The following is a 144,179-nucleotide window of genomic DNA, read 5'->3' as shown; positions in this document are numbered from 1 at the left end:
AACATGGCCGAGACATTCACCTTTCTTTATTTTCAGGTGAGCTGATCACGTTCTGTGTCTCATTATTGTTTGGCTGCTCATTAAGGAAAAAGAAACAACTAAGGGATCCGAGTCATGTCAATTAAAACGAAGGCAAATGAGCAGCAAAAACAGCCCACTAATGAAGAAGATGGTTAGAATGAAAACCTGCAGCCACTGCGGCCCACCAGGACCACAGCTGGACACCCCTGCCTTGTGGCATCACTCTGAAGACACTCTAGCACCTTCATTTTTAAGAGTGCAGAACTTGAATGGAGTCTACTTGTGCCAAACCTTGTGCCATAGGGGAACCATTTCTGGATCCCAAAAGACCCATCCACACGAAGGCTCCACAATTTATTTGGATGTGTAAGAGGCTCCATACTGTAAATAACCCTGAAATCCCAATGGCTCCTGATTTTAAAAGGACTCTTGTTGAAGCTCTCCAGCCACTGTAAAAAAAAAAAAAAAAACTCTGTCCCAGTGTGGCGCTGAAGTGTCACCCGCTGCACTCGGGTCTCAATCCAGGGGGTCTGTCGTGTGGTGGGTGCGACAGCGGGCTATCAATGCCTGCTCCCGACGTCTGTCTCTCTCGTTGAATAGAATAACAAGCTAATTCCAGGTTTTCTTAATCTGTTATGTCCTGCTAGGTTGACTACACTGTCAAAAATGTCAGTAAATTTAAAAATAATGTAAATGGTGAAAGTAAAATACCTTTTCTGAAAAAGAGGAAAGTTACCTATGTTCTACTGAAAATTACCTGTGTATCTTAAACAAAGCATTTCATTACTATTTACAGCCAAGTTCTGTAAAATCAATATTTTTCTACCTTCAAAATATGCTATATACCGTTTACTGATTCATTGCAGTTACACTGAAAAAATCTGTTGATTTGACAATGTAAAACTGTTAATAAATAGCGAAGGCGAACAACAGTAAAACGGTAAAGCGCTGCGTCAGTAACAGAGAACTTACGAGATTTGCATAAAGACACGCCCCCTTTTAGCATATTGTTCCTGGTGAATCACATAACTTTGAACGGTAGGGAGCAGAACTTAAATAAAGTTAGCAGACTTATTTTTCCTTGCGTACTGAAGGTTTTTTGAGGTTATGGAAGCTGATTTATTGTGGATTGTATTCGATAAGCTGGTACGCCTGTAGGACACCATACAGCACAACAGCAAACTTTACTTCTCCACCAGACAATGTGCCATAACTTCCCGAAACACTGAATTCTTTTCAAAGTGTATAATTAAAGGATGCACGTTTGCTAACCCACGGCCGTGAAAGTATGGAAGAAGGTAAAGCAGGATTCATTAATTAAAGCTGAATTGGATAAAGACATAGGGGTCTTTGGAAGATCCGGGAAATGAAAGGTTGGGGAAAAAAGGACTGGGCCACAGCGGTTGGATGGCCGTGTTCTTGTTTGAAAATGTTTGTAAGTACGGCGTGGATTGCTTCCAAAGGATGTCAGTATGACCTGACTTGAGGGTGTCGTGGGACGTGAAATTGTCTCTCTCAAGTGACTCTCTTCAAAAGATCACGTCTCGTCGCAGGTTTTTTTTTTATAATAGAGAGATTACTATTACAGTATTATTATTATTATTAACAACTCTAAAGGATTCACAAGCTTTAAAAACTCTTTTGAGAGGTCATTTCAGACTCACCCTTTTGCCATGCAGGACACTGGAGACCAAAGGAGCGCCGCCTGTTAGCCCATCCCGTCCTGACTGATGGGTTGTTGGGGGGTGGGGATTGGGGGTGGGAGATGGCAGATCTAACCGCAGCACCCGGGCTGGAGGAACACCTACGGAGTTTTAGGAGGATATCAGAGCGCTGACGAGGACCAGGCGGTATTTTAAGCGATGTGTAATTAGAGCGTTGAACGTGTTAATTAAAAAGAAAAGAAAGAAAAGAAAACTCTTATATGAAAGGACTTAATTAAAGATTTAATTTAAGAGATTAGCTGGAAGATGGCAGTGTGGAATTAGCAATTTAAGGCGCTCTTCCATCTGCTTTCCAGCCTTTTTTTTTTTTGCCCCGTGCCGCCCACACGCATACTCCCTTCCGGGGACTTCCCTCTGACTCGTCCGTTTATTTTTATTTTGACTCCAAGCGACTAACACGCGTATAAAAATAAACGACATAATGACAAAAAAAAAAAACAGCTTTGGGATTTTTTTTTCTTTGTGTAAAAACATGTGTTTTAAAAAGAGGGGCATCCCTAGGTGGCGTCAGCGCCATTTTGCAGTCAGAATTCACTCTCGCAATTACCTTACAAACAGCCCACCAACATGACCCGTGCCAAACCCTGTGTCCACTCCGCACTTCAATGGCTGCAGTGTCCATGTAGTGACTGGCATTGACTTGGCACTGATCTCCTGTCTCTGGCGTACATTGCATTCCTGATAACAGATTGGGATCGTTTGCCTTGTTAAATCCAGTTAAGTGCCACAAGCACCGTGCCCATTTCTAAGGGGCATTTGTTCTGTTTGGAACCGATTCCTACCCCTTGTGCCAGTTTGTAGACAAAATAAAATAAATAAAAAAATCAATACACAAACGCATTGTGAAATATGAAAACAAATAAAACATAATGGTATAGGGCGGCATGGTGGCGCAGTGGGTAGCGCTGCTGCCTCGCAGTTAGGAGACCTGGGTTCGCTTTGCATGTTATCCCCACGTCTGCGTGGGTTTCCTCCCACAGTCCAAAGACATGCAGGTTAGGAGCCTAAATTAGTGTGTGTGTATGCGCGCCCTGTGGTGGGTTGGCGCCCTGCCCAGGGTTTATTTCCTGCCTTGTACCCCAGCCGACTCCCGTGACCCTGTAGTTAGGATAAAAGCGGGTTGGATAATGGATGGATGGATAATGGTATAGGACTATAAACAACTGAAACGTGTTTTGTTGCTAATTTCCTTATGCACAAACGAGAAACAGTCACTTTAACCTGTCAAACTGGAGAGGGCGGGCGCTCTAGCGAGTGTTGGGTTATGATCCGTGAATTGTCCGTACGCGCATAAATCTTTGTTTGGCCACCAAGTCCCATATTTTTAGACCGACGTCACACGTTAGATTCAGAGTTCCGACAAGGAGGATACATCAAGAGCTTCTTGGATTCAAGTTGTCGGTAATTCTGGCCAACTTCTTCCATTCGCGTCCTCTACGGACGCACACTGAGCATGCGCTTTTGTCTGCCTCCGAAATCCCGTGGCTCAGAGCCGTCTGCAAAGTTGCGACTGTGCACGTCCCTAGTTTACTTTTGCTGCCTTCCGTTTGAGATGGGAAGACTGAATTTCCGAGTTCCTATTGTCAGAATGTTCAAGTGGAACGCCCCGTTAAGTCGAATATCGAAATCGGAAATTCGGGGGACGGTCTGTTAACTCCAAACTGGTCTGACTTCGGATCATGACGGCAATCTAAAATGGCGACGTATACCGCAGACTTAAGTGAAACTTGCAGTATTCTGCTGTTTGTTAGCACTTCTGTCAATTTACATCTCATTAAATCGGCCGTACACACATGTAATGTCTAACGTCTATCTGTGGGACCTGTTGGTGTGGCGTTTGGATACCCAAAATACCGCGCAAATGCATCGTTATCAATTATTTATTCTGAAGGAGAAAGCACAACAATGGTGTTCCTAGATAGATAGATAGATAGATAGATACTTTATTAATCCAATGGGAAATTCACACTGGACACATCCATACTGGTTTTCTGAATGCTTTACATTCCGAGCTGTGGCTTCTACGGTAAATGGAACGCAGCATAACATACAGGTTCTAATGTCTAATTATTATTTATTATTTGGCTGGCGCCTTTATCCATGGCAACTTGCAACATCTGAGATACAATTGGTGACATTTCTTTTGTCTTTCCAATTTGGGGCACAGGCAAGTGAAGTGACCTGCTCATAGTCACATGGTGTCAGTAGTGGGATTTATACCTACAACTTCAGGTTTTGATGTCCAAAGTCTTAGCCGCTATACCACACTAGAACAAAATGAACGATGGGCTGTTTGTCCAGTATACGGCCGGCAGAATGGGAGCCGCATGGTAGTGGTCATTCAGGACTTTACACACTGGTTCTGATGTCCTGTTAACAACAGAGACTCTGGTTCTTGGGGCCAGTAAGTACTGCTTATCCAAAAGATAAAGACACTTCATCCAGTATCCTATAAATATACATACATGCCTAATTGTAGTGACCAGTTAGAACTATGGGCACATTTTCTATTGTCCACCTCATACTATGGACATTGGTTGTTTTAGCCAGTTACCACTATGGACACTGATTCTGATGTCCAGTTAGAGCTATAGGCACTGGTGCCTATAACCAGTGAGTGTTATGGGTACTGGTTCTGATGTCCAGTTAGAATGACAGACACTTTATCCAGTATCCCATAATATGTGAGCCTAATTGTAGTGGCCGGTGCTATGGACACTGGTTCTGAAGTCTAACTAATACTACAGACATTGGTTCTGATGTCCAGTTAGTACTACGGAAATTGGGTCTGATATTCAGTTAGGGCTGTGAGCACCAGTTCTGATGTTCAGTTAAGGCTACAAACAGTAGCTTTTGTGGCCAGTGAGTACTATGGCACTGGTTCACATGTCTGGTTAGAGCTATGGGTACTGTTTCTGATGTCCACCTGTTATTATACAGATGGGTTATGATGTCTAGGTAGCTCTTTAGACACTGGCTCTCAAGTCCAGTAAGTGCTGTGGAGATTGTTTCTGATGTCTAGTTAGAGCTATAGACACTGGATCTTCTGCCCAGTCACTGATGCAGCATACCGGTTCTGATGTCCAGTTAAAGTCATAAGACATGTAATTCAGTATCCAGTTAGTGGCATAGAAGCCTAATTGTAGTGACCAATGCTGCGTACACAGGTTCTGATGTTTAGTTAGTACTATGGGCACCGATTCCGAAATCCAGTTAGAACTATGGGCACTGGTTTTGATGTTTACTTAATACTACAGATAGTGGATCTTGTGGCCAGTGTGTACTGTGGGCACTGGTTCCAGTATTCCGTTTACAGTATAGGAGCCTACTTACAGTGGCCAGTGCTATGGACGCTGGTTCTGATGTCCAGTCACTGATGCAGCATACTGGTTCTGCTGTCCAGTTAAAGCCACAGATGCATAGTTCAGTATCCAGTTGGCGGTCCAGGACCCTGATTGTAGTGACCAGTGCTATGGATGCTGGTTCTGATGTCTATTTAGAGCTATGTGCCCTGTGCCCAATCAGTATTAGAGCCTAGTGGTCCCAATGTCCAATTAGTGTCACTGGCACTTCTCCTGCTGGCCTGTGTCTTCATTTGAGTGACCTTTTTAGCAGAAGCTGCCACTTCTTCCAACATTTTTATTTTTTTAATGTCTGGATCACAGTGCACTGACCTGACTGTAGTGACCAGTTAGTTCTGTGGACACCAGCTCTGATGATGCCATTTCTCATGCCCGCTTTGGTTCTTCTGACCTTCACTACTACTAGCTCTGGTTCTAATGCCCATTTTGCACCCACTGCTGTCATCTGTGTGTCCAGGCCGCTTCGGACTCGGTGTGAAACCCACAGCATTTCTGAAATCCTTCACTCACCTGTATGCCAGGTGGGGCGAGTGTTGCCCCACATAGGGCGTTTCTAAGAAAATCCCACCCACACAAGCCCAACCTAAAGTCCTGATGGGAATTTTTTTTATTTTAGTTTTAAGTTTTTGTTTAATTTTTTTTTCTTTTCTTTTAAGAATGTCTCTTCATGTGGAGAACAAAAAACTAATTACTGAAAGTCCGTTGGTGATGTCATCCAGAGTCCCCGGGGGGGCTTCTGAAAGCAAACAAGCCAGTTTCTTCAGCACCCCCACCCCCCACTGACACTAACTGTAAATACTTGAGTGACACAATGAAGTCACTTGGGGGGGGGGGGGCTGAAGGCCTAAATGAATGAAGTAATCGTCAAGTTGGAGCCGAGGAGCGAGCAGCAGACACAAGTCAGCGAGTCTGGGCTCATCGAGGCTGAAGCAGCAGGAGGAGCTCAACAGTGGAGCCCACCAATAACGGGGCCTGCCCTGATCTGGGTGGAGTCTGCAGCTTCAATCCATTCATCCATCCATTCATCAATAGCCAAAGTCACTCCATCCAGTACACGGTCACAGGGCCCAAGCCTATCTGGGCAGCATCAGGTGCAGGGTAGGAATCAATGGTGGTTGACCATCCAAGCCTATCTGGGCAGCATCAGATACAAGGCAGGAATCACCGGTGGTTGACCACCAAACCATCACATTTAAGCATAGGGGCCAGCTTTGTCAAGTCAGATTATTTTCATGTACCACTGCTACAGGAAGCCAATGTAGTGCCCTGAATAAAGGAGAGACATGTGTCCACCTCGGCTGATTGAACAGCAGACGTGCCGCTTGCATTTGGAATCATCTGCTGTGGCTTGGTGACATGTGCTGGTCCTCCTGCCAGAAAAGAATTCCCCAAACGTGATAAGACCAAAGCTTGGACCAGGTGTTGTGCACCATATTCTGTCAGATAACGTCTGATACTGAGTGAATCTGCAAAACCAAGACATCATTACAATGAGGTTGGTGAAGGATGGCTGGTCATCGGCCCCCATTCTCAAGTTCAATCTATCAAATCATATGCATAGTGCCTATATAGCACCTTTCAGATCTATTATATAGTTTCTTGTATTGACTTGGTGGATGTTGGCGTGGAGAACAGACATGAGGTTCTGATTAGATGGATCAGCTGGGGTGGCAAGTCTTTGTCAGGCTGAGCTGGAGATGGCGCTCCTTCATCCTAGTTGACATCTAGAGCTTTGAGATGATCCCTTGTGGTCCTCTGAAGGGAATGACAGGTACAGCTGCACATCATCGGCATAGCGCTGATCTGAGAAACCATGGGACAGGATGACAGGGCCTACTGAGGAGGTCTGTCGAGTGACGACGACAGGACCCCAATACTGATGATCCTTGGGGTAGAGCCATGCTTGCCTGGTGCATCCATGACAATAGGATCTGCCCCAAAGGGGTGACTCAAGTCCCAGTGGTGCCAAGGTGAGAGGGGGTGGCAAAGAGAATCTGCTGGTTGACCATGTCAAAGGAGAGGAGTGGGCTAGCAGGACAAGGACAGGTAACACATTGGCAGCTCTAGCCTACCGTAAGAAGTCTACAACAGTAAAGACGGCCATCTTGGTGGGACGGCCCACCTTGAAACTTGATTCAATTAGGGTCAAGCAGAAAGTTTTACTTGAGATGGGCTTACAAGTTCCTTATAGTCATGTGAACAGTGATTAGCTACCCAACATGGAGCACATCACACCACGATGAGCGAGTATAAGGGCGTTAAACAGATAGGTATGAAAGGCACTATATAATCAATCATTTCTGAAGGCAGTTGATAAATATCAGGTAAATATTAAAGGCAAAATATAAAACATTTCAGAGTGATAGAGACCATCACATATACAGAGTACAGTGAAATTCTCACTTGCAAGAAATCCTAAAGTGTCACTTGCCGACAGAGGAAGAGCAGAACTGGTCAGTGTGGAGGTCGGCGCTTGGGTGGTTTTAAGCAAGGAATGTCTCTTCCATTCCTGCCCATTACCTTTAAGCTTTTCTGGAAATATGACATTCTCTCGTTATTTTAGTTGCAGCCCCAGGCCATCTCGGGTGGCTCCATGTTGTCTCTGTAGGGAGTCATTGCAATCTGAGGTCCTGAGCGGCAAAAGGAAATAACAAGAATGTGGTAAAGAGTGGAGACGTGCAGCACATCAATCAGCACACGCAAGCAAGAAATTCATCGGACTCTGCACAGAGAAGAACGACAACCCACTAGACATGTGAACTCAAATAAAAACTCAAGTCCAGAGCCTTCATGGAGGAAAGAAACCTCTGGGGGTCCACGGCCAGTTAGAACAGACACAGGCAGGTAGTGTGATGGTCCTGAACACAATGTGTAGAAGTGGTAGGTTAGGCTTCAACTTGCTGTGTGTGTGTGGCCATCTATCAATCACACGCATGGTGCACTGCACATCTGTCGATCCTATAGTGCCTATATAGTGCCTTTCATATCTATTATATAGTTTCATATCTATGTATCTATGATTTTGTGCCTTTCATATCTATTTATCCATTATATGGGGTTTGTCACAACTATCTATTATATAGTGCCTTTCACATCTATCTATCCATTATATAGTGCCTTTCACAACTATCATATAGTTTCAAATCTAAGTATGATATAGTGCCTTTCACATCTATCTATTATATGGTGTTTGTCACATCTTATATAGTGCCTTTCACATCTGTCTATCCATTATATAGTGCCTTTCACATCTAGCCATTATATAGTGCCTTGCACATCTATTAATCCAATAGATGTAATGCCTTTCACATCTATTATATAGTTTCATATCTATCTATCCATTATATACTGTCTTTCATATCTGTATCTATCATATAGTGTCTTTCATATCTATTTGTCTATATATGATATAGTATCTATGATAATAGTGTCTTTCACATCCATCTATCTAGTAGTGATGCTTTGCCTTTACTGCTGCTGTCTTCAGGTGCCGCTTGTCTGTTGGATTTTCTGCCATCAGTTTTGCCCTCAGTCGGTGAACTGCATGTCCATTGGGGTTGTGGTGAGTTGATTGACTTGGCCATTGAAGAATATTCCACTTCTTTGTGTTGGTTTGCTGTCCCAGTATGGTTTGGCTTATTGTCCATCTGTACTGTGAAGTGTTGTCCTGTAAGTTTTGCAGGCTTTTTCGGACTCTGAGCAGACAGCATAGCGCCCTCTACACTTCAGAATTCATCCTGCTACTTCTGCCAGCAGTCATGTCATCAATAAACACCAGTGGCTGACTTCCACTGGCAGTCATGTATGATCAGGCCCTGACATGGCCTCCACCGTGTTTCACAGATGACGTGGTATTCATCAGATCAGGTGCCTTTTCTTCTCTTCTCCATACTCCTCTCTTTCCATCATTCTGGTACATATTGATTTAAGTTTCCTTTTACAAAGAAAATTGTTAAAGAACTGGACAGCATTTAAAAGAGAGGTTTTCTGGCAAAGTCTAACCTGTCCTTGCTCTGCTTGAGGTTTACAGTACCAGTGGTGTGCACTTTGTGGTATACCCTCCGTCTTTACTTTCATGAAGTCTTCTCTGGGTACCCCAATTTCTCCTTCCGCAGTGTACAAATGGGCAGAATGAGGAGATCCGCACGAGGCCCTCCGCCTCCTCGGCTTGTTGGCTTACTGACGGCTGCTTTACAGGAGGCTGATGGCTGCTCCTGTCACAGAGCCTGCCCGCTTCGCCCCCTCGCGACCCTCAACTCCTGCTCCGGTGCCGTGACTCATGCTTGTCACCCAAGCAGCAGGAATTGAAAATGGCTGGAGCTGCTTTCGAGATCAGCGACCTATAAATAGAGGCAAATGGAGATAATGGCAAGGTTTTCAATGTGGTACTCAGGGTCAGGGAGCGAGGCGCAGAAGCACAGCTGCTGGCGAGACACTCGGCATAAACAGCGGCACTCTTATCACTCGCTGACCGAGCACCTCAACGAGATGGGGGAAGTGGGCTCACAAAGTGAGTGAGTGGGTGGGTGCAGGGCAGGTGGTGTGGACCCCCAGTTCAGTGCCCAGGTTTAATCCGCGATACACACCAATCAGCTGCCTCGTTACACAAACCTGGGAAAGACCCCAATAGGCCTGTGAGTAGGTGTTCATGATGAAAGGTGCTATCTCAAACACAAGGATCAATCTTTAATTCCTACACTGACTCCCGCTGGGACCCAAAATAAATTCTTTAACTTGCAAGTGTGCCAGGTGAAGGAATATTTGTACTGGACCTGTGAAGTGCTTTGTGACGTACTGTGCTCTATAAAAGATACCATATGAGATCACGAATTAGAGTCTCAACTTTATGACTCAAACTGAATGACTGCGTCGGTCTGCATTCCCATTGTGGAAACGAAGAAAGTGTACTAGTGAAACCTCTCAGGACGAGTGTTCACTGGAAAAGGCGCTATATAAAATCACAAGGGTCAATCCCACCCCCTGGCTGATCTGGCTCCAGTCGAAAAAATATTTGTACTGAACCTGTGAAGTGTTTTGACAGGGTGTATTTTATAAAAGGCGCTATATAAGTCACAACAGTCCCCAAGTCCCTACCACTGACTCCATTTGTGGCCCAAAATGAATTGCTTAACTAGCCAGTCCACCTGGTGAATGAATGTCTGCACTGAACCTGTGAAATGCTTTAACGCACTGTGCTCTATAAAAGGCGCCATATGAAATCACTAGGGCAGCACGGTGGCGCAGTGGTAGTGCTGCTGCCTCGCAGTAAGAAGACATGGGTTTGCTTCTTCTCGGGTCCTTTCTGTGTGGAGTTTGCATGTTCTCCCTGTGTCTGTGTGGATTTCCTCCTGGTGCTCCGGTTTCCTCCCACAGTCCAAAGACATGCAGGTTAGGTGCATTGGTGATCCTAAATTGTCCCTAGTGTGTGTGTGTGTGTGTGTGTGTGTGTGTACTGCGGTGGGCTGGCGCCCTCCCTGGGGTTTGTTCCTGCCTTGCGCCCTGTGCTGGCTGGGATTGGCTGCAGCAGACCCTGTGTTAGGATATAGCGGGTTGGACAATGACTGAAATCACTAAGTATAATCTCAACTTTATGACCCAAACTGAACAACTGCACCGGTCTGCATTCCCATTGCAGAAACACAGAAAGAAGTGTACTGTACGAGAGACATTCAAAAAGTTTCTGCACTTTTTTTTTTTTAACTTAAGAATTTCAAAAACAAATGACATCACTTTTCTACATAGTCACCTTCGTTTGCGATGCAATTTTCCTAGCGTCGTGCCACATTTTTAATACCCAACTACTCCTCCTCCTTCATCGTTTCCAATGGAAACAGAAAAGTGCGTAAACTTTTTGAATGTCCCTCGTACTTGTGAAACACCTTGTGGTAGTGTTCACTGGAAAAGGCGCTATATAAAATCACAAGGGTCAATCCCTACCACTGACGTTGTGTCACCCTGACTGAATCATTGTACCTGCCCAGGCTCCAGTTGAATAAATAACTGTATTGAGGCTGTGAAGTGTTCGGACATGGTGTACTCTTATCAAAGGTGCTACATAAACTACATGGAACTGTACCCAAGTCCCTACCACTGACCCCATCTGTGAGCCACAATCAATTATTTAACTTGCCAGTGCTCCTGTTTGTACCGAACCTGTGAAGTGCTCCAAAATGATATGCTCTATAAAAGGCGATATATAAACCACAAGAAACACTCCCTAAATCCCAATCTCCGGGACCCAGTTTAACCTTCCAGGGATCCATTTGATTTAACAAGTACAGAAGACCTGTAAAGTGACATGGTGTGCATTATAAAATGCATCAAATAAAATCACAAACTACAATCTCAACTTCTTAACTTGTTTTGCGCCAGTACACCTCCTCACTGTAGCAGTACAGAAAGAACTGCATTGTAGTTGTAAAATTTCTTAGGATATTTGTGCAAGATGGGTACCCAGGGCAGCCTTAATGTATTGGCACTGGCTGGGGGCCCAATGAAATTTCTGATGCCTTTGTATGTGTTTGTTTTGCTATCAAAACAGGGTCCCCAGGTCACTACTTTGCCCAGGGGGCTTATGATGCTGCAAGATGGCCCTTTGGGTACAGAAATAAAGTACTGATCTGCACAAGCCAATATTTTTCTGTGAATTTCAGCAAGTTTCACTCCCTCTACCCACTCCAGTGTGTTGTTCAACAAGGCTGTAACCCCGCACTGGGGCGTCCATGTTGTCTTTGGCTTCGATAAGACTGACAGCTTATCTCTGCACTGTGCATGTTCAAACTACCCAGAAGCCACCGCGAACTTGATTTATTATTCGCAGTTAGCTAGTCATTTTCAAACTGCTTTTATGTTATTATTTATCCTCTTATATAGAGACACTTGTAAGGCCCTATCCTATGCTCCTTCTCGACCACTCAGGTGTGCTGATGAACAGCATCCGTCGACACCACTGCATGGCATATCCAGACTCTTTTCACGTGTAGCTCTTGGCTGGTGGAACGAACTGCCCACCCCTATTCGAAATGCTGACTCCCTCAATGGGTTGTCTAACTGCTGTTAGTTTTTATTTATTTTTTGCAACTTGCTTATATTTTGCTCTGAGGTCTTCAATTGTGGCGATCAATTCTTTCACCTTCTCCTGTTACACCCATTCCTAAAACGGTCCTCCAGGGCTGGGCTTTTTACGTTTAAGTAAAACGCATCTGCTAAATATAAACCCATACAGAGATAGACTAACTATCGCGATAGTAACATTTGGACACCTTCCTCCTTAAAACGAGCGAGGCACAAAACGTTGATGTTCATTAACAAGAATCCCCGGAAAGAAAAAAGAATTTGTTCAACTCCGATCTGTCCACGCGAGAAGACTAGACGAGATCCGACACGGGTGCGCTGCCCTCACCGCCGTGTTCTTTTTCAGCGTTGTGGGCTTCATGATGACGGACGCGTTTCCTTGGCAACCATTGAACAAACATTTTTTTTCTCTCTTCGTTTCCTGCAGTCTGTCCGCGTGTGAGCAAACATCGCACGCCATCTGTACCTGCTGTTACATTAAAACGTATCGGCTTCTCCTTCTCTGAATCACAGCTGCAGCTGTTTGACCCTTTAAAGTGTGGCGGCAGCGCTAAAGTATGGAGGAATATTTCGGACAAAATTAATAAATACTTCCAATGTGAAACGTCATAATAAAATTATAAGTTTGCATAAAGAGTTACATATGTCACAAAATATATTCTTCCGCTTATTTCATTATTCGCTCATTTCAGTGACGGCACACGCCAGGTGAAAGACGCGATGAAATGCCAACTGTCATTTTCAAAATTGAGAAGGCGGGCTCTAGCGAGTCATGTGTTTTAATTGGTCGCTGCTCTAATGCTACGTTCAGTTTACCTCGGACCTGAGAATAACGTCACACTCGAGTTGATTGCGTTGCAGTAAAGCATTCAGTAAACCAGTATGGACGCGTCCAGGGAAACCTTTGTTGCGCTTGCTCCATCTGAAAAAATGGCAATTGATAAAAATGCATTAACGAGGTATTTTGCGCATCAAAACCCTGGGGCAACATGTCCACGGGTAGAAGTTGGTTGGTGCTGTGTGAACGACTAATTTATTGAGACACAAACAGAAAAGAGTGGTAATAAACCGCATAACACTGCAGCTTTCACTAAAATTGATTGTTGACTATCTCAAGTCAGCCAAACTCTGGGGCTTTTGGGCTTAGGGGGAGTTTCCAAGAAAGAAATCAGACATCAGGGGGCGTTCCAGTTGAAAATTATGATTTCCCACTTGAAATGCAAGAGCAAAACTTGTGAATGTGCAGTACATACGATTGCATAACAAACTTTATGCCAGTATTGCTCCGTGAAACGACTACTTCAGTTCAAGAAGCTCTTAATTTATCATCAGGAGTCTGCATCTGAAGTGTCTGCTGTGACACTTGATGGCTAAAGACTTATGTCCAACTATACAGACGATTCATCTATATGGCACCACTCAAATGTTTGGACACACCCAGCCATTTCTAGGTTTCTGATAGAAATGGATACCTTTGTTTAAATCAAGAAACTGTAAAAGTCTGGGGGTGCGAGAGATGGGGGAACAGAATTCTCTTAACACCGATTGCTGGCGAGGGGCCCTAAAAAGGACCATTAGCAAGTTCAGTGGTGTTTCTTCAGCGGTGCTAAAGTGCTCCCAGCTGCTTGTCCCTTTGTTCCTCCACCTCACCTGGGGTCAGAGGCAACCCGTCTCTCTCGTTCATTCCCACAGCACTCTGAGAGCCAACCCAAGTCCAGAGTCCAATCTGGGGGGTGTGTGTCAGTGACACTACCCCCTGCCGGCCACCATATTAACATTTATGCAGACTTTATAAAACCAATAGTTCCTGAATTCAGTCTTGGGGACCCCCTGGTGTTGCAGGTGTTTCTTCCAACCAAATTCTGTTTTAAATTGGACTCCTAGCCTAATTAATTGTTCTGTTCTGTGTATTGTATTTACCCCCTTTTTTTTTTTTTGACACTCAATGCACGCCCAACCTACCTGGAAAGGGGTCTCTCTTTGAACCACCATTCCCAAAGTTTCTTCCATTTTTTTCCTAAAAGGGTATTTGTCAAAAGGCAGGGCCTGTTCAAGCCTAATGTGGCACTTCTTGTGTGATTTTGGGCTACACAGAAAAAAATTGTATTGTATTAAGTGAGCTGTTATTTCCAAGTCTCTGTGTTTGGGTTCAATGAGGAAATTACAGAAGTGTCAGTCAGTAATTTTCCAACCCGCTATATCCTAACACAGGGTCACGGGGGTATGCTGGAGCCAATTCCAGCCAGCACAGGGCGGGAGGCAGGAACAAACCCCGGGCAGGGCCCACACTAGGGACAATTTAGGATTGCCAATGCACCTAACCTGCATGTCTTTGGACTGTTGGAGAAAACCGGAGCACCTGGAAGAAACCCACACAAACACGGGGAGAACATGCAAACTCCACGCAGGGAGGACCCGGGAAGCGAACCCAGGTCTCCTTACTGCGAGGCGGCAATGTTACCACTGCACCACCGTACCACCACAGAAGTGTATTAATACATTTTAAATAAAATGAACCAGTTATGTGTTATTTTATATTTATATATATATATATATATATATATATTTATATATATATATATATATATGTGTGTGTGTATTTTTTGAAAAATTTTATTTATGTTCATCCTGAATTCCATTCAGCCTTTCCATTTTTGATTAATTAGTGGGTCTAACACTGAAGCAGTTGCAGCCTTTCCTCACTTAGTGTTGTTCACCCGGGTGTCTGCTTTGCTCATTTTTAATTGTCACTATTAGGATATGATGAAAGGAGTAGAATGCACAAAATAAGAAAATAACAGGAAAATGACAAAAAAGTTAAGCATTGAAAGCAATAGCAAAAAACAAATATTTCTAAATGTCTGTGAGAATCTTACTGCTGTGCTTTTCTGAATGTAGAATAAGGGAAAAAAAGATGAGGAAACTAAATGAGATCAATTATTACCATATATACTGGCGTATAAGTCGAAAAATCGATCATAAAAATCAGACTTCAACTTGTACGCCCATTCAAAAATATGACAGATTTTTTTTTACATCTTCTTGCTTCCTCTAATCTCACACCAGTTTCTCAGACGCATTGAATTTTGTTGCAGCAGTGCAGTTACCAATTTCTTTCGCCACTTCAACGACGTTTAATTTAAAACCAGCTTCATATTTTCTTCTGATCGAACGCCTCATCATAGATAAGGGAAGCTCTTACGATAAAGGTGTATGTGGGTGTGAGATACAAAAAAACACAAATCAGTGCAGATGTTGCTTCAGAATAGTTCAGGTATTACCGTGTGGTCACGTAGGCACAATACACAGAAAAAAAAAAAAGTGTGTGCTCCGTTGTTACTCTCTCAGGTGAGCTTTAGCATATCATGATCTCTTGGACCAATAGCGTGAGTTTTCCTCATTCAACATATACGACCGACATTATAAAATACAGGAAATTATACATTAAAATCAAGTCCCGACTTATCCATGGGAGTACTTAAACACGAGTATATATGGAATTCATTATTATCACTAATTGTGAATCTGGTTGGAACAAAAACCTGCAGCCACAGGGGGTTCCCAGGACTGAGTTTGGGAACCACAGTTACAAGCTACAAAGCCACCTTATTCTCAATGGAATGAGAATGGGGGGGCACAAGGTGGCTTCAATTCCCTGTGATGGTCTGCCCTAATGTCCTTCCCACTACATCATCACTCGCACCATGCTCAGTGATGGGCATGCACTGCCATGGCCACTTGCTGTCAGGATTCTATCCAGGGAACACTGACCTGGAACTGGATAAGTGGGCTTGATGACTGACGGTTGGAGGCGCTGCATCATTGTGGTTTATTTTAGCCATTACCCGATTGTCCAATCCCTTAATTATCTTAATGTCAGTTGTGTGGAATTTTATCTGGTGAAGGATCGATACAAACATATGACATAAGCACAGTGGCTGTCATCATCTAAAACAAACCCCCCACCAGCAATTAAATTAAACACACTTAGAAACGTCCATCAAAGATTGGTGCACACCAGGGGTCTTCACTCAGTGCTGTCGGGCCAGCGTTTGTTTTGAAACGATTGCTTGATTTAGACACCAGTCTGCACACAGAACAGGTCTTAGGTAGTTTTATGACTTGTGCTGCCAGGTCAGCTCATTTTTATGTCGTTTCCAAGAATGTCATCCAAATGATATTTTATTCGGAAGCGGAGGAGTAATTCTCAGTTCTTCACTTTTTCTCTTCAGTTTGCTTTTATTAATCCAGACCGTTCATGGTGAACACACACAGGTGCAAATGGAGATCTGTTACATGGAGAGCTAATGGTTCCTTTGGCAATATCCAGTCGTGGGACCCACACGTCAAGTTCATGTGTCTCTCGGCTGGTGTTAGCTCCTGTTATGAATCTGGTGCTGCTCATCCCCATTGACTTGGTAAGATGAAAGGACACTTCTGAATTCATTTCTTCCATTCCACTGGACAACAAAGGTTTTACTCCCTGAACACCTTATGGGTGTATATTACGAATTTTGGCCTGCCGATCACAAAAATTGCCTTTCCCATCACATACCATTTTATTGCGTAAAACTTATTTTTGTGATTTTTCCTCTCATATTATAAGTAGACATAGTCTCATTTTTTTGAAAAATTTGTAGAATATCTTCAGAAATAAACGGACATGTACCTGATTAGTCTCATCAGAATATTTTAAATGGATATCCAGAGTACTTTAGATAAAAACATTAATTGTCCAATTTACATGTAGTAATTTCAAAGAAGAAACAAGAAGTATGACATGGACATAATGAAGGCACCCTCTTCTTGATATTTGGTTGCACAGCCTTTGGCAACAATTTTTGTAGCCATCTAGAACCTTCTTGCACTTGTCAGTTGGAATTTTCTCCTACTCTTCCACTGCAATTTGTTGAAGCACTTGAATGTTTGTGGGATTCCTTTTCCCCCAACAGCAGATTTCAGGTCTTGCCACAGATTTTCAATGGGACTGAGGATCAGGACTCATTTGTGGTCAACTTAAAATGGTCCATTTTTGCTTTGCGCCCCCTCCCATCATAACCTATCATCGACGGGGGAGGAGCGAAAGCTCCAGATTCGTCAAAAATGTGTATCTCCTGTTTTTGAGAGATCTCGATGTCTTAGGTTCCCTTGATATCGAAAACAATGATATCTCAATGATGGGTGTGTGTGTGTCTGTGTGTCACACAGTCTAGAGTTAAAAGGGCTGGATGGAAAAATACCAAACTCAAAACTTAAGCCTGTTTATGTGATGAAACATATAAAGTAACATGCAACAGTTACAATAAAAATAGAAGGACAAAGACAACTATTAAAGTTGGTACACAAAGAATTGGAAACCACCTGTCTGATAATTTCAGTACTGAACTGGCCGAACCAATGAGGCAGAAAAGAGAAATGGAGATTACAATGTTAACCAAGTAAAACATTTTGTTATCAAGCATTTACAAAATATTGTTAGTTAAGTCTGAAGACTATTTTACTAAAACTCAGGACACAAGAGAAGGTGTTTGAAGGTTCTGGATCCATTTAATCTTAAACAACTAAAGAATCATCCATCTACGAATGAAGACTGCATGTTTGCCGACCTCTTCTTTTACAGCATATACAAAAATTTGATGACTAGTTTACTTTTTGATTAATTTTAGGCAAAAAAAAAAAAATCCTCAGATATGGGGATGGATATTTGAGGAGTAAACTGCAAGACAATGATTATAGTTTTATATTATATACATTAAACAGAAAGCAACAACAAAATTACATCAAATTAATAATATATTGATAATTATTATAAAAATAAGTTTAATAAATCAAACTCTGCCAACTGTATGAATTAAAAAGTACCACTTCCGGTTAGCGGAAATAGCTCAAAAGTTGATAGAAATCTACATTTTGTACGTAATACTTATATGCAAAATTTGGTTGACCTACGTGAAAGCGTACTCAAGTTATCATGTTTACATACAACCACCCACACCCCAACACGCACAGATAGACACATATACATAATTTCAAAAATGGTATTTTCGGACTCAGGAAGGTCTAAAATACAGTGGACCCTTGACTTACGAACTCAATTCGTTCGTGAGGGCTTGTTGTAACTCAAGTTGGTTGTAGGTCAAGACTATTTTTCCCATAAGAAATAATGGAAATACCCATAATATGTTCCGAACCTCCCACAGCAACACTTACTTAACCTTTTCATAATAAAAAAGGGTTGTATAATGTGCATAATTTACCAAAAACACCAATAATTTTTCTAACGTACTAACCAAAAATTTATAAAAAGTGCCTAGCCTACCAGAAACAACAATATGTTACTGTACTCACCATTTAAGTTGACATCTTTGGCTTGCAGGAAGGAAGGAGGAGGAGATTGAAATGGAAGGTGGTTATTGTTGGGAAGGAGAGCCCCCTTCCATAAGAACATCAGGACTCTGGCTCTCTGGTGTCCTTTCTCTCCTTGGGAGAGGCTGAAGCCCACTAGGACCTGCTTCTGGCTTACTAGGTCTCAACCTTTTCGGAAATAAAAACTTGTCTAAAGTTGTCTGTTTCTGTATTTTCTTCAACACAGTTCTGTTGTATGACATGACATTGTCATTAAGCAAGTTTATGCAACGATTAGCTTTTTCTCTGTCTGGATGGGTCTTCTCTACAAATGTTTGTAGCTCTGTCCATTTTTTCAGGATGTCCTTTATTTCAGAAGAGGACATTTGCTGCACTGATTGTTGATCCTCCTCCTCTTCAGAAAGCTCCTCAGCTGCCATTCTCTGTTGCTCAGCCAGAAGTTGCTGAAGTTCCTCTGTAGACAATTCCTCTGAGTGTTCCTCCACCAGTTCCTCAACATCACCACTGTCTACCTGCAAGCCTATGGACTCGGCTATTGTGACAATGTCATGAACCACAGGGTCAGTTGCAGGCTCAGGCTCCTCTACAAAGCCTTCAAAGTCTCTCTCCTCTATAATTTTAGGCCACACTTTCTTCCAGGCAGATCTTAGTGTCCTTAGAGAGACATTGGCCCAGAATTTCTCTATTAACCCCACACAGGAAAGGATGTGGTAATGTTTCTTCCAGAACTCTGTAAGAGTTAAATCTGTATCTGAGACCATCTGGAAGCACTTCTGGAACAGTTCCTTGGTGTACAGCTTCTTAAAGTTTGCTATAACCTGCTGGTCCATAGGCTGCAGTAGAAGAGTTGTATTAGGTGGGAGGAAATCTACTGTAAGCCATGGGAATTCTTCAGCCAACTCTACTTCCAAGTCTCTTGGGTGAGCAGGAGCATTGTCCATGATGAGGAGAGCCTTGAGTGGTAAGCCTTTGTCCTCTTGATATTTCTTAACAGTAGGACAGAAAACCTACCTGATCCACTCAAGAAAAAGTACTCTTGTTACCCAGGCTTTTGCATTAGATCTCCACATGACCCCTAGCCTATTCTTCATGACTGTATGCTTTCTGAACACTCTAGGGGTCTCAGATTGATAAACCAAGAGAGGCTTTACCTTGAGGTCACCACTCGCATTGGCACAGAACAATAAGGTTAGGCTATCCTTCATAGGCTTGTGTCCTGGCATTTTCTTCTCCTCCTGGGTAATGTATGTTCTCCTGGGCATTTTCTTCCAGAAAAGCCCAGTCTCATCACAGTTGAAAACTTGATGACAGCAAAAGCCATTTCTCTGTGTTATCATTTCAAAGTGGTGTATGTAATTTTCAGCAGCCCTTTTATCAGCACTGGCTGTTTCACCATGCCTAACTACGTTATGAATCCCAGTTCTTGCTTTAAAATTGTGAAACCACCCCTTACTGGCACGAAATGTTTCACCACTATCACTTGTTGATGGCTTATCCTTTAACAGATCTGCATTTATAGCCCTAGCTTTTTCACAAATTATAGACTCAGGTAGGCTATCACCTGCCATCTGCCTTTCGTTTATCCACACTAATAATAGCTTTTCTACCTTGTCTAACACTGTTGATCGTGACTTACTAATCTGAGTAACACCTTTAGCAACACTTGCTTCCTTATATAAATCTTTTCTCTGTAAAATTGTCGAGATGGTGGATTTCGACAAGCTGTACATATTTGCGAGATCGGTCACACGAACGCCACTCTCATATTTCCGCACAATTTCCTTATTTGTTTCAATTGTAATCGCTTTCTTTACCTTCATTGCCATCTCTTCACCTTCATTGCCATCTCTTCCTTCCTTAGCTTCTTTTCTAGCTTTTTTGGGGCCATTTTGATTGCAATTATTACCGAAATTACATCCGTAAACACACGTATCTGGGCTCCGACTGCCGCTTGCAAACGCTCTCGGCTGTTTGTTTACAATCGTGCAAGCAGATACACGTGACCGCATTCAGGTTGTAACGCAAATCAAGTTGTTCGCATGTCAGGCCAGTCGCATATCAAGGGTCAACTGTATTGAGATTCATCAAAATCCATCCATCGTCCAACCCGCTGAATCCAAACACAGGGTCACGGGGGTCTGCTGAAGCCAATCCCAGCCAACACAGGGCACAAGGCAGGAAACAATCCTGGGCAGGGTGCCAACCCACCGCAGGACACACACAAACACACCCACACACCAAGCACACACTAGGGCCAATTTAGAATCGCCAATCCACCTAACCTGCATGTCTTTGGAATGTGGGAGGAAACCGGAGCACCCGGAGGAAACCCACGCAGACACGGGGAGAACATGCAAACTCCATGCAGGGAGGACCCGGGAAGTGAACCCAGGTCCCCAGGTCTCCCAACTGCGAGGCAGCAGCGCTACCCACTGCGCCACCGTGCCGCCCTCATCAAAATCTTGAGGTCGAATTTTTGGACGATTACAATACTTCAAATGTAAGAAAGTAAAAAATTACAGTAAATGTGGACATTTAATTGAGTAGATACTTTGGTTCCTACTCCAGTTTGCTTCTACATGCAACACTGTTCCCAAAATTTCTTGTCTTAGGAAGTCAAGGCTGGGGGGCTGTCATAAATCAAGACCCGTTAAAGCCCACTAAAGCATTCCTTGTGTGATTTAGAGTTTTACAATAAATAAACTATTGCTGTTATGTGAAAGAAGATGATTTTTCAAATGTCACTGAAATGAAAACCTTAAAGTGATCTTTAGCCAACGTTACACCAAATGTTGATGGTTTGTGTCACATTTTGGCAGCAGGTCCTTCTCATTAAAATATTTCAAGCATAAAAAATGTAAATTACTTTTTTTTTTGCTTTGCACCCTCCCCCATCATAACCTGTCATCTACGTGGGAGGAGTGAAAGCTTTAGATTCGTCAAAAATTTCGATCTACAGTTTTCATCAGATCTCGACAGTTTAGGATCCCGATACCGAAAACAATGATATCTTGATGGTGGGTGTGTGTCTGTCTGTCTGTCTGTCTGTCACAGTTTCTTGAGGACGGTCTAGAGCTGAAATGGCTGGACGGAAAAATACCCAACTCGAAACGTAAGCCTGTGATGAGATGATGATGTGCTGCTTAGTTTTTGAGCCAAATCGTGCAAGAGAAAGAGACCCCTGACGAACCCCAGAAACAACTGGGAAAAAAATAGAGGTTCTGCCTCCACTCTGCACAGCACTCACAGTACCAGTGTACAGACTGTCCATAATATCCAGCAACCTTGAGTGGATCCCGCAGAGTCCCTGGATCTCCCACAGGGCAACTCGATCAACTGAGTCTAATGCTTTACGGAAATCGACAAAGGCTGCAATGAAACTCTGCTGATATTCTCGGTACGCCTAAGAAGTCTACCATTGACTGAATATACGGGGAGGATTCCCAAAAACTTTATAATTGTTTTTGTCTCTTCACAAGGAACACTGTCTTAGGTTAAATAACTCTTTAGTTTGAATAAGTAACCAGAAGACATGTTTGGTGAAAAACCAAAGACAGGACTTGACCAGAATAACCTGACAGCAGGTGTAAAGTGTGCGGGTGGAAACGTTCCAATTTGCTGCATGAGGGTCTGGGCAGCTCATTATTACTGAAGCCATATCAGTGTACCAGAGGTTGCTTGAGGATACCTTGGGAACATCTGTCAGAAGACTGAAGCTTAGCCAAAAGTGGACCTTGCAACATGACAATCATTTCAAATGTACCAGTAAATCCATCAAAGAATGGCTGAAAAGAAAGAAATGGAGGGTTCTAGGATGGCCAAGTCAAAGCCCAAATCCTGTTTTTGGGGGGGATTTGAAATGGGCTGAGCGTGCAGGACTCCCTTCCAACATCACACAGCTGAAAAGAATTCTGCAGGGAGGACTGGGAAAAATGCTGTCTACAAGTCGATGCCAGAAACTGGTACAGATGTCAGAAACGTAAACTTGAGGGGGCAACGCCAGCTATTTGAGACAAAGGTGGGGCTCACTTTTCGACAGGTGGAAATAGCAGATCTATTCAGTTTTGATGAATAAAATAATGCAAAGTGAGATTTTCACTTATTTGTTTTCAGATACACCACTTTTACTGTAGATGTTGTCTAAATAAGTGTTTCTCAAACGTTCTGGTCTTGTGACCCACTTTTTCCTCCATTTAAATTTATTCACAACCATATTGATGAATCAAGCATGGTCCTAAGAGCAGGGTGACATTAGGGGTGCTGGTGGATCCTTGGAGCGCTGGACCCACTGTGAGCCACTACCCTTATAAACAACTGCAATTCGTGAACCCACCAGTGGCAGCTCACAAGTGTTTGTGAAATACTGCTGTAAATGATGATCAAATCTTGAAATATTTATAAGTTTAAAAAAAATAAAAGTCATGGGGTGCACTTACATTTTCACACAACTGCTGCAGCACCTCTCAAGTGGCTGGTGAGACTTCAACAGCTGATGACAACCAGAGGAGGGAAGACGATTTGAGACATGACAAGAGTCAAAGGCAGCAGCGTGGCATCAGTCACATTGCTGTGCCCCTCGCGCACTTGATGGGCTCCCGCTGATTGGCTGCACCGCCATGGCCCCGTTTTTTTTTTTTTTCCTGTGTGCGGGGATGCCGTCTCCAGGGTTACGGGAGATTCGACTTGCTGCTCCAGATTGTAGTAGGAGTTCTGTGGGAGGAAAGTAAGCCACATTGAGCAAGTCTCAGCCGCTGCGGTGTACGATATCCCACAAGGCACCTCAGGAATCCACCACCAGAAAAATCATTTGGCAAATTGAGAGAAGAAAAAGAAAAAAAATCAAAAAGAGCAGGCCATCAGTGCCACCTCCCAGGAAAGGAACGCCCTTTACGGTGTGCCAGCAGGCAAGATGTTTTGTCCTCTCTGCACCCAGGCAGGAAACTTTGTGGCTTGAACTGGGAAATCGGCACATGCGACGGGGCTTTAATTAGCAGAGGGGGGCACAAGCACACACACACACAGCCCTGCAAACACACACACATGCACGTACGGGCAAATATCCACAATGGAGATCCACCTCCACCTCCTGTACTCCTCACACACACCAGTCAAACTCATTTTTAATGGAGTCTTTCACATCCTCATCCTCCATCCCAGTACTGACCCCCTAGACCAGGGGTGGGCAATGTCGGTCCTAGAGAGCCGCTGGGGCTACAGGTTTTTGTTCCAACCCACCTTCTTAATGAGAAGTCAATTATTGCTGATGAAACCACTTATTGCATAAGTGACATTTTGATTCTTCATTTTAGTGGTCTTGCTCATTAAGGGTCCCCAACCGTAACTGCTTATTTCAATATTAAACAGCTGCATTCACAGTTTTAATGGCTCCTTATTAACAATAAGATGTAAATGACAAAGCAGTCAGCAGTTCTCCATCTAGCTTGTTTACATTTACACCCATGTGTGTTCATCCTGCACTGTGTGATTTAATAAAACACTTAATAGAAAAATGTGACAGACTGAAAAAGGTCTGTTTAAGGCTTCAAATCATTTGGATGATATCTTTGGAAAAGAAAAAATGTACAATACACGAACCTAACATTGCAGTCTAACAAGCCATAAAATTAAATAAGGTCTGAAATTGTCAAGGATTGGTTTCTAATTAAGCAATTGGGTTGGAATGAAAACCAGCAGCCACGGTGGCTCTCCAGGACTGACATTGCCCACCCCTGCCCTAGACTAATCAGTCCCAGTGATGACCGTGGACCTGGAGCTTAAAGAATGAAGACCTGCTGGTGGGTCTGGGTGGGTGGGGGCAGGTGTAGGCGCAGCTTGGGCTTGCTCTTTCATTTTCCATAGACCTATGACCTCCAAAGCTTTCTGACACTTGTGACCTTTGCTGCCGGAGAATTCCCCACCAGCAACAAAACTAAAGTAGATACCAGTCCTGCGGCCCTGGAATTTGACGAGGTGTCAAGGTGAAGTCTGAAAGAAATGAGGTGAAAAAGAAGAGGATGGCCACAAACAGGACAGAAGCAGAAGCTCACACAGGGCTTACACAGAAAGGAGGGTCAAGCTAATGCAAGAACACTGAAACCAGTGCTAAACTGGATAGGCAGGACACGGGGCAAAACAAGTAGTTGGTTGGGGGCTGGTGCACTCACTACATAACAAACCATCTGGATTGGGACCCGAGTGCAGTGGGTGAGCCCTCAGTACCACACTGGAACAGTGGGAGATTTTTTTTATGGTGCCTTGAGTGCCAGTCCTGCAACCAACCCCCAAGTTTTCCCTGTAAGCTGGAGGACCCGCTTGAAAATTAAAGTCACAGAGCTGAAGTGAGAGCTGTACTAAACTGGGAGCTTACTGGAATCCATGAGAACGCCATACTAAACTGGGACCATCTCACTGGTTTGAAACTGGGCCCAGTATTACTACACCGAGAAGTTCTAAATGAGAGAAAGGGGATCTTATACTGGGACCTTAAATAACAGATCATAAGAAACTGAGACCAGTATGACCTGAAAATGCTGATTTAACAGACAGCCCAATTTTAAGCGAAGAGACAGCTGAACTAAACTGGGTCAGATTTAAAATGCTGAGAGTGTTGCTCTTCTTTTTCACAATTTAGTACAAGTCATATTAAACTGGGACAGGTGTGACACAAAAACACCAGTTTTAAACTGGGTCCAGTATTAAGTGAAAGCCAGACAATCATATTATCTAAAGGAGAGAGGAAGGTGAAATGGGGATCATAAATAGCAGATCATAATTAACTGGGACCAGTACGACACAGAAATGCTGATTTAATATAAGGCCAGGTTTTAAACGTCAGAGAACTGGGGTCAGATTTAAAGCAAAGAGAGCATCATAATGAATCAGGACCAGCCTGGAACAGAAGAGTAAGTCGTACCAAACTGGGAAGGGGATGATAGGTTACTTAATGATAGGTTTCTTTTCACACTTGTTTCATCATGGGCCCAAAAATCCACCCCTTATTGTCAAAGAACAAAAATCGGTGCAACTACCAAAAGAGGATGAGAAACACTAGCTAATTATCCATTTGTATGCTCAAAGTGTACAAAATGCTTTTTTTTTTTGTACTAAATTATTATTAACAAGCTGTGCCAATTTGAAATCTAATTACTCAATGTAGACGTAAGTGTTAACATTGGCCATGCATCACTTATTTGAATGCATGTAGTAATAAAATACATTTCATTTATCATTCCAACAGATGGCGTATCAGACATTTGCAGTAATAAAATGCAATACTACAAATGTTTGTGATGCGCCATCTGCTGAAATGGCAAATGCAGTGCATATGTCTGAGTTATATACCATTTGTAATCGAATTCATACAGGCAGTGTTAATGTTTGTGATGTGCTATCTGTTGGAATGTATTTTGTAATGCATGTAGTAACAGAATGTATTGCATGTGTCATTCCAACAGATGATTCATCTGTTCTATGACATTTTGTATGGGATTCATTAAAGCAGCGCTAATGTTTGTGATGTGCCATCTGTTACAGATAACAGAGACATTACAGGTGGATGGAAACACACATACCTGCCCTTATAAAGCTGGGCTAACTATGCTACCCATCTAAGATTGTTTGAAATCTAAGCAATCAACCTAGACCTAAGTGTTAACTAGTGCTGCGCACCATCTATTGGAATGTGCTTTGTAATGCCTGAAGAAATAAAATGCATTGCATTCGCCATTCCAACCAATGGTGCATCACAGACATTGTTATGGTATGTAAAAATACGAGACATTCTCTTCTGTTTACGAGGTCCACAGGCCTCATGTTGCCTGACAGAGCCGGTGTTGGGCACAGAGTGAATAGCTGTGGTGTGTTCAGCTGGAGCCTCTGCCCTTTTTTACTTTTTCCCCATTCTGTTTTGATACATAAAACAAAAGAAATTAGGTAGAGGAGCTTCTCTTCTGTTTGTGAGTTTCAAAACACACATCTTCTGTATCCTTCATTGCCTCTTTCTATGCATTGTACTGCCTGCTGTGTGCTCACTGGTTATCAGCTCTCACATGCAAACAGTCTGTCCCTCTGACTAACGAGAAAATCAATCAGGCTTGATTTTATCCAAGCCAGTCGCTGAATAGTCAGTCTTCATCATTATGTATATCACAATATGTGACTGTCTTCATGGGAACACATCACCGACTGGCCAAGATTATGTAAATGAAGGCTATAACTAAAACTGTCTGGAAAAATTGTTCAATGTAACACTGGCTTTAATGTTTGTGATGTACCATCTGTTGGAATGACAAATGCAATGCATTTTATCTCACCAAAATGCTTGTGATGCACCATCTGTTGGAATCACAAGTACAATGCATTTTAATAACCAAAATGTTTGTGATGCACCATCTGTTGGAATGACAAGTACAATGCATTTTATCTCACCAAAATGTTTGTGATGCACCATCTGTTGAAATGACAAATGCAATTAATTTTATTGCTACAAATGTTTGTGATGCACCATCTGTTGGAATAACCCATACAACACATTTTATTGCTACTGATGTTTGTGATGCATCATCTTTCGGAATAACAAAACATCTACTGATATTTTTTGTTGAAAAAAAAATGATTGAAAGGGTAATTTTTTCTTATGTTTTTACTCAAGCATCTCACTCTTATCTATAGGAACTGTCTGCATGAAATCTGCTGTTTGCCTGAACAAACATGTATTCCTAAATTTTGACAGATTAATTCCTCTAAGACACTTTCCTTCTGACACACAGATACACATGTTGGAATGAAAGAAATGCAGCAACTGAGCAAACACACAGATATCCATTTTTATTAAGGTGGATACTCACTTCCAGATAATGCAGGTAAAGAATATAAACAGGAAAGACGCATTCCAATAATGTTATGCTTTTGAAGGATTCTTGGACAATGAATGTGGGGGAGAGGCAGATTCAAAAAATGTTCTCATATTTTATATATTATATACACAGTACTGTGCAAAAGTTTTAGGCAGGTGTGAAAAAATGGAAGTGTTAATCATTTATTTTCATCAATCAATAAAATGCAGTGAATGAACAAAAGAGAAATCTAAATCAAATCAATATTTGGTGTGACCACCCTTTGCCTTCAAAACAGCATCAATTCTTCTAGGTATACTTGCACACAGTTTTTGAAGGAACTCGGCTGGTAGGTTGTTCCAAATATCTTGGAGAACTAACCACAGATCTTCTGTGGATGTAGGCTTCCTCACATCCTTCTGTCTCTTCGTGTAATCCCAGACACACTCGATGATGTTGAGATCATGGCTCTGTGGGGGCCATACCATCACTTCCAGGACTTCTTGTTCTTCTTTACACTGAAGATAGTTCTTAACGACTTTGGCTGTATGTTTGGGGTTGTTGTCCTGCTGCAGAATAAATTTGGGGCCAATCATACGCCTCCCTGATGGTATTGCATGATGGATAAGTATCTGCCTGTATTTCTCAGCATTGAGAACACCATTAATCCTGACCGAATCCATTTGCAGAAATGCAGCCCCAAACGTTCAAGGAACCTCCACCATGCTTCACTGTTGCCTGCAGACACTCATTATTGTACCGCTCTCCAGCCCTTCGACGAACAAACTGCCTTCTGCTACAGCCACTCCTCAGTCCAGAGCACCTGCTGCCATTTTTCTGCACCCCAGTTCCTATGTTTTTGTGCATACTTGAGTCGCTTGGCCTTGTTTCCACGTCGGAGGTATGGCTTTTTGGCTGCAATTCTTCCATGAAGACCACTTCTGGCCAGACTTCGCCAGACAGTAGATGGGTGTACCTGGGTCCCACTGGTTTCTGACAGTTCTGAGCTGATGGCACTGCTGGACATCTTCCGATTTCGAAGGGTAATGAGCTTGATGTGTCTTTCATCTGCTACACTAAGTTTCCTTGGCCGACCACTGCGTCTACGATCCTCAATGTTGCCCGTTTCTTTGTGCTTCTTCAAAAGAGCTTGGACAGCACATCTTGAAACCCCAGTCTGCTTTGAAATCTTTGTCTGGGAGAGACCTTGCTGATGCAGTAGAACTACCTTGTGTCTTGTTGCTGTGCTCAATCTTGCCATGACATGAAACTGTCCTCCACAACCTCACCTTGGTAGCAGAGTTTGGCTGTTCCTCACCCAGTTTTAAGCCTCCTACACCGTGGTTTCTGTTTCAGTTAATGACTGTGTTTCAACCTACGTGTGACATTGATGAGCATTAGCACCTGTTTGGTATAATTGGTTGATCATACACCTGACATTAATTCTACAAAATCTCTGACTTTGTACAAGTTGCACCTATAAAAATTGATGCTGGTTTGAAGGCAAAAGGTAGTAACACCAAATATTGATTTGATTTTTCTTTTGTTCGCTCACTTTGCATTTTGTAAATTGATAACAATAAACGATCATTATTTATATTTCTGAAAGCATTCTTTGTTTACGCCATTTTTTCACACCTGCCTAAAATGTTTGCACAGTACTGTATACATAATGTTAAAAGTGGAGTATGAAGAATAAATCTTAAAAAGAACTAAATTAAAATTAAGGGAACAAAGTCTCCTCCATTTGAAACAGTAATTGACTACTATTAAAGAAAATGGCTGGAATGCAATCCTGAAGGCACTGTGGTGATCCGTGGTCAGACCCATATGAAATCCCCCTATGCCAGGCTCAGCAAAAGTTAATAATGTAGCAAGCTGAAAACTTAAAGTAAGGTTTACTTAAGTAGGTCTACGATTAACCAAAGAGAGAGCCTCATTCTAAACCTGGCACAGCAGGAGACTGAGGGGTGGCACCAAGAACAGCTCGTAACACTCGTATCACAGATGTGCGCCAATCACAGAACAAGCATGATAAATGCTGATGACTGACCGATGTGTCACTGTACTCTTACCTCAAGCCCTTGTGTCCAGTGCCCTGTACTTGTTGCAAATGGTTCAACATAAAATCCAAAGTGACTGGCATCCAAAATAAGAGGGTGTGGTGAGCAAACTGCTAAGAAGATCAAGAAAACAGAGCATTAGTATCAATGTTAGACTACTATACGGGTTCAGCTTCATTCAGGAATGCAAATGTCTACATCAAATGGATGGAGAGCCGTACAAAACAGTGAGCAGTGCTAGAGTGGGACTGGCATCAGAGTAAATGGCAGTCTGACAAAGGCACGGCCAGAGTTGATGATAAAAGTATTAAAAAAAAAAAATGAGCGGTAACACGTATGGTAGGGACTGGGCACTCAGGCATGGCAGCGTTGGCAGACTTTTTGTTGATGTGTGGGAAGCACCATTTACAAATCCAGCTCCCTCCCTCCAGTTCTCCATTCAACCTGTTTGAAGCTGTCATTCCACAGTGTGGCACAAAAGGATGGCTGATTATGCAGAGCAGCATGGGGTAACACAGACAAAGTGGCACATCCTGGAAAACAAAACAGACTGAGCGGAGGGAATTTGGAAAGCACACTAAGCGTTGAGTGTAGAAAGAAAAAAAAAATCATTAAAAGTGTTTTATTATAGGTTGCAGCAGAATGACTAATAGCTCATGCCAATGACTAAGCCGAGTAGTTTCCAATTAAAGACACCATGCGTCACCCGCAAGGCTCTCCTTCCGCCATAGTTACAGCTGACTGATGTGGAGAGTTGTAAACAAAAGCTGGGGAATTTTTGTGCTTGTTTTTGTTTGGGAAGTTACTCACTTGAACCTCAACTCTCTCCTGCCTTCATCTTCAAGGAGACAACCTGATCACCTGACGGATGCAATGCTGCAGTTCTTTGAACAACGGCGGCCCCTGGTGGTCATCTGCTTCACAGGCAAGCTGAAAAAAAAAAAGTGCAGAAAAAAAAAGGAAGGGGGAGAAAGGCGGGTGGCTTGTAGATGTGCCATGCAACAAAGATAAAGTGACCTTGTGGCCCTAAGATGGTGAAGAAAGATAAAGCAAAAAATCAACTGCCACAATAGTAACCTCCCTGGGATTTTGTCTTGAGCAAAAGACCGCTCCAAAGGTTCTTGGGGCAGCCAGCACTGCCCGCAGGCATTTCTTAGTAAAAGGCCTCTATGCAGGTCAGACATGGTTTAATGTCAGAGCCAAATAAACCTACAGATAACGGTGCGATAACACGTGTAGAGGAAATGGTAGAAGAACATCATCAACAATTCTGAGCTCAACGTATCCATGGATGCAAGTCAACAAAGTACACCACAAGTAAAGCCGAGAATGAATCAGTGAGCTGAAAAAAGAAAACAAAATGACAGAAATACAACAAATGGGGAAAGGCGGGTAAACAAGACAAGCTCAGCTGGCAATACTGAAATGTTAAGGCAGCATTTCAACTTTTTTTTTTTTTAAACTTCAGGGTGCAAACGCTAACCATGGGTGCTGTCAGCCCGCCACAGGGCCCAGTATGCAATCCACCAGTCCTGGAGGATGAGGAGAGACCCAGACGTATTCAAAACCCTACACCGGCGGCTGGGAGTGGAATTTAATTTTCCCCCGGGGACAATTAAACTTCTATCTATCTATTGTGACACACGTGCACATGGGAGACCACTTACGGGCTTAACTAAGTGTAATTATGTACCGAACCAGGGGATGGTGCTGCCCTCTAACACTTTCTCCCTCTGTGGACCAACTGAAGGAACTTCCCACTGATGACATCATTTCTAGTTCTGGTCCACAGATCCTCCCCTTCCTGTCATTCATTCATATAACCACCATTTTGTACTATTGCCTTCAGTTTGATTCATGAGCTCTGTTTGTAAAGACTGTTTAGTTTTTGCACTTATTTCAAGTATATGGGGTTACTATGGTGGCAACCTCAAATCTTTCATCCTGTTCTGTCTGCGTATTTTACACTGTCAATCTATTCCAGAAGGCTGGGTCAGTGAGGCCACAGTGTCACCTTCCTTTTCAAGGGTCACCTATATGCAAAGTTTCGAGGCAAGGGGCCCGAGTTGCCTCAAAAGCTTGCATATTGTAATCTTTGTAATTAGCCAATAAAAGGTGTTATTTTGCTTGACTTTTCACTACATCCATAATGGCTAACACAGTACAACACCCTAGTACTACAAGTGTCCTCTATGAAATCAGCCATCCTAATTAGGGTGGGATGGCTGTTAATCAATTTTGGGGTCAGGCAATAAAGAAGCCAGCATATCTGTAATCCAACAGCGGAGGTTGAACATCATGAATTTCCCCTTGGGATTAATAAAGTATCTATTTAGGTCTGGCCGTTAAAGTGGACTGTGATCTCCCCTTGCCACAATAACTTCAGTTTGACATGACGGCCTATGATGTGGAATGGAAGACTCAATGAGAGAGTAGAAATGCATTAATCAAGACTGAATGTGGATTTGTGCAGTTTAAAGCATTACAAGTAAGATGGCCACCTCTTGGACAAGCAGCCAATTTGATGGCAAGGTCAGATGTGGTCAGATCCTTTTGAGTTTTCTCCTTTGTGGTGGACTTCAAGTTGATTTGAGCAAGTTGGTATTTTTAGAGTTTACACCAATAAATGGAATGACCACACATCACATAACTGTTCATAATTATGGTAAAGTATCATCACAAACACATACATGTTAAATTGACCAACTTGTCTCTACAAGCTCTACATAACCTTTGCCCCCCTCTACCTCACTCAGCTTGTCGCTCTCTCAGGTCCTCAAGCAGTAATCTCCTTATTGACCCACGTACCAGACTCTCCCCGGGAGGCAGGTCGTCCTTCAGTGTTACGGCCCCTCAACTCTGGAGCTATCTTCCTCAGTCTTTCCGAGTTTGCTCCTCTTTGTCTGCCTTTAAATCTCAACTCAAACTTTCCTTTTCGATGAACTTTTGTCTTCATGTGATTTTTTTTTTTTTCTGCCTCTGTATTTAAAGCAACATTGGGTTTGGGAAAGGCACTCTATAAATGACATCATTATTACTCTGGTGTCCAGCTCTGCCTGTTACTGCATGGAGACGTTTGACTACCCAAGGCCATGCAACTGGAACAAGAGGGCTTACTAAATGGACGGAGGAATGGATTTTTTCCCCCAACACATTAAGTACATCATCACACAGTTCCAAGAACCTGGGACTGAACTCTGGCTGGGCAAAACGGAACCAAACTTCATTCACAATTTCAGCTTTTCAATTTACTGTGTGAGGACATGACTAAACTTAAAGCCCTCCAGCTTCTAATTTAGCCAAGCCACACAAGTTGTAAAATGTAAAAAATATTCTCAGTAACAGTGCCACCACAATAATTTATCGTCCTTTCTGTTTTCTTTTAACGGCCTGGGGCGAGTTTACTATAGTGAGTTGAATAATGAAAACAGAATGCTGGCAAATTGTTTTGAACCATTGACAACAATATTAATCCAAAGGGGAAATGCATAACAATCCTATCAGCTCTTATTCTTTATAAGCCAACCCCACAGCATAGTCAAATCCTGTGAAGCACACTACCATTCTTCAATAGAGTTGCATCTCTTGAACAGATTAGGGTTGCATGGTATACCAAAAAACACTCAAATTTTAAAATGGTATGGTTCCAGCACTTCAGAATTTTTCTGTACTGGAAGTAAACAGCAGCTTTCCTCTCAACCCCACCACGCTTGACACTCACTATTGGAAGTTGTGGAAAAACATCCATTTTGCAGTTTTGTTTCTTCAAGTCTACACAGTTCAATGGGATCAGAACTTAACAGGGGACCCCATGCCCCCTTACTGCTTCAACACGATCAGGACTTCACGGCTATTAACAGGGAAGTGGTGCGGCTTACCATGGAAGCTAGAGTAAGACAGGCGATTTGGGGGTTACTTCTTATTTGCTTCCGGTCCAAAAACTGGTATCGACACCAAAGTTAAAAATTTTGTTCTGATCCGACACTCGAACAGACGCAGACTGATAAAGAGTTCTCCTTTCACTGCAGTCCACTGAAATAGGAACCAAATCACTCATCACACCTTACACCAGTACACCAGGGGTCTCCAGCTCTGGTCATGGAGTGCTACTGTAGCTGCAGGTTTTCATTCTAGCCTTTTCTTAATTAGTGATCATTTTAAATCTTTTACATTCATTCATTATTTTTCCCTAATTAGCAGCCAAACAATAATGACACAAAATGAGCCAACAGATGAGCAGCTAACCAGTGTCCATCATACGATATCTGAAAATAAAGGTGAAGGTCTCAGAAACATTGATCCACAAAACACTGGCCCTGTCCTTAGAAAAAAGAAAATCAACGTTTTAGAAATGTCTACTGTGGCAGAACGAAAGGACCAAGAAGTTATGGAATTAAATAATGGATTTAATTACCAAATATTGGCTAATTTAAGAAATAGGTAGAGAGGTTGGAGTTTGAGGCCCCGAATTTACTGGTCATCTATTGGCTTTCTTCACTTCTCGTTTCTGTTTGGGTGTCAAGTAACGCACAAATGAAGCAACTCAGCAGACTAAATTGTAAAAACAAGTCATTAAAATGATGGGCAGAGCAGGTACATACCAACAAAAACTGGTCACTAATTAAAAAATGGGTTAGAATGAAAACTTGCAGCCACAGTAGCCTTCCAGGACCACTTTGGAGTAATTTAATAAGTTTTGTCTTTGTTAACCTTTAAACAAATTAAAAGATTTGCACTACCAGGATGGAATTCAACCACCACTGTAATTTCTACTGACACTGAACAGACAACCTACTTAAAAGCACAGTCTCCTTTTTTCTAATTACGTTAAGTAGTACACATATATATTTACTGAAGAACTATAAAATAGAGTCTAAATTCATTTCATTACATTGTGACACTTCAAATTAGTGATTGTAAATGTGCCCAATGTGACTAACACCCCATGCCAGGTTGTTTCTTCTCTTCTACCGAATACTACCAATTTAGGTTCCAGAAGTTGCACCACTGTAAAGCAAAAAGTGGGTTAAGTACATGGACTTCTGGATCACACCATTAAAATACACAAAATAGATTATCTGAAGAGGGGGAAAAAACCCAACCCAAAACAAAACAAACATCCTCAACATCCCTCAGTTCCGGTTAATTTAATTCCCTTCATGTTCAGAAGCACTCAGAAAAAAAAGACAGAAATCACCCGAGACTCCAGCAGCCACCCACTATCACACAAACGCAGCAAACCTTTTTTTATGGCTTTATTTTGTTTTCTCCACCAATGTTTCAACAAGGGAAAACAAAAACTTATTTTTACAAATTCACATGCCTATAAAATTACTAAGCGTCACAGTGTAAACAGGTCTAATATTCCGAGCCCACAACTGATATGCAATACAAACATTAGTTCTTTTAATTTTAAGGCAGAGAATTTTTTTTTTTTTTTTTTTAATGTATCAGTAATGACAAAGGTGCAATACATTTTGCAGTACAAAATAAAATAACACTGTCAATGACAAAAGCATGAGACCAAAAAAAAAAAAAAAAAAGGGGCACGCACGCACACACACACAAAAAGGGCTCATGTTTAAATGAGCCAATGGAGGAGGAACCCAACAATAAACCAATCTGCACAAGCGCACTCCGCCAGAAAAGGTGATCTATTTTTTCTTTCTTTTATCTTGATGGTTAAAAGGACTGAGTGTTTTTCAAGAGGCGTGGGTGTTGTTGCTTGGGAAACATAACTGAAATAAAACATCATAATTACATAACAAAGAGGCAAGGGTAATACCCTGGGATGAAAGATCTGTGGAGCAGCCTTGAGGTGTAGCACTCTACCTCCTCAATCCTGCCAAAAAGAAGGGCAACTAAAGAAAATGCTAGCAGTACATATAACATATTGAGCTGTGGGTGCACAGGTTCACTTGCTTCCACAGATACCAAATGCAGGTAGCACAAAAAAATGACTACAACTGGAGGAAGGTTTTGCTAATAGAAATCACTCGGCTGCCAATTTTTTTTTTTTTTTTAAATGAGGTGCCCTTTACCAGCACCTATACCAAACATTGCTCCTCTTCCCAGAGTTTCCATACCAGACTAAAGCCCTCCTTGTGAAGCTGAACTGTACGGTACAAGCAGTTATGAAAAGTTTCAAGTTTCCCCAGCAGAATATATAAAAGATAGCTGTTCTCTTTATTAGGAGAAAAGCAAGTATTGAAAATTGCAGTGTTTTGCAAATGAACCACATTTATTCCACTAGGTCCAAATTTATGCAGTTTCTTAGAACAGGGCTGCCTTGGCTATTGTAGCATGGAACTTCAGTCACTTCTTGTTCTTCAACTACAAAGTAAACACGCTATTTTATATACATAAAAAAAAAGTGCAGAAAAAGGTCCGAACTAAGCATTTTATATTTGTAGCAGCTCCCATCTTCCTTTCAACATGCCTTCTCATCAAAGATGCACTACATTTATGAATTCTCATCAAACCAATGTTTCTTATCACCCCTCTTAGACTTAATCATTCAAACTTCAGCTGTCAAAGGAAAGTTGGCCTCCATCTGACCATCACCTCGCTCCAAAGAACCAGCCTGGAGCCTGGCGCTATGAGTGATATCAAATTCAACCCTTACGGATAATGTAATAATCCAGATACATTTATAGAGTCATTGGGACACCAGAAATACTCAAGAGACAGTATGACACTATCATATAAGAGTTCACAACAATCAGGTTAGTAGTGGCCATTTTGGGAAAGAAAAAAAAAAATTAAAATAAAAAACTCACAAGAAGGTCTCAACTCCAGCTTGGTGAAGTAGATGTCATTCTGGCAAGTCTTTTTTTTTTTTTTTTTTTTTTAAACCAAAACCATTCTCTTTTTAATTTTTAATACATATAAAAACCCAAAATATATACATTAGAAAATGATTAAGGTCTCAACTTGCAGGTGGTCCACAAACTGCTTTTCTTTATGTGCCAAGTTTTTCTTTTCCCTTCTCATTGCTTATCTCCTGAAAAAAAAAGTGAGTGTGAATTAGATGAGAAAATTAATATCGTTTAACTTCTACTGCTGCCTAAAACATAGAAAGTCTGTATAATATCCACATCATCACATTACTTTTCTGTCCAAAACTACAGTTTGCTATTGAACAGTTAGGCAAAGACCAGGCCTTCTGTAATAATGTTTCTCTGGACAGATGAATTTAAGACAGAATTGTTTGGCAACAGTAAGAGTAGACATGCTTGGCATAAACCAAAGACAGCAATTCAGGAGAAGACCCTCACAACAACTGAAGAATGTTAAAGTCTGGAGTTGTAATGCTGCCTCGGGGCCTGGAAATCATGCGGTCATCCAAGTTAACTACAAATCCTGCACCACATCAAAGAGTACTTGAGGAGTATGTGAGGGCATTTCTCCAAAAGTGAAAGTGGAACCAGAAATGGACCTTTCAAAACGATAATGGTCGAAGCACACTAGCAAAACCACCAAGGAATGGCTCCAAAAGAAGAGAGGGTTGTGGAGTGGACTTGTCAAAGTCTCAATTTGAATCTCATTGAAATATTGTGAAATGGGTAGGATATGCAAGAAAATTCACAAACATCTTGAAGCGGAAGGAATTTTGTATGGAGAAGTAGGTCAAAGATTTCACTGAAGCAATGTCAGAGACTGCTGGGCAGAATACCTATAAGAAGTCATTTCTTATTTTTGAGGGTTGGGGGGATAAGATACCAGTTTCTGAAGCCAAAGGTGTGCTTACTTCTGCAGTAGAACATTACATCTACTGATATTTTTTATTGAAAAAAATTATTGAAAAGGTATTTTTTTTTAAATGTTTTTATTCAAGTGTCTCACCTAAATCTATAGGAACTGTCTGCATGAAATCTACTGTTTGCCTGAGCAAACATGTATTCCTAAATTCTGACAGATTAATTCTTCTAAGACTTTTTACATACATCCTATTCCCTCTCTTCTCTCTCTATCTGTCGACTGGAACAGGATTCCACCTGTCTATGTGTTGGCACAGAGGTAATTCTGTGTCCTTCTGCCAGCCATAACACCATATTCTTGACCTAGTCTCCTCTAAAGACTTTCTTCTGGAATAGCAAGGCATATTTGCCAACCAACAGCCCCATATGGACATGTACAAGAAGTTTCAATCTTTCACATTTTATTTACTCTGCCACAACTTCATGAAGAGACTTCACTGTACCCCTGTACCTTTCATGGAACCAATTCTGCTCCCTGGCAACCCACTACAATCTCAAATTAAGACTTTGGATAACACAGATGAAGGGAGCATCAACTGAAGAGAGGGTTGGAAAAGAGCTGTGCAAGAATTTATGCTTATTCATAAATCAGCTTTATAGTACAATTTTAAACTTGATCACTTTTTTGATTGTACCACCATACCACTTACACGAATGGTTTTGAAAATATACATGAATAGAGACCCCATACCTCAGGAGGAGGAGGCTTGATGGTCACTGGCTGGGAGGTGCGGCGTGCAGGTGATGGTTTAGGCTGTGCCTGCTGTTGTACAGGATTGTAATAAGTAACACCGCCATAAACTTGTGACTGGGCCTGTATGAGGAGTGAGAAAGAACAGAGGGGAAAAAAAGTTGCTAAGAAGGGGGAAAATAACTGTAAATGGTGAAAACTCAAACTAAAAAGAATAGCCAGAGTGGTCTTTTTTAAAAAAAGATTCCTTCTGGATGTTAGCATGCTCTCTTGACAACACATTCAGTATTTTTACACTGCTCACTACATACTGCAGTCTAGCTCTAGTAATAATATGGTGTCTAAATTCAAAGACAACACAAGTCAGTCATATATTGTAATTATCACATATATACAGCTGCTGCATAGTATCACATGAGTTAAGCACCTATGTGGTGAAAGAAGAACAAATGAAACAATAGTCCTTCAGCAATTTTCAGCAGAAACATTTTTTTTCTCCATACAATACAAAATTTCATACATGTCACAACCCCACACCCCAATACAGTGAACATCCTTTTGAGAAATGTTTCTTAGTCACACTAATGTAATTTTATTTATAATAGTTTAGAAAGAGTGAGGTATCTGCACACCTTCCAAAATGACACTGGTCAGAAGGACATTTTATATCATTATTATATAACATAAGTATTGTGTTATTATTAAAACAAAATGAGCCACAGGATAATAATCAGGATTGATTACTAAAATAGAAAGAGCTGCTGGATAATAATCAGGATACACTCTATTCAGTTCCACATACAATCTCAAGCATCATAAACACAGTTGCACACTTCTTTCTCTTACCATGCAGCCGTTACCATGGTAGCACAGCCGCTCTATTATTATATACCATATTGCAAAGAATAATCTATAAACTTGAAATGATTTTCAAAATGACAGAAAAACATTAAATTTCAGGTTGTGAAAGCAGGTTCTGAAATGACTATACTATTTATGATCCTGGTCAACTGCACAATTGCCAACATTAATAAGCTGCTTTAATATCAATTTCAGCATAGACTCTCTAACCACTTAAGATAGCCAGCACCTTCTCACCTTTTCCATAAATTCCCCCCAAAGTGGCAACGTTACCTGTGGACTGGGATAGATAGGGGTTAGAGGTGATCCAGGAGGGTAAGTGAAGTTGGTGTTCCCAAAAGGCATCACCCCTGTCGTTGGGTAGTAAGTAGGGGGAAGCAATTGCTGAGGAGGCGGTTGACCTGGAGTTATGGAAACTGGAGGCCCTGCATACAGCCCTGGATTTGGCATTGGTGCTGGAGGCTGATGAGGATGAAGACCTAAAAGTAAAAAAAAAGCAAGCTGCTAATGAGAGATGGAATATAGCAACCTCTTACTTTATATTAATTTTAAAAATACTAATGTCATGTGACTAATCAACTAGGGTTAGTATTGCATTAAAGATACTTGAACAAGAGAATAAAAGAATATCCACACTGATTCCACAACATATAAGAAGAGTACACAGATGTCAGCAGGTGTGTGTGTCTGTGTATGTATGTACACAGATCACTTGGTCAGTTCCTCATATACTGCAGTCCTTAATATTAAATCAGCATCAGCACAGAACACAAATGTACAGGGAATAAACGTAACCATGCCGTGCAGTTACACCAACAACTCTTCAGGCAATGCGTTACAAAAGGACACCACAGCAAGTAGAGCTTCTGAATCATGCAGGATGATGTTACATTTTGTTACTGATATCCATAATGCAGCAGAAAAATTGTTCGGTGGAACATGTTTTCCACATCATAACTCAGGGCATTTGCACTCACCTGGGTGTGCAAGGTGCATTTCAGGCTGAACAATCATCCCTTGAGGAGGAAGGGGCCCAGGAGTTTCACCATGAGTATATATTGGTCCTTGGAAAGGTACTGGAGAAAACAAGAAAATGTGAGATTTTATTGGAAATCTGAACACAGCCTTGAGTATAACATTCCTTTAGGCTGCCATTGGAGAACAGGATATGCAACAGAATGTGTCCTTTTCATGAATACTCCAGGCTACTGCTGAAGTAATGCTTAAAAAAAGGAAGGTGGGGCAGAACCATTTCATGCTCCTATACTATTGATCTATGTTTTTCATTTAGAGGCATTCTGGTTTAATTTGATTTCATCATGCTTTATGCAGAGCATTAATTAAATGAACAGGGGCAATCAAGCTAATGAAAGCTTCAACCCCTGTGACCTCTACAGAAGTGATTAGGATTCAAATGAATGAGGAAAAGGAAGGCTGCAGCTGTAAACTAATAAAGATACAAACACACATTCAAGTGTAACTAGAAAACAGTCCTGGTTAAAGACTTAAAAAGGGGTCCCTTCAACAACTCACTTGTGCTGAAAACCCCAAAGGAAAAAAAAAAAAACCCATCATGGTCTTCTTAGCATAGCACACTTAAGGTACGAGTAAATAAATGTATGCTGTGCCTCCTTTTTCCTTAACTAGTCCCCAGTATCAACCTCTTGGCTAGTTCAGAAGGCAGGCTCCATGCTTACTTGTGTCATAGTAGTGTCCTTCCATGATGCCAATGTGCATGGGTGCAGGCTCAGGCACAGGCCTCTGCCTCTGGGAGGAATACCTCTTGGCACGGCCAACACCTACAGACTTGAGAGAGAGCGGCACATATTACCAGCTGCCTTTAGGGAAAAAAAAAACACCTCTCACTGAAACAAATGAAATGAGGCCCACACCCAGACAGCTTACCATTTCATCTATCCTGTTGTACTGAGGTGGTCCCCCTCCCATGTGGATTTGATTAGGAATGCCTAGAGTCAAAGAGTAAGAAACAAGTTCAAATCCTCTGCATATCAGTACAGAACTTTAGTTTCATAATTTTGATAAAAATCAACTGTTAATGAATGGGTTTATGAGTTAATTTACCCACAAAAGTATTTATCTTGTTGTTCTTCAACATGCTTATTTAAAAATTCTCAATAATTATTGTGGTCAATATATATCTGAAATTGGTGGTGTTTTCCTACAGAATTTCCTTTGAATTCTTTCGAAGTGCAAACCACATCGATATCATATTTTTTGGAGATGTTCAGATTGAACGGTGCAAAGGTCCAGCAAAAAAGCAACTTTTAATGAGGATGTCTCCGTTTTTTTTTTTTTATATAGATACATAAAAAAAAATCTAAAAAAATATCCCCAAAAAAAGCCAAGTTTTGTAAAAATAAGTGTGGTGGTTTTTGTGTGATGCTCAAACAGACAAATATATAAAACTGAATTTCTCTAACAATAAGATATAAAATATAAGCCAAGATAACAGATTCTAAACAAAGTGCATTTCTTTCCATAAATATGGCACACTATTGACCTGTTGCTGCCATCTAGCGGATATGTAGTGCTATTAATGTAGTATTATTTCAAGTGATAGACAGTTTTTAGTGAGGTTGTCTCAGTTTTTAATTTTTTCTAAATATTTATATGTAGAAAATCTTAAATTACATTAGCCTGTATTCTAAATTAGGCTATTCCAGAAATAACTGCCAAGTTTTGCAGAAATAGGTGCATTGGTTTTGTGAGATGTTCCAAGAGACAGTAATTCAATTTTACATATACAGTATCTTAATACATAATAAAACGCTAGTGTGTGTGTGTGTGTGTGTGTGTGTGTGTGTCTGGTCCCTCCGAGTAATCCGAATGGTCAGCTTGGATGTCGAGGTGCAAACCGAGTCGTCTTCAAAAGACAGGAAGTATCCATGAATAAGAAAGTTGTTTTCACAATGAGTAACAGGGGCCCATTTACCCTGGAAGCCAAAAAAGCAGAGATCAAGTGAGCAAACTACCTCAAAATGACAGTCAGAGAAACAGCCTTTGTAGGAACGCAAAAGAGGTATCAGCAGGCAACAGAGATTGAGACACACAAGGATGCCAAAAAAGGGCGTGTAGGGCATGCTGTGGGTAACACATAAGGCAAGAGAGGTCAAATATGTTTAGATTTATTCTATTACCGGTCTTCTACAGTTAATGTTGCTAGTACTTTATAAAATTATGCCAACAGCATAAATTTCAGCATGATTCAAAGAATTCAGTGGAACCCATATAAATAAATGGAGAAGTGACTTTTTAGGGAGTACAAACAGACATCTGGCATCTGATATTATAGTGGCTACTAGACAAAGATGTCTGTTCATCCCATGTGGACTGCCATTTTGCCTAACTCTGCCTTTTAGCATTTGATTATTTTTTACTTTTTAAAATTACTCTTTTGGGCTTAATGTCATCATACCTTCTAAAAATGTGAGGCACCAATCAGATTACACTCCAGCTACACACCTGTTCATTTGATTTCCTTGGTTTTATCTCCCTATATCGTAAAGTCAGCAAATTTGCACGGAACAAACATGGAAATCCAGTATACATTATTGAAGAAAATTCTGTTTTTATGTAATAAATGGGAACGAGATAAAGGGCAACATCTTGTTTGTATATTCTACCACTGTACCACTTAAGTGTGTATCAAGTGATCTCTAATGGCCAATAACTGTTTTCCATCAAATTATATCAAGAGTCTAGAGAATACAACTACCTATTATACAACTAATTTATATCTCCAATGGGAAATTTAAATGCCTTGTTGAATTGAAACATCCGATAACCATTTTGAGATTTGGGGAGTGGAGGAAAAGAAAAAGGGGGAGGCAACAAGCAAGGAAAGTTATTTAAAAAAAAAAAAAAAAACAGGTTTTAGGATAAACGTTCTTTTAAGCGGGACATATGAGGCTCTGTGACATCACTCATGTCAATCATTGTACAACTGGAAACAGAACAGTGGCCTAGTAATATTGAAGCATGCTAAATATAGCTGAGGTTTGGGGGCATTTCAAGTAAAATCACAAAAAATTTTTTTTACTACCAACTGTGTACCACTGTGCCGAGATGAAAATGAACCTAATCAGTTATTTGAGCCAGGTTACCACATCCCAGCTAAAAGCACTGTCACCAGATGTTCTGGAAATGTTTTCAGGGACTATGCAAGAGCCCAGTGGCTGTGTGTGCTCATGATGATGCTCAAAACACACAGTAGCTACTCCTTTACCTATCACCATGAACCATGTCTTTCTTATAGTCTAAGTCACAGTCAATTATCAACTTAAAACACATCTTAACCATAGTTGATAGACTATATGAGCATGCCTAGTGCTACCAGGCAGATCTTTTTGGACAGCACACGTTACACCTTCTGTGTATGCGGATCCACACACTTGTGTGCAGAGAAAACACATGTCAACACAAACGATCACACTCAACCGGAGAGTGTCCATGCACATTCATGTTTTAAATTTTAATTGTGACGGCATATGCATTGAGACCAACACACACAGACTGCTTCCACATATAAGTGGAATATATACTTTCAAACTGTGCTTTAACTGCTGTATCATGAAAGCACCACCATCTGTTTAATGCATGCAAGTAAACATTTGAGGCTGTAGAGCTGGTTGACTTGTGTTTTGGTTATGTGCTTTGTTTGACTACTTTCCTTCAGTCTCCAAGACATCACCATTTCAGTTAAGGGCAGACACCTATGCTCGATTGTAATTATCACGTGTGCTCAGAACACAGACTATTTACTAATAATTAAAGCAGAATATGGCAGTTATGTTTTAATATTTACTTATACTTAAGACCTGCACACCACCTTTGTGCTGACAGCATTTTATATCAGTGAATCCACTACTCAAGTCTTTACCTTTAATTTTATTTTCCACCCACAAGGGCTAGCCTAAAGCAGAGGCTCATTTCTAGCTTCCATACAGCCAGATGAGCAAAGCAGCTTCTTAAAAATGTCATCACTGGGTTGAAAGAGTAAGTAATTTTCTTACTTCAATTTACCTATTGTGTTTTTAGGAACACTCTTTGGCATAAAGAGAAGTGTATGGAAGTACTGACAGTTAACTTTCTGTGCACTCGAACTCCCAAGCATGTTATTTGTTCCCTTTCCTAAGAATGCCCAAAATGCATTTCGGCAATGAAAAGTGGCAGTCAAGACATTTTTCCACTTAACGTTAAAATTGTTTTGTTTTTTTTTTTTTTACATATAAATCATTTTTTGATGAGTTGTAATGTTTTCTGAGTTTTTATAAGTGTGCCTTTTCAAAAACAAAGTTAATAATTGATTAAAAAGAGTCACATATTGACTATAAAATTAAATTTGCATCCCTGTAACAGGCAGTGGAGTGAATACATTAAGCATTCAGCTATGAAAAACTGGTTTCTTTGAATGGAAATTTCTCCAAACATTTTCTTCAATCACTGAGATATATTATAGATTTAAAACATTGACTATTTAAATCACAATGCCCATTTTGAGGCCTGCTTTCACAGTAAATGATCATCAAGACCTCTCCTCATTCATTTTTGCACAAAACCAATTGGTCCTCTCCACAAAGCTATTAATATGGGCTGCCAAAAAAAACAACAAAATGCCTTGGTCACACAAGACAGTCTCACTGACAAAAGCAATTTTCTACTCTGACAGAAGTGATATGTCCTAAGGATTGACTAAAACAAGCTCATGTGTAAGCACAGTGGGTTTTCATTCTTAAATGTGAAAGGGCATGGTAGGTCAGTGGTAGAGCTTTTGGACAAGAACCTCCTTTGCTCACAAAGCACAGAAACTCATTTCACCCACTTTATGTTTGGACAGTTCACCGGTTACAGTCTCACATGTACAGATTTGGTGTTTTACGTGGTGAGATACACATATTGTGCACTGGAATGGAGGGTTCCATGAAAGATATTATACAACTTATAAACGGATTAAATCAAAATTTCACAGACGGAGGCTTTGGGACTGCAAGGCTGCTTACTATTGCCTTGTACCAGGAACGGCGTACTGCACGATGACGTGTAATGAATACACTTGACTTATAGTTTTCATACTCTTTCTCTGTACATTTAGCATTCACTTGCTCAGAGGCTGATGCTCTTGCTGCTTCCCGAGCAGCTCTTCATTTCTCCATCCTAGCGGCCCGCTTTTTCTCTTCTTCCATTGGCATCTTTTTGCGTTAAAACTGATTAAATCAGTTTTTGTGTTGCAATTATAGTACGTTTTTCTTAATTTTTCACTTAAGCTGGCACTTAAGTCTTCAATCTGCCTCAAGAATGATTTAAGATATGAAGAGGCAGGGGAAGTGTCGGCGAAGGTGGTAGGAATGAGAATGGCGCCCGTATGCATGCACCGCACAGCCGCCCTGCCGAGAGTTGATTCAACAATAAAATAAAATACAAATAAAAAGAGTAATAAAAACCATAACCCCAGAGGCGGGTAGTAGACGTCATGTAGTATATGTGTACCAAATTTCAGGTCAATAGGTCAAACAGTTTGCGAGCTACAGGTGATTTAAAATCCTGAACAGACAACCACGGTAGTGTATTATATAAGTAGATTGTCGTTTTGCGACACTGTAGCTATGGCTCTCATGTTAAGGAAGTGTTGTGTTTCAGTGGGCAGTGAATTCCAACTGCTTGTTCTCAATTAAAACAGAACCTGTGAAATGTTGTATACACCTCCTAGCAGACCGATACCATGAAAAATTCCTTAGCACAAAGCTCAATGGGAAACAGCAGCACTAATGCATGTAACCTTTGATTACAATGTGTAAAAAGACTCCAGGTAGGTAATACGAATGGGGCATTTATGCCATACAGAAGGCTAAGAACAGAAAATTCCCAACATTAGAGTGCTCTCATAAGAAAAATATCACTTTACAAAATAAAATTTATGTCATGCCTCCAGCCGGCAAAACTTACCCCTCATTTCTCCAGTCATGTATGGTGGCTGGCTCTGTGTCCAGGTCTGTCCTGCTAGACTCAGGTGTGCCATCTCATGTTCAAGCCCACTGGAACATGGCAGACTGCTGCTTCCATTATCCATTGGAGGGCCTTCCCAGGTATCTGCTTTCAAAGCAGTGTGAGGTGCAGAAGGCAACTGAACCTGCTGATTCTGCGGGGGGCCCACTTGTGCTGGCTGGTCCACAGGGGCACCTGGCAAAGCCATGGACATCTGTAGGAGTGGAGGTGGAGGCAATGGCTGCTGTTCCTCAACAGAGGCCTGTTTTCCCAGTTCAGATGCTTTGGTGCGAGTCCTCCTGCCTCGTGAGTAAGATTTCTTTTCTACCGTCCGCTCAGGGACCGTCGATGTGACAGCAGAAGTTGGACAACTTTCTTGGGTAGCAGCTGGGGCAGGTGCAAAACTGCTTTCAGGGACTCTTTCCTCCTTCTTGGGTGAAACATCATTTCTGTCACATTTGTTGACATATTCTTCTCCTGCCTGCTCTTCTTTGGTGGCCACTACAGCAGTGTGTCTTGGGGGCGGCTCCTCCTCAGCTCTCCTGTGTGCACTGTCCCCATCAAAATGCTGGCGGGGCAATCGACCAGGATGGAAGTTATTACTATTGCCACCATGGTTTCCATTATGCATGCCTAACTCGTTATTTTTAAAGTTTGAGCGATTTTCTCTGTAGCCAGGAGCAGAGTTTGTTGTGCGGCCACTCTGGAAGTTGCGAGGTTGACCCATTCGCCCAGAGCCCCCCATTGAGTTCCGGGATCCCCCATAAGGTTTTGGGGTAGGTCCTGAAAGAGGATTTGGTGACAGAGGTGGGTTGCTACTTGTACCACTGTGCCACGAAGCGCGACTTGGTTTCTCTGTATCACGGAACCACTTCTTTTCTCTGCTGGGTGGGCTGCCAAACCTTTTCAGAAGATAAAAAGGAATTGCATTTTTTACTCAACAACCACAAAATGAAAATGTATAATGTGACTTCTTCATATGGAAACGTTCAATAAAAGGGTCACTCCCTTGACATTTTAAATAAGGTTAACAATAGGCATTTTGTTCACAAACAGTCACCTAAATCACAAAAACAAGCATAATCACCTTGGTTTACGTGGACGGAACGGCTGCCCATCGTCAGGGCGGTTGGTGTTGCGAATGTCATAGCCATACATGGCAATGAGCTCCTCTCGTGATTTGGGCGCTTGCTCGTCCTCCCGAAATTTATCATGTTCCCAGCGGCCCTCATCCTTCCATAGTTTTCTGTGACGTCCTTTTGGCCTACAGCAAAATCAGATATGAGTACATCTGTGACGTATGCAATAGAGCAAGGGTAAAATAAAAAGCACTTTACTACATTAGCAGGACCTACCGGATATCTTCCTCCTGTGCCTGTCCACGGACATCGTGTTCAAAGAAGAGACCCTTTCTTGGGATGTACGCTGGGTTTTTGCGGTCCTCATCATCATCAAGCCTCTTCCCTGATTTACTACCAGTTTTGTTTTCCAAAGGCTCTGTGCTCTCCTGTTTGACATACAATTAAAACAAATCAATAAAGAAAATTTTTTATCCACTTCGTTATTCTTGGACACACTCCGCAGAATCAAAGGAAGGAGGAACCAAACCAAGATTGCAATACTGATCAATTCTGCGCCACACTCAGACAACCAAAAGGTATTCAATTCTTACTTATTTTACATTGTTCAATGACTTTATGACACCTAGCAGATTTGTGCTGCACAAGCTGCTAAACGAATAAATAAAAACTATTGTTTGTGAAACAAAGATTGGCAAGATTTAAATGTCAAAAGGCTTCCTCATTTACATATTAAAAAAATCCTTTCAAGGGTTCACATTAAAACAATGACCTTGGCCTCCACAATTTAACAAGTAACATTTAAAAAGACAAACTCAATATTACGTGCTGCAACGCTGCATCTTTCTTTAAAGATAAAAATTAACACAAGTCCCCATTTCACTGTCCTGGTTGTTTTCCTAAGCTGTCATACTTTAACATTTCTCCTTCTTTTGTGCTACATCCTGGCTGTTTGAGGTCTTCAACTTCCTTTTTTCTCTTTTGGTCTACTACCTGTTCCCTGTACTATTCACCCACAGTCATTTCCATTTGACAATTAACAAGGACCGGTGTGTAAAAGTTGTATCATCGTTTTTCTTCTTTCAGCTGCTCCCGTTAGGGGTCGCTACAGCAGATCATCATCTTCCTTATCTTTCTATCCTTTGCATCTTGTTCTGTTACACCCATCACCTGCATGTCCTCTCTCACCACATCCATAAACCTCCTCTTAAACCTTCCTCTTTTTCTCTTCCCTGACAGCTCTATCCTTAGCATCCTTCTCCCAATATACTCAGCATTTCTCCTCTGCACATGTCCAAACCAACGCAATCTCGCCTCTCTGACTTTGTCTCCCAACCATCCAACTTGAGCTGACCCTCTAATGTCCTCATTTCTAATCCAATCCATTCTCGTCACACCCAATGCAAATCTTAGCATCTTTAACTCTGACACCTCCAGTTCTGTCTCCTGCTTTCTGGTCAGTGCCAATGTCTCCAACCCATATAACAACTGGTCTCACTACCGTCCTGTAGACCTTCCCTTTCACTCTTGCCGATACCCGTCTGTCACAAATCACTCCCGACACTCTTCTCTGCCCATTCCACCCTGCCTGCACTCTCTTTACTACCTCTCTTTCACAATCCCCATTACTCTGTACTGTTAATTTCAAGTATTTAAACTCATCCACCTTCGCCAACTCTACTCTTTGTATCATCACCATTCCACTGACCTCTCTCTCATTTACACACATATTCTGTCTTGTTCCTACTGACCTTCATTCCTCTCCTCTCTAGAGCATATCTCCACCTCTCCAGGGTCTCCTCAACCAGCATACATCATAGTCCATGTGGACTCCTGTCTAATCTCATCTTTCAACCCGTCCATCCCCACTGCAAATAAGAAAGGGTTCAGAGCCAATCCCTGATGTAATCCCACCTCCGTCCCCCCTACCGCAGACCTCACCACGGTCACACTTCCCTCGTATATACCCTGTACAACTCTTACATACTTCTCTGCCACTTCCAACTTCTTCATACAATACCACAACTCCTCTCGAGGCACCCTGTCATATGATTTCTCCAGGTCCACAAAGACGCAATGCAACTTCCTCTGGCCTTCTCTAAACTTCTCCATCAATACCCTCAGAGCAAACATTGCATCTGTGGTGCTCTTTCTTGGCATGAAACCACACTGCTGCTCACTAATCATCACCTCACTTCTTAACCTAGCTTCCACTACTCTTTTCCATAACTTCATGCTGTGGCTCATCAATTTTATCCCCCTGTAGTAACTACAGTCCTGCACATGCCCCTTATTCTTAAATATCGGCACCAGTACACTTCTCCACTCCTCAGGCATCCTCTCACTTTCCAAGATTCCATTAAACAATCTGGTTAAAAACTCCACTGCCATCTCTCCTAAACACCTCCATGCTTCCACAGGTATGTGATTTGGACCAATGGCTTTTCCATTCTTCATCCTCTTCATAGCTGTCCTTACTTCCTCCTTGCTAATCCGTTGCACTTCCCGATTCACTTTCTCCACATCATCCAACCTCCTCTCTTGTTCTCTTCATTCATCAGCCTCTCAAAGTACTCTTTCCATCTGCTCAACACACTCTCCTCGCTTGTGAGTACGTTTCCATCTTTATCCTTTATCACCCTAACCTGCTGTACATCTTTCCCAGCTTGGCCCCTCTGTGTAGCCCACCGGTCCTTTTCTCCCTCCTTAGTGTCCAACCTCTCATACAACTCATCATACACCTTTTCTTTAGCCTTTGCCACCTCTCTCTTCACCTTGCGCCTTATCTCCTTGTACTCGTCTACTTTCTGCATCTTTTTGACTATCCCACTTCTTTGTCATCCTCTTCCTCTGTATACTCTCCTGTATTTCCCCATTCCACCACCCGGTTTCCTTTTCCTCCTTTCTCATTGCTAAAGAAAAAAAAATTTAGATCCTTAGAACCTCTGCATGGAGATCCTTCTCCTTGTTTTTGTCTCCGTTGGTCTATCTACACTAAGTATGCAGAGGTTTTTTAAAGGGTTCTGAATAGTTTCCACCCAAACAAATTACACCTCAGTGGGCTAAACTAAACTGGCGTTTACCCCCAATAGAGAATGATCTATGGCATTTTCCAAGTGGCTTCTAAAGCCATTTGGTCTAATACTCCACATTGCAAGTCTACATGGCTTACAGTTTATGTATCTATTTAACAGTGAAGACCTCCCAAAGGTGGCCTTTATGTTCCAAAAAACGTTTACATGCAAAAGCTCATTCAACTACTCTCGTGAATACTCTCTCTTTTCATATTCACAACAATGCCTCAGTTTTTTGGATTTGTAACATTTCTTTTGATACATTCTGTTAAACATGCCTCAGATGTGCAAGTAATGTCCACTTGGTACAAGACAGTGTTTATTTGGTTTATTTGTTGGTGATGATTAGGTATATATGTAATTAATAATGCATTTTAATGATGTTTGCTTTGTAAAGTATCTTGCAATAGCACATGTTCTTAACGTTACTGACAAAAAGAAACAAAGGATGATTGCCTGAATAAGCAACCAATTTTGGCAGAATACACAACTGCTATACTCAAATGCATTTCTGATATGTAACTTGATTTGGATAACAGTGTTAATAAAAAAAAAAAGGCTGAGAAACTAGACTCTACTCCATACCTGCCCATCCCCACTCTGCCTTTCTCCAGCCAGTGTGCCTTTTCCCTCAACCTTCTCCTCTTTGCTGAAGGTTTCCTCTTCCTCTGCAGCTGCCTCATCTGGCTTGGTCTCTTGTGGACGGGCATGGCGCTCCTCATCACTGTAATCTCCTTCTTCCACATCACCCTAAAATTATAGATATATATAGACTGCACTTAGAGATAGCCTGATCAGTTATTATTACGAGAACTAATCACATTTGGCCAATATATGCAAGTATTTCATCTCACATGTCTGAGTATGTTATCTGAAAATTGACCTCTACTAGAGTGGGGCAGAAGTATCACATTATCAAGTATCAGAAATAAGTAAAATGTCTGTTTCAACTGTTTCAATTTTAAATGTACTCTTTAATGTCTACTACATCCATCTAATATTAGAGTTGGGGCAGGTGGTGTGCAGAGGTATGAACTTCAAAAGATAATTAATCTTAAAGGCTTTACACTACAAGCAAGCCCTACAGCATATGTATGTAATGAAATGCACTTTTATGTCCTTAAACAGCATTCATGTCATACTTTTGCCTGAAAATCTGTCCTCCATTTACATCTTCACACATCACAAGCAGTACATTAGTAAATAGAGTCACATGAAAAAATGGGAATGACCAACAGTGTCAATTTAGAAAATGACAATCCTAATAATCTAACCTCAGAGAATGTCACTCAAGCAAGCTGCACTGTTAAACTGCTGCCTCTTTCCATCTACAGCTGGACTTCCCGTTTTCTGTCTGATTCCGTCACATGTTCCGTGTATTTTTATTGCCCAGTGCACCATCTGTTCATTTTTCAATTGATGGTTAAGCTGTGTGCACCCATTTCTTCCAAGAGAAAATACACAGCACATCTGCTCTTTTAATGCATTTTCGTGTCAATAAATGCAAACACAGGCAATGGTGTGCTACTTTCATATTTTTTCCAAACTGCTAAAACCACCTTTAAATGACAATGCGGTAGAGGAAATAAATTATGCATTTTATGCCTACACATATATACACATCTATGAGTGGCATGGTGATACATGCTGCCTTGCTACAAGGATGCTGGGATTCATGTCCCAGGTTTTCTCTGCATGAAGTTTCAGGGTTCTCCCTGTGCTTGTGCAAGTTTCCTGTGGTTTCCTCTCACAGACCAAAGACATGCAGTTTGGTGGACTTGTGATGCTAAATTAGCCCTATCGTGTTTGTGTGTGTGCGCGTTCTTAGCCATGTGCACTAGGCTTGCTGGGATAAGCTCCAGCGTTCTTCCTGCAACCCTGCTTAGGATAAAGTTGGCATGGAAAATGGAAATATGTGTATATTTGCATAATATATATATATATATATATATATATATATATATATATATATATATATATATATATATATATATATATATATATATATATATGTATATATATGGTGGACCATAAGTTTCCATACATATGGTTTTTAACATTTTTTATATTTCAGATACCCTAAAAATGGCATTTGAATGTGTGGCCTCCCAGATCCTCAGATTTCACCCCACTTGATTTTTATCTTTTGGGGGCATTTGAAGGCCATGGTGTATCAGGAAAAGATACAAAACATAAATCATCTTAGAGAACGTATCACCAACGCCATTACAAGCATAACTCCAGCTGTGCTAATACGTGCTCATCAGCAGTGGCGGACACGTATTGAAATGTGATTGCAAAACAATGGCAGTCACGTAGAGCATACTATATAAATAAAAATGTTTTTTCATACAAAAATATTTTTTTCCTGTGTATGGAAACGTATGGCCCCCGCTGTATATATACATACACACACACACACACACACACACACACACACACACACCAAACCCTTTGAAGAGTGACTTCTGAACAAAGGCCAAATACGATCAGCACATCATTAGCTGAATTCTAACCACCTCATTGATGGTGGGAGAGTGCAAGTAAAGCAAACGAGAAACTTTTGCAAACAGTTTTGCAGCCCTTCCTATATATAGAGAAGGCTTAATTAATTGTACCTGCCAAGAAAGTATAATGTTACTTTTCCATTACCACCCAGTATGCTGTGGGACCAGGATCAAGACTGGTTCCCGATTTATTTCCCCTGCTTTTCTCCTTGAAACACTCATTTGGTTATTTGACTCAGTCACATATTGTGCAGTTTTCAGAACAAAAGTGCACTGGACCACAGATGAGCTGTTAGTACTAATTGTACTTTGGGCTGGTGGCATTGTTCCTTATGTCATAGAATGTTATTGTTGAAGCAAACTATATAGATATACTTTAAAGGGGTCAAATTTGTTTGCGTTTGTCAGCACTGCTGCCTCACACCTTGTGAGTCCTGTGCTCAGTCATTCTCTGTGAGAAGCTGAAACATTCATATTCTGTGGGGCGTTTCTCCATGTCTTCTGGTTTTCCTCCCATACCTCAAAGACATGTGTTAGGTTAATTAATGACTCTTAAGAGGCCCAGCAGAAGTGTGCAAATAAAAGTGCCCTGTAATGTTCTGCATTGGTACTAACCACTGCACAAACAAGCTACCAATACATTTTCTAAATTCATATTGGTATAAAATAGTGACTATTGCACAACCAAAATTATATGTTTGTAAAATAATATTACTTTGGAAACATGGATTAGATACACTAAGTATTTTCATGTGTAAACAAAGTGGGGGAAAATATAGGTTGAAGCTTATAATACCTCAGAGTTTGAGCCATTTTCTTCAGCACTTTCATAATCTGAAAGAACAGCTGCAAAAAGAAATCAACATCACCATTTATCACAAGAGTCTGGCACTTTGCAAAGCAAACAGATAAAATAGATTACTTTAACACTGAATGAATTAAAAAAAAATATGCTTACACAATGCAGCAGTTGAGCAGCTTTTCTCTATCAGTTAAACTGAATGCAAAGTCTACTTACTCTTTACTGCATTCAAAAATGGATGCTCATCCTATTAAATGACAATTCAAGACATTCAACAATTTCTTCTTATTTTAAGGATATGGGAAACCAAGATTCTGAGTCTGATTTCCATTATTTAATGGTATGCAATAGACTAACGGTAACAGTGTTACAATGGACACTAACAGTTTAAGCTCAGAAAACTGTTCTAAAGTCATAAACGCACTCGAAAGAAAGAGCCTGTAAATATGTAAATATCGTTTATAAATTTACATGATTGTAAATACTTTTATCTGGTAATGGTGATCCACTTGTGAAAAGGGGGAAAAAATGAAAGAATTATTAGCCATTAGACTACAATTAAACAACCATATTCAACCAAAATCTCTGGAAATTTCTTGAGTGTATTACTTTAATAAATGTGTAACATACTGTATCTATCCATCCATCCATTTTTCAACCCGCTGAATCCGAACACAGGGTCATGGGGGTCTGCCGAAGCCAATCCCAGCCAACACAGGGCGCAAGGCAGGGAACCAATCCCGGGCAGGGCACCAACCCACCGTAGGACACACACACACACACACACACCCCAAGCACACACTAGGGCCAATTAAGAATTGCCAATTGACCTAACCTGCATGTCTTTAAACTGTGGGAGGAAACCGGAGCACCCGGAGGAAACCCACGCAGACACGGGAAGAACATGCAAACTCCACGCAGAGAGGACCCGGGAAGCAAACCCAGGTCTCCTTACTGCAAGGCAGCAGTATAACGTACTGTATATTAAAAAAATGTTTTAAATTGGTGGCTGGTACATGTTAATAATTGAAGCCTAGCATTACCACATTAAGTGTGTCATTCTCATGCAGTGATTTGCAGTTGAGTGTGACAAAGTCAGCATGACACTTGGAAGAATTAGCAAATATGAGATCACAGAACTCTCATTGCAAAGAGCCTTTAAACCCCCTTCCTCTTGAACTAAGGAGATGTCCAAGGTAGAAGAGTTTGACTACTTTGGGGTCTTGTTTAAGTGACAGGGCATAGAGTTAACAGCACAGCAAACATTGGAAAATACAGGTCTGGTGTAGTCACTTTTTAAAAACAAATTGTGTTTTACTGTTTGGTCTACAACTCTACATTCTAGTACTCACCTCATGACTGTAAGATTTGAGCACTGGAGGGCAGAATTAATTTCTTATGAAGGCTTGAGGGGCTTAAGAGCATGACAACTGGGGAGTACATCCATTACTCTTCCAAATGAAGAGGAGCAGCAGAAGTTTGTATGGGGGAACTATTGAAGACTGCCCCCAAGCACCACCTGCAGGAGGCTCACTGGACATGGCCCAATTCGAGGATATGCCAGAGGGATTCAACATTTTGGATGGTGCAAGATATGGCCGGCCATTCAACCCGGAAAACAACCCCAGGTCGCCAGATGGAGCCCTCCCTGCAGAATGGGGGTGCCCCAAATGTCAGCAGGGAATCATGGACAATGCAGTTTTAATACACAGTCCTGCTGGATACCATGGGGGCTGCCAGGAGTCGCTGCAGGGAGGCCCAGGGATTGTTATTTTCACTACATCCCAGAAGTACGTCCCAGGCACATGGACAGAGGAAATGACGTACTTCCGGGATGAAAAAGAAGAGTTTTGATCTGACCCAGAAGTGCTAAGAAGTCACATCAACTGAGGGTTCAGAAGCACTTCTGGGTCAAGGACTATAAAGGACTGTGGGAAATCCCAAACAGATGAGCTCAGTTGGGAGGCAGGGTGACTAAGCGTCTGGGAGTGGAGGATTGTGATTATTGTGTTGTTTGAGTATTGTAGAGTGGAGGTGCTTTGTGCACATTATAATAATAAATTCATATTTGGACTTTTTATCTGGTGTCTGACATATTGTCTGAGGGTTCAAGGGAGCAACAGCACCCCTATCTGTCACAATGGCTTCATAGGATTGGGGACCTTCTCCATTAAGGCTGCAAACTTGTACTGGGTATGGCATGGTGTATCACTGGCCAACTTCATAATTTGTGATATTTCTTGAAAATAATTTTAAGATATTTTAAAATGAACTGAATGAATAATGTCTATATCAAGATATCTTATATACATTTCACATATTTTAGTATACACTATATGGCCAAAGCAAGTGAACACACTTCCAAATTATAGAGAATAGTAGGTGTTGCTTAAATGCCTGACAACAGGGGCATAAAATCAAGCACATACCCATGCAATTTCCCTTGAAAAACATTGGCAGAACAACAGTTGGATTGAAGAGCTCAGTGACTTTAAATGTGGCACTGTCACAGGACGACACCTTTGCCATAAGTAAGTGCGTGAAATTCCTGATCTGCTAGATTTGCTCCGATCAAATGTATGTCCTGTTATTGTGAGGTGGAAGGTAGATTAACAATAGCTCAGGCACAGAGTGGCAGACCATGCAAAATCAAAGAGCAGGACCACCAAGTGTAAAAATGGCCTATCATCTGTGGCATCATTCACAAAGTTCCAACCTGGCACTGGAAGTAAAATCATCATCAGAACTGCATGTCGGGACCATCATGAAATTGGTCCCTTTGGCCAAGCAGCTGCACACAAGCCTAAGATCAGTATGCACAATGCCAAGTGTAAGTTACAGTAGTGTAAAGCATGCTGCCATTGGACTCTGGAGCAATGAAAACCTGTTCTCTGCAGTGAAGAATCACACTTTACTATCTGGGAGACTGAAGGACGAATCTGGGTTTGGTGGATATGATGATACCACCTTCCAGACTGCATAGTGTCAACTATAAAGTTGGGTGGAGGAGGTATAATGGTTTGGGGTGTTTTTTCAGGAATTAGGGCTAGGCCACTTAGTTCCAGTGAATGGTACTGCCAAAGCTGCAGCAAATAAAGTTACTTTTGACAACTGTGCACTTCCAACTTTGTAGCAACAGTCTGTGAATGCCCTTTTCTATTCCAGCATGACTGTACCTGTTCACAAAACCAGGTCCATAAAGACATGTAGGGGTGGAACTTTCATGGCTGGCACAGACCCCTGAGCACTACCCTACTGAACCCTTCTGGGATAAATTTGAATGCTAACTGCGAGCCAGATCTTCTCATCCAACATCAATACCTGACCTCACAAATGCTCCTTTGGGATAGAAACTCCCACAGACACACTCCAAAATCTTGTACAAAGCCTTCCCAAAAGTGCAGAGGGTGACAAAGCTACAAAAGGGGAGAGGGTGCAACTCCATATTAATGCAGATGGTACTGGAATGGGATGTCCAACACGCTCATATAGGTGTGATGGTCAGGTGTCCACAAACTTCTGGCTATATAGTGAATCTTAAAATGACATGTTGGTTCTTTGGAGATATCTGAAATGCATTTTAAGACAAAATGACATGAATCCCTGTTAAACACACCATTTTCAATAGGGCACTTGGTTATTTAAAGATATTTTAAAATATGCTTGGAATTTGGAATTGTACACAAAGATATCTTGAAATGAACTCGCTGTTAAAATATATGGAGGTTCGTTTTAAGCATCTCAAAAGGTTATGTCAAATATTACAAAGTGAGCTGGCTGTTATTTAAAGATATATGCAAATGTAACCAATCCACTTCATATATCACTACATTATACTCAAAAAGCAATGTGCAATTATTTTAAATTCCTGATATTTTATAATGGGCTTCACCTCTAAGTTATTCTGAAAATAAATTAAGAGATCTCAATCTTGATTTCAAGCTATGCAAAACATTAAAAGGACAGGATAGTCATTTCTAAATATTTTAGTATTATTTTGTGATATGCAAAATTCAGTTAAAGATAAGTCAAATGTATTTCCTGTCCATATCAGAAGCACACACAAGATATCAATAAATATTACATATTAAACAAAACAAAAAAAGGCTAGGATTCCACAGCTTCCTTTCAAGCATTCTGGACAACACTTCAGACTCTGGCCATGATTACACAATGTGAATGACAGACTGGCTTATTGTTGTTCCAAAAATTATGACCATCATTCATTAACTCAAGACTCATCACATTTTATTTCACTAATAAACTTACCATCTCCTTCAATGCAGTCTTCACTCTCCTGTAAAAGAAAAACAAAACACACACATTTGAATTCCTTCCCCAGCAGTTCAAGAGATTTAGAGTCTACTGCAAGTGCAAATCCCTAAAAAAACAAAATTCAATACTACTGCAAAAACTTAAGCCACTGAAAGACAGACATTACATTTGGAAGTAAAAGCTGTAAAGTAGGAATGATGATGTGAATACTGTGCACTAAGACAAAACATTGCAAGGCATGGCCTTCACTGATATAGTGGATGCAAGGGGAACTGATAAAGCTGTGATTTTAGCAGTAAAACAAAATTGCAAGACAATTATTATGTACAGTGAAGAGGAAGAATCATGTCTGACTGGAAAAAAAAAGTATATTCTCCATTCCCAATTGTGCTGCAGTTAGAACACAAATGTGTTCAAATAACATAAAATATTTATCTCCGTACAGCAAAATCTATTCCAGTGATTTTTCTAAAAATCAACAGGCTTCTAGGATTTTGCAAAGCAGATACATGTGCCAAGTTTCATTCAGGCAGAGTGATTTAATTATGAGTTTTCGTGGCCATAGTCTTATACGCTACATTCTTGTTTAATATGTCACTTTTCATTGTAATTTGTACATACAGTATGATACTACTAATAATTAATTACATTCATATAGCACTTATACCACCACCAATGTGTAGCATCCACCTGGATGATGAGATGGCAGCCATTTGAAGTGAAAGTGCACCCTGCATACATTAGCTATTAAGTGGTGAAGGGGTGAGAGAAATAATTAGCCAATAAAGGGCAGGACATGATTAGGGGGGACAGAATGGACAATGCCAAGGCGAGTAATGCGGCACAGACATCAGGAAACATCCTACTCTTTTTCAAAAGATGCCAAGGGATCTTTCATGGCCACAGAGAGTATGGGTCTCAGTTTCAAGTCTCATCCGAAGGACAGCGCTTTTTATCTTTTTTTAACAGCCTAGTGTCCTCATCACTGTACTTGGGTATTAAGTAGTCAATTTATGTTCTCTCATACCTAACATGTGAAGCTGACACTCTTTAGGTACTGTATATGTACTCATAGTGCACTTAGAGAATGAGGCTCTAAGTTTTACTCTTTAACTTATTGTAGACTACATTGAACTACACGAGTTGTATAAAAATGAGCTATATTAACCAGGGCTGTGGAGTAGAACGCAATTATTGGGTTACTGGAGTCAGACTCAAAAAAAATGTACCAACTCTGACTAAATGTAAAATTGTAACTCTTCTTCTTTCGGCTGCTCGCGTTAGGGGTTACTACAGCGGATCATCTTGTTCCATATGTTTCTGTCCTCGTCATCTTGTTCTGTCACACATCACCTGCATGTCCTCTCTCACCACATCCATAAACCTTCTCTTAGGCCTTCCTCTTTGCTTGCAGCTCTATCCTTAGTATCCTTCTCCCAATATACCCAGCATCTCTCCTCCGCACATGTCCAAACCAACGCAATCTCGCCTCTCTGACTTTGTCTCCCAACCGTCCAACTTGAGCTGACCCTCTAATGTCCTCATTTCTAATCCTGTCCATCCTCATCACACCCAGTGCAAATCTTAGCATCTTTAACTCTGACACCTCCAGCTCTGTCTCCTGCTTTCTGGTCAGTGCCACCGTCTCCAACCCATATAACAGCTGGTCTTACTACCGCCCTGTAGACCTTCCTTTTCACTCTTGCCGATACCTGTCTGTCACAAATCACTCCTGACACTCTTCTCCACCCATTCCACCCTGCCTGCACTCTTTTTCACTTCTCTTCCACAATCCCCATTACTCTGTACTGTTGATCCCAAGTATTTAAACTCATCCACCTTCGCCAACTCTGCTCCTTGCATCCTCACCACTACACTGACCTTCCTCTCATTCACACACATGTATTCTGTCTTGTTCCTACTGACCTCCATTCCTCTCCTCTCTAGAGCATATCTCCACCTCTCCAGGGTCTCCTCAACCTGCTCCCTACTATCGCTGCAGATCACGATGTCATCAGCAAACATCATAGTCCATGGGGACCTCTGTCTAATCTCGTCTGTCAACCCGTCCATCACCATTGCAAATAAAGGGCTCAGAGCCGATCCCTGATGTAATCCCACCTTCGTCACTCCTTCCGCAGACCTCACCACGGTCACACTTCCCTCGTACATACCCTGTACAACTCTTACATACTTCTCTACCACTCCCGACTCCCTCATACAATACCACAACTCCTCCTGAGGCACCCTGTCATCTGCTTTCTCCAGGTCCACAAAGACGCAATGCAACTCCTTCTGGCCTTCTCTAAACTTCTCCATCAACATCCTCAGAGCAAACATTGCATCTGTGGTGCTCTTTCTTGGCATGAAACCACACTGCTGCTCACTAATCATCACCTCACTTCTTAACCTAGCTTCCACTACTCTTTCCCATAACTTCATGCTGTGGCTCATCAATTTTATTCCCCTGTAGTTACTACAGTCCTGCACATCACACTTATTCTTAAAAACTGGCACCAGTACACTTCTTCTCCACTCCTCAGGCATCCTCTCACGTTCCAATTAAACATCAGAGTCTGGTTCCTGCCTTGTACCCGATGTTGCTAGGATAGGTTTCAGCACCACTTGAACATGGATGCCTCTTTATTATACTGTACTAAACTAACTGTAGATATGTCTGCCTCTCCACTTCAAAAGACTAGCAGCGTTAAGCAGGGACTAGTTAACAGGAAGAATTTAGTTTTCTTTTTACTCTGTCCCAAAAAAAACGTAATACATTTGGATTGAAGAGCAGGTATGATCCATTTCTACCAAATTTTAGCCAGGAGGCAGAGAAACTTTCAATCTGTCCTCATCTGCTCTCAAATGGCTGCCTGCAGCTGCTAATTTTAGAAAGAGGAGCATGAGCTTTTCCTAGAGTATTTATTTATTTGTTCTTGATTTCATGTCTTCTTGGAGTACTAGGGTGTTAAATGTATTCTACATTCAGGTAAGATGCAAGATAAATACATCTCGCTTGAAGAAGGGGCCCGAGTTGCCTCAAAAGCTTGCATATTGTAATCTTTCTACTTAGCCAATAAAAGGTGTTATTCTGCTTAACTTCCCACCACGTTTTCTTGGGAGTAAATACACGACAAAGATTCAGACCGAACGGAACTCTGTAGTGATGAGTGTTGTACAATGGCAAACGATCTGAAAAATATCGAAGGAAAAAAATTCTCACATAACACTGAGTCTCACTATCCATATACAGTGGAACCTCGGTTCACAAATGTCTCGGTACACGTGCAAATAGGTTTACAACCAAAAATTTTGCCAAACTTTTGCCTCGGTTCACGACAACACACGACAACATCACAGGTGGCGCAGTGGTAGTGCTGCTGCTTTGCAGTAAGGAGACTGTGGAAGATTGTGGGTTCGCTTCCCGGTTCCTCCCTGTGTGGATAGCGCTTTGAGTACTGAGAAAAGCGCTATATAAATGTAATGAATTATAACACACTCGGTATACGAACAAGCCAGTTTCCCTTCGGTTTCTAAATGTTCAGTCTCTCCCTGTACATTTCTTGTGCAGAGAGAGAGAGACGCACACACACAGAGGCAGAGCGAGAGAGGGGGCTGGACACATAAGGTAGGAAGGCAGTTAAAGAATGCACTGGACTTGATTTTGTTTTCACTTCTGTTTACAGCGATTGGTTCGTAGCGTGCATTGTTGCAATGTTACTTTTCTTTGTGGTTTATTAAATTACGGATTTTTTCAAATGTTCATTTTTTTCCCTGTGCTTAAAACTCATTAAAAAAAAAAGTGTTTTTAGCTAGCGGTTGGTAGCGCTATAGCGCAAACTATTGCAGTGTTAGTTTTCTCTGTTGTTCAAGGTTTTCTCAGTGTTATTCAATGTTTTTACATTTAGTTTACTATTACGCTGTGCATTCTATGGTTTCATTAACTACATTTGGGCTTAAAAACTTAAAAATATATATATATTTACATACAGTTTGTACGGTCTGAAATGGATTCATTTTATTTACATACAATCCTATGGGGGAAATTGCTTCGGTTCACGACCAAATCGGTTTACAACCAGAGTTTTGGAACGAATTATGGTTGTGAACCGAGGTTCCACTGTATCTGGTATCCATTTTTATGCTCAAAATGTGCAAAAAAAAACATGCATTTTTTGCTACAAATATCATTAGTATTACTTTCTTCTGGAAAACTCAGCATACAAGATAAACAGCAAAGATGCACTCTCATTACTGTGCTTTGCATTCTTTGTGATGAACTTTCTCCAACATAAAATTAAAATTTTCTTTTCCACCACTACAAACTACATGGGGTTAATATAATCTAAAAATATTTCTGTGTGGAGTATTCCCCTTTAAACAAAAACTGTTAAAAAAAAATGGACTAATTTCCTTTTGTGTACTGACATTTTGTTAAGCACTCAGATTTATTCTAGTTGCATGATCCCCAATTTCACAATTATGAAGACTATCATGGCAACTGCAATCCTACAAAAGCATTGGAGACAGAAAAACTTGAAGCTCCACAGATAAATGTACTATTTTAGCCCATCAATCTACACATAATAACCCATAATGGCAAAGTGAAAACATGTTTTCAAAGAAAGGTCTGCAAATCTGCTAAAAAATCAAAAAATTAAATCCCCCATTCCTAGATGTATTCAAACCCTTTTCTGATGCATTATAAACTGTGTTCAGGTTCATCTTGTTTGCTTTCTCTCTCCTTGAGATGTGTCTAGAACTTGCTAGGGGGTCTGCCTGTTGCAAACTGAATTGCCTGGACATTGTTTAGAAAACTACATGTGTACCTGTGTGTAGAAGGTCCACAAATGACACTGCATGTCAGAACAAAAACCAAGTTAAGATGTCCAAGAAACTCTCTAGTGACCTGGACAATCAAAGTGTGGTGAGACGGAGACCAGGACCATGGGATCAAACCATTTCTAAACCTTTAAGTGGTCCCAGAAGCAGTGTCCTCAAGAATTGTAAAATGGAAGTGTGGAACCAATTTGACTCTTCCAGGAGTAGGCCGTCTGGCCAAACAGAGTAACCATGGAAAGAATGGGCTTGATGAGAAAGGTGACCAAGGAACCACAGTCAATCGAAATACAGCTTCAGAAGTCCCCTGCTGAGATGGAAGACGCTGTCAGAAGAACAACCATCTCAACAGCACTCTATCACTCAGACGTTTATGAAAGATTGGCTAAAAGGACACCACTATTGAGTAAAAATGCATGAGATAGTCCACTTGGAGTTTGCCAAAAAGACCCCAATTGCATGAGGAAATTGCATGGTCTCATGAGACTAAAACTAAACTCTCTGAGAAGAGCTCCAGGCATTGCTTATTACCTGCCTAATACCATCTCTATGGTAAAGCATGCTGGTGGCAGCATCATGCTATGGCAGTGCATCTCAGATTCTCTGAAAAGGACTGAAGGAAAGATAACTGTAACCAAATATAGAAAGGTCCTCAAAGAAAACATGCCCCAGAGTGGAATAACTGTTCACCTTTGAGCACAACAGTAACTCAAAGCATACAGGCAAGACAAAGCTGGAAAGGCTCCGGCGCAAGTCCGAGTGTCCTTGTGTGGTGCAGGAAGATCACAGACTTAAACCCCACAAAAAACAAATCTGTGGAGAATTCCAAAGATGGCAGTTTACAGACTCTTCCCTTCCAACCTAATGAAGCACGAGAGGATCTTCCAGGAAGAACGGAAAAAACTGTTCAAATCCAGGTGTGCAAAGCTTGTAGAGACTTACCAAGAAGACTCAAAGCTGGAACTTCTGCCAGTGGGGCTTTTACAAAGTACAGAATTCAGGGTCTGAATACTTCTTTAAATTAAGAGATTTCAGTTTTTGATTTTTAACACATTTCTAAATCTTTCTGAAATCATGTTTTGACCGTCATTACACATTACTGTAGTGTAGATTGATGTGCAATAATAGATACTTTATTAATCCCAAGGGGAAATTCACAAAAATGGCAAATATATTCATTTAAAATTAGACCCTTTTGCTTTCTGCACATTGAACTGTTATTTTAAATACCTTCTGAATTCACTGTATCTTATTCTGCTTTTTTTTTTTTTTGGATTTGATAACAACTTGATCACACATTTTATATGCACTCCATACATACAAATAAATCCTTCTTGAAAAAAGGGCCAGAGCCCCACAGACCCAGTGTGGATCAATACATTCATCCACCCCTATCTCACTTAGTTGAAAACTGAGAGGCGAAGTTAGTTAGCAATAGGTTATCATAGCGATACATGGTGTGAGGTGGGCAACAATCCTGGGTGGGACGTCAAGCTATCACGTACACACCTAAAGGCCAGTTTAAGTGATGTCAATAAAACTAATCTGATCGCTTTGGCCACAAACTAAGAAACCCCCGTGCAGAAAGCCATTTGGGGAACGTGGAAATGTCAGACAATGAGAGGGTGGGGGGGATGCTAGGTTCGTGGACTCTGCTCTGAACACCGCGCTCCGCTGCTGATTTCCTATTCTAATGCCGATATTACCAGCCAAGGCGTGTACCCAGCCAGCCAGGCGTGTGTCCTCCGGCAATTTGGAGGTTTAATTTAGCCAGGTGCTGGAAAGGCACCCCAACCACTGGTGGCTCCTGCCTAATGCCTTATGTCGACAGGCATTCAGTCACCGAAAAGGCCATAAACCATGTTAATGGATATAATTAATAGGTAATAATTTAATGTCTCGTTTCCGTCTCCCAGTATCCCGGTTGCATCTAAAATCGAAGAGTGCGGTGTTATTCTTGTGTTGTTTTTTTTTTTTTTTTTTTACTATATCTATGTTGCCTTGGAAAGCACTCACTACTAATGCTTGCAATAAACTCACAAACTACTACTGAGCGATTAATTCTAAAACTCGCAAATACAAGAATTTTGTATCTGAAATAGGCATCATCATCATCATTATCACTCCTGCAGCAATTGAAACGTTTTTACTTTTAATTAAGGACTAACTCAATGAGGAAGAGATTTGGAAAAGATTTAGAAAAGAAAATGCGTAATATCAAAGAAGAGAAACGAGACAAATAAAACTGTTGTGACTCATTGATGACTCTAAGCCCACCAGGTTTGCAGTACATCCCTCCCTCCGGCATCAGCACACCAGGAAACGCTGAGGCTTGTAGCGGCCTACGAGAGATACTCACACACTCGGACTCTAAGTCGGCTTCAACCTCCGCTCGCACCCGAGTAGTGGGCGACACTGTCGTTTCCAAGTCTCGTAGCCGAGGTCTAGCAGACACCGAGCCAGAGCCAGCACTCTCATTCCCAGAACCGGATTCGTCTTCTTCTTCACTATCCTGAGAAGCCCGCTTCCGCCGTCTATCCGCCATTTTGGAAGTTAAAAAAAAAAAAAAACCAGGGCGCCAAAGGGCTTTATGGTGAATGTAGTTCAGGACAAGAAAAAGGACTACAAATCCCTTAAGGCAGCGAGAGTGCCCGCCAACGGGCACACATACTAAACAAGAGTGGGGCGCTGAAGCACAAACAGACTTTGAAGTAAGCCTACGCACACCGTGCTATACAGCTTTTGAACACGCAAGGTCTGCTAGAAATGGAATAATCTTTATCTTTATAAACGTAAGAATACAATCGCTCAATTTTACTACTTTTTATAATGCTCTTCTCTGAGCGTAGGCATAGAGGGCCGTGACATTATAGTCAGCGTTCACAGGAAAAATGTAAGTGTAAATGCAAGTATAAATTACTAAATGCAGAATTAGAACACATAAAGACACAGGTTTGTTAAAACACACAGAAAACAATGTTCTAACGGATTAAAATATATGTGGAAGCCAAAAATATCAGTTCGTTAATTAATTAATGGCCATATTTCCTGACTGTGTAATACAATTTGTGCTAAATTGAAATAATTAAAATGGCAATAATGAAATAATCACATGAAAATGTACAGTGATATATACAGTATATATATGTATTTGGCTCCAGCAGACGTCCGTGACCCTGTAGTTAGGATATAGCGGGTTGGATAATGGATGAATGGAGATTATATATATATATAGTGTGATGGGTGGCCAGACTGGAAGGATCAAGGGAGAGGGCATTGATGGCAATACCTCCCCTGGGACAGTAGAGGGCAGCCCTCCTGGACGGCTGTGGCACCACGGATTCCTGCAGGACATGTCTGGAACTGGAATTTGGTGAAGCCCTGGGGGCCGCCAGGGGCAGCTGCAGAGCCCTATAGAGGACCTCTAGCGCACCTGGGAGTGATTCCAGGTAATACTGATGAGTCACCTGGAACACTCCCGGGACTTGAATAAGAGGAGCTGCCTCACTCCATTGAGGAGCCAGAGCCGGAAAGAAAGAAAGAAAGAAAGAAAGAAAGAAAGAAAGAAAGAAAGAAAGGAAGGTTGAGGAGGAGTGGTGGAGGCAAGAAGGTACTGTATATTGGTGTGGTGTTGGTATTTTGTTCACAAAGCTGTAAATAAACACGGGTGTTAAGTTGAACCTGTGTCCTACCTGTCTGTGTCCGGGGTTGGGGTGACAGTACACCCCCTAGTGGCTTACAATACATATATATAGGGGTGGGCAAAAGTAGGTTTACAGTTGTTTGTATGGAAAAAGGCATGCAGGTTATGAGTATAGCAGTAGCTTTTTTTTTTTTAACTCCGTAACTTTATTAAGTGATTAGAATGTCATAAGGGCACACTGCACTTAGGTACAATCCCATAAGTGCTCAAATTGCCAGCCTTGCATACTCACAACTGTAAACTTTTCCCACCCCTATATATATGTGTGTATATATATATATATATATAGCTGCGGTGGGTTGGCACCCTGCCCGGGATTGGTTCCTGCCTTGTGCCCTGTGTTGGCTGGGATTGGCTCCAGCAGACCCCCGTGACCTTGTGTTCGGATTCAGCGGGTTGGAAAATGGATGGATGGATATATATATAGGTAAAGGCAAAGAGTTCATTACCAAAATCTGGTCACTAATTAAGAAAAGGGTTAGAATGAAAACATGCAGCCACAGTAGCTCTCCAGGACTGGAGTTGGAGGCCACTGCACTAGAGCATAATGTCCCTTGATTTATCTTCAATGGTTTTTATGATATAACCTGACATTTTTATTTTCCCTTTTAATTGCTTTTGTGCATTGCTTAAATCAGCGTTTCTCAACCTTTAAGTATTTGCGACCCAAGTTTTCATAACAGTTTTAATCGCGCCCCACTAACGTTTTTTTGAAAGGAGCCCACTAATACCTATTTGTTCTCTTTTAATTAATAATATATCATAGATGCATATTTTATTATGCCTACTTAACTTTTATCGACATTTATCTAACTCTATTTATTTTTCTAGTATCAGAATGTAGTTTAAGTTAATTTGTTTTGGTTTCAATAGATGTATTTTTCATATTTTCGATTCTTGTTTTCTTTTTTTCACATCTTCACACCCCCCTAGGGGGGCCCGCCCCACAAATTGAGAACCACTGGCTTAAATGATGAAAATGTTGTGTCAACATAAACCCCTAAATCCTTTTCAGAGGTTGCTTACCTGTAACTCAGTGTCTCCTATCTTTTTTATAACCGATGTTGCCTTGTCTATCCCTTTGCACTTGTCTACAGTGTTTTCCCAGTTCTCAACCTTGTCTGAGTCTTTTTGGATTGTGTCTGCCATTCCCCCAATTTTTCTTAAAGTGGGTTTAGAAAGATGGATGGATGTACCCATGGCTGCTCCGGTTTCCTTCCACAATCCAAAGCCATGCAGGTTAGGTGAACTGGCATTGCTAAACTGGCCTTAGTGTGTTTTGTGTATGTGCTCACCCTGTGATGGACTGATTTTTCTGGGAAGAATTTCCGTATTAAAGTTCTTTGATTTATGCACAAACATGTAAACCTTTGTTTTTGAATGTGTTTTCCCAATCGAAGTTTCCTCCCGTTGCAAAATATGATCCTCTAAGATACCATTTCAGTGTGCCAGAACAAGCAAGCTGTGCAGGATCAAAAAATTTGAAGTCTGAACCAAAGAGGAGCATTCCAAGTATTAAAAACCTAAAGATCCTTTGCAGTAAAATATCTGAGTTACAGCTTTCTGCTATTTATTTATGATTTATAGTATACATTTCTTGTTTCAGAACCAAGTCAATAAACATGCCAAACACCACAAAGCCAAGCTGTATAATATGATTGAATTTCTAATGGTGGAGAACAACAGGCCTTTGGAGATCCATCCTCGCCTAGTAGGCACATCCTGGGACCAGTTGAGAGATGGACAACAGAGTTCCATTGAGGCAGGGAGACTCAACGATGACATAAGGTCTGGCCAGCATTCAACAACACCAACAGAAGAAAACATTGTATTGTAATGGATCAACGAAGAGTGCTGGTGAGTGAGATAGCAGACTGTCAAGTCAGTCGCATTACACAACTTCTAGTTGGAGGAGATGTCAAATGTGATGCCTGTCGTTGCTGATCTTATTCCCTGAATATTTCAGATGGCTAGAAACTGCAAGGGGATGTCAGATTACCTGACGGTGTGACGAGTTTCTCATTTCCAAAGTGCTGGTAGGCGTGCAGATGGTTTACAGGTATGGCAAAGTTTACCGCAATAGCTGTCTTTTTGTTTTATCCATCCAGTTGTGGCATGTGAAATGCGACACACATCAAAAAGACAAGTCTCTCTTCTGTTTGTGAGGTCCAATAAACACACATTCCTTATTTTTCATGGTTGCATCATATACATTATACTTCTTCGTGAGTGCTCATTGGTTGTCCGCTCTGATGTACACGATTGCACCCTTGCAACTTTAAACAGAGGGTTTTAACAGGAGGAAACGTCAGACCACAAGACTTGTGATCACATTAGGAGTTCAGAACTGCCTCCGATTCGCTAAGGCCGTGTAAATGAAGTCGCTGGAAAAGTCGTGACATAACCTTAAGATATTAGATTTGGGAGAGTTGATGCCATTGTTCACAAATGATTACATGTGAGCATTTGCAAGCATCTGCATAATGGATGTCAAGATTAACTCCTGGAGGGAAGCATCACTTCATCCAGTACTTCACGAAGAATCTTAACACCATGAATTTGGATACAGGAAGATTTAGGAAGTGTTCTTGGTTTTTCAGCTAATTTAGTGATAGAACTCAGAACTGCATGCAGCTTCAGCAAATCTATCTATCCATCTATATATATATATATATATATATATACATATACAGTATCAGTATATTGTGTGTGTGTGTGTGTGTGTATATATATATATATATATATATATATATATATATACACACACACAATATACTGATATATATTCATGGCATTCGTAGTCTGAATCACAATCCGATTGTATGGGTGGTTACCTACCAGGTAACACTTGTGGTTGGCAGATCATTGAATGGTTGAAAATAGTTTTACTGTCAAATAATGCAAAGAGTACGCGACACGTTTCGCCGTAATTCTGGGCTCATCAGGCGTTCACACTCACTGCACCCCCCTCTCAGGGAACCGAACCTTTGCTTGAACCTCGGACGTCAGCGCTAGAGGCGAAGCCCGTAACGTTGCACCACAGCATGTGGTTTGTTCATTTGACAGCATGTAGATTGGGGTAATTACATTCATGGCATTCGTAGTCTGAATCACAATCTGATCGTATGGGTGGTTACCTACCAGGTAACGCTTGTGGTTGGTCAGCAAGTCGGCTAACATCTGCCACGATGCCCTCTTAAGCCAAACACAACTGACTCACCCTCACAAAATCTCCCGAACTATGAGGACCTGGGACTTGAAATTTGGAATGTAGGTTACCCTTGGCCGATAGGTGCTCGCTAAGAAACAGTTTTAAAAATGTTGTGGTCCAAGCACGTTCTGTATGTCTGTCCGCTTTTCACAAGAGAACTACTTAACGGATTTAGATTTTTTTTTCTATAATTTGCTTGAACATTCTGGTTGATTTTCGCGAGTTCTATCATCGCGCCAAGTACCATAGTTCGCTTGCAGGAGTGATATATTCACCCTAATTCGAAACGGAGGCTACAGGCCGAGGGGAGGGGGGAAGTGTGACGTCAGGAGTGGGGAGCTGGGCAGGGCCCTCCTCACTGCCCTGTCTCACTACTACGTGGGTGGAGCTGTGAGGCATGGCTAGTTAATGATATATTGAACAATTATTATAAAAGTAAAGTTGAATAAATTCCAGTTGAAAACAAATTACCACTTCAGTTTTAGTGGAAATAACTCAAGTCGATAGAAATCTACATTTTGTACCTAATACTTGTATGCAAAATTTGGTTAACGTAAATGAAAGCATACTCAGGTTATTGTGTTTATATACACACACAGACAGACATAATTCCAAAAATATTATTTTTGGATTCAGGGAGGTCTAAAACATTGAGATTCTCAATCGAATTTTTTGATGATTACGCTACTTTCCCTATACTTCGTATACGAGAAAGTAAAGGTGCCTGAAAGCTTTCTGAATCCACTGCGCTGAGATTTTTCAGGTGAGGAGGACCAAAGTTTCATGGTAAGGTACCTATAATCACTAAGTCACAGCACCCACATGTGGCACCACGTGGCTTGTTGGTTAAGACACTGGAGTAAGAATTTCACTGGACTCATCTGACTACGCAGAAGACAAAGACACTGTGAATAAAACGTAGCATCACATGATGCAGCAAGTACACCCTATAGATTTCTTTAACGTTTGCGGATACATGAAGTTTTGATTTTCATTGAAAGAGAATCTTTCCTTTATCTAAAGAAGGAATATGAAATGCATTTCCATATAGAAGAAGACCACTACCCTCTAGCACTAATAGCTGGTATTGCCCCTCAAGTTGAGGTTTCCTCTGTCCAACAGTCTGGTAAACTTTCAAGATTTTCCCCACTCCTACCTGCAGAGTTCTCTCAGCTGTTTAATGTTTGAAGTGGGTCTTGCATGTACAGCCCATTTCAATGCCCCCCAATCTTGAAGGAATTAAGATGTGGGCTTTGACATGGTCATTCCAGAACCTGTCCATTTCTTTCTTTTCAGGCATTCCTTGGTGGATATAATGGTAGGCTGAGAATCATTGTCACAGTGCAAGGTCCACTTTCAGTTATGCTTCAATTTTCTGCCAGATGGTCTCACCATAACCTCAAACCCACTCTACTACAATGAAGAACTCCTAATGGATTCTACCCAGGACCTGATACAACAACAACCACAACCACCCTTTACAAAAGCTATTAAGTTTTTCTGGTCAAATCCTGTCTTTGGTATTGTGGCCAAATAACTATCTTTGCCTCGTCTCCCAAAAGCACACTGTTCCAGAATAACATGCTCTCTGCCCAGGTGCAGACTTGAATCTTGTACTCAATGTTCATTCTGCTTTCCACCCGGCCCACCTCTAATGGAGATCTCATTTGCACAGCCTCTTTGTAATGGTGGACTCTCACACTTTGACTTACGGACAGCGGCCAGAGCTAGCCAAGATCCTGTGATGAAATTCCGGGCTTTTTACAGACATCATTCAGTAGCCACCCCCTGCTGTACCTGTCTAGGCCCATTTGAAATCTTCTGCACCTGTAGATGATGTTCTAGGAAGTGGAACGGTTGATTTCTGATGGAAGATCTTCTTTAATCCCTTCTCAGCCACCCTAACCCGGGCTGGGCAATGTTGGTCCACAGGTTTTTGTTCCAAGCCAGTTTCTCAATGAGAAAACAATTATTAGTGATGAAACTTATTGCCAAGTGACAGTTGGATGCTTCATTTCAGTGGTCTCGCTTGTTAAGGTTCCCCACCCTTGATTGCTTACTTCAATCTTAAATAGCTGCAATGTTTTAATGGCTCCTTATGAGCAATAAAATTTAAATGACAGACAGCAGTTCTCCATCCAGTTTGTTTTCATTTACATCTGCATGTGTTCATCATTCACTGTTTGATTTAATAAAACATGCAATAGGAAATGTGACAGACTGTCTTTTAGGCTTCCATTCATTTGGATGATATGCATGGAGAGGAAAAAATCTACAATACAAGAACCTTACATTGTAGACTAACACGCCATAAAATTAAATTAGAAGCCAATCTCAGACCTTAAGCAATTGGGTTGGAATGAAAACCTGCAGCCACTGTGGCCCTCCATGATGGACATTGCCCACCCCTGACCTAGACATCTAGAGGCTTCTCGCACAAGGCCTCATAGAGCTCTTTCATGGTCAACATGGTTATGACATACTTCCAACCAAACTAATTGAGGTTTAAAAAAAATGCAGGTTCAGGAAAGACCCCCTCTAATGATGTTCTGATCATTTACACCTAATTCTAATCTGAAGTACGTGAGGTATTGATAGGGGCGCAGGGCGGAAATACAAATACATGCTATGCAGTACAAAATAAGGGGGATATAATAAATATCACATTATACTTTTTAAATGATTAAAACATTTCATATGGTGCATAGTTTTTCACACGACTGTAAACAACATGGTAATTCTCCACCTGCACAAAGTTAAATCTGCTGCCAAAGAAATCACAACCAAAGAGTCTTTTTCTGTTGATCAGTGTCAAATAAGCCACTTTTGACTCAATATTAAGTAATAAAATGTGAAAAATGTCAACTTTATAAACCAATAATTTAGCTACATATCATGCTCTGTATGATATGCATATAGCAAATAATGTGATCTTGTCAAGTAAACACAGCAGATTAGGCAACAGTATGTTACCTCAATATACTTTGCAGTTCTGTTCCAGTTTCTAGGACATTTGCTCCACATCCCCACACCCCTCTCTTGGAAGAGGGACCACCTTGCTGCTGTTATTGTGAAGAAAGCACAAGGTTACATGACCAACCCATATAGCACTCTTAAACACACTGCAGGCAAAAGTGCAGCTTTAAACAACCATGCAGGAAAATTTGCAGCCGTTATTTTTATTACAAAAAAAAAAATCTGCTTATTCCACACCCAGACCTTGTTTTTTAATAATACTAACACTCAAACAAATAGAACTTTTTTTTTTTTTTGTTTTGCCCAAGTCCCACTTTGCTTATATACAGCATGTCCGAACGTTATTTACAGAAGTGGTTACATGTCTTCCATTCATTTTTGTTGCCCAAGAATGCTACAAAGATGAATTCAATTCAAAACCCAAGTACACACAATTAGGAAAGAATGTTTTAAAATTCACCAAAAAGAAAAAAACAAAACAAAACAAAAACAAAGAAGCCATAAATCAGAACCTCTTATAAACAGAGAATTATGAGACTGCAGCTGGGGAAGACAAACTAGGGTACATTGAACACATGTGCACAGAAAGCAGTATGTCAAACAACTGTATTTAAGATTTCAAACTTTTTGCCTTTTTTTTTTTTTTTAAACCGGCAGCAACATATAAAGAGACCACCATTCCTGGATTTTCTTTTTTTTCTCGTTTAAATCAAGCCCTGGGATTCCTATTTATTTTAATTAGTATATATGTAAAATTAAGTTCTGCCATAAGCAAACTTTTTTTTTTTTTTTTTTTTAAATTACTTACCTCTATGTAGAGCACACAGTACACCCGCCCAACACTGTAGAACGCAGTTCCTTTTTTTGAGATGGTGGTGGGGAGGAGTAGATGTTTAAAGTGTGTGTGATGTGAACACAATGCTGCCTCGGTCAGATCAAGTACTAGAACTGCAAACCCTATCTTCTGTGCATTTGTGAAAAACAGTTAATTTACTACTTTTAATACTGAGCAGCCAAAACAATGGGTGAATGCATCATGCAGCATAGTACACTTCCATGCTAAGGTCCACTGGCGATTAAAAACAGGTGCAAAATAAAAGTTGACACATCTTTGCTCAAACCCATAACAGGTCATGCCAGAATGTATAGACTTGTTTCTTGATTTGCATGGGCATCTTGTATCAGCTAAGCTTGGTAGTTCTCACATCCAGTGAATATGAGTGATGTTGAAAAGTAGACCAAGAAATGAAACCATTACAGTACAAGGAAAAAAAAAGTGATGAATTCTTCAGGAATTTCCACAATCTTTAAAGCATTGTTACAGGCAATAAATTACTGTGCAAACCTCAGGGCCAGTCACTTACACAGAAGTGCTTACTGCATACAGCCGTAAAAACGCACCAAATTAACATTATTTAAAATCAGAAGAAACATGTAAATAGGTGATAAAACTGGTCAATGGAAAGCATTTACCTTTACATAAAAACATTGGATAAAAGCTTTCTGGTTCTTCATTTTGCATTCCCATATGTGTGTCTTATTTTACAAGGTGGTAAAAGCAGCTCAGTCATCACTAGTAGGAGGTAAACAGAATAAAGTCTGAACAGTTAGCACTCTCACTCTCTCACACTGGCAGTGTGACTCCCATTTCAGAGCAATCCTGCTTCCCCTCACCACCTCTAAAGTAAACATCGCTCCCTCATATCTCAAAACTATCAAACTAGCCTTTCGTAAACAGAAACAAAAAGGCCAATCTTAACAGCAGCCACAGAAAGCTATAAAATTTGGGTGGCTGGGGAGACCAACACGCACTAAACCCCAACATAAGAGGAAAGAATTTCAAGCCTTATTTCCTGTATATGTAATTTTCCTTACACTTTCTCCAATTTCTTTAACTCTCCTTTTCTCTTGAACAGTGGGGGAAGAATATTTTTTTGCTCCAACATACCAGTGGAGGAAAGACAGGGTATGGTCCTGGTCAAATGCAGACTTCTCAACTAAACCTAGGCAGACACAGAAACCACCTCTGTTCAGATGTTAAATGGTGGAATGTTGACCTCTGCTGTTAAATGGCTGAAGCAATGATGCATTTCTATCAGTTTACATTTGAAAATGAATCCTAATGTTCCTGCACTGCCACCATATCACTGCCATCTCAAAAACTTTTTAGACAGTTGAAACTGACATTAAAAATATTAAAGATTCTCTCTCTCTCTCTCCAAACAGACCAAACCCTGGTCATCTCTACATTTAAAAAGAGATATTAGGTCACCAAAAAGCACTACTTCAACTTTAACATTGATAATTACTCATCTTAAGCTTCTGGTTTCCAACCCCCATTTCACTGCATAATGCAAAACTCAAAAAACACACTAATACCTGAATGACCTCCTACAGAGGGTGATATGAAGACAGGAAAATACAAAGAGATACACTTTTTCCTCCATGTCTGGACACATCTTATGGGTGGGTAGAATTAAAGTTAATGCATAAGAGAACATTCTTTTAAATACTGCAGTCATTCCAACACAGATCAAGTTCTTTATCATTAAAATTTCTCTTAAATGTTTTCTGAAAGGGAGAAAGTGTATTTTTCTTCCGCCTTCCTGGTGTGTACAAACTCAACAGCATGAGTTTGGGTGGCCCAGAGAAAAAGTGACTATTTCCGACAGGTCCGATGCGGCGTTTGCTTCTTCTGCATTTCAATTCTGCATCGACTTCTTTCATCCAGCCAAGGAAGCTCAAAATTTCTGATATACGAGAAAAGAAAACATTAAGTAACAGACACAGAAAATTAATAAGCTGCAACATGGTCAGGACTGGACAGGAATTGTTAACATGCAGAATGCTCAGACAAGACTCTGTTACAACGTTTTATACAATTAGGTTAAATATCCCAAGAGCCCCCCAATCCGGCTCTTGAGTTGAAAATAGTCAGGGCTAGTGAAAGGTTAACTTACTGCTGAGCAAGTTTTGGCAGTGGGCGACCAAATGCTACAACTGGCAGGAATGGAGTGATCATGAGACTCTCCACTGAAGGAAAAGGAGAACAAAAAGATAAATAAAACAATAGCATATAAAACCACACATATTGTACCAATTTATAATAAGCAGACAAGACCAAGTTAATTGTTGTATCAGTTATGTTATTGTTGGACTTGAGTAGTATGCTGATGTAATGTTTTGCTATTCAAAAATAAAATAATCTAAAAACATACATAAAGTAGACAAGACAAATGGTCTAAGCCACCAGACATCGTAGCACTAAAATTTAACACATCAGAAAATGCAAAAAGAACGCAATAGGCCTAACAAAGTACAATATTATAAACTTTTTTTTTCCTATTTTAAACCTGAACAGTACATTCTAACATTCTACTAATCAAACCAACATTAACATACAGATAACAACCAATTACTTTGAAATAAATAAGACACAAAATAATTTTTTTTTTAAAAAAGGCAAAATGAGCTTAAACCAACTTCTATACCGTGTTTAAAATAAATATTATAAAGGTGAAATAAAAGTGAAAAAAAAAAAACAAACAATGACATTCCAACAAACAGCAGAATTGTGCATATTTACAATAACTGAACTTAATATTTAAACTTAACAATATTTAAGCAAACTGGTTCCTATGTTTACATTGATTAAAAAATATATACACATTTTCTTACCATCATCTGCATCTGGGTAGAAGGATGACAACCCAGGTTCAGACTCCTGAATGCCTTTCTTTTTGTACATACGCTGTTGGAGCCGCTGGAACATTCTCTGCTCTCTAATCCTCTGGATATCCCACCTAAAATAACAGATCATTTAAACTTCACCAATTATAGTACCAAGGTTGTCCATAAAAAGGAAACATACATCTATATGACAGTTTGAGAATGTTCTGAATGGTCACTAAAAACACTATCTAAATACTCGGCAGAAAAAACAAAAGTACATGATAAAGTTTTATGATACAGAGAGGGAAATGTTATGATTAAAACCTGCAGGTAAGAAACATTTTACATTCACCCTTTAAATAACAACTTGTGTCAAATCAGAGTTTAGAAAATGTTCCTGACCGAAAATCTTCAATTAGCTTCACACTTACCAAAATTCATTGTATCCAATAACGAATGTTCAAAATGTTAGTTTATGAGATATTAAGGCTTTAAAAACAGGCTGTGGCTTTATTTATTTATAAAATATACATTAATAAATATAGTTTGGTTCTAGGTACTGACTATTTTGTCCATTTATTATTAAAACAAGCTCTTTCTATACAAGCCTATACTGGCACCTGGATGTGACTTTAATGCTGGGCCCAGAATTACATGGCGGCAATTTATAATTGTCAACTATCTTAAAACACAGGTCTCTGAAAGAAGTGGGAGGAAAGCTGGAGCACCTGAAGAAGAAAATCCACACAGATATGGGGAGAAACACTGAATTGCCAACAGAGTTTAACTCAGGAAGCTCTATGCACAGGGTAGAAGCACAAATCCACTGTGTCAGTGCCTAACGCATATACATTACAGTTGTAAATAAAAACTAGAAAAATGCACCCTGGATAATGGTGCCTGTTTAGTTAAACATTGGGATTAAAAACAAAATTATTAATACACGTTTTCACATTAGTGTGTATAGATATATTGTACACATGATGAATGTGCCCAACAATCTGAAGCTCAAACAAAACTATACTCAAGCTAAGATTCGGATAAAAATACTGTAGCTACGGATACACATTGTAGGGATTGGAACGCAAACCATTAAAAGGTGGCAGTGGTAGAAGCTGCAGTAGCCACAGTGCCAGTGTTAAAAAATACACGTATTTCAGTTTTTTTTTGGGCTTTAAATGAAATACGCACCTTTTTCTCCTCTTCTCATCTAGCTCCAGTTTGGCATGTCGCTTCAAGAACACACCATCATCCAAGTTCTTTAGAAAAAAAGATATTATTAAAATAATATAGCCATGCAAGTATGTTCCTCAGAATCAGACGCTGTTATTACAAACAGCAGTGTCACTGACCTCTACAACATCGGTGGCTTCTTCCAGAGGTTCCATAAAATGTTCTCTCCATGATGGAACTTAGAGGAAAAACGGGGAAAAAGAAAAACAAATCATACAATCAAACAATAATCGGCTATTTCCATCACAGGGATTTGAATACAGTTTCCTGGAGGTTTGAGGCAGCGGTTTCTGAAATCATACTTACTAGCCACGGTCTCCTCTTTCTTGGGAGAAGTCTCACGCAGTGGAAACGGAGGAGGCTGGTGCCAGCGGCAGAGGTACATCTCTTTGGTGGACATGTATGGCAGGTCCTCCATCTCAAAAGAAGATGACAAAGGTTCTGCCTTAGGCTGGAGGCTTAAAAAAAATCCCTTGCTTGGAGAACTGTCTCCCTGCAAGTCACCCACTTTTTCTATGGCTTCCTTGCTGCGAAGTTCCCGTTGGGTAAGCGAATGACCAGCTTCCATATCATTGTTGTTGAGAGTGAGTTTGGGTGTCTTTCGCCGTGCTTTTGAGAATTCTCCCGACAATTTTTTCATTGGTGTCTTGGGGCTCCAAAATGAGAATTTTCTGTAATAACATAGATAACTATAACAGGCACTTAAACACACTTTTATTCATATTTGCCATTTTACATTACAGTCAAACAGTAATTAGGAACTTACAAAGATAAATGAAGGCTTTACCAACCAGCCTCCTCATACCTTTTGTGACCCTTTTCTACACGCGAAAAATGCAAGGCTCTCAGAGAGTCAAGTGGACGACAGTCGGCCTCCTCATCGGCAATATCCTCCCTCTCACTGTTCTCTGGTTCGGGCAATGCTTCATGCTCTTCACACTCTGCGAGGATGTTCTTCTGCTTCTCTTTTGACGTGTCCTTTTTGACCAGCTGCACTCGCCGCTCCATGCGTTCAATCCGCGCCAGGAGCTAATAAATTAAGACAATGCGATTTATAAAATTTCACCTGAAAAACAGTAACTCATGAAAGTTCACAAATACACCCGTGCTGATGCTCTAATCATCATACAAAAAGACTTACAATGTGAACTGCATGCATTAAATGTGAGTTTTAAAATTGCAATTTTCAAGCACTTTTTTTAAAGTTGGCTGTATTAACAAACATACTGGGAAATGTGGTGTTAAAGTTCTATGTGTCTCCCATAATCCGCTTTCCAAAGGAAGCATCCAGATGGGTCATTGCTTCAATTACTAGTATATGTAACCTCAAAGGAAGAACTCTGTTAGACATTAGGAAAAAGTGAAGTGTGAAAATTGTGTACTAAAAAGCCTAAGCATAAATGTGAACAACACAGCAATCAGACAAACTGAAAACACCAATTAGCTTCACATAAAAATATACAATTTTCAATATCACGACTTTTGAAAGCCTACACTGAACTTAAAACATTTAAAAACTAAAAATATATTCTATTAAGTGTTTTAGTAAAAGTCAAGTCCAGAGACAGACATACCAGTGAATGCTTATTAATTTTAAAGTGCACAAGTATCTTGAAGGCAAAGGATACAAGGAACTCAGGGTTGACACTTACGTAGATTGTGTCAAGTCTGTAAAAATAAAGTGCACAGAAATGGAGGACTAATAAAAAAAAACAAAAAACTTTAAAATTGAACATTTCCAAAACTAGTGTTTAAAACAATTTGTAAATTAAAAAAAAAAACTTACAAAATTTAACATTTAAATGAAACGCCCAATACATATTTACACCGAACAAAGTGAAAATAAAAGTCATTAAATTTTCCCAAAAATATGGTGATATTTTACACACACATGTGGAACTTGAGATTAAAGATGCATGCAATGGGAGTGTGGCTGCTTCATCAAGGGTATGGCAAACTCTAAAGGAGTAAAGGGAAAAAAAAATATATAAAAATGAGAAAGAGAGGGGAAAAGGCTGAACTGAAAACCCTAATAGAAAATTAACAAAACTGCTACACCTTACCCAGAAAAATAAAAGTTACACCAAAGCAAAATGAAGTTTTAATTATTCTGCTCCATATAAAACTTCAATGTATGTGCAGTCAAATTTCCCTGTTTCAATGTACTCAGAATGCTGACTTTATACAGTTATAGGGTATACTTCCAACCTTAAGTGAAGGTTTTTCGTACCGTTTCTTTTTCGTTTTTTAATTCTTCAATCTCTTTGTCTTTTGCCTGCAGCTGTTGCTGCTGTTGCTCAATCAAATCCAGTTGCAGAAGCAAGATCTGTCTTAGGCAATTTGCTTGTGTAGGGCTGTGGCTGGTGTTTTTCTTCAAATTCTGCCACTTCCCTTCCAAGTTCACCTCCAAAGCAACAACGCTAAGGGGTCCCCCAACTGCACCTGCATTTCTGTCTGTGCTCTCAGAGGCCAGCTCCCGAGTGTTCCGATTAGTGTTCACCGGAGATGCAGTCTTGCTCATGCTATCAGTCTGCCCGGACATAAATAAGGGCTTGTTTTTAATAAGGTTGCTATCAGTCCCTACTGGCTTACTTGGAGCAGTGAGGGCCTCTAAACTCATCCAGTTCTCTTCCTGTCCCAGACAGGCACCCTGTGTTTTGTTCTGACCAGCAGGCCCTGGTGTGCGAGCACCCTTGCTGACGGCATGATGAATATGGAGGTTCTCTTTCAGTTTTCGGTTCTTGTTGTTGATATTAATCAGTACGGTGGGCAAATGATTTCCGTCGTGAACCTCTGCCCGTCCGAGGTCAGGTCCCTTGCTGTGGGTGCCTGAAGCGGAACTTTGAGACTTTTCCAGATCCACCTTTTCAGGAGTCAAATCTCTCTCCAGCTTTAGGGTTGCTGGTTTGAAAACAGTTGACCGCATATTCATGGTTCAAACAAATTGAAATAAAAGCGAAAACCCCTGCCACATCAGATGAACAGACTGTCAGGGGTTATGGCCTTGTCCTCACAAGATGACAGATTGTTTGGATAGCCTAGAAAAGAAGTAGGTGAGGGGGAAAAAAACAAAATCAGTTTCAATAATGACTTACATTGTTTCCTAAAATAAATAACATTGTATGTGTACTTTTTGCCAATTACAATTCAAACTGTTAAAATAACTAAAATGAAAAGTATTAACTTGGAACTCTAAAGACAACAGGAAAACCAGAACATTGCCAAACCTGACAAAGCCACTTGACAGTCACGGTGGCACAATGGAGACAAATATGAACCTTGCATAGGGTGCCAGGTCATTGCAGGGCCACTCCATGAACACTCAGCTCAGTTTGGAATTGCAAATTAAATTGAAAAGCACATCTTTGTATCTGGAGAAAATTCACACAGGCATTGGAATAACAAGCAAATGCCACACAGAGAGTGACTAGGGGAGACACTGACGCAGTGAGGCAGCAAGAAATACACTGCAATTTAATTCCAATGGCATTTAAAAAAAATAAAATCCTTTCATGAATAATTAGTAATACCAATAATAATAAACATATATTCCAATATTTTCAACAGAGTGTAACTGCAGACTGCAGTCAGTACCTAGGAGTTCAGTCACGTAACACCCCCAACATCATGAGGCGCCCTCAATTTAACTCACAAAACGCCCACTGCATTACACTATAGTGAAGATTAGGGCTCCATCACACTGTGGTTACAATTAGGGCTGTCTGACTCAAAGGGCGTATCATGGCCGACGTTGTGGGCACTATCTGACCTATGTCGTAAGTGTTGCAGGCTGCAATTGCCCCATCTTAATATTTTGTTCAAAAATTGTCATTTACATTTTACTCTTCCAATACACCTGGTTTCTTCATATTCATATTAAGGCCCTAGGAAAAAAACAATAGTTTAACAATTAAACTGAATCTTTAGAATAAAATACAAGACATTATAAAACTGACACAAACAACAGAGAAATAAAGGCAAGCTTTCAGGACAGTGGAAATGCTGTGCTCGCCAACTGCTAACTTGCTCCTCTAAAACAGCAAGTTCTGTCAACTAAGTACACAACAGGACCATTTGTGCACCATGGCACACGTTTGCACTGCCCTCACTTAAGACAGTCAAGTTAAAAAGGTAAGTACACTTCATGAAATTGTTTTTTATTTATTGGCACAACAGATAACAGTACCTTTAGGGAAAGATGATATAACAAACAGGCTACATTTACATTTTGTAGTCTATTGTATTGTATTGTCTGTTCAATGCTTGCATGGACTGGGTGTTGGGCAAGACTGTGGGGTCTAGCAGCTGAGGGGCATCTGTTGGTCAAGAGAGATTCACTGATCTTGACTTTGCTGATGATGATGGAGACCGAGTAAGGGGTCCGAGGGTCCTGATAAAAACCAACCATCCAGGCCTTTAATGACCTCTTGGGCATGGCCATCAGCAGTGTGTCTGTCTGCGGAGAGAGTGTTGACCTTGTTGAAAGGTTTACTTACCTCGGCAGTGACATTCAAGTCCCTGGTGTCTCTTCCTATGAAGTCAGTATACGGATTGGGGGAGCGGGGGGTTAAGAGGTCGCTGGAAAAGGGTGTGTGGCGTTCCTATATCTATACAAAAGGACGAAGCTCCAAGTCTTTCGAGTCCCGATGCTTCCTGTCTTGCTATATGGTAACCGGAGAGAAAAGACTGAACTGCTTTGGAGAATTCTTGAGTCCCGCTGGTTTGACTTTGTGTTGCTCACAGAGTCAGAATGAGGTACATTACCTACATTGTGTGGGAGCATGAGTTACGACACTAGGGTGATGTGGTGCGATTCCCCCCGAGGGTGATCCGGTTCATTGTTGAGGACCCAAGTGGCTGGACCAGGCCAAGGGGACGCCACATAACACCCAGCTGCAGCAGATAGAGGGTCATTTCCAGAGGGTGGGACTGGGCTGCGTGTCTGCCTGGGGGGTTGCCAACCAGGATCCTGAGCTGTTTCATTGTTTGGTGGGTGCAGCAACATGCTTTACCAATGCATGCTCCCCAAACTAACCTGACCTGTATAATTTTAAAAAACAATAATGCAAATGGAAAAGTACATGCACATTTCTCACTACCTCAAATTAGAATCAGGTGTAAATGATCACAATCAGACAAGGTTCTCTCTAATAACATTCTGTCTTATTTAAACCTTAAACATTTAGTTTGATTTGCTCTTTGTTGTTGAAGTGCAGGTAGCTCTTGCCACTGTCAGTGTCAAAGTGCATAAGTCTACCATTAGAAAAAGGCTGCAGAACTTAGATTGACATTGGAGGTGTGTCAAGAAGAAACAGAACATCAGGGCAAGACTTAAGTTTGCCCATGAACACCTTGGCAAAGACAAGGGCTACTGGAACAATGTGCTATGGCCAGACAATGCAAAGGCAAGAGTTACATAGACACAGTACCAGAAGACACACCCAGGAAAAACCAAAGATAGCATTTGACCAGAAGAACCTAATACCTGTAAAGTATGGTGGTGGAAATGTTCTGGTTTGGGCTGCTTTACTGCATCAAGGCCTGGAAAACTCGCCTTCACACAGTCAACTTGCACAGAAAATTAAAGATACCGGCCATCTTAACAATGGCCTCTTCTCTGTGTTGCAGTTAGAAACACCACCACTGTCTGAAGACCAGTTCAGAGAGACTGAGGAGGTGCTTTTTCTCACAGTCCATCTGCATCCTAAATAAGGACAGTGACTACCACTGTATGAAGTCATCAAGAAAACCCAGGAAGAAGTGGTGGGGGAAAAAAAAAAAAAAAGAAATGAAGGATTCTGGAAAGGCAAAGCCAAAACCCAGATTTGTATAACCTGGTGATGCGGGTTGGTTGAAAATCTTTGAAATGGATTGTGCACTAAAGACACCCCCTCAAGTATTGCACCGCTGAAAGAAGTCTGCATGGAGGAGTGGGAGTGGGAAAAAATTTCTGCCAGTCGATGCCAGAGTGTGCTATACAATTATAAGAAACGCCCACTTTAGGGGGCAATACCAGTTATTACTGCTAAGGGGGTACTTACTTTTCCATAGATGTAAATAGCCTAGCTGTTCATTTTTCATTGAATGCTGCAAAATCAATTTGTCTACCCCACCCCCATTACATCACCTTTACTTACAGATACCGATTAAATGATGATCCAATTTTAAATGTCCACAATGTTAAAAAAGAGAAAACATTTCACGGGGAGGGTGTTCTTAGTTTTTCACAAGAGTATACGAGATCAGCTTAGAGTGGTCTCCCAACCTGCATGTCCCTGGTATGGTGACGGAAAGCCAAGGATACTCACTCACCCAGACATTAGGCGATTATGCATACTCCACAAACACAGCCCACTGCCCAATACGTTTGGTGTCCAGTGCTTAAAAACCGTAGAACTTTTAAAAATTATTTGTAACTGATATTTTGAAAGTTTAAGTAACAATTTATAAGCGTAAACCTGTGATCATTTGCTCGTCTCTCTGGTAAAAACTAACTGATGTTATACAAATATCTGGAAGGCGAGACCTTAAAGGAAATAAAAAACAGTTGTATACCAACGGTAATAAAACGTTTAAATACGCCAAATTAAACTCCCTTTATGTTGCTATTCTACAATTCTGTTTATCTGTATATAAATATATTATTAAATTTGTGTTTACTACATGCCTCGTATGTGGCAATGTATTCTCGTTGCTCACTGAATCAAAGCAAATGTCCACTTGTGGCCAATAAAAGTAAACACACCGGAGGTCTAAAGAAAACCCAATATGAAGTGCCTGTCCGCAACCGTCCGATCTTTAATTGACAAACATCTTTTCGGTGGAAATACAGGCAGAACAGACGTGAAACATACAGGAGATTTTCACAATTCCGTTTGTATTAAATGATGATCTCACATGGATTTGTTTAAGAACAAGCTGCAAGTATCGAAATCAAAGCTGATTAGTGCAGGCGATCGATGGGAACAACGCAACATCTAACGGACTTTTCATTCTTACAAAAAGTCGACTTTATACACCTATCGACTGCACTGTTAATTGACTTTTGAAAAAAATATTCGTTGACTTTATTATCGATCTGTATGGAACATCCTTAACACGACCCTAAGATAAATAAAATTCAGCACCCAGAGAGACAAAGCATAAAGGATCAATGAGGCGCTCAACGACCGGTCGTTCTCTATTTCTTGCAGCGCTGTCTGTACGACACTGATAGTGAACCCCCAAGAAACAAGGATACGTATAGGAAGGGGCCGGGGAAGACCAATTACAAAGGAAGGGAGGGGGTAGATTATAATAAATAAATAAAAGGCAATACGACAGAAATATAAAGAGCAGGCACAAGCGAAATAAAAACAACTTTAACATCTGCACAGACTAAGCTCCCAGCGCCCCCTCTGCCTATTGACGGGACAGCTTACTAAGCTCACTCTATATGTAATTTTTTGATTACACAGTCTCGTTTAAAACCCAGCACACGAATCAGCGCCGATCCTCCATTTTAGAAAACCTCATGCAAATGGTAGATCTAACCAATAATCCCCTGTACAAACAATGCAAAAGAGCGGCGCTAAATACCCTACGATCTCTGGCAAAGCCACTGGAAAGGTGGAGGGGTGCGCCGAAAAAAATTACAAAAACAAACTCCTTACTACCCACCTCCTCGTGCAGCTGAGGACTGCATTCTGAGACCCCCGTTTACTCTCTCTTTTCTGTTAATGTTCATAAAATATTGCAAGTGTTGAAAAGTAAAGCCCCTTTGCCATTCCAACTGCCACCAAGACGCTCGCTCGATCGCAAACTCACTTGTTTCCTTCGTGCTCCTCCATTTTAGATATACAGCAAAGAACAAGAGCGAGCCAGCACGTCGTTTTGATGCCTGCTGGCGTCTTGACCATCCTCCCCCCTTCCCGTGTTGTGCGGGGGGTGCACGAGTGCCCCGCTGACTAAGTCAGGACGATGCGTGCTACTGCTGCTGCTTTTGTTGTTGTTTGCTGCTCGCTTTCTTTTCAGTTCCCGTCGTTCAGGTTTGCTGGTGCCATTCGCTTTGCTCTCCCCTCCCCCGCCATGTCTCTGGCTCTCACCTCCAGCAGCCGCCACTGCCGCGCGCCACTTGCGCAATGCGCCTGCGCAACTCTCCTAAAGGTCACGCCTTCTTCCCCTCCCCCCTCGGAGAGACTCGGCCGAAAGAAACTTGCATTACGTCATTCATTAGCGAAAAGGCGTACTGTATAAAGCTCATTAGCCTGACCGGCTGCTCCCGGTGGCCTATTGGCGACATCGCTCATTGGATGACTGATTATGGGTGTGAGCATGAGCAGGCCGTATGACTGTGTCTCTTGAGTGGACTGACCCTCCGACCAGAGTTGGGTCCTGCCTTGTGGTCGCTGATATCAGGATTGATTTAGGCAATGCGCAATTCTTAAAAAAAAAGACCGAAAAATGCAAAAATAAATGTAATCCTGTGTAGTCGATTTTATTTCAGGATATACAAAGCAGAAAATAAAAAAAAAACGTGTAGGCATGTTATTATTGCATTATTATATTATTGCATGTTCAATTTTTATATTAGATTAATAGTCAACCATTATTTAGAAGTGCTGGAGCATACAGCACACCTGTGGTGGTTGCAACTAAACCAAAATGTTGAAATTTCATATAGCAGACTAAGCATCATATGTTTCATACTAAACATCACTGGAGCACATACAGCTGGGCTGATTGCTCAGGGTCACACGGTCTTGTTGAGCTACTAATATCCTGCTCCTCAGTTCCACCAAGACCTTCTTTCTGTCTTGCTGAGCTGCCAATATGCTGGTCCTCAAAATGGTAATCGACTTTCACAAGTGGCAGTTACAACCAGGGGTGGATCTACCCTGAAAGCTTAAGTTTCAGGACCCCTAATCTCAGAGGGGCCCCAGAAGTGACTTTAGTCCATATTACTCTAAAATGTTATGTATGAGATGGGGTTTTTCAAAAGTAATAATATTAATAGTATAATGTAATTCAATACAAAATGATAGTTAAAATAAAATTTAAAAGGTTACCTCAGTATCATTTAGGTGTAAACAAAAAAATACATCATTCCAATTAAGAATGTTTCATTTTAAATATATCTCTCTATTATGCAAAAAAATACTTTGACACGACAAGACTTTTTGGAAGAGAGATTTTTTCAAGTCATACCCTCCTCAAACATTTTCAAACAAGACCTCAGCTCTCATTCATGTGACTGCTTTTGTCAGACACACTTACTGCGCTCTCAGCGCTTATACATTTTAACGTTTTCTTCACTTTAAGATTCCAATTAAAGAAGATGTATTATGTCCAAATCATATCGAAGAATTTCACCACGAAGGCTAATCAACATAAAAAATGAGTACACGGGCAATCCTAGCACTGGGAAACAAGGACGTCAAACGAATTGACACCAAAAATGTTGATCGGTTTACACTGCAAATTGGTTAAATGCGTCCAAAAATGTCGAACGGTTACACAGCAAATTGGTGAAATGTGAATCAATAGCTGAAACAGTTGGTGGTGATCGTGCAGAAGATGAAAACATCAACTTACTATATCACGAAGAATATCTACAACCGTCAACACCGTCCAGTCTTCCAACGCACGAATTACTGTAGAAAGAAGGATGTATCCAAGAAAGGTAATGTAGTACATCTTGTGCAGATAACATTAGACAACAAAGGAGATCTTGATATGCCATTTGTATTAAAACGTTAACAGTTTCCTGTTAGAATAGCTTTTGAAAAGACAACAAATCACAGGGACAAACATTTGAAAAAGTCATTTTATTTAATAGAGAGAAAGAATTCAATCACAGGCAGGTATACGTTGCGTTGATGCATATGTAACAATTCCCATGAAAATAAAAATCTGTTTAAATTGTACATCCTTATCCCCATAGACAAGCGGCAGAACCACAAAGTGGCTAGCGCGTAGTGCAGGCCAGTGGGGTTGGTGAACGAAGAGTGCAGGAGGCAAAGCCCCTTAGTTTAATATAAAATAGTTATAAATACTTTAAAACACCAGTAACATTTATGACAGAAATCACAATTTTTATGAACATTATTTGTCTTACTCTAGCTGAAATAAAAAAAATGAAAGCATATTTTGTTGCTTGTGGTCACTGTAAAAGACATTTCAGTAACTATACAAAGAATCTTATATTAAACATAAATATTATTACAAAAATAATAACAATTTTACCTATGTACAATTAAAATACAGTAAAAATTAAAAGGTACTTAAAATATCTTCTTTGGTAGATGCAAACAGTAGATGATGTGTCATAACAAAAAGGGTAGCCTTCACAATGCTAATGTGAATGACTTGTAATGGCGATCCAGAAAAGAATTTCCAATAAAGTGTTCATAAGAATACAATATTTTAATTACCCCTACTCAAAAAGAAAGCCATATTTAGAAAAGTAAGCTACGTAATAAAGGTGATATAGTGTTAGATTAGTTTTTATGTTACCCAGGCCTTGTTGCTGGATGTGAAGGACCCCCCCCCCCAGGCCCCCGTAACAGTTCAATGCAGGTCCACCATTGGTTACAACCTCTCCCACTAGAAATGAATGGTGTGAGTGTGTATTGAGTGCACATGTACAGTATGTGTGTGTGTGACTAAACGCTCACAGGCCTTCACTAGCATATCATGTGCACGTCTCCTTTATAACTGCACTATTCTGCAACTGTTTGTAATGTATGTTGTTTACCTTATATCATTTATGTTATTTGTGTGTGATGTTGTGTTATGTAAGAATCAAATCACATTTATTTATAAAGCACATTTAAAAGAGCAAGCAGCTGCACCAAAGTGCACACTCCACAAATACAGTACTAACACAGTCCAATATGTTTGGTATCCAGGACTTATTACCCACAGAATTTAAAAAAAATATTTTTAACTGATAGTTTGGAAGGTTAAGTAACAATTTATTAACATACACATATCATCCCTTGCCATCTCTCTGGTGAAAATTGATGTTGCACAAATGCCTGGGAGGCGATACTTACCTACAAAATACCTTAAAACATATAGAAACAGAAGTAGAAAACATAAAACCTGAGAAAAAAGACATATCTTTAAATGAGACTGAAATGTCAGGACCATGGAAGCAATTCTGCCAAATAAAGGTCAGCCATTCCAGAGTTTTGGTAGCAGCCACTGAAAAAGCTCAGTCTCCTTTCTTTATGAGGGAAGAATATGGCACCAATGACAGAAATTGGGGGGATGATCTCAATACCCTGGAGGCAGAATATTGGATGAGGAGATCTGAAATATAGTAGATAGATAGATAGATAGATAGATAGATAGATAGATAGATAGATAGATAGATAGATAGATAGATAGATGAAAGGCACTATATAATAGATAGATAGATAGATAGATAGATAGATAGATAGATAGATAGATAGATAGATAGATGAAAGGCACTATATAATAGATAGATAGATAGATAGATAGATAGATAGATAGATAGATAGATAGATAGATAGATAGATAGATAGATAGATAGGGAAGGCACTATATAATAGATAGATACTGTAGATCTGAAAGGCACTATATGACAGATGGATAGATAGACAGATAGATAGGATAGGCACTATTTGATAGATAGATAGCGAATGAGAAAAACGAAGGGTATACAGTAATGACCAGCTAGTGAGAGATCAGATATACAGTATGTAGTGCTAGCTAATACATCTAGTATAGCTTATGAGCAGAGAAGAGGTATCCGATTCAGGGCTCAAACCCCTCACCACCCCTGTTGTAAAGAGTTGAAGAGTCTAATGGTTTTGGGGACAAAAGATCTGATGCAATTGTCCGTATTGCAGTTCTGTGATAGCAGCCTGCAACTAAACAAACTCCTCTGTTTAATTATGGTGGTGTATAGTGGCTGAAGTTCGTTGTTCATAATAGATAGCAGCTTGCATTGTGTCCTCCTCTCTGCCACTGTCACCAGACAGTCCATTTCCATTCCAGCCACAGATCCTGCTCACCTGATCAGCTTGTCAATACAATCAGCTACACTAACCCCTCCCACCCAGCACACTATAGCATGGAAGAGAGTTCTGGCAGCCACCGCCTGATAGAACCTCATCAGGAGCTTCCTACATATCTTAAAGGAGCCCAACCTCCTCAGAAAATACAGTCGGCTTTGCCCCTTCTTGTACAGAGCATTTGTTGTTCTCTGACCAGTCCAGCCTGTCATTCAACTGCACTCCACGTATCTATAGATCTTGACCCTCTCCACATCAGCCCCTTCAATGGAGACAGGTCTCAGTGGTGGTCTACGGACCTGTGTCCTTGGTTTTGGAAATGTTCAACAGCAGTTGGTTTGACTGACACCATTCCACAAAGTCATTCACCAGACCCCTGTACTCCTCCTCCTCCTGTCCACCCCTGACACACCGCACAATGGCAGTGTCGTCTGAGAACTTCCACATGTGGCTTGTCCCTGAGTCGTCACTAAAGTCCAATGTGTACAGGGTGAAGAGAAAAGGAGAAAGAACAGTCCCCTGTGGTGCTCCTGGGCTACTGATTACAGTCTGTGAGATGCAATTCCCCAGTCTGACAAACTGAGGTCTACCAGTGAGGTCATCTGTAATCCAGTTCACCAGTTGTGTCCCATCCTGGACAGCTTATTCCTCAGTTGAAGGGGCTGTATGGTGTTGAAGATGCTGGAAAGGTCAAAGAACACCATCCTCACAGCACTACATCCTTTGTCCAGAAGGGAGTGGGTTCTGGTGGAGAAGGGAGAGAATGGCATCATCCATTCATCCGTTTTAAAAACATAAAGAAGCACTTTTAAATATTATCCTGAACGTCACGGGCAGACAATGAAGAGAGGCCAAGATAGGAGTAACGTGTTTCCTCTTGCGGGTACCTGTTAAGAACCAGCTGAAGAAGATGAGATAGGGAAACTTGACTGACTCCAAGCTATAGAGAATGGCAATAATCCGACCTCTGGGGTGACAAAGCCATGGATAACAGTCTTTGGCTGATAAGGAGGGCTTGATTTTGGCTTTATTTCTGAGAGAATGGAAACTACCCTTGGCCACAGCATTTGCATGGGCCATTTAGCCATTTATAAAACAGCCCCAAATTCCTGTACACTTAGTACTGGCAAATGAAACGTAATTCTGATTCTGAATTGTTGGGACTGAACAGACAAGCGTTTTGAGTTTATAGCCCCTTTTCTAAACAGCATTGGAGTGCTGGCAGGGGGCATGACAAAGAGAGTCATCAGTGGCAGCCTTGTGATTTGTACAGTGCCTTTCAAAGTGAACCCTCACCCTGACTCATTGTGATTTCATACTTCTGTAATAAGGGTGTTGGCAGGTGACATAACGCACCAGGGGGGTCACAGACTGGGTGAACAACATTCCAGGTATAGTACGGTTTCTTAATTCTGTAAAATGGGCACTTGCAAGTGATATGAATCCCCCAGGGTTCACAAAGAGAGACAAAACAGACAACTTTGGGATTTATATGCCAACTTTCAATATTGAATGCAGTCAGCTCACAGACACGTCAGGTCAGGTCAGATTGGATGGCATGTACTGGTATAGCATGTTGCCGCACCCACCACACAACGAAACAGCCCAGGATCCCGGTTGGCAAGCACCCAGGCAGACTCATAGTCCAGTCCCACCCTCTTGGAAATGACCCTCTATCTGCCACAGCCAGCTGTTTGTTATGTGGGTGTCCCCTTAGTCTGGTCCAGCCACTTGGATTCTCAACAATGAGCCAGATCACCCTCGGGTAATCGCACCACATGGCTATAGTGCCGTAACTGACACTCCCTCAAAATGCAGGTCATGTGCCTCATTTGGGACTCCGTGAGCAAACCAGCGGTACTCAAGGACTCTCCGAAGAGACACCAAAGGAGTCCAGTCTTCCAGGTCAGGTCACTGGATAGTGTCCATGTCTCACAACCACATAGCAAGACAGTAAGCACCAGGACTTAGAAGACTTAGACCTTCGTCCTTTAACAGAGATATCAGGAGCGTCATACACCCCTTTCCAGTGACCTCATGACCCCTATGCTCTCTCAATCCGTCCACTGACTTTATAGGAAGAGTCACCAGAGACATGAATGTCACTGCCAAGGCAAGTAAACCTCTCGAGGAGGTCGACTCTCTGCTGATGGCTGTGCCCAAGAGGTCACTAAAGGCCTGGATCTTGTTTTTTATCAGGACAATCAGACTGCTCGCTCATTCCCTGATCAGAGCCTCCATTGACTCTGCGCACATCTCAGCATCATCAGTGAAAGTCAAGATCAGTGAATCTTTCTTCACCACCAGATTCCCCACAGCCGCTGGACCCCACGAGTCTGACCATCACCCAGTCCATGCAAGCATTGGTCAGGGTAGGAGCAAAAACACACACAGGTGAATAGTATAGACGTGATTCACGCAGGGCTACGATGAGCCTTTTGGCAGGCAGCTGTGTATGGGGGTCTTTGCTACAAGGCCAGATTAAGACCCCCACGAGCTCCACGGTGTCGACGATCAACATTTGACCTCTCCTCACTGCTCTCACCAGACACACATATAGTCAGATTCTGTGAACATCACATATATCAGCCAGTCAGTCACTTTCTAGCCTGCTTAGTCCTGAACAGGGTCATGGGGGTCTGCAGGAGCCTATCCCACCTACAAACCCTGGGCAGGGTAATAAATAAGTAATTATAGTAATAGATATAATAAATCAGGCACAGGGACTAAAAAAGAAAAAAAAATCCCAATCATTGTAGGACCTGTGAGGGCAAACACATTGGCATTATGTGGGCAGCCAACAATGGCTTAATGGGGATTTTCCCGCTGGGGCAACTTTGGCTCCTAACCAATGGCTCCGTGTCGGCAGAGAACCCAAATTTGGTCATGAACCTGAAAAATGTCCAAACCTTACTAGTCCATCCATCTGTTTTCTAAACCCACTTATCCAGGGTAGCCCATCCCAGCAAGCAATGGGTGCAGGCAGTGACAACCTCTGGACAGGGCGTCATGCCCATCTCAGGGTGAACACACTGACACATACAGCATAGGGCCAACTGAACACCACCAGTCCATCTAACCTGCGTGAGTTTGGACTGTAGGAGGAAACCATCATGGACACCAAGAAAAAGAGGCAAACTCCACACAGGGAGGACCCGGCATGTGAGCCCCGGTCTCCTTAGTGTGAGGCAGCAGCGCTACCACTGCACCACCTCTTACTGGCCCTTTCCTTGTTTAGTTGCTTTTTTATCAATTAAATTATGTGCAATTCTGAAGATTTACAATTTATTAATTAACTAGTTGTCCCCAGCAGCTTCGCCCCTGTAGCAGTGAAACAGGACAAACTTTAAAAATCAATAAACAAACAGGTATCGCTAGCTAAGCGGAGGCACGGTGCGCTCCAACACGTGGCAACAGGCAGACCGACTCGAACTGAGGCAGGCACATGGGGCGGGTGGGGGGGCTCCCCACTCCTGACGTTATGCTTCCCTTTCCTCTCGGCCTGCAGACTCTGTCTGGGATTAGCGCAAATAAATCGTTCCTGCAAGAGAACTATGATACTTAGCGGGATGAGAGAAGTCGTAAAATCAACAGGAATGTTCAAGCAAATTACAGAAAAAAACCCGACCTAAATCCGTTAAGTAGTTCCCTCGTGAAAAGCAGACAGACAGACAGATGTTGGATTTTATATATACAGAAATAAGAAAATGAATAAGAAAGTACAATACTAATGTGGCTTTAAACTGTTTATTTTAACAAAACACAAAGTGCCTTTGCATTTATTGGCACTAGACTGGCTTTTTTTTTTTTGGCAGTGTCACTATCCTAAACGCAGAAACATTACCAATAATATATACTGCTCAAAAACATTAAAGGACCACTTTTTAATCTGAGTATAGCATCAAGTCAATGAAACTTGTGGGCTAGTGATATGCTCAGTTGAGTAGCAGAGGGGCTTGTTAATCAGTTTCAGCTGCTTTGGTGCACTAGAGGGGCAACACTGAGACGACCCCCAAAACAGGAATGAATGGTTTAACAGGTGGAGGCCACTGACATTTTTCCCTCCTCATCTGTTTTGTCGCTTGTTTTGCATTTGGCTACGGTCAGTGTCACTAATGGTAGCATGAGGTGATACCTGGACCCTCCAGAGCTGGCACAGGTAGTCCAACTTCTCCACCAATACCATGTGTCATTTCCAGAAGGTTTGCTGTGTCTCCTAGCACAGTCTCAAGGGCATGGAAGAGATTCCAGGAGACAGGCAGTTACTCTGGGAGAGCTGGACAGGGCCCCTCGTAGAAGGTCCTTAACCCATCAGCAGGACCCAGAGGTATCTGCTTCTTTGGGCAAAGAGGAACAGGATGAGCACTGGCAAAGCCTACAAAATGACCTCCAGCAGGCAGGCCACTGGTGTGAATGTCTCTGACCAAACTATCAGAAACAGACTTCATATCCATGGAGGGACGCACAGACCTCTACAGGCTAGACAATGGCACCTTGACTGCCATTAGGTATTGGGATGAAATCCTTGGACCCCATTGTCAGACCCTATGCTGGTGCGGTGGGTCCTGGGTTCCTCCTGGTGCACGACAATGCCCGGCCTCATGTGGCGAGAGTATGAAGGCAGTTCCTGGAGGATGAAGGACTTGATACCATTGACTGGCCCCCATGCTCACTCGCCGGACCTCAATCCAATAGAACACCTCTGGAGTGGGACATTATGTTTTGGTCCATCTGACGCCGCCAGGTTGCACCTCAGACTGTCCAGGAGCTCAGTGATGCCCTGGTCCAGATCTGGGAGCAGATCCCTCAGGACAACATCTGTCATCTCAGTAGGATGTTGTCATACATATAAGCACGCGGGGGCCATACAAACTACTGAGTATGATTTGGAATTGCTGCAATGTAATTTATAAAAAGTTATGAATTTTAGGCAATATAAAAACAAATTGTTATTATACTCTAAAACCCACTACAAATATAAATTCACTGTGTTACTGTGTAAAGGGGGAAACTATGGGGCAGTGATGATATTGGCCAATGGGGGAGTTACTGAACTTGGACTGCCAGCCATTAACCCATTTTTGGGCCTGTAGGAGAACTTTGTTAAGGGGCCCCTTGTAGCAGCCCCCCACATTGGGCCAGTGTGGTATTTATTTGAGTTTTCCCACAGGAGGCCACTGTCTGCATGTTTGGGACACACACACACACATTGGGGTCCAATTTGGCATCGCCAATCCACCTAAACCTGCATGTCTTTGGACCCCGAGGAAACCCATGCAGACACAGGGAGAACATGTAAACTCCATGCAGGGAGGTCCTGGGACACAAACCCCTGTCTCCTTGTTGCAAGACAGCAGTGCTCCACTGCATCACCTTGCCACTCCATACTTATAAGAGAAAAATCCCAGAAAAAGCGATTGCAATATAATAATATATGATAGGATAGAAAAATATAGACTTTATTTTCGATTCCGATTTTTTTCGATCAAATATCCGTATGATACATCCAAAAGTGTTTAGGAAGAAAAAATCTCCGTTGTCCTGTCAGTGTCAAATATGTGACTGTGAAATCTTGCAGTAACGTATTGTAGCCACAAGGTGGCAGAAAAAAAAAACAAGCTAGAAAGTGTTCACCGTGTCTTCAGCCTTGCAGGTCTGCGAAGCGCGGAGGTTCTTGCAGGTTTCGGCACTTACTGTCATTTGTTTTACGACATAGCGTTGCGGAGAAGATCCTCCTGCAATGGTGTCAGCGAAATAAGAGAGCCCTGCTCAGGGAGATGTTTTCTGTTTATTTAATTGCTTCTGGGCACATACTATACAAGCAGCCATACTTTCTGCGCTTCGACAAGGTCATCCACCTGACGCTAAGCATGTTCAGTAGTGGCCGGTACTTGGATGGGAGACCATCTAGGAAAGCTTGGGGTGTTGCGGAGGCCAGTGGAGAGCACTTACCCTGCGGTCTGTGCGAGGACCCCAATGCAATGATGGCGACACTGTACTATGAAAATGGCGCTGTCCCTCGGATAAGAAGTAAAACTGAGGTCCTCACTCTCTGTGGTCATTAAAGTTCCTGGGCATCTTGGGTGTATCCTAATGGCCTGGCTTTCATGGCTTCGTCCATTCTGGCCCCCTGATCATCCCCTGTCTTTAATTGGCTGTCACTTCTTCACCACCTAATAGCTAATGTGTGGTAAGCTTACTGGCACAAAATGGCTGCCGTCGCATCATCCAGGTGGCGCTATATAAATGTCATTAATTATGATTACTTGTACATTCGCATTTTGTTGGACTGGATGTCACACCATCACAGGGTGAACTCTCACCCAGCAGGGCTAATCGCCAGCCCACCTGAAGCTAAGCATATTTAGACTCAGCCAGTACATGGATAGCAGATCATTTTGGAAAAGTCTGTACTTCTACTGGAAGAGGTGTTGGAGAGGCCAGCAGTGGGCGCTTACCCTGTGGTCTGTGTGTGGATCCCAATGCCGTAGTGCTGTGACGGGGACAGTGAGCTGTAAAAATTGGTACTGTCCTTTGAATGAGATGTAGAACCGAGGTCCTGACTCTCTGTGGTTATACTGTAAGAGATCCCTGGGGGTCTTTCGAAAAGAGCAGGATGTGCCCCAATGTCTGGACTAACTCAGCCACCACAGCCTTGTCCATTCTAGTGCCCTAATCAGCCCCTGTCTAAGTCTTTGTCCCCCTCACCACCTAATAAATAATGTGCGGTGAGCAGACTGGCACAAGAATGGCTGCCATCTATTCATCCAGGAGGATGCTGCACATTGGTGGTGGTGAAAGTTGCTCCTCTCTGTCTATGTAAAGCACTTTGAGTATCTTAGGAAAGCACAATACGAGTGTAATTCATTATTTTTATTATTAAATAGGTAGGGTTATGATGGCTCCCTGTTTTGTGGCAGACTGGCATCCTGCTCACATTTGATTCCTGCCTTGTGCCTACCAGTATCCTTTGACACTGAAATGGAATTAAACAGATTCATGAAATAAATGGGAGAAGGGAAATTTTGTCGGTTTTAGTGAAACAATTTTCTTTTTCCAAATTTTGTATTCGACTATCCATTTGTCTTCAGCAGGTTTGCAGCGGCTTTGTCTGTCGTCTGTTTAAACAAACCTGCGTCTTTATGTGCACTCATTATGTTGTAGCGGGGGGCGAAATGAGGGTAGAGGACAAAGCTGAATGCTTGGGGTGCCAACCAAGCTAAACCCGGTTTAGTTCGAGCAAAAAACCATAAAATTAAATGGAAATTATGTGCCATCTTTATTGCTAAGATAGTCCTCTCTCTCTCTCAGGAACGTCACACGACACGCACAGAAGCAGGGTCAACACACAAATGAGTCGTCACCTTCCGGGAGTTCTTCTTTTATAGGGTGCAGACCGGAAAGGGCGGGGCTTCCTTCGCTTCAGTGCCCTTAAGGGGCGGTGTCTCGAGGCTGTGAGGGAAGATTGAGACAGGACTGTTATTGACAGCACCCCCCTCTGGTCCGAGGGTGGAACTATTTACTTTAGGGGAACCTGGAAGGTGAACCTCTGGTGTGCAATGCATGACAACGTAATTAGTAATTCAGAAAGTTTGTGTTTGTACCCGCCCTATGCCTGCTCTCAGGAAGGGGCGCTGTACAAAACTAAGCTGTATTGAAGTGAAAACTTCCTGTTTTATCTTCCCACAGTCCGGCAACATGCTGCTCCCATGATCTATGACTCGACTTTGGCCAGACGTGAGTGTGTGTGCTTTTATTATGGTAGGTACTGATTTCGATTTTTGATTTTTAATACAGTAAATTTGTAAACCTTTCTAAAAACATGTCTACAATTGATCATTATGGGCTATTGAATGTAGAGCGATGGGCAAAAAGGAGTAGATTTGTTCAGTCAGTCAGTCATTGTCCAACAGCTATATCCTAACACAGGGTCATGGGGGTCTGCTAGAGCCAATCCCAGCCAGCACAGGGTGCAAGGCAGGAACAAATCCCCGGGCAGGGCGCCAGCCCACCACAGGGCACACACACACACCAACACACCAAGCACACACACTAGGGACAATTTAGGATTTCCAATGCACCTAACTTGCATGTCTTTGGACTGTGGGAGGAAACCGGAGCACCCGGAGGAAACCCACGCAGACACGGGGAGAACCTGGGAGTAGATTTGTTCATGTAAAATTAAATTTACAACTGTAACAAAGGCGCTATATAGGCGCCCGACCCGACACAGATAGACACAGAGGCACGTACCAAATACAACCAGACTTTATTATTTTCTTCACCCGTGGGCGCACGTCTTCCCCGTGACCCACAGGCAATACACAGTCCACAAACACAACACAATTCTCTCTCCTTTACCACCATTCCTCCTCAGGCTTAGTCCCCCTCCTCCTCCCGACTCTGGCTCTCCGAGTGGTGGTGGCTGGCCCTTTTCATAGTCCACCCAGAAGCATTCCAGGTGCTTGACCACCTGGTCCTAATTGCACTTCCGGGTGGGGCTGAAGATTCGTCCACCCAGGCTGCTGACTCCATGCAGCTCCCCCTAGTGGCCATCCGAGCCCTCAACCAGGCTGTGGAGGACTCCATCTCCCATGGAGCCATGCGACAGGTTGGGGGATCACCATCCGCCAGGGAGGCTGCCACCAAGCGTCCTGGGGGAGGTATTGAGCTGCCCATGGTTGCTCCCCTGGAACAGATGCGGGCATGGGACCTGGCTGTCCGCCACACAACACAGCAAAGTGTGCAGAAAGTGAAGGGGTCTGAAGACTTTCTGAATCCACTGATGATCCGGTGACTCACAGTTCTGACTTTGTGTATCTCCTGGTCTTTTTCAGACAAAAAAAAAATATCCTGTCCGTCTTTGAGGCATTAAAGCTTCATCGACACTGCTGCTAGAAATGGCTACAGCTGCCCGCCCTTCTTGTGTTGTGACTTGGGAGCCCCAAAAGCACTTCAAAGATTCAAAAAGTGTGTGTGTGTGGGGGGGGAATACCATCAAAACCCCGACTCGATACAAAAAGAATCTTGACAAATCTTTACTAAATAAAATGTTTATTTTGACCAAAGGCTCTGCAATACACAGACCTCCTAAGAGCACAAAGGAATTGCCTGTAAAGGTAAAACAACAAGTCCATCCATCCTTTCATTATCCAACCCGCTATATCCTAACTACAGGGTCAAGGGGGTCTGCTGCAGCCAATCCCAGCCAACATAGGGAACAAACCCCGGGCAGGGCGCCAGCCCACCGCAGTAAGACAACAAGTCCAAATAAAGAATCCAAAGGTGAAGCTGAAAAAGAGAGCGCAAGTTCAAAAAATCCAGGAAATCCCAAAAGAACCAAGCAAAAAGCACAATTAGCACAAGTAACGCACAGTCGAAATGAACCACCAGGCACGACGGAAGGCCCTCCAGTAAACAGAGTGGCAGTGATTGGCATGTGGCCCCGCCCCTTGGGGAACCACCTACAAAACACATGGGATGTCACAGGCGGCGCAGTGGTAGTGCTGCTGCTTTACAGTAAGGAGACTGTGGAAGATTGTGGGTTCGCTTCCCGGTTCCTCCCTGTGTGGATAGCGCTTTGAGTACTGAGAAAAGCGCTGTATAAATGTAATGAATTATTTATTATTAATCAAATAGACACACAGAATAATATACATAATAAACAATAAAAATGATATAAAATTAGACAAAACAGACGACTTTGAACCCCAGCCAGGGGAGAAATGCTCACTGAAACATGACACTTGTCTCCCACCCGTGTATGCCATTTTGCCATCATTTAATTAGCAGTTTAAAGTGGCTGCAGAAAATGGATGGATGGATACATTTTCACCACATTATGAAAAAATTAGAAAATTTTGCAAATGACCAGATATTCTCCCTATATTTTCAAAAAAAATATATCACTTTTCCATGGTGTGGGTTTGTCAGAGTGGGCGCTGTGATGGGCTAATGACGCCCCATTCAAGTTTCATTCATTCCTGCATTGTGCCTGATGCTGCCAGGATAGGCCCCCTTGCCCTGAAATTGAATCGAGTTCATTCAGCAAGTCAGTCAACACCATTGGGTTCATAAGAATTAATTATAATTATATGTGACAAACCGCTTAGTGTTTAACGAGCCCCTGCGATGTGAATTCAGTTCCCGTTGAGCCTTCACAGTCCACCCATACTTTTGTGTTCATAAGAATTACTTCTGAACGCTTTGAAATCACTTTAGCTCTTGACTCAACAGTACAAGACATCCTCCGCATATGATACACCATTCGACTCATCTTGATGTCTAGTTATGCAAGATGTCAAGCTTTTACTTTTGGGGTCCCTCTCCCCACTCCCCAAAAAAAACACTAATTTTTGGACCAAATTTTGCACTGGAGATTCCACCCTTATGATAAACAGTAAACTAATAACGATCAGAAGGACTTGAAGCTATGCAGGCCACATCAACTGACACCCTAATGGGATATGAGGGGTCAAAGTTACTCCTTTTCGCAAAAACTTGGAACAAATGAGGACAGGTAATATAGGCAGGTGGAGTGTCTGTCATTTTATTTGATTTTGAGGTTGCCAATCACAAATATGATCATATATACTTTTGACATTTGCTTCCTTACCGTAACTTCATAGGAAGAGTCACCAGAGACATGAATGTCACTGATGAGGTCGACACACTGCTGATGGCTGTGGCCAAGAGGTCATTAAAGGCCTGGATGTTGGTTTTTAATCAGGATACTCAGACACCTCGCTCAGTCAATGATGAAGTCAGTGGATGGATTGGGAGAGCATGGGGGGTTCATGAGGTCGCTGGAAAGGGGTGTGTGGGCTCCTGAAATCTCTGCAAAAGGACGAAGGTCCGAGTCTTTAGAGTCCTGGTTCTTCCTGTCTTGCTATATGGTTATTAGACATGGACGCTATCCTGTGACCTGAGATGAAGACTGGACTCCTTTGGTGTCTCTTCAGAGAGTCCTTGAGTACCGTTGGTTTGACTTTGTGTTGCTCACAGAGTCCCGAATGAATCACATGACCTGCACTGTGAGGGAGCATCAGTTACGGCACTACGGCCCGATTACCCGAGGGTGATCCGGTTCATTGTTGAGGACCTGATCGGCTGGATCAGGCCAAGGGGACATCCACATAATGGCAGATAGATGGTTATTTCCAGGGGATGGGACTGGACTGTGTGACTACCCGGGGGGTTGCCAACTGGGATCCTGAGCTGTTTTGTCTTATGGTGGGTACGATAACACTCTGTACCAGTGCATGCACCCCAACCTCACCTGACTTGACCTGCTTCCTTATGAGTGGTCCTAGCCCTGTAAGAGCCACACCCAGAAAGGTAAAAATGACAAATTTGAACCATAAGCATGTGGGGTATCATTTTAGACTATTTCATGGCCAGTGATTACAGAAATGAGGATGTTTTGACCCTTAATTAGAGATCAGGCTTTCTATGGACCACAATCAGAGATTTTTCTTGTCTTCTCAGAGAGTCAAGGTTGGTGGGGCCAATTAAAGCCCATTGGGCTACACAAGAATAAAAATTGTTGTCATATGAGTGGGACAAATGACAAGTTTTTATTTACACTTCAACTATTTAAGTTAAAGCACACATATTAACAATTCAAATATCTGACACACGTTTATTATGAACTTCTGCCTCATGAAGTAAATCATTACATTCCTTAAGAACACCCCTCCTTTAACCGCCACCTCTCCCCTCCTTTAACCGCCACCTTATCGTGGTGGAGGGGTTTGCGTGTCCCAATGATCCTAGGAGCTCTGTTGTTCGGGGCTTTATGCCCCTGGTAGGGCCACCCAAGGCAAACTGGTCCTAGGTGAGGGATGAGACAAAGAGCGGTTCAAACCTTCTATGATGAATGAAAACTTTGGACGCCGTTTTCCCTTGCCCGGACGCGGGTCACCGGGGCCCCACTCTGGAGCCAGGCCTGGAGGTGGGGCTCGATGGCGAGTGCCTGGTGGCCGGGCCTGCACCCATGGGGCTCGGCCGGGCACAGCCCGAAGAGGCAACGTGGGTCCCCCTTCCCATGGGCTCACCACCTATGGGAGGGGCCAAGGAGGTCGGGTGCAATGTGAGTTGGGTGGTGGCCGAAGGCGGGGACCTTGGCGGTCCAATCCTCGGCTACAGAAGCTGGCTCTTGGGACGTGGAATGTCACCTCTCTGAAGGGGAAGGAGCCTGAGCTAGTGCGCGAAGTTGAGAGGTTCCGGCTAGATATAGTCGGACTCACCTCGACGCACAGCTTGGACTCTGGAACCAATCTCCTTGAGAGGGGCTGGACTCTGTACCACTCTGGAGTTGCACCCAGTGAGAGGCGCCGAGCGGGTGTGGGTATACTTATTGCCCCCCGACTTGGAGCCTGTACATTGGGGTTTACCCCGGTGGACGAGAGGGTAGCCTCCATTCGCCTTCGGGTGGGGGGACGGGTCCTAACTGTTGTTTGTGCATATGCACCGAACAGCAGTTCAGAGTACCCACCCTTTTTGGAGTCCCTGGAGGGGGTGCTAGAGGGCATACCTTCTGGGGACTCCCTCGTTCTGCTGGGAGACTTCAATGCTCACGTGGGCAATGACAGTGAGACCTGGAAGGGCGTGATTGGGAGGAATGGCCCCCCCGATCTGAACCCGAGTGGTGTTTTGTTATTGGACTTCTGTGCTCGTCACGGATTGTCCATAACGAACACCATGTTCAAGCATAGGGGTGTTCATATGTGCACTTGGCACCAGGACACCCTAGGCCTCAGTTCGATGATCGACTTTGTGGTCGTGTCGTCGGACTTGCAGCCACATGTCTTGGACACTCGGGTGAAGAGAGGGGCGGAGCTGTCAACTGATCACCACCTGGTGGTGAGTTGGCTTCGATGGTGGGGGAGGATGCCGGTCAGGCGTGGTAGGCCCAAACATGTTGTGAGGGTCTGCTGGGAACGTCTGGCAGAGCCCCCTGTCAGAAGTAGCTTCAACTCCCACCTCCGGCAGAACTTCGACCACATCCCGAGGGAGGTGGGGGACATTGAGTCCGAATGGGCCATGTTCCGTGCCTCTATTGTTGAGGCGGCTGACCGGAGCTGTGGCCGTAAGGTGGTCGGTGCCTGTCGTGGCGGCAATCCCCGAACCCGTTGGTGGACACCGGCGGTGAAGGATGCCGTCAAGCTGAAGAAGGAGTCCTACAGGACCCTTTTGTCCTGTGGGACCCTGGAGGCAGCTGATAGGTACCGGCAGGCCAAGCGGAATGCGGCTTTGGTGGTTGCTGAGGCAAAAACTCGGGCGTGGGAGGAGTTTGGGGAGGCCATGGAGAACGACTTTCGGACGGCTTCGAGGAGATTCTGGTCCACCATCCAGCGTCTCAGGAAGGGTAAGCAGTGCAGTGTCAACACTGTATATGGTGGGGATGGTGTGCTGCTGACCTCGACTTGGGACGTTGTGGGTCGGTGGGGGGAGTACTTCGAAGACCTCCTCAATCCCACTAACATGCCTTCCAATGAGGAAGCAGAGCCTGGGGACTCAGAGGTGGGCTCCCCCATTTCTGGGACTGAGGTCACCGAGGTGGTCAAAAAACTCCTTGGTGGCAGGGCCCCGGGGGTGGATGAGATACGCCCGGAGTTCCTCAAGGCTCTGGATGTTGTAGGGCTGTCTTGGTTGACACGCCTCTGCAACATCGCATGGACATCAGGGACAGTGCCTCTGGATTGGCAGACTGGGGTGGTGATCCCCCTCTTTAAGAAGTGGCACCGGAGGGTGTGTTCCAACTACAGAGGGATCACACTCCTCAGCCTCCCTGGAAAAGTCTATTCAGTGCCTCTGGATTGGCAGACTGGGGTGGTGATCCCCCTCTTTAAGAAGTGGCACCGGAGGGTGTGTTCCAACTACAGAGGGATCACACTCCTCAGCCTCCCTGGAAAAGTCTATTCAGGGGTCCTGGAGAGGAGGGTCCGTCGGATAGTCAAGCCTCGGATTCAGGAGGAACAGTGTGGTTTTCGTCCTGGTCGCGGAACAGTGGACCAGCTCTACACCCTTAGCAGAGTCCTGGAGGGTGCATGGGAGTTTGCCCAACCAGTCTACATGTGTTTTGTGGACTTGGAAAAGGCATTCGACCGTGTCCCTCGGGGAATCCTGTGGGGGGTACTCCGAGAGTATGGGGTACCGGCCCCCCTGATAAGGGCTGTTCGGTCCTTGTACGATCGGTGCCAGAGCTTGGTCCGCATTGCCGGCAGTAAGTCGAACCCGTTTCCAGTGAGAGTTGGACTCCGCCAGGGCTGCCCTTTGTCACCGATTCTGTTCATAACTTTTATGGACAGAATTTCTAGGCGCAGCCAGGGCGTTGAGGGGGTCCGGTTTGGTGGGCTCAGGATTGGGTCACTGCTTTTTGCAGATGATGTTGTCCTGTTTGCTTCATCAGGCCGTGATCTTCAGCTCTCTCTGGATCGGTTCGCAGCCGAGTGTGAAGCGGCTGGGATGAGAATCAGCACCTCCAAATCCGAGACCATGGTCCTCAGCCGGAATAGGGTGGAGTGCCCTCTCAGGGTTGGTAGCGAGATCCTGCCCCAAGTGGAGGAGTTCAAGTATCTCGGGGTCTTGTTCACGAGTGAGGGAAGAATGGAGCGTGAGATCGACAGGCGGATCGGTGCGGCATCCGCAGTAATGCGGGCATTGCATCGGTCTGTCGTGGTGAAAAAGGAGCTGAGCCGCAAGGCGAAGCTCTCAATTTACCAGTCGATCTATGTTCCTACCCTCACCTATGGTCATGAGCTATGGGCAGTGACCGAAAGAACGAGATCGTGAATACAAGCGGCTGAAATGAGTTTCCTCCGCAGGGTGTCTGGGCTTTCCCTTAAAGATAGGGTGAGAAGCTCAGTCATCCGGGAGGGGCTCAGAGTAGAGCCGCTGCTCCTCCGCATCGAGAGGAGTCAGATGAGGTGGCTCGGGCATCTGATCAGGATGCCTCCTGGACGCCTCCCTGGTCAGGTGTTCCGGGCACGTCCAACCGGGAGGAGGCCCCAGGGAAGACCCAGGACACGTTGGAGGGACTATGTCTCTCGACTGGCCTGGGAACGCCTTGGGATTCTCCTGGAAGAGCTAGAAGAAGTGGCCGGGGAGAGGGAAGTCTGGGCATCTCTGCTCAAGCTGCTGCCCCCGTGACCCGACCTCGGATAAGCAGGAGACAATGGATGGATGGATGAAGAACACTCTGAATTAGGCTGGCTTACACTAATTTAGACTTTTAGCAATTTTATTTATTTACATTTTTTTGTTTCCAAACCAGATGATCTGCCTTATGTGGCATCTATCTCAGCCTCAGGCATAGCTAGCAGGCAGTTTAACCCTAAAAATCGAACATGCTTCAAATCAAATGCAAACGACATTTGCAACTTGATCACCAAGCTACAAGATGAAGGATATGCTTACCCACTTCAGAAAAGTTTTAAATGGGTTCGGGGCAGTGGGGTTCCATTATTCAATCCACCTTGGAACACAATGCTTGGCTCCATTCACAATTTCTCTGTGAATTTCAGCACAGCTTTGTGCCACACTACAGCTGGCATTGGCTCTGATTATTCATGACAGCCTTCCCCACCCCCAAGTATGAGAAATGGACTGGTAAATACTAACATGTGACGCTCTGGCGTCCCGGCCAGGGTTGGTTCTTAACTTAGCCCAGTCACTAGCAAGATAAATGACCACTCCTATTGACTGGCTTCTACATGATAAACAGAAGAAACGCATGCAATGGTGTTATTTGAATTTTAGGGGCTTAAGCGTCCAGCCCCCTGATCTTCAAGATCCCACCACACAGTTCATCCCATGTACAACTTGTGTGAAACTGCAGCCACAGGGGACCACCAATCCTTGATTTAAACCTTATGTAGGATTCGTGGCAAAATTAGAGGGGATGGGGGCGCAAAGCCCCTGATAACCGCTTAAGCTAACGACACACCTGAATGCATGTATTATTTGAAGCGAATTGTCCATCCATTCTTAATCAAAGCCTCTAACTGAAAGAATGCAAGATAATTACAAACTTGATTGAACAGAACTGCATACATTTTACATCACTTTCACCTATTTGGCCGTCGCCTTTACACGAGGCAGCTTGCAACACTTGAAATATATGTAGTTGCACTTTTTTTGTTTTTCCAATTGGAGCAAAGGCAGGTAGGGTGACTAATTCAGGATTCAGGGTCACACAGTATCACTAACAGGATTGGAACCCACAGCCCCGGGGTTTGGAGCTCAAAGACTTAACCACTACGTCACAATGGCGTACACAGCCGTCCGTACAGAACGAGAGGCTCACTTCACTGGTCGCATGCTTACCTGCAGGTATACGGCTATCTCTTTGCTTGCCATGTGAAGGCGGATTATAAAAGACGCGGCGCAAACAGCTGCAGAGCGTGAGAGCAGCGTGGGTGGCGCGGTCACGCGGCTGCGGCATGTGAGCCCTCTGCAAGCCCTCCACAGTCCGCAGCGGATGCGCGCTCCCGCGCTGTAAAACTGCCTGGCGGACACCCGCACTCAGTCAGTCACTCGCTCAGCGTTGCACAGGATTCAAGCACCGGAGCTCTCGGTGTGTGTGTGTGTGTGTGTGTGAAGGGGGAGGTTTATCGTGTGACTGCCATTCGAGGAGCTGCTGCACAGACATGTGCAAGTTGTTTTCGTGTTGCACTTGAAATAATCTGCAAATGAGTTCAGCCAGCCTCTGAAGTGTAACAGATTCGGCATCTTTTGAAGTCAGACTTAGTGACCCAATGCCAAGAAATTCATCTGCCGAGCAGCCTCCATTGCTGCAGACGAAACAAGAAGTTTCAAAATAATCGCATATTTTGGCGACCATAATAACAGCCTGCAGTGTTTCAATGTCTCCGACTAGCAGAAGTACATAAGCCTGTTGAGGGAGATAATTACAGAGCACAACAAGAGAAACAAAGAAATCGGAAGACATTGCTGTATTAATCTCAATACCTGGAAGTGCAATTTTTTTGTCTGTAAAATTAAAAATGCCTCTTTATACTGTATATGGGTGGCACCATGTTGGGCACCACTCTGCCTGATATCTAGGCCAACCCGGGTTTAGGTTGAATTGAAGGCTTTGTCCATGTGCCCTAATTTGAGTCACTGCATTGTGTTCAAATGTAGGTCTGATGTCCTGTCATTTGGTCCTTCATTGTGCCGAGTATCACTGGGATACTCCGCAGATTCAAGCTACCCTGTAAGAACTAAATCAGGTTGAGAAAACAGATCAGTTAATTAATGCCCACCTATCCATTAATACAAAAATTTTGAATTAATCTAAGCCGCCCTAATTCAGGGTGTTCATAAGTCAACTCAAGTCAAGTTGGGGAGCATGCACTGGTACAGTGTGTTGCCGCACCCACTACACGACGAAACAACTCGGGATCCCAGTTGGCAACCCCTCCAGGTAGACAAACAGTACAGTCCCACCCTCCGGAAATGACCCTCTATCTACCGCAGCCAGATGTTACGTGGGCAACCCCTTGGCCTGGTCCAGCCACTTGGGTCCTCAACAATGAGCCTGATCACCCTCGGGGAATTGCGCCACATGGCCATAGTGCCGTAACTGACGCTAATTCACAATTCAGGTCATATGCCTCATCTGGGACTCTGTGAGCAACACAAAGTCAAACCAGCTTTACACAAGGAGAGACACAGTACTGAAGGGGTCCAGTCTTCATCTCAGGTCACTGGATAGTGTCCACATCTCATAAATAGGAAGCACCAGGACTCGAAAGACTTGAACCTTCCGTGGACTGGTAAGTCAGGAGGCGTCCAACAAAAAAGAAAAAAAAAAGTGATTTCATATAGTGTCACACGTCCTTCTTAGAAACACAATACTAGTGGTGGCAGACCTGGCACCAGGGGGTCATTTACCCAGGCTAAGCAATATCATTTCAACCCCTCCCCCCCTACCCGCCCATGCTGACAGGTATAATGTTAATTGTTGGATTTTTGGGACCTTATCACACCATGACCCCTGTAGATTTTCAGAGGCCCCCATTAATATATTGGTCTGTATAATATTATATATGGCACTTTTCATAATGCCATATAATGACGAAATGCTCTTCATGTGTACTGGGCAATTTAACTAATAATTTGGAGTAAGATATATTTGAACCTGTGGTCTTCTACTTAATAAAATGCTGAAGCCATTTCACTGCATACCTTTATGAAACACATGGAGAAAATGGACAGTAGGAGTCTCTAGATGGTGTGGATTATGAAAGGAAAAAAAATCATGAATAAATGAATGAACGTGTCAGTGTTGTAGCTGGCTAGATAGATAGATAGATAGATAGATAGATAGATAGATAGATAGATAGATAGATGTGAAAGGCACTATATAAGAGATATATAGATACATAGATAGATATGAAAGACACTATGTGATAGATATGAAATGTACTATATTATAGATAGGTATGAAAGGCACTATATGGGTAGATGAAAAAGGCGCCATATAAGGAAATAGATGTGAAAGGAACTATATGATAGCTAGACATGAAAGGTGCTATATAAAAGATAGGTAGACAGGTATGCAAGAAACTATATTGTAGGCAGATATGAAAGACACTATATGATACATAGCTATGAAAGTTGCTGTATATCTGATATAGATAGATATGAAAGGCACTATATAACAGACAGACAGACAGACATGAAAAGCACTATATGATAGATTGATAGATTTTCTGCCCGATGCTAACAGGCATTTCAATGCTCCCTCCCGACGTGCCAAACTAAAGGCTGATAAGTTCATTTTGAAATTTCTGCATGATAAACATTTATTTATTTATTCGATTGATTGTATTATTTAGATAGATAGATAGATAGATAGATAGATAGATAGATAGATAGATAGATAGATAGATAGATACTTTATTAATCCCAATGGGAAATTCACATTCTCCAGCAGCAGCATACTGATACAATAAATAATATTAAATTAATGATTGATAGGCTAATAATGCAGGTGAAAAACAGACAATAACTTTGTATAATGTTAAATGTTAAAGTTTGTCCTATGAGTCTGAATCCTTGCTCTTATGTTTCTGCCACTGTATACATCCTTGAGATTAATGAGGTTTATATAAGCTAATTTAATATGTTCTAATATTTTGGGTATATTGTTAATTCGAATTAATAGTACCTTTACTACAATAACGAAGTTAACGCGCAGGTGCTGCATACCCGTTGTATTTAAACTCTCATCACGCCTTAAGTTTTCTCTTAGTTGTATTTATTGATATGTGCGACGCCGCGGACGTGCAAACGGGTGTGCGTTTCATAGAAATAAAATAAGCAGAATTCATTTTCTGTTTTTTTTTTTTCATTTTGAACCCTATCGTGCTCAGGACAGTAACCAGCACAGGACGAGCCACCAGTCGGCTACATTCATGCTGTTATTAAATTACCTCTTGGCCGGTTGCCCGCATAACACAATGCAGGCCACTGTGTCTCACGCCTTCCCACCGCTCCCTCTTTCCGCGGAGACAGCAATACATAACACTGCAGAGCCGTCCTGCACACGCCCACGGCGCTAAGCCCCGCCCCCTCGCCCGGGCCCCAGCTCGAGTCACGCGGACAGTAGGTTAGCAGGAGCGCTAGCAGCCGCGCCTGACCCACTTTTCTCAATCGTAGGCTGTGATCGCCGCACGCAGACGTCTTTAGCTTGCTAGAGAGACGAAATCAGAGAAGGGAAAACGTAGAGAGCCGATTAGCGCCGTCCTTAACATGCAGGGTTAGTTTAAATATGAATAACTACTAGGCGGCTATAAAACGCATGCAATTGATTTAGATATTCAAACGATTTAAAATTATGAATCAAATGATTATTTATATACATACTGCACATAATATATACACTTATTGAGCCAATTATTAGCAACACTATCCTAATTCTCCATGGCATGGAATCCAGTCCTTTGAGATTCTGGCCCATGCTGAGGATCACATCCCTCAGTTTCTGATTATTTGTCATCTGCACGTCGTTCAGGCTGCCAGTGTTCTGTTCTACCACATCCCAAAGGTGTTCTGTTGGATTTAGATCTGATGACTGGGAAGGCCACTGAAGAACACCAAACAAATCCTCACATTCATGAAATCAGTTCATTTTGTGGCATGGTTCGTTATCATGCTAGAAGTAGCCATTAGAAGATGGATAAATTATGACCATGAAGGGACTCACATGGTTGGCAGCAATACTCAAATACACTGTGGCCTTCCAGCAATGATTGGTTAATATTAACAGGACCAAAAATGTGCCAAGAAAAACATCCCCCACACCATTACTCCACCACCAGCCCCTTGGACTGTTGACACAAGGCAGGTTGTGCTCATGGATTCAGGCCGTTGGAGCTGACTATCTGTCTGCCATATCAGAAGTCGAGATTCGTCAGACCAGGCGATGTTTTTCTTGCTTTGCACTGTCCAGTTTTGGAGAGCCCGTGCCCACTGCAGTCTCAGCTTTCTGTTCTTGGCTGACAGGAGTGGAACCCAACGTGGTCTCCTGATGTTGAAGCCCATCCGCCTCAAGGTTCAACACGTTGTGCATTCTGAGATGATGTTCTACTCGCCTCAGTTGCACAGACTGGTCATCTGCGTTACCTCAGCCTTTCCATCAGTGCAAACCAGTCTGGCCATTCTCCTCATGAACAAGCCGCTCACTGGTTGTTTTTTGAACCATTCTGAGTAAACCGTAGAAACTGCTGTGCATGAAAATCCCACTTACAGACAATCCTGTCACAGCCGAAGCCTCTGAGATCACATTTTATCCTCATTCTGGTGTTTGATGTGAACATGAACTGAAGTGCCTGACCTGTGTCTGCCAGGCTGCACACCTTGCACTGCTGCCATATGATTGGCTGATTAGTTAATCTCACGGATAAGCAGGTGTGCAGGCGTTCCTAATAATTTGCTCAGTGAGTGTATATCAAATATCAAGTAGCGAAGTTCATTTGTGGGTCACACTCTGCCTGATGAACAGACAGGTTGGTCAGCACGTACAAAGAACTTCACTCTACACTGTCCACGTGGCATTAATGACCCTAAATACCAACGTGGAGATGCCTGGCATCCTAACGTGCACATCTTTGGTATGTTGAATGAAAACCAAAGTATCCTGCTGAAGACCCACTCAGGCACACAGAGAACTTGCAAACTCTGCCAGGCAGTGCCAGGACTGAGATTTGAACCCAGGACTGCGAGCCAGCACTGCTAATCCCTGCAGAGCCCTCTTTACACCAGACATTACTAGATGAAGGAAACCTTTTGCTTTAACAGCAGAGCTGTAGTAAGTGGGTCAGATCTGTCACTATCAGCCATTTGATATCTGCGAGGTTTACTAAATATACCAGCATATGGGGCGCAACGGCGGCTGAGATGTTAACTTGAAACCACAAAGCTGCTGGTTCGCTCTCCACAAACTGTGACTCTGTGTGAACCAGAATGCTGACAGAAGAATTGAAATAAATGTTTATTTAACTTGGCTGACACCTTTATCCAAAGCAACGTACCACACCTAACATATGATTGCTTACCCTAATTTTGTTTTTCCAGTAGGAGCACAGGCAGGTGAAGTATGGGCGTCGTAGTGGGGAGAATAAGGGCAATGGGGCCCACTGGGGGGGCTTCAAAACCTGGAATAAAACATACATGTGACAGACATGGATTGAGACAAAGGGGCCCACCGAGACTGCTTTATGCATAGGGCCTAGAGTTCTGTACTAGAAGTGATTTAGTCACAGAGTGTCAGTCGCAGGATTTGAACCGACAACCCTCAGGGTTAGAAGTCCGAAGCCTTAACCACTACGCCACACAGCAGCCTGTAAAGTGCCTTGGATCGGGAAATCTAATGAAGGCGCAATATCAGATAAAAGTGATTTGCACTTTGTAGATGTTTGGTCAGGCACTACACCATTTCTGCCTCATCGACTGGGGAAGAAGCTCAAGGCTTTGAATCTTTGAGTCTTCAGGATTGTGGACCACCTGACCAACAGACAGCGGCTGGTGAGGCTGAGGGGGACTGGCTGTCAGAAATGATGGTGTGTAATACCGGAGCACCTTAGGGAACTTTCTGTTGACCCCTCTACACAACAGACTTCCAGCACAATACCAGTGCTTGCCATCTACAGAGATGTTCAGATGACGCGTCCATCATAGGCTGCATTAATAATGGAGACGAGTCCGAGTACAGGAAGGCTGTGGTGGGGGGGACAACGACCTGCAACTCAACATCAGCAAGACAAAAGAGCTGCTGGTGGACTTCTGGTGTGGCAGGGTGCTTTTGGAGACCGGTCACCATTCAGGGGGAGGACATGGAAGTGGCGCAGAGCTACTGGACAACACAGTGGCGCTGGACAAGAAGGGCCAAAGCAGGCTGGACTTGGAGACTCAGGGCTTTTGATGTGTGCAGTGAGCAGCTGGAAATGGTCTACCAGGCAGTGGTAGCCAGTGCGGTGTTCTACCATTGTGGTCTTCTGTGGAAGCAACCTGAGATCAAAAGAAGCACAAGGCCTGAACAAACCTAACAGGAAAGCCTGCGCCATCACAGGAGTGAAACCTGGACACAATGGAAGCTTTTGGGGAAAGAGGATGGTGGCAAGATTGGACGCCATCTTGAAAAATCTCCTCCAGGGGGCGCTGTCTTGGAGCACCTTTAGCCTCAGGCTCATTCCACCATGCTGTGCTAAGAAGCACTTTTCGAGGGTCTGCTATCAGGAAATGTAATGCTTCCACCATGTACTCATTAATTTTAACTTTATTGATTGGTTTTATTATCTGTCCTGCAAGTCTGTATGCTTGTTTTTTAAAGTTTCTGCTGCTGTATGTATCTGAATCCCCCTATGGGATTAATAAAGTCTACCTAATCTAAGCTAATATAAAGCGTAAAGTTTGCACCCAGCAATGGGACGGTGCCCTCTCCAGGCTGCACTCCAGTTGCCCTGGGTAAGTGTGTTAAGAACTGGATGGATGGTTGCATTAAAATAACAAAGACATCTGTGTGTTTCTTTCATGAAGATGACCCACTTTAGTGGCTTGATCATAATTACCTTTAAAGTATGAATACACACACTAACCCTAACGTATACCATACTACACCATTTTGTGATCCCGCTTATCCTGGACATGTTCTTGGGGGTGCTGGTGCCCATCTCAGAAAGCATAGGCAGGAAAAACACTCAGAACAGGACGCCAGTTCATCGCAGGGCGAATACAATTCCACACACACTGCTAGTCTGCACTTCGCCTAAACTGCATGTCTTGGGACTGCGGGAGGAACGGGGAGAACATGCAAACTCCCCAATGTTGTTTGCACTTATTTCAAACTAAACAAAAAATTACTTTTTTGTTAGTATGGCTGAATACCCTACAGGTTGTGATGAACTGCATAATTTTTCTATATAACAATCATGTCACTGTTTTATCAGTGTCTTGAAAATATGTGTAGAAAAGAGCGAATAAATATTTATAAAGCGAAAACTATACGTGCTTTTAAACTACTTGAACCTACTCGTCATCCGCCGTGTTTAATCTCCTAAATGCCAGAAGTGATTTAATTCCCTGGATATTCCATCCATCCATTTTCCAACCCGCTGAATCCGAACACAGGGTCACGGGGGTCTGCCGGAGCCAATCCCAGCCAACACAGGGCACAAGGCAGGAACCAATCCCGGGCAGGGCGCCAACCCACCGCAGTCCCTGCATATTCTTTTGTTTTTAATGGTATTCTGGATCGTCCCGTTCATATATATAAAACGCATTATTATTATTATTATTATTCTTCAGCCGCTCAGTACAGAAGACAAGAGGCGGGTGGGGCTTCAGAGGAGGCTCAGGAAACACACAAGCCTTGCCGAGCGGAGCACGTGGACAGGACACCGAGGGCTGCGGCGCTCGCCGATTGGCTCACGAGGACGGCCACGAGCCCCGCGCCTCATCGGACTTCATTCAGCCGCAGTGGGTGGATGGCGGGGGCGGGACGGATGCAGAAGACCGCCGTCTTTACAACTGTTGCTGTGTGCTTGCCTGCAGTTTGTCAGATTGCCAAAATGGACGTTCGCCCCCCAGGCTCCGATGTGATACGGCTTCGCTTCAACTAAATAAAAAAAAATCCTTACATTCGAGTTAAAACCTGGCTACAAACCGGCAGAGAGCCCAAGTCGTGTGTTACGTTTTGGGATGCGCCAACCTTTATAAGCGCCTTGAAAAACATGACGCATCAACAATACGCTTTGCACAGCATGTACGAGTGCTATCAAACATTATTCATCCAAATAAATATATTTACGTAGCTGCATTGCGAGTAAAAAAGAAGGGAATTATACCGAACACCATGACCTTAGTGAAGCCCATACGTAAAGATTAACGGGTGGAATCACAAGAGAAGGAATTTTCATTCATTTTATGAATCCGCTTCCCAGACAAAAATAGCCGTTATGCTGTCATGCACGTTTTGAAATATTTAGAAAACTGAACCATCCAGAAAAATAGAAATGCAAAGTTAGCGTAAGCCACGCTAATTCTGGGTGTTCGTGATAATTTACTTCATGAGGTATAAGTATTTAATAAACTAATAATAAATAGTTGCATCAAATATTTGAAATATTCAAATGTGTGTTTCAATATAAATGTTTAAGGTCAAAATCAGTGTTCTCAAACACTGGTCCTGAAGGGCTGCACTGGCTGCAGGTGACCTGTTTTTGCTGCTAATTAACTTCTTTTGAATTCATTTTAATTGACTTGCTCTTGAAGACTCAGACAATAATAAGAGCCAAACAATAATAAGATACAAAATGAGCCAAAACATGACCAGCAAACTGAGACCATCATACAATAGGAGAGAATAAAGAAAGGTGAAGGTCTCAGGAATGCTGATCTGCTCAGGTCCACTAAACACGTTACCAGAACAATTTCAGGAATGTCTGCTATTGCACAATGAGAGCAGCGACAAGCCATGGAATTAAAGAACAGGTTTAATTAATAACAAGACTCAGCGCCTAATTAAGCAACTGGTTGGAGTGAAATTGGTTGGAGTTTGAGGCTTAATTGGTCTTCTGTTGGCTCACTCACTTCACGTTTCATTTCTTTTTGGGTGCTGTTTAAGGAAAGAAATGAAGCAATTCAGAGGAACAAATTGTAAAAAACAAGTCAATTAAAATGAAAGGAAAAGGAGTTAATTAGCCTCCAAAACTGGTCACCAATTAAGAATAGGGTTAGAATGAAAACCTGCAGCCACTGTGGCCCTCCAGGACTGGAGTTTGAGACCACTGGTCTAAATATTCTCGATTGTAATAGAAATTTGTAATTTTTCACCCTCTGATAGAGGTCCATAGAGGAGTAGACAGTTAGTAAAGGATGAAAAATCAAAAATAGCATCTTGAAATAGTCTAACAATAACCTACATGCTTATGTTTGAAATTTGTCATTTTTCATCTTCTGGGAGTGGCTATTAGAGGGCTAGGACCCCCAATAAAAAATATTTTTGATAAGAAACCTCAAAATAGCATAAAGCGACATTCCACCTGCCTGCATTACCAGTCTCCATTTTTGGGAAAAGGGGTGAACTATGACCCCTTGTATCCCATTCGGGGGTCGGTTGATGTGGTCTGCACCTCTTCAAGTCCTCCTGAACATTTGTGCTGAGCGCAACTATTGGTTTACCTCTTTATCATAAGGATGTAATTTCCGGTGCAAAATATGGTCCAAAGATGGCCTAAAAATGAGGGTTAGGGTAGGGGATAAAAGCCCGAAGGCCAAAAAGATTGCATGGGTACACTTCGTGCAGATATAAACAATAAATTTATTTCCTCGAGATTCCTTATTCTATCTCCAGTTTTTAAAGTGGTCTCACACCCTTTCCATACTGCTCCAACACTATCCAACAATAACTACTTCCAAAATCCCCTATAAAATTTGTAAATTTATTTTAATTTTATTTTTAACAATATAGGTTGGGGTCTACAGAGCCAAAAGTAAGAAGAACTCTAGCTCAATATCTTGCATAATTGGACATCAAGACAAGTCAAGCGGCATATCATATGTGGGGGGTTTCCTCATACCGTTGAGTCAGGAGGCTCACAGGCCTTGATAAAGTTGATCCATCACTATTCCTTTCAGCTTAAGGGTGAATCTCGTATTCGAGGACATTACTGGACATTAAGGGGAAATGCATTTAAGAAGCTATGAAGCACTGCTTTATGCAAAGAGTTGTGGGACTCTGAGACAAACTACCGTGACATGGAGTTGAGGCAGAAACCTTGACAATCTTTAAGAAAAATCTGGATGAGATATTGGGACAGCTTAGCTATTAGCTAAACAAATGTGCTTGATGGACTCAATGGTCTCCTCTCATTGGTCAAATTTCTTATTTGTTCTTTGTTCAAGACAAAAAAAATAACAAACTAAAAAGAGATTTAAATCATTCAATATATTCTTAGGGTTGGCACCCTGCCCGGGATTGTTTCCTGCCTTGTGCCCTGTGTTGACTGGGATTGGCTCCAGCAGACCCCCGTGACCCTGTGTTCGGATTCAGCGGGTTGGAAAATGGATGGATGGATGGATATATTCTTAGGAACACAAAAATAAAGGGACACATATGATGGCTCAACAAGATTTGAATCCACATTGCAGGGTTTAGGGTTCGTTAAACGCTGAGCCATCGTGCAACGTAATGTTTTACAAGGAGCCATTAATCAAGGTGACCAAATAGTGCAAATAGCCCTGCGAGGTGTGGGTTTGCTTAGCACTTGGATAACAAAGTCATGCATCCCGGAAAAAATTAAATTTGCACTTAGAGGCTCTGTACAAAACTTTTGAAAAACCTGGCAGGATCTAATTAATAACATTTTAGAACAAGCTTTTAAATTGAGGAAGCTGGTTGTCTCAAATCAAATCAATTAGTCTTTTATTGTCAATTCACTATATGTGCAGAACATACAGGAGAATCGAAATACTGTTTCTGTGTAGTACAATAAAATATAAAAAGTGTAAAACATAAGATAAATAACATTAGAACTTGTAAGTAGACCTGTGTACAATGTGCAATAGTCATTAGTGCAAAAGCCAATTACAGTTAAAAATGAGAAGGTGCATTATAGAGTAGCTTATGAGATGTACAAAAAGACAAAAGGTTAGCAGCAGATGTCTTTTACTCCATTTATTAATTTATCTATTCACTTATCTTTACTAACATAAAGTTTTACTTTGCTGGCCTAGCTCCCTTTCTCAGGGGCGGGGGTTGATTTATTTAGAACCATCCATCCATTCTCCAACCCACTGAATCCAAACACAGGGTCACGGGGGTCTGCTGGAGCCAATCCCAGCCAACACAGGGCACAAGGCAGGAACCAATCCCGGGCAGGGTGCCAACCCACCGCAGGACACACACAAACCAAGCACACACTAGGGCCAATTTAGAATCACCAATCCACCTAACCTGCATGTTTGTGGACTGTGGGAGGAAACCCACGCAGACACGGGGAGAACATGCAAACTCCACGCAGGGAGGACCCGGGAAGCGAACCAGGGTCCCCAGGTCTCCCAACTGCGAGGCAGCAGTGCTACCCACTGCACCACTGTGCCGCCCTTATTTAGAACCTTTTTTTAATAAAGTCATGCATTGTGTCGAATGTAAGGTGTGTACTGCTGCGGTTTGTTTAAGGACGTCTTGACAAGTCAGCAATTCCTGCATTTAACAAGTTCTCTGCGATTACTGAGACGCCCGTCAGTTTTTAGAACTTGCTTTGCTTAATCCATTCCATTCGCGCTAGTGTGGTGCTGAGGTGTCACTCGAGTCCTAATTTGGGATCCTGAGGTGGTTCGTCGTGCGGTGGGTGCAGCAATGTACTGTATCAGTGCAGGCTCCCAAAGTCGTCCTCCTTTGCCTTATACAGAGTTACTGAAATTTAGTTACAGACCAGACTTGGACAATACGCCAGTGCATCACACGTTAGATTCACATACACTCTTAACAATGCTGGTTCTAAAATGGTTCTTTACTGGGTTGTGTGGTCCCTCATTGAAGCATTGCTTCAATAAAGAACCATTTTATTCTAGGAAAGGTTTTGGTTTTTTTTGTATAAGAAATTGTTTTTAATATGTGGACAAAGCAGAAATCTTTAATGTCTAGTAGCCTACCTAGCATGACAGTCTTTTAAAATCAGGAACCCGTTGGTATTTCGCAAATCTGTTGTCATCTGTTTGTGGTTATTTGGAGAGCTTGTTACTGATCTAAATAAATAAAAGCACCTCCTGTGACTTTCATGTGGATGGTACTTTGGGGAACCCTTATGGCAGGGGTTCTCAAACTCGGTTCCTGGGGACCCCCTGTGGCTGCAGGTTTTTGTTCCAACCTGCTTCTGTTTTTAATTGGACTGCTGGGCTAATTAAGTCAACTGTTACTTCCCAAAACTAAGTTTGGTAAATATATATATATGTATTTTTCCCCAGATTTTGTGTTTTGTGAGAATGTCAGAGGCCTCCCTCCACCTTTTAAGCCATTCATTCCTGTTTTGGGGGTTGTCTCATTGTTGCCCCTCTAGTGCACCAAAACAGCTGAAACTGATTAACAATCCCCTCTGCTACTTAACTGGCCAGATCAATAGCCCTCAAGTAACATTGACTTGATGCTATACTCGGATTAAAAAGTGTTCCTTTAATTTTTTTGAGCAGTATATATATATTTTTTTTTTACCAAACTTAGTTTTGGGAAGTAACAGTTGACATAACTAGTCCAGCAGTCCAATTAAAAACAGAAGCTGCATGGAACAAAACCCTGCTGCCATAGGGGGTCTCCAGGACCGAGTCTGAGAACCCCTGATCTAATCTTATCATTTTTATCCATTACGCATTTTTATCTATTAATAAAAATTCAATGTTTAGTAGTTCATGTTGTCAGTTGGAAAAGGAAAAGTTGCTTTTGTGATGTAGGGTGTGCTACGGGTTCACCAGTTTATAAAAAAAAATAATTAACAAAAGAAAAAACACACTAAATCAACTCCAATAACCACAATGACTGCCATCTTAGCACACATAGAGGTGACACGGCATGAAAATGCACGAACTGAAAATATCCCACAATGCAACGCGGACCAGTAATTTTGCGGTCTTATGACAGAATATGACTTAGCCTGTCGTGATCACCTGATACATTTTTAAATACAGTATTTTAATGTGAAGAATGACCTTTATCTCCTATTAATGCTGGTTTTACTTTTTTTATTGTTGCGTGCTTATTAAAAGTGTCATAACTCATACCAATTTATTGCGCGTTTAAGAAATGATCCGATTTTCTATTAGATCCATATTAACTTCACCATCAACAGATATATGATGTGTGGATGCCCCGCGCACACTTGACATTCTTTTTGAAGACAAACTTGAGCCGAGTGACGGCACGCGCATTAAAACGCGCTTTTCGGATTCATTCCCACTAATTGCTGCAGTTCTAATGCGGCGAATTCAAATCCAAGAGAAGGGATCAAAGACGCATCTTTTAGCTGCCGCTGGCGCCCATGGTAAGGCGGCGGTAGGTGTTCACAGGGCTGGCCGCACGTGCCAAGGGCACAGTGCAGTGAACGTGAGAGGAAAGCCGCGCTGACCGCCGCTAACCGCTTTCAGATGAGGCAGACATGCCGGCGGCTCTAGCAGGTCAAAGCATCTCCGGCTTGAGGTGAAAAACTCACTGTGTGGTTACACGTGATCGGAGCAGGAATTCGCCGAAAGGTGTGGAGCTCGAGCCAGGATTCTTGGAAATCTAAATGGGGCAACTTTATAGCTTTATGTTGTTTTCGTGGATTAAACATTAGACACACACACAAAAAAAACAGCGTTATCTTAATCAGGACTCACGTGTCTGACGCAGCTGCCAACTGCATATGGAATTTGTTTTTTATTTTATTATAGGCTGTTCACAATATCAACATGTCATTTCTTGTTATCTTCATGTCTATTGGCTGGCTGAAAGTAAAAGTAAACAAAACAACCGCATTGAACTTTCTCTTAGCGATAACAGTGAACACGTGAAACATCACATGGGTGGGAGTCTCCAAGGACTGCTTTTTATTTTTCCAACACAAACATGTTTTGATATGACATTTATGTAAAAGAAACTGGGCACAGTTTATAATTTATTATTATATATATATATACACACACAGTGCATCCGGAAAGTATTCACAGCGCATCACTTTTTCCACATTTTGTTATGTTACAGCCTTATTCCAAAATGGATTAAATTCATTTTTTTCCTCAGAATTCTACACACAACACCCCATAATGACAACGTGAAAAAAGTTTACTTGAGGTTTTTGCAAATTTATTAAAAATAAAAAAACTGAGAAATCCCATGTCCATAAGTATTCACAGCCTTTGCTCAATACTTTGTCGATGCCCCTTTGGCAGCAATTACAGCCTCAAGTCTTTTTGAATATGATGCCACAAGCTTGGCACACCTCTCCTTGGCCAGTTTCGCCCATTCCTCTTTGCAGCACCTCTCAAGCTCCATCAGGTTGGATGGGAAGCGTCGGTGCACAGCCATTTTAAGATCTCTGCAGAGATGTTCAATCGGATTCAAGTCTGGGCTCTGGCTGGACCACTCAAGGACATTCACAGAGTTGTCCTGAAGCCACTCCTTTGATATCTTGGCTGTGTGCTTAGGGTCGTTGTCCTGCTGAAAGATGAACCGTCACCCCAGTCTGAGGTCAAGAGCACTCTGGAGCAGGTTTTCATCCAGGATGTCTCTGTACATTGCTGCAGTCATCTTTCCCTTTATCCTGACTAGTCTCCCAGTCCCACAGCATGATGCTGCCACCACCATGCTTCACTGTAGAGATGGTATTGGCCTGGTGATGAGCGGTGCCAGGTTTCCTCCAAACGTGACGCCTGGCATTCACACCAAAGAGTTCAATCTTTGTCTCATCAGACCAGAGAATTTTCTTTCTCATGGTCTGAGAGTCCTTCAGGTGCCTTTTGGCAAACTCCAGGCAGGCTGCCATGTGCCTTTTACTAAGGAGTGAATTCCATCTGGCCACTCTACCATACAGGCCTGATTGGTGGATTGCTGCAGAGATGGTTGTCCTTCTGGAATGTTCTCCTCTCTCCACAGAGGACCTCTGGAGCTCTGACAGAGTGACCATCGGGTTCTTGGTCACCTCCCTGACTAAGGCCCTTCTCCCCCAATTGCTCAGTTTAGATGGCCGGTCAGCTCTAGGAAGAGTCCTGGTGGTTTCGAACTTCTTCCACTTACGGATGATGGAGGCCACTGTGCTCATTGGGACCTTCAAAGCAGCAGAAATATTTCTGTAACCTTCCCCAGATTTGTGCCTCGAGACAATCCTGTCTCGGAGGTCTACAGACAATTCCTTTGACTTCATGCTTGGTTTGTGTTCTGACATGAACTGTCAACTGTGGGACCTTCTATAGACAGGTGTGTGCCTTTCCAAATCATGTCCAGTCAACTGAATTTACCACAGGTGGACTCCAATGAAGCTGCAGAAACATCTGAAGGATGATCAGGGGAAACAGGATGTGCCTGAGCTCAATTTGGAGCTTCATGGCAAAGGCTGTGAATACTTATGTACATGTGCTTTGTCAAGTTTTTTATTTTTAATAAATTTGCAAAAACCTCAAGTAAACTTTTTTCACGTTGTCATTATGGGGTGTTGTGTGTAGAATTCTGAGGAAAAAAATGAATTTAATCCATTTTGGAATAAGGCTGTAACATAACAAAATGTGGAAAAAGTGATGCGCTGTGAATACTTTCCGGATGCACTGTACATATACTGTATACTGTATATACACACATACACAAACATATATAACTTTTATAGCCCAAAGAAGTCCCAGTTAGGGTAACTAAGGCTTGTAATGTGAACCAGGGAGTGTGGGTGTGTACTTTATACTTACTTCAACTTACATAAGACAATCTTGCTCAGTAGCTACTTCTTTAGTCTATAATTATTTAATCTATATTTAAATGTGTTTATTTGACTGACATTTTAAATCAAGGGAACTTAAAACATGGTTAAATACCCTCTTAAATATAATGGTTCTAAAATGGCACTTTATTGGGTAGTGTGGTTCCTCATAGAACAATTGCTTAATGTTTCATTCTGGAAGTGCTTCTTTAAATATGAAGTTGGTTCTTTGGGCTTTGAGAAGGAGAAAACAGAAATCTTTATTGTTTAGTAGGCTAAGTAGCAGTGGAAAATGATGAAGAAAATTTGAACTTAGCTTGTGTGGCTGTATACAGCAAGGATTGTTTTAAACTCGAGAACCCATTGGAGTTTCACAAATTGGTTACCATCTGTTTATTATCAAACCTGTTATGAATCTAAATAAATAAAAGATCTTACAGGAACCTTCATGTGGAAGGTTCTTTTAGGAATCAAAAATGCTTCTCTTGTGGAATCACTCTGAATAATCACTTTGGCACCTTTACTTTTAAGATTGCCATGTACGGGTATTTTGATAATTTTACAATTGGTGCGCCCTAAATACACTGCAGGATTGTTCATAATGCCTTTCATATTAACATCATCAGTATGTCAAGGCACTTTCCTGGAGTAACGCATTAGATCCAAATTTATAATACTGTAAGAGTGACAGGAGAATTGATTCAGTCAGGATGTAGTTGAAGAAGCACCCAGATGCTCTTATATAGTTCCTTTCCAAGTGAACAAACTTTCAAATGTACTTTGTAATTTTACTAACTGTGCTATCCGTTGTTAAAATCTAAGTAATCAACATAGACCTCCGCATATTCAGCATTGACATTTGCAGTGCTCCATTTATTGGAATGTATTTCGTAAATGGCTCCGACGCTAGGGATCTGTACTGGCAATCAAAAGGATGCCGGTTTGAATCCCGTAAATGCCAATAGGGACTGTGCTCTGTTAGGCCCTTGAGCAAGGCCCTGAACCTGCAATTGCTAAGCACTTTGAGTCGTAAGAAAAGCTCTATATAAATGAAAAGAATCATTATTATTATTTTGTAATAAATTGTACTGAATTTTTCATTCTAACAGGAGGCGCATTATAAACATTAACACTGCTATAACAAATCCCATACCAAATGGCATATAACAGAGACATAACAACCAGACAGACACACAGATACACACACACTGGCACTTGTTCTTTTATTGAGGTGGATAATACAATCCTTTTCATAGTTTTGAAAAAGGAGCAATAGTTTGGAGCAGCCCCCTGTTCAGATCAAAAAGGTAAGATGGGCATCTGAAATACTAAGTGGGGCGTGGTGTGATAAACTCCCAGAAATCCACCAAGTAACAATTTAACTGAAAGCATGGTAGTAGGGAGCTCATCATGATATTTGGTGGGGGCAAAATCTGGGTAAATAACCTCCTTGGGACTACATCGGGAATGGAGTAATATTGTGGAAAAAATAAAATGAATAAATAAATGCACAAATACTAAATAAATTTTAAAAAAAGATATGTGAGCATTAATGATTAAATGTGTCACGAAATGCATGTTTGTCAGCTTGTTTCTTCACATACTTTTAAAATTCTTTCTTCATTCTTTATTTCAGTGACATGCCTGGAAATGAAAACTGTCATTTTAACCCACCAAACTCGAGGAGGTGGGCTCTAGTAAGGACTGAGTTTGGATGAGTGAATTGTTCATAGGAGGGACGCACTGTACCTGCTCGAAGTTGTGACTGTGCGCAAGTGCAGAAAACGAAGGCCAGAATTACTGCAGGGAATGGCTCCTTTAAGTCAAGAAGCCCTGAATTCATCACTATAGTCTGCACAGTAGTAGAAGGGTTTTTACCCTGTTAGCCATTATGGATGCAATGAGAAGTCAAGCAATATGACACCTTTTATTGGCTAACTAAAAAGATTACAATATGCAAGCTTTCGAGGCAACTCAGGTCTTGCCTGAAGAAGGGGCCTGAGTTGCCTCGAAAGCTTGCATATTGTAATCTTTTTAGTTAGCCAATAAAAGGTGTCAGATAACTGTCCAACAAAGTCTTTCCATACAATGTGGATCTGTAGTCAGAGTCAGTCAGAGAGATGCGAACAGTCCTCATATCTGTCTCTATTTAAACCAGGTTGTAATGGGAGCACTTGATGGCCAATGCACTCGCTACAGACGATCCACCAATCAAAACACAGTACATGCTAGAGCCCGCCCACTCAACTTTGACTGATGAAAATGACATTTGCATTTCAAGGCCTATTTCATGTTGCACACAGAGTCACTGAAACGGATAAATGAGGAAATAATTAAACACTGTACATTCATAAAGAAATAAGCAACAAACATTTCTTGCCCCTTAATTATTCATGCTCACATATCATTGACATTTTATTGATTTATTGTCACATTTCACAATACATTTGTATATTTATTTCATTTTGTCAGAAACAGTCCACCATCTCACTGTCATTTGGTGTAAGGCACAAGCGTTGTGTTTTGCATACCAGCATGCATCAGGCCAAATCCCCATGAGACGTAACATACACCATTTTATTTTGTAGAGCACCTTGGTGAACACCGGTGTTATGTCAAAGCAATTTATAGGTACAGCACAAATATCGTTATATGTATACAGCGGAGGCAAAGCCATGTAGTTATTCTGGGTCCCCGACACTCCTCATTCCCTGTTCTCAGTGTGGGTTAAGTGTGGGTGGGAAAAGGGAGTCTAAAATAATATTCTAAATATATTAAGTTAATTCATCACATGTAAATTAATAAGAGTTAGCTTTTGGTTTTTAGTTGAGTTAGCAGGAAGAAACTTAACATTTAAAATTCATGCATTGCAAACACTTTTTTCTATTACGAGGAGTAAGCAAAAAATTGCCTTCATTTTTAAAATCATTTTAATACGTCTGTTTTGTTTTTTTTTGTTAGTGTAGTGCCACATTTTAAGGTGCTCTACAACTGCACAATTTATTTTCCAATTTCTCTACCATTTTGAAGCTGGCAGATGACAGGAGCTGAACAGATTAACATTATAATTAACAGGTTGAGGATGAATTTGTGAATCTATAGTAAACACTAACAGTATGCCCATGACAAGTGTGGAGGTACAAAATATGGACCCTCGCCTTAGTCTAAAAGCGTTTGACTTTAAATAACCGACCGATTTCATCAGCACTGCTGACTCTCGATTTAACTTTAAATGTCCAGTAATCTTGTGGTTTTCTAGTTACATACCATATACTGTATATTATATATATATATAAGTCTGAATAGCAATTTGATTATTAGGTGGTTACCTACCAGGTTACACTTGTGGTTGGTCCGCCAGTCGGCAAACATACGCCACGTCCTCTCAGTTGCGAGAAGCAGCTCATTGATATGTGATGCAGTACCTGCCAAATAATACAAAGACCACATGACACGTGTTTCGCCCTAATTGGGGCTCGTCAGGGGGTACGCAGTTTTGCATTCCCTCACGGAGATCGAATGCAAGGGGAATGCAAAAGAATTTTAAAGAAAGTGCGGAAACTTTTTGAACGTCCCGCGCATATGTAATATATATATAATGAAGGTATATTTTTTAGAAGCAGCGTAGGATCTGCTATTACGGTATCTTCTTTATTTTCTTCCCTCCCCTGTCTTAGTAACAGACTGCAACTCCCGTCCTCCTTTGCACAACCTACTTCTCCACGTGCGCTGGAATGAGAAAAAAATACGAGAATGAGACATGTTCTGAAAAGTGTGTCACTGGGGCACGAGGCACTCCCCGGGGTCACATGGTCCCGTTTCGCAGCCGCGTGCGGATTGCTATCGCAGAGCTGCGCACGCGCGGTGGACTCATTCCTACAGATGCGAACGGTAATCAAAACCTGGCAGGAGAGGGAGATGCGCTTCAGACCGAAAGTACAGCAGCAGCCGAACGCAAGCCTCTTCTGAACCGTCGAATATGATGCCAGTGTCTGGCAACCTGTACGCCTTGCAGCACAAGTGTTGAAATAAGTGTGATAGACCAGTGCGGCTGTTTTCTTTGAAACATTAACTGAGCATCAGACATGCAGGTCGTGGTGGGTTGATTCTTAAAAGACGCAGCTGCAAAATTTCACCAGTGTAGGAAATTAAAAAAAAAAACACTGCCGCAGTGTCAGATAAAGCGGTGTGTCACGCTCTGCTTACACTGTATGACTTTGCTCGATTTCAAGAAGATGACAACGATGGATGCTAACAACAACAGTACGGGTAAGTGTGTGTTTTTTTTTCTCCTTTTAAAAGACGTCCGGTTAGGTTTGGTGGTGCTGGTTCGGATTCTCGAGCATCAGACCCGCTTATTCATGGGGAGGTGACCTTTTGAAAACTTTCTTGAAAGTGTTACAGCACGGAAAAGTGGATCAGTAGGGTGCGCCCTGTAGAAAATGAGAATGAGTCGTTTACATATTCGTTTGCAAGCTTTATAATTAACAATCGCGCCATTGCGACTTTTACTGCCGCTAGTTTGAGGTACATGCACGAACGGGTGAGAGCTGTCACTCGGTTTCGTGTAGTTTTATCATGTGCTGTGCTAGGATGGGCTTTCTGAGTGTAACACTGCTGCATATACGAACAAGGCAGCTTGTATTAATTATACATTTTTATAGTCTGGTTATATTAATAAATTTGAACTGAATAAATGCATATAAACAAAAAAAAAATGTCTTTCCACTCTTTTCAGCACTGCCTTTTCAGTAAAGAGTTCAGGCAGCAAAGTACAGACAGAAATGGACCTTAAACTGAAAGCCAGTCCATGGGCAAGCAGCCACAAATATTGTCCGCACCGAAACTGAAAATGTGTGTGGGTTGAACAACATGGGACATGCAGCTCCGGTTAAAGTTGTACAAGGCAGTAACACGAGTCCAAATTAGAGCAAAAAGTTGATTCAAATGCAAGTACAAATTGGTCACTCAGGTTACAGATTTGACTGTGTGGATTCCGGATTCCGTTACGATCCAATACTGGGTATAAAGCGCCGAAGTTCGCTTTCCATGCAGGGCTCCCAGGAAATGCAGTATATAGGTCACTCTATAAAAGTCAGGTGTGCTTTAATCCGGATCCTTTCTGATCTCTCACTCCCCGTGTTCTGTAGGGACTCACATGCACCTCGCAGTCTAGCCATGTGCGTTTTGTTTTCATTTATAACCCTGATCCTCGCTGATTGGACAGTCCGCCTCATTACATAATCACACGTCAATACTGGGGTCTCGTTCAGTGGGCGCCGCCCACAATGGGCGCGATAAGATCGGGCCACTCGTGAAAAGTGGTTAGAGAGAAAACGTGTAAATGGAGAACAGTTTTACAGAAACGTTGTTTTCACGCAAGTTATTGTGTGATCAATATGGCTGATATACTACCGAAGCGGCCATATAAACGAAAATGACTTACTGGCATAACAGAGTGAAAAAGTGCATTTTAACAACGTGAACGGTGGGGAGGCATTCTTTCCAGGACTGCTGCTTCTAAGCATACGCGTAGTGGGTAAGGTTTTGGACTTCAAACCCTGAGGTTGTGGGTTCAAATCCCGACACTTATGTGACCACGAGCCGGACTGTGTTCGAATTGGAAAAATAAAAATGTAACCAATTGATGTTGTAAGTCGCCTTCAATAAAGGTGTCAGCCAAATAAGAATGATAAGCTGTACGGGAACAGAGTTAATTGAATTGGAGGGTAATTTACTGTCATTACAGTGCATCCAAATGGCTGACGTGAAGCTCGTATGTAATTTTAATCAGGCCAGCTGAATCGGCGAACAGCCTTTAAATAGAAATGCTCTATTTATTTTTTCACCCGATGCCTTCTTTAAAGGCGACGTACAGGATGAGTGATCATTACAGTTGTATATATTTTTTTGCAGTTGGAGCGCAGGCCTGCGAGGATTTAACTTGCAACGCTGCGGTTTCGGGTTCAATGTCTCACTCCCATCTACCATCCTGTTGTAAACAAGACAGCTGCACTGCGCTCAGGGTACACGTGAGAGGTGTTAAAAACGAAAGAAAGGCAGTTAGCTCGTGGATAAGAAGTGGGTCAGAGGATGAGTCCTCCTTTATTCGCATTTGTAATGCAAAATAGGAGCGTGTCGCCCTGCGCCGGCAGAGCAACGTGTTCTAAGCCTCCAAAGGGGAGGGGCGGAACGGGGCGGGGCGTCCGCGGTCCCGTTGAAGTGCCTTACTTTTCAGGAAACACGTGGAGCCGAGGCGTGACTGCAGCACATTCACGTTGGAATACACAGCAAGGGCTCTCGGATTCAGGGCTGTTTTTTTGACCTTTGTCTCTGTTGGCCCTTCAAGCTGAATAACAAGTCAGTCACGGGTAAGTCGCTTCCCAGAAACCAGAGACTTGCTGAATGATTTTTTTTTTTTTTTTATTACAGGGCTTTTTTTTTATTCGCATCTGCGGGTTTGAAAATTTAAACATTCAATATACGTGCCTTTGCAGAGAAGGAGGGGAAGGGGTGTGTGCGGCTTCCAGGCTGTTGATTGGTAAAAAAAAAAAAAAAATTCCGATTCCACTTCGGTTTTCTTTGCTCACAGAATTTCAAATTTAAACTTTAATGTAGCGCGTTACATACATACACCACGAGCAGCATTAGCACTAGTTCGTTTTAATCCATTCTTGCTTTTCACTGTAGGACCGCTGAGCACAGCACAGATTGTAATTTTAAAAGACAATACACATTCAGAATTTGCTAAATAAAAACCGTTTACCCACTTATTCACCTGGGACTCCGATTTCCAGTTACCGTTAGACTTAAGCGAGAGAATTGACTTTACCGTGGAGTGGCGTGCCCTCTCAACCACGAGCCCCTTAACTCACAGGGTCCAGCTGCACGGGAAACCTTTAAATAATAAAGCGGGTTTGAAAAAAAATATCGAATAGAATAGCAGTGTTTGCACGTGTGGTATTTTTGTCTACTTTGTGCTACACTCTTAAAAATAATGTTTCTGTAATGACACTTAACTGGGTTGTCTGGTTCCTCACAGCATCATTGTTTGACAACGAACCAGTTCATTTTGGGAAGGGTTCTTTGGGCTTTGATGAGACTCCAAATATGTGGACAAAACAAATCTGTACTGTATAGTGGGCTGCCTAACAGGGTACCGAGGGATCAAGAAAACCGGAGTTGGCGTTGGCCAGGAACCCGTGTAACAAACCCGTTATAATCTATTCATGGATAATGGATCTAAATACCAAACGGTTCTTTCTTGAACCTTCATATATGTGGTTCTTTTGTGAACCCAAAATTGTTCCCTTATGGCATCACCGTAAAGAACCACTCTGGCACCTTTTATTTTTAAGAGTGCATGGTTAATATCTGCACCGCTTATCAAAAAAATAATGCCATAGACAACACTTTACTTGACCTCAGAGAGAAATGTGGCTTTTACAGATGCTCAATAAAACATATTAGTATATTAAGTTTCTATTTATCTCTCTCTCTATATATATAATATATATATATATATATATAATATATGCATTTTATAAAAAAAATTAAATTTAATTTTTTATATTTTGGTCAGGAGTAAGACATGAATCTGCAGAAACGGTTTGCGAGAATGATTCCATCTAAAATAATAATTAAGTGCCTGTAAGTGGCGGTTATTGGTTAAATTAAGTTTCCGTAAGCTGTAGGTAAATAATACTGTCGCGCAGGACAGAGTCGTCACACAACTTTTTAACATTCTTATTTGATTAATAAAGCAAATTGCTGAGCAGTACGCATGCTCTGGACCAGCGGATACCATGCGACAGAAAGGCACGGGCACCTTGCAGAAGTGCGCTCGCACGTGTCGAAGATGACGCGCTACCTGACACACTGATCCTGTGACCCTTTGTTCCTAAGATGACTTATCTAATCGTCGGGTTAATGTAAATCTGAAATCGCGCTCCGCATGCATCTCCTCTACAGCGTACGTCAATGCATTCACGTTTTTGCTCATGCCCTTCTTACTCTGTACCTATGAGAACGACATATTAAGCTGCAGATTTGTCGTCAACACCATTTTAATAACCCTACCGTCTGGGTGTTTAAATCCATTCCACGAATCGAACGGCACCGCCGCCGCTTCCATTTCCCGGGGCACGTGCGTAACGGTGTTAAATCGTAGCCCCGCCCCTTGACGCAGACTAGTGACATTGCGCAGTGTGCAGATCTCCTGACTCAGTAACGAGCTGACGCTGTTTAAGGAGTTTAAGTTTGTGAGTACTAGATCGATATTTGGAGGCTTATTTCAAATGTGAATGTATTAAATGTGCAGGTTACAGTTTTATTTTTATACAAACTGTTTTAAGAGATACATAAAGTACTTTTAATTGAAAGTGGTTTTCGTCAAACATGCATCCAATGCCGTCCGCTCACTTAAGTCATGCTCGCGTTTGGAGCTCAGGGTCTACAGGTTATACAAGGGTGTCACACTGCCCAGTGGCTGCAGATTTTCGTTCCAGCCATTTTAATTACCAGTCAATTACTACTGATAATGAAACATACTTTTTAAAAACTTAATTGACTTGCGTTTTTAGAGCTCCTTAATCATCAAAGCTATTCAAAGTGGGCCAGCACAAGCTAAAATGATTGTGCCCATCAGGTGTGAAAGTCTGAGAAATATTGATGGTCCACCAAACACTAACAAGCCGTGGAATTAAATAACTGGTTTCACCACCACCAAGAAATGGCTTCAAATTTAAAAACTGGCTCACTTTGCATCTCATTTTTCTTTAGGCTCTTGTTAATAATGATAATAAAAGAATCAACTAAGAGTTCAGAGTCTGAACAAGCAAGTCAATTAAGGGTAACCAAAAGCAGTCTGTTAGAATAGCAGCAGTAACTGGTTTCCAATGGAGAAAGTGGCCGGAAAGAAAATCTGTAGCCACTATGGCCCCCCCAGGATCTGATTTTGACAATCCTATTATACAGAGAAATGGATTTCCTTTCACTATTACAGTTGCATCCTTTGTCTTTCCTGAAAATCTGTGCAAGATGGCCGCCTGTACATTGCGGGACACACCAACAGTTACTCATACTGGACTAAATAACCCAAATGTGCACACGTTCAGGACGGGGGGTAAAAAAGCTGGAACATTTCCGAGGAAAAACTTGCAATGGAACGTGCCTAGAGTGTGATTCCAACCTAGGACTCGCCGGACAGCAATGCAAAACACGGCGCAGACGAGTCAGCTTTGTAACGATGAACATGCACGGGTGAGCAGGAGAATAGTTTAGCTACTGGCTGCCTTGTCTGTAACAGACTACTTAAAAAAACAGAAGATAAATTTTTGAACAAGCAAACGAATGAAATGTATTGGGAACAAAGTAGAAAGGGAATAGACTGTTTTGCTTGCAAAGGTGGTTTCTGAAACACTAGATACTATTGAGAGATTTAAGGTTAGCAATTATTGAGATACTATTGGAGCTGACATCACATTAAGATGGTGGTTAGAGTACCAGCCTGCAGCCATTGTGTACCCACCAGAATTTGGATTGGACGCCCCCCAGCACATTGTCCACACAGACAATATTACTGGCTGGACACACAATCCACTGTGCTGCCCTTGATAGTGACAGCAACAGCAAACTGAAGACCTGAACGTAGAAGATGAACTCATATTTTCTTAATGCCACCATTATTGCTGTACTATAATAGATTTAAAAGCTTTTTAATTTTATCCTTTTTCTGTAGTCTGCAAAATGTTCATTCGGTATTATTTAATGGACTGCAAAGCAGTTGTGCCATATAATGTCCCAGTGGTGTTCACAGATGTTTTTAAAACAGAAAGGATGTAACACTTAGTGAAATTACAAAGTGCCACGTCACACGGCTATCTTGCTAAAAGAATAAATGTCAGTAAAGAGGCCTGTAACTCAATCGCTGTGAAAATGAGTCTTTGTGATCTGGCGGCATGCGCTTATTACAGGCCTGATTGTTGGGACTCTGACTCAGTATTTCATACGCTCCACCAAAACAAAGGCCTAATGCAACCTGAGTGCAGATACAGAGCAGATAAAAACATTCCTGAACCAAGTCTTGTGGGCGTTTGCTGCTTACAGGTGTCCTTTGTGGGGGTCAGAATTAAGAGTGCGGAAAAGCAGCAGCACCTTGCATCTGTCGGTAATGCTGCGTTTGTTTTAAGATTAGGAGGCCAGGAATGCACTTTCCTTCCATCTGTCCTCCTTTTTTGTTTTCATGTTAGTAGTTATGGTGTCAGTTGCTGCTGAAATGCTTCCCACATGGCTTTGTGACAAGCATTAACAGAATCCTCTATTATTAGGGTGTGGATAAGTTGCTTTTTTTAGATGTTGTGCAGGACCTTATTAAGTAAAGAAAAAGCCCACCACTTGTCCATATCGCTCTACTATAAAAGATGTTACACACGTGTGCATGGGAGGCAGCTAAAGGGCTCGAATGAGGGCAATTCCGAGCCAGACTGGGTTGTGACAGAGTGCACCGACTCTATTTCTTGCTTTTCTGCAGACCATTCACAGGAAATTCCGCCTGGCCCCTTTGACGTCACGTCTGGGTCCAAACCTAGGGATGAAGGCCCTTCCGGTCCCAGCCCCTTTGGCGTCACTTCCTGTACTGGCCCTTAAAAGCCTCCACCTTTCCCCTATCCCGTCAGCTCTGTTTTGGACTCCAATTTGTGCACATCAATGCTATCGCTTATTTTAATTTTGCAGCCAGGAAATAATATACAGGGCGGCACGGTGGCGCAGTGGTAGCGCTGCTGCCTCGCAGTTATGAGACCCAGGTTCGCTTCCCGGGTCCTCCCTGCGTGGAGTTTGCATGTTCTCCCCGTGTCTGCGTGGGTTTCCTCCGGGCGCTCCGGTTTCCTCCCACAGTCCAAACACATGCAGGTTAGGTGGATTGGCGATTCTAAATTGGCCCTAGTGTGTCCTGCGGTGGGTTGGCACCCTGCCTTGTGCCCTGTGTTGGCTGGGATTGGCTCCAGCAGACCCCCGTGACCCTGTGTTCGGATTCAGCGGGTTGGAAAATGGATGGAAATAATATACAGGTGGCTGCCCCCAAACCTTGCTATGGCTCTTTGTCGAGTTTGTGACAAAGGAAATCCTGGGACGAGACTTTCTCGGAGATGATTTCAGGTCCTGCGAGACGAGACTTTTGGCCAAGAGATGTTGACAAGTCCCGCCATCCTCTCAAACATTGACAACCCCGCCGACGGTCCAATCACTTCTCATTCGTGTGAATGCTGTTGTCAGATGCAGTTCCTGCACTCTCGGCTCCAAGCGGGGTCGGAAATAAAAGACAAAGAGTAGAAGACAAAGTAGAACTCGTAAAGAGGTTCAAAAATGTTGGCGCGATACACGTGTAGAGCAGGTTAGAGATAATGACAGTACTAAAATTCGAAAGTCTCAAAAAAATGATAGTAAAGATCGCATTAGCGCTAACAAATAGAAATTATTACTCGGTGAAATAACGGAACAGCGAAAAGAGATTGAATATATTGTTCTGATTTAAACTTTAAGTCAGAGACTTGTAGATCATCTAATTCGTGTTGCCATCAGGGAAAAGTAGTGCTTCTTCCCAATGAAGAGGTGTATCCGCAAGAATTAAAAGATTTGTTGTTTAGTGAAAGTGAAATCCACATACACGAGTGGCAGAGACGTGAAATGGCTGGTGCGTAGCGCAGGCCGGGGGGTTGGCAAAAAATCACTTTATGAGCTGCCACCTAGCTGGTCAATCATTGAAAGCAAACTAAATGTTTAATTGGGTGTCCTGGTTGAGGAGCTGGACTGGAAAACATGACTGCAAGCTGCTCAACCAGAATGCCTGATACTAGGTTTAAATTGCTTTCAATGGCTGTATTTAAAGAGAAAGCCCACCACTTGTGCATTTATTATGCAAAATCATTTTACGAGCTGCAGTCTATCTGGGCCAATCATTGAAAGCAAACTCAATTTTTCAATAACCTCAGGTAATAGGCCTGTGTTCCAGCTGTGCACATAAAGTGCCATGGTTCTGTAACGCTTGGACAGGTTAAGTATGAGAGGTGCAGCCCCAGGGAAAGATTTTAAATTTGATGAAGTGCGCTCTGTAGCGATCACACATTTATTTATAGTTCAATTCTTGCGGGCATTTTCCATTAAATTGTAACACGGTGTTGCCTGCTTATTCCAGTTCAGCGTGGTGCGTGTTGCAGGGTGGGAGTCCAGCTCAAGGAACAGACTAACCCTGGACTCCATCCATCCATTATCCAACCCACTATATCCTAACTACAGGGTCACGGGGGGGGGGGGGGGGGGGTCTGCTAGAGCCAATCCCAGCCAACACCGGGCACAAAGCAGGAAACAAACCCCAGGCTGGGCGCCAGCTAACCCTGGACTCTTATATTTCGTAACTTTTTTTTGGCTCATTTAGTCGCCTTGTGTGTGTTTGTGTGTTCACCCCATGATGGACTGTCGTTGTCCGCAGGTTGTTCCTGCCTTGCTCCCAATGATTGCTGGGATAGGCTCCAGCTCTCCTTCCCCTGCCCTGAATAAGTGGGTTAAGAAAATGGATCACAACAAAGTTATCAAGGGTGCTGCTCCAAGCATATGACTTAAAATGTTGTACCAGTTTAACATTGAACGACATACTCAAGGACACCAACGGAGATTAAAGGGAAGTGCGTTTAGGACAGAAGCCAGAAATTACTTCTTTACTCAAACCTTCAGTTGTGAGTCATGAAGTTGAAACAGGAACCTTAACACGTTTTAAGAAGAATCTGGATGAGAAATTAGGAGAACTTAGCTATTATTTAAAAATCGGGAGTGGTCTCCCCTCGACTTTCTTGTATACTCAGATATGGGGATGGCTATTTGAGGAGTAAACTGCAAGACAATAATTATATTTTTTATATCATGTGCATTAAAGAACCATCAACAACAAATCGAATCAAATGAATAATATATTGAACAATTATTATAAAAGTAAAGTTGAATAAATCAGACTCTGCAGCCACATGAATAGAAAAGTACCACTTCCGGTTAGCGGAAATAGCTCAAAGGTTGATAAAAATCTGTTTTGTACCGAATACCTGTATGCAAAATTTGGTTGACCTACGTGAAAGTGTACTCAAGTTATCCGGTTTACAGAGACACACAGACATAATTCCAAAAATTGTATTTTCGGACTCGGGGAGGTCTAAAACACTGAGATTTATCAAAATCTTGAGTTCAAATTTTTGGTTGATTACGATATTTTCCCAATACTTTGTATACGAGAAAGTAAAAGTAAGAGTTTGATGGACTGAATGGCCTTCTCTTGTTTGTCAAACGTCTTAAGTTCTAACTACACGCTCAAAGAGCTACTTGTTATTTTGATTGCAGTTCCTGTTAGTCCCCACTAGGTGTCCATGAGCAGCATCCATTGTTCAAACAGAACCAACCAACAATAAAAAGCCTAAAAAAGTAATCTGATCCCCATAACGCTGTTACTTACTAGCGTTCTTGGATGTTTTGATCATCTGTGTCTCCGGTCAAACACCACAGCAAATCTTTGGAAAGGTGGGTGTTGATATGAAATTCTCCTCTGTGTGGACTTAATGTTCTAACACTTTCCTCCTCTTTCTTTGCTTTATTTCTTCCAGGAAGTGTCATTTCATACATTGGGCCAGCAGGGGGATCCCCGAATCGCACAAGCCCAGTGTCACTTTACAGCGAGAACTCCAACAGCAGCTTCCACTCGTTGTCCTTATCTCTGTCGCAGCCGTCCTTTGGCTCTTCCTTTCCTCCTTCGCCCAGCAGTTCGCTTTCCCAAGATTCCACACGGCAGTATGGGAGCGGCTCTTTGTCAGGGTCAGGAGAGGACGCAGGCTCTACCAGCTCAGGAGGCTCTCCACGCAGGCCTTCTTGCAGAGAGGAGTCAAACAGCCGTTCTTCTCCTAGCAAAGCAAGCAGCAACATCACCAGTAAGTGTCATTCGGCGAATCCATAATGGTGGCACTTCATGTGATCCGAGTAACCGAACAGTGAGATTTTAAAGCTAAGTGGTGAACTGCCATCATTTGGTCTGCAGATCTCCTTCTAGTTTAACAATCAGCCTGTTTCTATTTGGCTCATTCAAGGCATGAGCTTTTCCTAAAACGGGTGCCAGTTCATCTCCTAGCCCACTCACAAACACCCACACACACACACGCAGGCTGGCACAAGGCCAGTTTGAAACTGTCTTCATGGCGATCGACATCACCTCAACGCAGTTTACAAAATTATTAATGTGCTTCTCAGAATAAAAACAAAAAACATGCAGTGCTTGCACAGAAAGTCAGCAGAGATTTACTTTAAACTTGACATGATGAAGTAGAATGGGATCTTATTTTAATTTCTTCTCTTTTGTTTTCTGCAGAGCTTAATGGCATGGTGCTGTTGTGTAAAGTGTGTGGCGATGTGGCATCAGGCTTCCATTATGGAGTTCATGCCTGTGAAGGTTGCAAGGTGAGCCCAGTTCTTGAAAACCGTGCTTGACTGGAATTTTTTTTCCAGCTTACGAGTAGGTGCTTAATGGTGGAGAACACTAATTTGTGGCCTTGGATATTTCAACAAAAGGAGTGTCCATTTATAAATTTATTTCTAAAACCCAGTGCCATCTCTTTTCCTCAGGGCTTCTTCCGGCGCAGTATTCAACAGAATATCCAGTACAAGAAATGCCTAAAGAATGAGAACTGCTCCATCATGAGGATCAACCGCAACAGGTGCCAGCAGTGCCGCTTTAAGAAGTGTCTGTCTGTGGGCATGTCACGAGATGGTGAGTTTTCGTTGCCAGTTTCTCTCAAAGGGTCACTGTGTATACATGTCTTCCCTCCATCTCTAGTGTGACAGCAATGAAAAAGCCAGTCGCGTAAGAACTATGGCTTCGCATTCCTGATCACAAATTGGCGCTTGTATTTTCTGCATTCCAGCTACTGAATATTCCAAAATAATTTCTTGAATGAAATTATTTTAGCAAGTGCAGTAGCATTTTATTCATTTTTTTTCTTCAAATATACTGAATACGCATTGTGATGGCATCTCAAGCTGTCTGTGTGCTGCCATTCAATGTCACACTTCTATTTTTACGTCACATGCTCTCCCAATATATGTTTCAAATTCTTCTTTCCTACCCAGAAGAACAAATTGAATAAGAGTTCGCTAATTTAAGTTGGAAAGGAGTACCCTTTAAGATGCCATCATTAAACCACAGAAAGACACCCAGACAGTATGGAAATGCAGGGCATTAGCAGGGTGGTGGTGATGGCATCAGCCTGGGAATTTAAAAAAAAAAAAAAATGTTTGCAAAAAGTTAAGAGTTATACTAGAAGGACTAGACCAGTGGTCTCAAACTGCGGTTCTGGAGGGCCGCAGGTTTTCATTCTAACCGTTTTCTTCATTGCTGACCTAATTAACTCCTTTTCAATTTTAATTGACTTGTTTTGTTAGATTTGTTCCCCTGAATTTCTTCATTTCTTTCCTTCAATGGCACCCAAACAGAAATGTAGTGTGAAGTGAGTGAGCCAACAGAAGTCCAGCTAAGTCGGGGCCTCAAACTCCCACCAATTTCATGCCAACCAGTTGCTCAATCAGGCGCCGATTCTTCTTGTTAATTAAACTCGTTCTTTAATTCAATGGCTTGTCGCTGCTCTCATTGTGCAACAGCAGACATTCTGAGATTGTTGATTTTCTCTTTTCTAAGAGCTCTGATAAAATGTGCTGTGGACCTGAGCAGATTGACATTCCATATTTGCTTTATTTTCAGATACTGTATGATGGACACAGTTTGCTGGTCTCATTTTGTATCTCATTATTGTTTAACTGCTAATTAAGGAATTAGAAACAATTAAGGGGTCCGAGTCTTCAAAAACAAGTCAATTAAACTTAATTCAAAAGAAGTTAATTAGCAGCAAAAACAGGTCACTAATTAAGAAAAGGGTTAGAATGAAAACCTGCAGCCACTGCAGCCCTCCAGGACCGGAGTTGGAGATCCCTGGTCTTGACGAAAGTGAACCATAAGGTTTAACTTTCAGTGAAGTTTCCTTCCACCAAAACGTTAAGAACAGATTAAAGCAGGCCATTCAGACACGTATGACTCGGCCAGTCATTCCCTTCTAATTTAAAGGAATACTCCACCCAAAAACGTTTAAATGTTACTTACCTCATGTACTTTATAGTGAAGGGAGAGAAATTTTAGTCTCATGTTTTTATGTAGAGTGAGATGAAACCGTTTACCCTAACGGTTACCTAAACTGGACGGCAGACTATGTGAGAAACATCCATGGAAGAAGAAAACATTCTCATGTTACTCTTGTCTGATGCCACATCAGTTTTACATTATATTTAACATGGTTGCAGGTCTATGCTATTAAAAAAATATCTGCCACCTTATTTATTTATTTTTTGAGTTCCCAAATTCTAGAGGATTCCTGTTGTAAACCTTTCTGTTACCAGGCATACTGGGTTATATTAATAAAAAGTGACGAGTACAGTCAGAGGATCTGAGCCGCACACTTCAGGATTTTTACTCTCGTTACAGTGCTGGTACTTTTGTATTTAGTATTTCATTAACTAGGGACACTTCCCTGAGGGGGATGTTGGCTTTCCAAGACCCCTTTATTCTAATTACTTTCCTTCTTTCCACAGCGGTCCGCTTTGGACGCATTCCCAAGAGAGAGAAGCAGAGGATGCTGGCAGAAATGCAGAGTGCTATGAATAACATGGTGAATAATCAGCTGCAGCCGGATGTCCAGCTCCACCCACACAGTACTCCACCAATGTCAACCTCGCCGACTCTGCCTCCTCAACCCCAGCAAAGTCCCCAACAGATTGGCTGCGGTCAGCCACTTTCTCCTCTGCCCCAGATCCATCCCGCTTCACCACCACAGTGCCCCAGCCCGGAGACGGACAAGACGATCTCACTCATTGCCAAAGCCCACAAGGAAACCTTTGTCTATGCCCACGACAAGTTGAGCTGTTCTTCCCTGAGGTTTAACCATCAGAATGCTGAAATGGATAATCGCTGCTCTAATGGCTACCATCTGAATGGAGTGAACAGCACCTACTACCATGACAATAATGTAGGCCACCGGAATGGTTTCACAGACAATATTGGTGCAAACCCCATCAAAAATAACTGTCACATGCCCCCCACATCTGGCATAATTTACCCCAATGGACGCACGAATGGCTTCTTTCACCAGAACAACTGCAATGGCCACAGACTTTGCCCCAGCAATATGTGCAGCCAGCACAACATGCAGAACCAAGACGTGGACAGCAGGCACCCACCAAGCCACAGTCCAGTACAGAAATGTCCATGGAAGGGCAACCGCAATGTCCTGCTGGTGAGCATCCTGCTAATCTTCAGTTTTAGATCAGGGGGTCCCCAACTCCGGTCCTGGAGGGCCCCAGTGACTGCAGGTTTTCATTCTAACCCTTTTCTTAATTAGTGACCTGTTTTTGCTGCTAATTAACTTCTTTTTAAGATTTGTTCCCCTGAATTTCTTCATTTCTTTCCTTAAACGGCACCCAAAATGAAATGAAATGTGAAATGAGTCAACCAAAAGAAGACCAGCTAAGTCAGGGCCTCAACCAGCTGCTTAATTCGGCTCTGGTTCTTGTCGTTAGTTAAACCCCTTCTTTAATTCCATGGCTTGTCGCTGCAGTCATTGGTCAATAGCAGACATTTCTGAAATTGTTGATTTTCTCTTTTCTAAGAGCTCTGATAAAATGTTTTGTGGACCTGAGCAGATCGACATTCCTGAGACCCTCACCTACCTTTATTTATATTGTATGACTGACAATGTTGGTCATGTTTTGGTTCATTTTGAATCTCATTATTGTTTGGCTGCTCATTAAGGGAAAAAAACAATTAAGGGGTCTGAGACGTCAAGAGCAAGTCAATTAAATTTAATTCAATTGAAGTTAACTAGGAGCAAAAACAGGACACTAATTAAGAAAAGTGTTAGAATGAAAACCTGCAGCCATTGCAGCCCTCCAGGACCGGAGTTGGGGACCCCTGTTTTAGATTATTTATGTTGAGTAGAGAATGCCCAGTGGGAGGCTTGGTGGTCTCTTGGCCTGTTTTTTTTCTGTCCTCTTGGCTATCCGACTCTACTTTATTCTTTGTTATTTAGTATTGCCTACTCTGATATTTGTTTCACATTTCTTCATCTTGTGAAGCACTTTGAGCTACACCATTTGTATGAAAATATGCCACATAAAAAATGCTGTTATTTTTGTATGTTAAGGCAGGCCCTAAATAATACGTAAAAAAGATGTATGGAAATAATTTAAATGTTTTTAGTAACAGGATTCAAAATGTAGCAATGTGAAGCGAAGCCTCATTACAAGGAGATTTGTCGTATCTGTTTCTGTTCCAGACTGTTTAGGGAGTAATGGGCTGCTGTGTCTTTTCTCCTTCCAGGCCTGCCCGATGAATCTACAACCTCATGGCGATGCCAACAAATCTCCACAGGAGATCTGGGAAGACTTCTCTCTGAGCTTCACTCCGGCTGTCCGAGAAGTCGTGGAGTTTGCCAAACACATCCCTGGCTTCCGTGATCTCTCTCAGCATGACCAAGTTACACTGCTGAAAGCGGGAACCTTTGAGGTGCGAACTGTTTACTTTGCTTTAAGTCGTTAGCCAGTTTATGATTTGTTTCCCATTTGGAGACGGCAAGAAGTTTTTAATTTATAAAATGTGCTTTGCTGCCACACAACAAGGCGAGCTGGGCTCATGGCCTGGTGCACCCAATGTAAAGTCTGCATGTCCCCCCCCCAATAACAGGCAGGTTTAGTGAACTGGTGTTGCTAGACTGCCCCCCCGATGTGTCTACATGTTCACCTTGCAATGGGCTGGCGCCTTGTTCAGGTGCTGGAACATAAGAAACACGAGGAGAGCATGCAGTCCATTGAGCTTGTTTAGTGAATAGCTGACCGGTCCTAGTATCTCATCTATCTATCTATCCGAATAGGCCTTAAACATTGTCAAGGTTTCTGCTTTAACTTCATGCCTTGGTAGTTTTGTTCTAGATTCCCATAATTCTTTGCATAAAGAAGTACTTCCTGGCTTGTCTTAAATGCACTTTTCATTGGCATCCTCCAGTATCGGATTCATCCTTAAGCTGAATTAATTCACACCCCCCCCCACCTTGCCCCCAGTGATGACTGGGATATGCTCCTGCTGCCCTGTATCCCTGCCCTAGATGAGTGAGTTAAAAAGAAGGATGGACGAGGACACAATTTCCTGTGGCAAATGAATATTTATTAATTTAAAGGATAAGTTGGGTAGTTTTCAACTAGAAGTTATTTCTTCACAAACATGTTATATATGCATTTGCCACAGGAAATTATGTTAAGTGCTTTCCATAAATGAAGTATCTTGCCCACTCTGAGCTTTACAGCGTAGGGCAGGGGTGTCTAACTCTGGTCCTGGTGGGCCACAGTGGCTGCAGGTTTTCATTCTGACCATCTTCTTCATTAGTGAGCCGTTTTTGCCTTCATTTTAATTGACGTGACTCAGACCCCTTGGTTGTTTCTTTTTACTTAGATACTTTATTAATCCCAATAATGAGCAGCCAAACAATAATGAGACAAAAAAACAAGACCAGCTGACCTGAAAATAAAGAAAGTTGAAGGCATCGGCCATGTTGGTCCGCTCAGGTCACTGAAACATCTTGACGGTGGTCTTAGAAAAAACAGAAAATCTGCTGAGAGCAGAAACAAGTCATGATATTCAGTAATTAATAGCAAGAATTGACTTCTCATGGAGTTTGATGTTCCAGTTTAGCTGGTCGTCTGTCGGCTCGTCTCACCTCTCATTTCTGTTTGGCTGCCATTTAATGAAGAAACGAATCAAATCGGAGGCCTGAATCCTTAAAAACAGGGCTATTAAAATGAAGGGCAAAGGAGTTAATTAGCAGTGAAAACTGGGCTCGGATTAGGAAAAGAGTGAGAATGAAAACCTGCAACCCACCAGGACCAGAGTTGGACACCCCTGTTGTAGGGTATGGTGCACAGAAGAAAAGCTTACAAACGTTCCAGATACGTCTATTTTTCTGGGGGTTGGTGCCAACGTTCCAGGTGGTTCTGCATGAGGGTGCGTTTGTGTTATCGGCACATGCTCCCACCCTCTCACCTCCTCCATTTTTCAAGCCATGCCAGTTGTTGAGTATTGACCCGCACCTTCCATGTTTCCCTACACATTTGTGACAACAATTGGGATCTGGAAATAATCCTTATAGTACTGTTTTGTTTTTTTTTTCTCACCACTTCTGTGAATTGTCACATAAATATGAAAGGAAATCAAAACAAAATGAACCACGTGGAGCCAAGTGTTTACTGTGATTTGACCTGTCAGGAGGACGTCACCCCTTAGGGAGGTAAAAGGTTGTTACTCAGGACGACTTAAGGGCCGAGCCATCCCGAACATCTGGTCTTTTAAAATGGATGAATCTTTATTTTTTGGTTCAAAATTGACTTGTTTAAACTCTTTTACAATGTATGTGTGTAATTGCAAGATGCGCATCAATATTCAACAATGGTCTTGGCTTGAAAAATGGATGTATTTGGTAGGTTTAAGCTTTTCCTCAGTGCCCCATACACTGCAATGTGTAAAGTGCCACGGCGGGCAATTTTTTTTTTCTTCTAATTTATAGAAAGCGATTAACTTTAGGGCACAATTTCGCAAATCAATGATTTATGGCATGTTTGTGAACTTCATCTTGAATAATATCAAACTTATCCTTTTAATATGACGGGTATAGAGTGCTGGCTCTGAGGTTAGGGATCGGCACTGGCAATTGGAAGGTTGCCGACTCAAATCCCGTAAATGCCAGACGTGATTCCACTCCGTTGGGCCCTTAACCTCCTTGGGGTTTGGGGGCAGGATTGGCACTGCAGCCACCATAAAAACCCTCGCACTGTTCCATTCCATCTGAACTAGGGTGGTGCTGAGGGTTAGGGTTAGGGTCAGCCGTTGTCCTAATCTGGTTTGTCATGTGGTGGGTGCAGTAACGTGCTGGGCTCCTAACGTCCGTCCATCTCTCTCGCTTATCCTTTTATGACTTGTAAAATCCTGTTCATGAAGTCTGAGGAGTGACCGTTAAACTTTTATCTGTGCACAGGTGCTCATGGTCAGGTTTGCATCGCTTTTCAACGTAAAGGAGCAGACGGTTACCTTTATCTCGGGGGTGACTTACAGCCTGGAGACGCTGCGAGGGATGGGAATGGGAGAACTGCTCAACTCCATGTTCGAGTTCAGTGAAAAGCTCAGCACGTTGGCCCTCAACGCAGACGAGCTGGGGCTCTTCACCGCCGTTGTGCTCGTTTCAGCAGGTAAGGAGTGGAGAGAGAAACATTTTGCCAGCTTTCCCAATCTCTACAAATTGTACTGCAGAATTCGTTTTTATTAACTGCCCAAAAGTAATTATTGTTTGTTTTTTTTTTTGTTCCCCTTTCCAGACCGCTCTGGGATAGAAAATATCATTTCCGTGGAACACTTGCAGGAGTCTCTGATCCGGGCCCTGAGAACCTTGGTGACAAAAAACTACCCTGATGACACGTCACGTTTCACCAAACTGTTGTTAAAACTCCCCGACCTGCGCACCTTAAACAACATGCACTCGGAGAAACTGCTGTCTTTCCGGATCGATGGCTGAACTGAAACAGAAAGCTGTTCGACTCGGATTCCTTTTTAAAAAGAAAAAGACAAAAATGCTGCTTCCCTAAACCCGACGTGAAAATTCAGATTTTTTTTTTTTTATGTTCTGGTTTCTATTTATAATTTAATGAATGAATGTTCCAAAAAAAAAAAAAAAAAGATATACAAAAATTGAGCTTATATTGTAAATATTTCTATATAAATATACATATACATGCCAAGGGGAAATGTTTGAGCTTGACATAATATTTTATAAAGGAAGATAATGCTTTATACTTAAAACGTTACTTGTAGACATTATTTAATTGTAGGGTTGCCTACCGGCCTAAAATGACCAGCAGTCCTCTGGCTTGAAGGGCTGCTGCGTTATAGCAAAAAAACAAAAAGAGACCCTCAAATGTGGGAGGACATGAAAGTGCCGTTCAGAGGTGTGTGTAACTAGCGCATGGCACCCACCCAGCAGTATCTGATGCCCACATGAATCCACATTCTTACCAACTGGAATGCCCAGTCACTCAGGGCTTACACAGAGAAGGTATTTTAAGTTTCGGATAACAAGATTTTGGTTTTGTTCCCTCTTTAGAAAGGGAGAAAATAAACTCATTTCCTCAGGTTTACTCATTTCCACAAACCAGTGGTATAAATTGAGTTGTTTTATTTAATGGCACACATGGTAGTGCCACGGTGCTGCCTTGTGGACCAATGTCCTCTGTTTGAATCTCGTGCCTGGTTGTTGGCTTTTTGGAATTGACACATTCCTGGTGTCCCACCCCTACATTCCCAGAGATGTGTGAGTTGGTGTAATTGACAATTCCAAATTGACCCTGTGTGCTGGCACCCTGTCCAGGAAGGCCGTCTGCCCTGCAGCTCAGGGGTTGGCCATGACAGGCTCTGGCACCCCGTACCCCTGAATTGGATTAAGTGGGTTTAAGAATTTAATGTTAAATTTATTCACACAGCTTCAAGTTTATAAAAACACTCAGGAAATGCTTATGTTAAAGCAGACCAGCATTCTTTGCAGTGATTTATCTAACTTGTCAAAATTAAAAATTCAGTGTTTGTGACGACAGGCTCCGATCTTATGGTGTGGATTTTAAATGTACGAGTCGGATAAACCTGCATCTCCGGAAGAAAACCTGTGAGGAATCCTGATCTTGCAAAGCCATCTTGAGTAAACGAATCTACCAAAGCGTATAAAATTTAATGAGGTTCATTAACACGTGAAAAACTTCCATGGGCAGATACATCAGCCAGTTATGGACTCGATCGTTTACTTCAGTGGTCCTCACGTTCAGTCCTGGAAGCCCCTCAAACACTGCAGGTTTTCCTTCCAACCCCTTTCTTGTTCTAATTGGACCCGTCTATTAATTAATTAAGACGTCACGCCCCAGTTTGG

At 42.2% G+C, this 144,179-nt stretch overlaps 3 protein-coding genes across 5 annotated transcripts in view; 1 reads left to right on the top strand and 2 right to left on the bottom strand.

The window, feature by feature from the left end:
- Positions 1 to 34,828: 34,828 nt before the first annotated feature.
- casc3 (casc3 exon junction complex subunit) lies at positions 34,829 to 64,894 on the bottom strand. Its single transcript, XM_028818408.2, has 13 exons — positions 64,694 to 64,894; positions 57,490 to 57,517; positions 53,215 to 53,264; positions 50,497 to 50,661; positions 47,114 to 47,265; positions 46,846 to 47,022; positions 45,720 to 46,660; positions 40,662 to 40,723; positions 40,454 to 40,562; positions 39,734 to 39,832; positions 39,030 to 39,235; positions 37,896 to 38,018; positions 34,829 to 36,447 (listed from the first exon to the last, which is right to left on the bottom strand). The coding sequence occupies exons 1-13, from the start codon at positions 64,877 to 64,879 to the stop codon at positions 36,406 to 36,408; spliced, it is 2,340 nt and encodes a 779-aa protein (XP_028674241.1). The 5' UTR covers positions 64,880 to 64,894; the 3' UTR covers positions 34,829 to 36,405.
- Positions 64,895 to 72,450: 7,556 nt separating this feature from the next.
- On the bottom strand, positions 72,451 to 85,257 carry LOC114665439 (male-specific lethal 1 homolog). Of its 3 annotated transcripts, none has more exons than XR_007933437.1 (10): positions 84,936 to 85,257; positions 79,360 to 80,167; positions 77,935 to 78,158; positions 77,436 to 77,800; positions 77,249 to 77,307; positions 77,088 to 77,155; positions 75,903 to 76,027; positions 75,185 to 75,257; positions 74,329 to 74,974; positions 72,451 to 74,198 (listed from the first exon to the last, which is right to left on the bottom strand). XR_007933437.1 is itself a non-coding variant. In XM_028820009.2 (10 exons), exons 2-10 carry the CDS (start codon positions 80,059 to 80,061, stop codon positions 74,884 to 74,886), a joined length of 1,617 nt encoding a protein of 538 aa, XP_028675842.1. In that variant the 5' UTR covers positions 80,062 to 80,167; positions 84,936 to 85,257; the 3' UTR covers positions 72,451 to 74,883. The 3 variants fall into 3 exon arrangements, 2 of the variants coding, with proteins under 2 accessions (XP_028675842.1, XP_028675840.1); XM_028820009.2 differs by having other exon boundaries at positions 72,451 to 74,974; positions 77,436 to 77,547; positions 77,638 to 77,800; XM_028820007.2 differs by having other exon boundaries at positions 72,451 to 74,974.
- Positions 85,258 to 125,001: 39,744 nt separating this feature from the next.
- nr1d1 (nuclear receptor subfamily 1, group d, member 1) overlaps positions 125,002 to 144,179 on the top strand; it is a 20,092-nt gene continuing 914 nt past the window's right edge. The window contains exons 1-8 of the mRNA XM_028818575.2: positions 125,002 to 125,367; positions 134,742 to 135,062; positions 135,497 to 135,585; positions 135,751 to 135,895; positions 137,764 to 138,464; positions 139,547 to 139,732; positions 142,248 to 142,458; positions 142,585 to 144,179. The exon at positions 142,585 to 144,179 is cut by the window's right edge and continues 914 nt beyond it. Coding sequence (XP_028674408.1) covers positions 125,310 to 125,367; positions 134,742 to 135,062; positions 135,497 to 135,585; positions 135,751 to 135,895; positions 137,764 to 138,464; positions 139,547 to 139,732; positions 142,248 to 142,458; positions 142,585 to 142,781 — 1,908 coding nt within the window. The 5' untranslated portion in view covers positions 125,002 to 125,309 and the 3' untranslated portion in view covers positions 142,782 to 144,179. The remainder of the gene's footprint in view (positions 125,368 to 134,741; positions 135,063 to 135,496; positions 135,586 to 135,750; positions 135,896 to 137,763; positions 138,465 to 139,546; positions 139,733 to 142,247; positions 142,459 to 142,584) is intronic.

Source organism: Erpetoichthys calabaricus, chromosome 14, assembly GCF_900747795.2.
Source record: "Erpetoichthys calabaricus chromosome 14, fErpCal1.3, whole genome shotgun sequence".
NCBI lineage: Eukaryota > Metazoa > Chordata > Cladistia > Polypteriformes > Polypteridae > Erpetoichthys > Erpetoichthys calabaricus.
The sequence above is the reverse complement of the archived record's forward strand: the minus strand, read 5'-3'. Positions and strand labels throughout refer to the sequence as shown.

Excerpts from the sequence above, each read along its gene's own strand:
- LOC114665439 (XM_028820007.2), bottom strand. The coding sequence starts at position 80,061 with ATGAATATGCGGTCAACTGTTTTCAAACCAGCAACCCTAAAGCTGGAG. Across the intron at positions 77,801-77,934 it reads GTAGAAAAGGGTCACAAAAG|AAAATTCTCATTTTGGAGCC; the intron begins GTATGAGGAGGC and ends ATGTTATTACAG. Across the intron at positions 77,308-77,435 it reads GAAAGAGGAGACCGTGGCTA|TTCCATCATGGAGAGAACAT; the intron begins GTAAGTATGATT and ends TTTTCCTCTAAG.
- casc3 (XM_028818408.2), bottom strand. The coding sequence starts at position 64,879 with ATGGCGGATAGACGGCGGAAGCGGGCTTCTCAGGATAGTGAAGAAGAA. Across the intron at positions 57,518-64,693 it reads CCGACTTAGAGTCCGAGTGT|GAGAGTGAAGACTGCATTGA; the intron begins GTGAGTATCTCT and ends TTTCTTTTACAG. Across the intron at positions 39,833-40,453 it reads AGGACACTACTATGACACAA|TACCTTTCCAAGGACCAATA; the intron begins GTAAGCATGGAG and ends TGTTTTCTCCAG.